Source organism: Lampris incognitus, chromosome 1 (assembly GCF_029633865.1).
Source record: "Lampris incognitus isolate fLamInc1 chromosome 1, fLamInc1.hap2, whole genome shotgun sequence".
NCBI lineage: Eukaryota > Metazoa > Chordata > Actinopteri > Lampriformes > Lampridae > Lampris > Lampris incognitus.
The window spans coordinates 96,454,134-96,576,029 of record NC_079211.1 but is presented as its reverse complement, the minus strand read 5'-3'; the positions used below and the strand labels follow the sequence as shown (position 1 = coordinate 96,576,029).

The following is a 121,896-nucleotide window of genomic DNA, read 5'->3' as shown; positions in this document are numbered from 1 at the left end:
ATGTTCTTCATAAATCTTATGTCCATTATAATTTTGTTATCCTCTTTCAATGTTGTATTATGTAAATTGCGTGAACACAACATCCATTGCACGCTGTCCGTCTTGGGAGAGAGATCTCTCCTCTGTTGCTCTCCCTGAGGTTTCTTCCTATTTTTTCTCCCTGTTAAAGGGCTTTTTTAGGGAGTTTTTCCTTATCCGATGAGAGGGCCTAAGGACAGGATGTTGTGTTGCTGTTAAGCCCACTGAGGCAAATTTGTAATTTGTGATATTGGGCTATACAAATAAAATTGAAAATTGAAATTGAAATTGAAATTGAATCAAGTGCAGCTGGACTTGGTATATATCCGTGAATACGTTTCGCCTCTCATTCAAGAGGCTTCCTCAGTTCGTGCTTTTCTGACTAGACGAAGCTAATCTGACTGGCTGGTGATGAGACTCAGATATTTATCCTCTTGGAGTCGCTGTCAGAGCTATAGATGTCCATGGCTCTTTGTGTCCTGATGTTTACCGACGTCCGTCGCTAACAGAGCCATAGATATGAGTGGCTTTTTGTGTACCGATGTTGGGCCGCGCCAAACACATCAACTCAGTGGAACATTAAGTTCACAAGGGAAGACATAAAGAACAACAGTTTGCCCTTCTTGGACTGTGACGTCCACATTGGGGAAGACAGGAGCCTCCACATTGGGGTTTACAGGAAACCTACACACACAGACCAATATCTACTTTTCAACTCACACCACCCTCTGGAACACAAACTGAGCATCATCAGAACTCTGCAACACAGAGCTGACAATGTGCCCAGCAGCACCCAGGCCCAACGAGAAGAACACAAACACCTGAGGGGAGCTTTAAAAACCTGCGGCTACCCCAGTTGGACCTTTGTGAAAACTGCAACACGTTCCAAAAAGACAAACCAGGTGAGCAACGAGGAGAAAAGGAACACAAGGAAGAGCAGAGACATCCCGTATGTTTCCGGGGTCTCCGAGAAACTCAGGAGAATTTTCAACAAACACCGCATCCCGGTATACTTCAAACCCAGCAACACACTCCGACAAAGACTGGTTCATCCCAAAGACCGTGTACCACACACCCGGAAAAGCAATCTGGTGTATGCTGGACAACGTAATGAGGATTGCACTGACCTATACATAGCAGAAACCAAACAACCACTACACAAACGGATGGCCCAACACAGAAGGCCAAACTCCTCAGGACAAGACTCAGCAGTCTATCTACACCTAAAGGAGAAGACACGCTCCTTCGAGGACAGCAACGTACACATTTTGGACAGAGAAGATAGATGGTTTGAAAGAGGGGTGAAGGAAGCCATCTATGCAAAACTGGAAACACCATCCCTCAACAGAGGAGGAGGTCTGCAACATCACCTATCTCCCACTTACAATGCCGTCCTTTCATCTCTACCCAGGAGACTCAAGAAGCCTAGCCTCCAAGAACAACAGTCGCTCACTAATGGCTCCAACGACTCTCATGACCACTGAACAATGAAGTCGAAACTAACACCCCCAACAACCGTCGCTGCTAAACAAGTGCAAATCAATAGCTCCGATGGCGACGGGCCCGGCTGGACATCGGTACACAAAAGAGCCACGCATATCTATGGCTCTGTTAGGCGATGGGCGTTGGTAAACATCGGGACACAAAGAGCCATGGACATCTATAGCTCTGACAACGACTCCAAGAGGATAAATTCTGAGTCTCATCACCAGCCAGTCAGACTAGCTTGGTTTAGTCAGAAAGGCACGAACCGAGGAAGCCTCCTGGATGAGAGGCGAAACGTCTTCACGGATATATACCAAGTCCAGTTGCACTCGATTCAACTCCTTTGGATAACCATGACCTGGATGAACGAGAACATTCACAGACAATACTCATGTAACCGGTTATTTTCTTGCCCGGTGCAGGATTCGATACTACTAATAGGACACGTTAGCCCCTAGCTAACGGGTCTGACCCTTTAGCCGAGCGGTTAGTGATGTCGCCTTGTGGTGCAGTACACCCTGTATCGAATCCCGCACCGGGCAAAAATATAACCGGTTACACTACATTTCTGAGCTACTTATCCACTTCCATGATTAACACAGATTCGGATGTACCCCAGTCTGCAAGTTAGCTTAGCACAGTAGCTTTCAAACCATGTCAGGCTAATTTGAATTCTCAATCTAGCTAAAAGCAAAGAAAAATGCAGAGCATTGTTTTTCCACGTGGGAGACGATAGCAAGTGTTGTGAAGTCAGCTTGGCCAGCTCCACATCAGTCATCTTTCTCCTAAATATGATTGGGCAGATATTTATTATGTAATTAATGTTCTTGCTTAGTCATGCCTAACTGAAAACCAGTAACAAGGGAAGGGAATTCATCTTCTAACCCCCGCAATATTAACTTGGTATTTCATTCCATAAAAGTATAAAAAAGGGGGCAGTAATTATTAATCACGATGCAGATTTCCTATCAAGGAGGCCGACACCCATTGAAGAAGTCATCCAAGAGTTTACCCAAGAATGCCCACCAGAGGTCCTGGAGTCAATTGGGCAGGCTCTCAAAGCTCAGAAAAGAGGAGAGAGAGACTGGATCTCCGCGATCACCTGCAATATAGACGCATTGCCTGAGGAGGTGAACAGTGGTGCAGTGGCAGCCCAAGCTTTAGCAGTAGAAGATCTAAAAGCAGCCCAACGAGAAGATCATTTCAACATACATTATTAGGCATGTTGATGACGCTTGAAGAGACTCCGAAATCAAGTTGGGCTGATCATCTCAACAAAGTTGTCCATGCATATAATTTGACTTTACATTTCACTTACATTCACATTACATGTCATGTATGCAAGTACATGAAATGAAATGACAAATAAAGTGTTCCTGATTCCTGATTCCTGACATGAGTCAACTGGCTTTTCTTCCTTTTTGGCCAGGAGCCAACCGTGCCCATTGACGTGATGCTTCCTAGAAAAGAACTGAGAAACACACAGTCTCATGTAGGATATGCAGAAAAATGGAAAAGGTCAATGCAGGAAGCTTATGAAATTGTGATGACGAATATGAAAAAGGCTGCAGCAAGAGGGCAAAAGAATTGCAACCAACATGCACGGAGCACAGTCCTTGAACTCGGTGATCATGCACTGGTAATAAATTTATCAGAAAGAGGAGGCCCAGGCAAGTTACATGCCTGTTGGGAGAATCAGATCCACATGGTTAGAGAGAGAAAAGGGACAGATAGCCCAGTGTATGTGGTTGAACCGCTAGAAGGGGACAGAAAGAAACAAGTTACAAGTTGCAATCTGTTACTACCATGTCCTTACCTCGTTGATCAGCCAAAGACTAGCAGTTCTCACCTGAAAGAAACAAAAAGTCAGTATCAGGAAGAGACAGTAACAAGAAATGTGAAAACAAAACAAGATACTACCCATACAGACTCTGAAAGTTCAAGCGAGGATGAGTACAGCTTGTGGACCACACGAAAAGCAGGGAGCCATCAAACCCTGGAAGGTAGGGAATTTTTACTCCAGGGAAAGAAAAGCATCCTGAGGAGGGACTACAGCTGGAAGTGATTTAATACAGTAAAATCTGTAAGCATCTACTGAGAAAGAAAACACAAGACACCGGCACCAGTTTTAAAGGACTAATGATTTCTTGATATAGAGTGTTAAAAGGGGTGCCATCACCCTGTGATGGCCTGGTGGCCTGTCCAGGGTGTCTCCCCGCCTGCCGCCCAATGACTGCTGGAATAGGCTTCAGCATCCCCGTGACTCTGAGCAGGATAAGCGGTTTGGATAATGGATGGAGTGTCAAAAGATACTACCAGACTGAGAGAGGATGTGTGTTAACATGTGACTCAATTGGTACTGTGAAAAACGATGTGAAGATGCATTAACGTGAGGTGCATCATTGGATTGCCAATGACACCCATCTACCACACCTCTCCTCCCACTTTGGGGCATGGCAAGTTACCAAAACACCAGCAGGCGCAGCACAAGGAACATCGCCGCACCTCAGGAAAATGATACTTGACTGACACAAAATGGCAATATATGCCATGCACCTGTACAAAAATATTCCCCAATCCTCTGTGAATAGTACACATGACCATTGTAACTAATTAATGGTCATGGCAATTTGCATATGAAACCGGTGTTAGACCACCGGTCTCGGTCGTTCTGCAACTGTACTGTGTATAAGTTTGGGGATACCTGCAGTCAGCTGAGACTGATGAAGTCACTTAGTTGAGTGATGAAACCTTTACTGACTAAACTTGGTGTCCAGATGAGCCGATTCAACTTTTCTGAGATTTCTACAACCGGATTATAGAGCATGCATTGAGATATATTATCTGTTTGAGTTGTATGTAGTCTTTGTGACGTGTGTGTGTGTGTGTGCCTGTTTGTCCCACATCCCAAACAAGCACACATACGCAGACACACAAACATACACGCTCTTTTCTCTCTAAGAGTATGTATCTGTATTGTGTCGTCTTTCTGATGTTGGTCCGTGTCTGCGTGTGTCTGCCTCTTTAAGATGTGGGAATGGCTTTGGATAGCTATACTCTCTCTCTATCATTCTGTTGGCTCACTGGACTAAAGTCTTTCTCTCTCAGAACAGAAACACAGACGCTTGGGTTTGCCTTGTCAGACCATCAACCTCATAGCACGACATGGATTTCATGGAACTCCTCCTCGTTTCTCTTGGTTCAGCAATTGTTTTCTACTATGGAGTGAAACTTTTGCTCTTCAGTAAGATCCTTTATCCCAAACTGTGGTTCCCACTGCCAAAATCATTTTTCACCTCAATGGGAGAGTGGGCAGGTGAGTTTTTTTTTATCACTTTAGTTTTTATTGAAGTTTTTAGGTCAATACAAACATGGCATCCGTATTCAGAAGTAAACATTGAATTGTCTACATTTACTTGCACACAAGCCCAACAGGGCAACTCAAAACAAACAAACAAAAAAACACACAAAAAAATGAACTACATGAGCTTCCTGTGGGTCTAACTTTCCAGTCTTAAGTGTTGTCATGAATTATGTTGTCGCGTGTTTGCTCCTTAAACCATGTCCATTTCTTCCACTGGTCTTCCATCCGAGGTACTGTAAGTCTCAATCGATGAGTCAGTTTTTCCATTGTATGAATGTCCTCCACTATTTCCATCCATTGTCCTTGTGTGGGGGCGTCCACCTGGCACCATTTTCTTGTGATTGCCTTCTTAGCCGCAATCAGCAGTATCTTAACCAAACATCTATCACTTGGCCCTATATCGTCGTTTTTAAAATTACAGAAATAGAGGGTCATATAGCTCTTAGGGAAGTCATATCCAAGTACCTTTTGTATTACATCATGAACCATCTCCCAAAACATCGCTAGCTTATTACATTTCCAAAATATATGCGAGTGGTCTACATCCTCTATTCCACATTTCCTCCAGCATGACAGTTTGGTGCTGGAGTATCTATTTTTGATTTTTGGTGTAATAAAAAAACGTATCAGATTTTTCCAGGAGAATTCCCTCCATATCCGCGAACTAGTGGAGGATTGATGAACTTTCCACATATTCTGCCAGTCCTCCTCTGTAATTTCTGTGCCAAATTCTAATTCCCATTTTTCTTTTATATATGTAGTTGAGTGTTTATTAGTTGTGAGAGTTTGATATAGTACAAATATAGTCCTAGATTTTCTCCCTTTATATGCGTTGATTATAATTTCAATCACACTGTTCACCTCCATGGAGGGTCCTCTCCTGATACGTTTGTTGTAATAATCCCTTAATTGTAAATATCTAAAGAAGTCATGATTCTCCAAATCAAACTTGTCTTTCATACCCTGAAAACTCTCCATCTCCCCTTTTTCCTCTAGAGTGCACCATGCTGTGATTCCCCAGTTAACCCACAGTTTAAAAACTGTGTCATGCCTCGCTGGAGTAAAGTCTCTATCATATGCTACCCATCTCAATAACTGTATCTCATCTTGTAATTTGCTGATTTTAATCAATTTAAACCATAACTCCAGTGTAAATAATGTGACTGAATCCATGTGGGTTTTTGTTTTCTTGTATACTTCTTTATCCCCTAAAATATTCTGGATAGGGTACCCACCATATTCCCTTTCCATGACTTTCCACTTGGCCATGTAATCTTGCCTACACCAGTCAACAGCATATCTCAGTTGGGCAGCTTTGAAATATTCTTTTAGATTTGGTAAACCCATACCTCCCTTTTCCTTTGAGAGTTGGAGAGTTTCATACCTTACTCTGGGCTTCTTCCCTCCCCAAATAAATCTAGATATTGTCCTATCCCACCTATCAAATTGAGCTTGAGTCACCTCTACAGGCAACGATTGGAATAGATAAAGAAGCCTTGGTAGAATATTCATTCTAACTGTCTCAATTCTTGAGCTGAAGTCAAGTGGCAGAGTGGACCATCTATCAATATCCTTTTGCATCACATCGTTGATCTTGCCGTAATTTGCTTTATGTAATTTAGACAATTCCTTGGTAATGTAAATTCCCAAATATTTGATTTTGTTTAGATACCAATTAAAGTAAAATTTTCCCTTGAATTCTGTGGTTGGAGTATAATTGAGAACTAGCACCTGTGTTTTTGAGATGTTAATTTTATATCCAGATAAATGACCATATAGTTCTAGTAGCTTCATTAGTTGAGGGAGTGATGTATGTGGTTGCTCAAGATAGGCTATGACATCATCAGCAAATAGCCCCACCTTGTGGACAGTGCCATTCACTGTCACTCCATTAATTCCTTCATTTTGGCGAATGGCCTCCGCTAAAGACTCAATGAATAACGCGAACAGTGTCGGAGACAAACAGCATCCTTGTCTCGTCGACCTCTGCAAACTGAACTTGTTCGTTAAACTCCCGTTTATTTTAATCCGAGCATTAGGTTGTTGATATAATGTTTTAATGCACTGTATTTACTTATTGCTGAACCCTAGTCGTTCCAATACTGCATACAAAAAATTCCAAGACACCCGATCGAATGCTTTTGCTGCATCTAAACTTACTAATAGTGTAGCTTGTTTTCTCTTACTCGCTTGATCAACAATATGCAATGTCCTTCTGATATTATCATGCGTTTGTCTTTCTCTCATGAATCCTGTTTGATCTTCATCTATCAAATCACCTATGAATGAGTTTAACCTTTTGGAGATAATTGTCGTATATATTTTATAATCTAATTTAATAATGAAATAGGTCTGTAGTTCCCACAATATTCTTTATCCTTTCCCGGTTTTGGAATGACTGTGATTATTGCCTCTGACCATGATGGTGGTATCTTATTATTGTGAAGTGTCCAATTGAAGGATCTCAGAAGTATCGGTGCCAGCTCTTCCCTAAACACTTTGTACCATTCTGCAGGGTATCCATCGCTGCCCGGGCTTCTATTGTTTTTCAAATAATTTATTGCATCTATCACCTCTTCCATCTTGATGTCAGCTGTTAATTTGTCATTTTGGAGCCGTCCAATTGAGGGTAAATCTAATGAATTCAAAAAGGTATTAATTTCCGCTTCGGGTGCAGGTGTGGGTTGTGAATATAGCTCTTTATAATATCCCAAAAATATGTCCTCTATGCTTTCTGGTATATTCGTTAACTCATTTGAATGGGGGTCTCTGATCTTATGTATATGGCCAACTGCTTGCTGTTTGCGAATATGTTTTGCCAACAGTTTAGTTGCGCGCGGGCCTGTTTCATAATATCTTTGTTTGAGAAACAAGCTTTTTTTCTCAACTTCATCTAACAGTTCTTTATTAATGTCTGACTTAGCCGATTTGATTTGCTCCAACACCACGGGGTTTCCCGCAGTCTGGTATTCCCTCTCCATTTCTCTTAACCTGTCCGTATTCTTTCTGGATATAATTGATCTTGCCTTTTTGATCAATGCTGAATGTGCTATTAACTTTCCCCTGATGACCGCCTTCATGGCATCCCAAAATATTGTTGGGTCTACTTCCCCATTGCTGTTTTCTTCTAGATATGTCCGAATATCCGTCTTTAACATAATCTTACTCTGCTCACTATTCAGTAGACCCACATTAAACCTCCAAACTGTATTTCGCTTTCTACAATTCAAATTAATTTCTAAATATACTGGATTGTGATCTGAGATATCCGCCCCTCCAATCCCACACTCCTTTACTCTGTAAATATCGTCTTTGCTCATAAGGAAATAGTCTATCCTTGAATGAACTTTATGTACAGCTGAGTAATGTGTATAGTCTTTTTCCTGAGGGTGTAATTGTCTCCACACATCATCCATCCCCATCTCTTCCAGTGATATATTTACAAATCGAGTGACCTGTGTTTTAGTCCTTTTGATACTGGTCGTATCCATTTTGTGATTCAAAACGACATTCAAATCTCCCCCACAAATTAAGACCCCCTCTGACTCATTTGCTATCTCATCAAACAAAGATTTAAAAAATCTTTTATCACTTTCAGGAGGGGCGTATATATTTACCAATGTCACTGGTTTGTTCTCTAACCTCCCCTTCACTATAATATATCTCCCCTCCTTGTCTCCAATCTCCCTATCATAATCGAATTGAGTTTTGTTTGATATTAAAATTGCAACACCTCTCCTGCGCCCTTCCTTGTAGGAGCTATAATATGAATGTCTGTACCCATATTTCTTAAGTTTCCCATGCTCTATCTGTGTTAAATGGGTCTCTTGGAGGAATATGATTTGTACATCCTCCTTTTTTAGCTTAATCATAACCTTTTCCCTCTTCTTTAACATATTTAGACCATTAACATTCAGCGACATTATTTTAGTAGTGTGAACCATCTAGACATCTTGATACTCTTTTTCCATATATTCCCACAGAGCTCCAGACAAAAAAACTACAAATATAAAACACATTAATCAACAACAAAGATAACTTCCAACTAAAGGGGCCTAACCACCCCGAGTCCCCGTTGGTATGGGCAGGTGAGTTTTAAATGAGATGTCCTACCTGTGTGACATGGCCTTTTACATGCTAATGGCACCAGATCACTGTGCTTTGTTGCAGCAGGGCAATTCTGGTAAGCTGTCAAGTGAGCCGTCAAAGAAAATTCATACTTAAACAGATTCTCCACAAAACTTTGTTAATATGCTCAGTGCAGGTTGGATAAAGTTCCTCTCGCCTGTTTTGACTCGATCACTTGTTTGAGGTTACGTAATACTGTATGGCAATGCGGGGCTGTACATGCTCAGGAAGGCAGTGTTTAATAACATGCTGGGCTCTGATTTACCTTCTTGTTCTGGGGAGGGAGGTGACTGGATCATTCCTCTCAAGTGATTTGTTTCTGCTGTCAATGTTATTGTGTTCTTATGATGCTGTAATGAGAGACAATAAAGAGAACATTTTTAGCAAGTTGGGATTTGCATCTAGGCAGTCACAAGTACATGGGATAATGTGTGAAGTGGTGCGCTTTTTCCACTAGTCTGCAACGTGCAGCACCGTTAAGGTGACCAGAAAAGACAAATTCCTTTAAGGCACAAAGTTACTACAGGACTGGCTGTTGAGGGGACCTGGCTGGATTATCTCTGTAAATAGAACAGGCCATCCTCCGAGATAAGCGTTTTGAATACATGACATCATAAATTTAAATTGTCCCTGGATTTTTTCTGACCTTTTTTTTGCCAAGCTCAAATTGAGTGATTGTACCTTTTCTGTTTTTCCATTGCCTTGGAATCATTTGCAAATTGTAACCTGTTCATTCCTGCTATAAATGCAGTATAGCATCGACTGTTGTGAAACAAACTCCTGGACATCATGGCATTAAGTGCCTTGCTCAAGAGAATCTTGACACAAGTTCTTCAGGGAGGGCAGATTATTACTTTCCCCAGCTGGTGCAGGAATTCAAAACAAATTACTTTCATGTCACGGTTGTGTTTTTCTGTTCCTGCCCCTGCTTTGTTCACCTTTCCCCCATTACCTGATCGGCTCCCCATGTATATACCCCCCCCCCCCGGTTGCCCTGGCTCATTCTCGGGTTATAAGCAACTTTACCCTTGTTAGGTCATGTTGGCTTGGTGCTTCATACCTCCCCTATGTTTTTGTACCTATAGTTCAGTAAGTACCTTTGTCAAATTAAAGCCTTGCTTTATCCCAGCCGCTCTTCCGCTGTCTGCATTTGTGTCCTGTTCCTGCTCTCCCCGTGACAGTATCCTGACAAGAATACCAAATCCTCTAAAACACTCCTTGAGCCGCCCCTATTGTTGCAGCTGCATTACTCTGCTTTATAAAAGCCCTGCTTTATGATGGGGGGGGGGGGGACTGCAATTAAGCCCGTGTCCTAGAACAAACTGTTCTAGGTTGGATGGAAACTTTTCTCCAAGAATCCCGAGGGCAAATTCCAGACATGTGAAAACTTATTTGGCAAATCACATTCAGATTCTCTAGGTCATGCCAAGGCATCTCTGGACAATTGGAAACAAATTTCACTTTTTATTTTTTTTATTTACTCCTGTCAGAGCAGTCTCCTCGCAAGATACCCGAGTTGTGTAATGCAAGGGTGCATAAGGGGAAACAAATCTCTTCAGTGTGCATATACTACATGTTTGTTGGCGTGAGTGTTTAATGATACGTGTGTTTATGTGCCCACCTTTGTAACGACTGCTTCATTTTCACCATGTTCAGTGTAGCGTAGAGGGTGATTTGTACTACTCGGCATTCTGCATTTCTGTTGCTGTCATGTCAACATTCTTCTTTGTATGCCATTCAGTTCGAGATGCTCTGGGCCGCTTTATTACCGAGTCTCCGTAGGTGGGACTTTGTTGCTGTGCATCAACATTTGTTCACTTACCAGCAGACTTAATTAACTGAGCTCAGTCCATCCGCCGCAAAGAGGCATAAAAGATCATAGGGGATAGAAAGCAGAATATTCTGGCATCGTGTGGACTCGGGAGGACACCGGACAAACAGGCCACTGAGAAACAGAGAGAGCCTCTTTGGAACAGAAGCCTCAAGGCCCTTTTAGATAACTGACCATGCTGAGGTGGACCATTAATGGGGCCACTAAGCAACTCTTCACTCTCCAACTCCCAAGTCCTCAACTTCAGAGCACTGTACAATACATCACTGATTAGGCTCGTGTGTGTGTGTACGTAATTGTGTTTCTATGTGCATGCATAAGAGGTTCTAAGAAGAAATTCCCCAATCAGCTGGGTGAGTGCTGGGCAACTGTATTTGTTCCAATGCTTAGTCAGCAATTGTTTTGTAATTAACAGGGATGGCCTTGTTTGGTATTGGGAACTAAATGCAAAGGCTGGAATGTCAGACAAAGGTTTGAATAACTTGAATTCAGCTGTTTTGGAGAACGGCTTTACCCTCTGATACCATCTTCGGTTAGTCAGAAAATGGAAATGGTGTTCACAGCTTTGGTGAGCTTTTACATTTTTCAGCCGAGAAGCACACAGGGCCAACGGTTGCTCACGGGGTAGAGTAGGACATCTGGTAACTAGAGGGTTGCCGGTTCGATCTTCAGCTCCTCGCAAAAATGTCGGTGTCCCTGAGCAAGACCCCTAACTGCTTTAACCTTGCACGGTTGACACCGCCATTAGTGTGGGGTGAATTTGAGGCATGCATTGATTATAAAGCGGTTTAAGTGGCTGTTGCAGTGAGAAAAGCGCTATATAAAATGCAGCCCATTTACACACCAACAGCTTAAGGTTCATTGCTTGCACTTTCCCTATAACTAGTCAGTTACTGGTTGCCAATGCTTGTGGCCTTAATGCCTCCAAATTGTGCCCATTTCTGCAAAAGTTTAAACAATTCCAAACAAAAAAATCCCCGTCTTTTTCTTTTCTGTCAACTACAGACGACAAAACTCAGGTGGAAGTGGATGCCCATCACTCCTCATCTGAGGACAAGTCTGAGCACATGTGTTGGATTCCTATAATCAGATCTGAAATTGTGGGATGGTAGGGAAATGGGAAAGTGGTGGGATGGGAAAAAGCCTGCCTGTACTCTCCGTCTACATGACCATCTTTATCAGTGCTGAGGAACATGCTGTGCTGATGTGGGTACACTGTGTTAGAACACCATGACGATATCAACAAATAAACACACACAGCAGTTTGACTGACATCACAGGGAGAGCGAGAGAGATGAGATTATAACCCTTTGATTCACGGTTCAGCCGGTGTTAAAATGGTAGCGTACTGAACTTTGATTTGGCTTGTGACACACTTTCCTCCTGGCCTGTCTGCTTCTGTTTCAGTGGTGACTGGTGGGTCAGATGGGATAGGGAAGGCATACGCCTTTGAGGTAAGCTAAAAAAAATGTATTCAAAATTTGATTGACACACATCTCGTTTTTAACGGTATGCTTCAGAAACATGAACTTGTAGTTTAAAATGGTCAACAGTTTCAGACAGCCTGACTGCATCACTCATGTATATTCTGTGGACTTGATTCTGTTGAGAGTTATATTCTTAAAAATGCATACTAAACAATTTCATCGGCTATGTATGGATGTTATCTTCTCAATGTCTACACTATGGTCACAGAGAAATTATGGAGAGTCAATTTACATACTTCTCTCTGACCTACAACAGATCTTATATGATCTGAATTATTTTGATGCAACAATCCCCCACTATCAGTACTCCATGCAGAGACTAACACAAAGACTTGGAGGTTTTTGCAAAATTTGCTCTTGATCTGTATTATTTTTTTTTCTCTTTATACCCTTCAATGCATCACTGCTGCCCCCAGCTGGCTGCTCAGGGGATGAACGTGGTTATCCTAAGCAGAACAAAGGAGAAACTGGACAAGATAGCTAAGGAGATAGGTGGGGCAACCAGTGAAACACCATGGCAGTTATCTCATTTAGCCACGGGTTTCTATAATCACAAGTGTCCCAAGTTCCTGTTTGCATATACAAGTGAAAAATGCTTTGCCATTACGCCTTATCGCTCTTTAACAGGGGATACCACCGGGCAGAAGGTGAAAGTGATTGTTGCAGACTTCACAGAGGAAACCGTCTTTGATGAAATTGAGAACAACCTCATGGACTTGAAAATTGGGGTTTTAGGTCAGCCTTGTTTCTGTTTCTAAATGCAAATTTGGAATCATAAAAATGTGTTGTCACCAGAAAAAAAAGGTTGCAAATATATGACTGATTATATCTGCTGATTTAACTGATAAGAAAAAAATCTTCTATCCCAGTCAATAATGTAGGCATACTGCCAACCCTCATCCCCAGCAAATTCCTTGAAACTCCAGACCTGGAGAAGGTAAGACCCACAAGTCTGTGTTTTTTTTTGGGGGGGGGGGTTTACATAAAATTGCCTTGCCTAATGTGTGATGATACTGAAGCACTGAGCGAATGAAATGGGAAATGGGCTGCAGGACGTAGAGGCGGGTCGTCTAATAATCGGAAGGTCACTGGTTCGATCTCTTGCTCCTCCAGAGAGCGGGATGAGGTGTCCTTGAGCAAGACACTGAACCCCTAACTACTCCTGATGAGCAGTTTGGCGCCTTGCATGGCAGCCTCCACCATCAGTGTATGAATGTGTATGTGAGGCATATATTGTAAAGCACTTGGAGTGGTCGGTAGACTAGAAAAGCACTATATAAATGCAGTCCATTTAAACAGCCACTCAAAGCACTTTACAATTAATGAACGCCTTGCATTCACCCCCACAAACACGGCAGCGTCAACCATGCAAGGTAACAGCGTCAGGTGTCTTGCTCAGACACCTCGACATTTTTTTCAAGGAGGAGCTGAGGATCAAACTGGCAACCAGCAAGAATGTATGACTTTAGGGTTTCAACAAGACCCTAAATTATCCCGACATACTGAACTTTTCTACATAGCTGTCAATATGGACTCAGCACATTCCAAAAGCTATAGCTTGATAATTTGCAAAAACCCATGTGAATAAACAAAAGTACACACAAACTTAAGAATCTATTCCCAAATATAAGAGGATTCTAAATGACAAATGTGTATTGGCCTCTAATCTTAAGATTTACACAAATTCCAATTCATCCGCTATTCCAAATATCCAACATCACTTCAAATCAGCAGTGCTGTATAATGTGGGCCTTCTACAGCCGTGAGAATTATGTGTTTTTGTTTGAAGCTCTTACGCAATGAGTGAGCGTGACTTTGCCAAGATTATAGTTATTCATCCCTGGGATTTTGTAATGTGTTTTCTCTCAACTTTCTCAGTTTGACTGTTGCATTTTGCATATCAAAATAGTCACCATGACCCAGCTGCTCATGATTCTTTAAACCTTCATCAACCATGTGTGGAAACTGGGCTCACAGCATCCTACTCAGACCTGTCTAGCTGCCTTGTTTTCTAAGCCCATGCATATTAGCAGGCTTACAAATGTGCGATGCGGTGGTAATTATACAGAGTCGAAGAAAATGTCTCAAAAGAGGAAACGTAACCATGCAGAAGACGAAATTCACTTGCTGGCACATTAGTTTGTAAAACGCATGCAAACGTAGAGCAGTGTTTACCAGCCAGAGCAAATGAAATAAGTGGAGGGCGATCTCTAACATCTTCATTGGCTCAGCTGTTTGCAAATGGTACCAACAGTATCAGGAATCAGGAACACTTTCATTTGTCATTTCACTTCATGTACTTGTGTACATGAAATGAAACGAAATATTGTTTCGCCCAGGTCAGCAGTGCGACACAGACAAAAACACATATCCAAAAACTACAAGAACACATGCATCCCAACAAGAACACATATATCCAAACTAACACATAAACTAGGCAACAAAAAAAAAAAACAGTCCGAGAGAAGAAGATTGTGTTAGTGCAGCATGTTGTCCTAACTACATCCCACACAGAGATAGCAGCCCGCAATGAAGACACAGAACAAACCGATGGGTAGAACTGGACTGTTAATTTTCTAAACATTGGTCTGCAATTGCTAGTGTTATGTGTAGTTAACGAGTGTGCTGCTTTACTGTCTGTGTTGTCAACTGACATCTATCGGGTTGGCGAATGTAAAATTAAAAGAGCTACGTGTGATTTCTACCTGAGAGCTCTGGTCGCGCAATCTGATTAACAACAACAAATCAAACAGGACAAGACAAGTTCAGTAAGTTCAAACAGGAATGCAGCCGATATGCCCAGCACATTTCCTTATATTTTTAGCTTCATTGCTCACAAAAGTGCAGAATCATGGCCCGTTGCACCCTTCAGTAGATACAATATAGTATAATATGAGTCCATTAACCATAATATATCTGGTGCAACGCTTCATGATTAACATGGGATATTCTTTCCTATTATCTAATAATGCCTTAATCGTTGTTGCATTTGTCAGCCCTTAAAATGACAGCAAAAAACAAAACAAAAACTACAAAAAGCTACTGTCAAGTCTTTGACAATGTGTGGTTTTGTAGGGTACTTTGAAAATGAGCATGGGTTACTGTGACAGTTTGCGGATGTAAGCCCAGACGAACAGAGTGCTGTGTACTCGGGCACAGCGGCCGTTTCATTATACCAAAACACAAAGGTCACCACAACAGTCAAACAATTCAAACAGTGGTTCCCAATCAGGTCCTCAGGTACCACCTATATTGCTGGTTTTATGAATGGAATTGCATTTATATAGCGCTTCTCTAGCTACAATAGCCTCTCAAGGCACTTTACAATCAATGAATGCCTCACATTCACCCACACACAACACACTCATACAGCGACGCTGGTGTCAGCCATGTGAGGCGCCAACCACCTCATCTGGAGCAGTTAGGGGGTTAGGTGCCTTGCTCAAGGACACCGACATTTTTGCGAGGAGGAGCCGAGGATCGAACCGGCAACCCTCCAGTCACCAGACGACTTGCTCTACCTCCTGAGCCACTGCATTAGCTATTGCCTAAACAGACATCCTAATAAGGCTTAGCAGCTCCCAAATGGTTACCCACATGCAAAGACCAAAACAAAAACAGAACTTGTGCACCAGATCTGGATTACACGTTATCTATTCTGCCAAGTAGTTAATTACATTAACCTGTTGTTCTAGGTTATAAATCTCCCTGATTTGATGTCTGCAATTATTGACAGAACAGGTGAACACAATCAGGTACCTGTTAGAACAGAAAACCGGCAATACTGGTCGTACCTGAGGACCTGATTGAGAACCACTGCACTACAATATGCCAAGTCCTTTTCTGCTTCCTTGCCCCCTTTCTCTGGTCAAATTTATTTCGTTGCAAGCAGACACAGCAGTAGGTTAGCTGCTGATGTCTACTTGCTTGCAGCAGCCGCTGCTGACCAGCAATGAACCATTCCTATGCATTAGTCTGCCACCTACCTCCTAACTGTACCCCATCTCAACAGATTCATAGGCCCAATATTGTGTATCAAACTGATGGACCATATAACAAATAAGCAATGCCATTTCTATTAGATTTCCTTCCTCGCGATGAACACACGCCCCCATTCACTCTCACTGGCCCCTCCTAAGTGTGTGAAAGAATAGGACATTATAGACTCTTGGGTTACAAGTGGAATCCTTGATCATCTGATTTAGTCCCCCATTGGATTGGGCTTTATTTTTACACACTTGTAGTAAGCATATGAGCCCACAAACTATTTCCCCTTGTCCTCTCACTGACAACTTTCACTTACATTTAACGTAAATAGAGAGCTTAGAATTCTGGGTAATATTATTTATTTATTTTTCTTACCCCCCCCCCCCCAACCAAAAAAAAAATTGTACCGGGCCAATTACTCTGCTCTTGTAAGCAACTCGGTCGCTGCTCCACCCCCTCTGCCGATCCGGGGAGGGCTGCAGACTACCACATGGTTCCACCAATACATGCAGAGTCACCAGCCGTTTCTTTTCACCTGACAGTGAGGAGTTTCACCAGGGGGACATAGCGCGTGGGAGGATCACGTTATTCCCCCCAGTCCCCCCGAACAGGCGCCCCAACCGACCAGAGGAGGTGCTAGTGCAGCGACCAGGAAACATACCCACATCCGGCTTCCCACCCCCAGCCAACTGTATCTGTAGGGATGCCCGACCAAGCCGGAGGTAACACGGGGATTCGAACCGGCGATCCCTGTGTTGGTAGGCAACGGAATAGACCGCTACGCTACCCAGGCGCCATTTTAAAAAAATATTTTAAGATGAAACAGTTACTGAAATATTTACAAAAAGATGAAAAGGGCACATTACAGATACATAAATAGAATGATGATCTTTTTATAACATATTTATTCTTAAGTATTGAAGCCCATTTCCGCCAATGTGATAAAAGAAACATCCTGTAATTCCTTATAACACAAGTAATCTCAAGTGATTGATATTGATCCATATTATGCTTACAGGCAATTGTAAGGGTGATCAACTGCAATGTAAAAACTATGGCCAAGGTAAGAATTTGTAAGGTTTGTACTTTTAAAAAAACAAAAAAACATGACTTTAGTGTGACTTTTTTCGCATAAAATCTGCATATATTTTTTTTCTTCTTTATAGATGTGCAGAATAACTCTTCCAGGCATGGAAAACAGGTCTGCTATGTGTTTTTCATCATATCTAGTTTGCAATAAACAAGACTTGTTGCCAAAGAATATTTAGTTTTAAGCTTGGTAGGCATGTTGATAAGGGCAGCTTTTTGTGTTTGCCTGTGTGTGTGTGCATGCATGTGTGTGTGTGTTTGCTACTCCTTTCACAGAGGAAAAGGAGTGATTATCAACATTTCCTCTGGGACAGCATGCGTTAATGCCTCCATATACTCCCTCTACAGCTCATCAAAGGTTAGTAGTACAGCATCAGTAGGTTTTTTTCTTTGTTCTTGACAAGAATACAAACGATACAGGAACATTGTACATATATATCATCAGACCAATCAACTATAAACAACCTTACACCTTTACATTCAATGCTCATAACAAAAGTAAATAAAGAAAATTAATGAACTATAGTATTAAAATAATGATGATAATGTTGAACAAAAATAAAGCACTTTTGCCAGGGTGTAAATTTACAGTGTACATTAAGTGAAATTTTTATAATGTAAGCAAGCATTATATGTTTTGACTGCTTTTCTGTTTGTGCTTCTGGAAATGGTAGAGATATATTTCTGAATTTCTATCATTAAAGCAGAGAAGAATGTTTTTTTTTAATTACTTTTGTGGATGTGAAATTTTGCAAAAAAACATTTATTAAGTAAAACTTAGTTACTTTCACTATTTGTGTCATGGAAATCAAACAATACATATTCCCATTTAAGGGAAAAATTATTACAGACTTTAGACATAATAAAAGCCTTTAGTTCCTTCCAAAGTTTTCTGGAAAAGGTGCAGTCCCAAAATAAATATGTGATTGTCTCAATTTGAGTTTTGCACAAAGAACAACTGGGGTTCATTGTCTTCTCAGGTACTGACTCATTGGGTAAAACCTGTGTAATAATTTAAAGGGAACCTCTTTTATTTTGCTATTCATCAAAAATGTATGTGGTAGCATCCAAACCTTTTCCCAACAGATATTAGTAATAAATGTACTCCAATGAAAAACGACATATGGTACAGAGACTACGTATATCTTGTTGGAACAAAGCACGAATAGCTCCGTTATTATTTTCATGAGATACAGCAAAACAGATTTTGCCAACTGCAGTGTTAGCTGCGTTCAACAATTGGGAGTCATCTAAATCCAGAGGAAGAATTTTTAAAGAGTGCACAAACTTCTGCAGAAACAGCATCGAAAACGACAGCGTATTCTTTAGATGAGACAGCAAGGTTAAATTTAAAGTTGAACTCTTCATATTTCAGTGAAAGACCCTCCTTGTTGAAGAGCTGACCCACCAACATTATTTTGTTGTCATACCAGTTCTGTAAAAACAAAGATTTGTTCTTATAAAGTATATATTTGTTGTTCCAAATGAAAAATGTGGGGTGAAAAATTGTGTTTGTAGATTAATGCCACAAGAGAAGTACTGTTTATGGAATGCCGAACGTTTCACAGGGATTTTATCAACATTATAATTACAATGAAGAATAAAATTAAGACCACCATGTTTTGAAAATATATAATGTGGAAAGATATTCCAAATAGAGGTAGGATTCTTTAAATAGGACTTGATCCAATTTATTTTGAACGTGTGATTTAGGGTTGTAAATTCTAAGAAATGTAAGCCTCCCTTTTCATAAGAATTCATCACTACTGATTTCCTTAGGTAGTATGTTCGATTCCTCCAAACAAAGTTAAATTACAATTGGTCGGTGGATTTGAGTGTCTAAATACAAAGATAGGGCAGTATATATTTGTCGAGCTATTCCTTCTGCTTTTGATTGCAAAACTCTACCCTTCAAGCTCAGGTCCCGTTGGAGCTACTGATTGAGACGTTTTTTAGTTTTGTCAATTATGGGGTCGAAGTTCAGTGGACATCTTGCTATTTGATCTTTTGTAATAATTATGTCTAAATATGTCACACTGTTTTTGACCGCAATGTCACAGATAGATACGACTGAACAATCTTTGACAGGTAGGAGTTCACATTTATTAATATTAAGGTAAAGTCCTGAAGCTTTGGAGGAGGACTGAATTAGGTGAAGGGCATAAGATATTTGACTGCTGTCTTTCAGAAAAAAAATAGTAGCGTCATCTGCTAGCTGGCTAATTACCATCTCTCTTCCTGCAGCAGAGATTCCTTTTAAATTATCATAATGATGTGATCAGCAAGGATTTGAGTAGCTAAAAGGAACAAATAAGGTGAGACTGGTCAACCTTGTTTAAGACCTTTCTTGAGTTCAAATCTTGGAGAAGTGCCATTTCTGAGTTTAATAGAACAGTTAGAGTTACTATATAAAGTTTTGATTGCACAACAAGAGAACGTGCCAAAACCAAATTTCTCAAGAAAGCTGAAGATAAAATTATGATTTATGGAGTCGAAGGCTTTATAGAAGTCTAGAAAAAGGATAAAGCTGTTATCAGATATTAAATGTCTGTTTTGCATGAATCCGGATTGTGTCTCTCCGATTACAGAGTCCTACACACATTTAATTATCTTGGCAAATACTGAGGCAAGGACTTTATAATCATTGTTAAGGAGGCATATTGGGCACCAATTTTCAATGAGGAGTAGACCCTTTTTGGGTTTAGGTATTAGGGTAAGTATGCCTTGACTTAGACTAGGGGGGAGAGTGCCTTGATTAATACTTTCTGTGAAGAGTTTAAGTAAAAATGGGGCAACATGGAGAGCCTTTGGGACCATGGCTTTTGAAAAAGAGATTAGATATAAAGATGAATAGAAAATTCACAGTCCTATTTTTCATATCTGGGAAAAGGCGACACTCTGGGTGATCATTCAGACTGTGCCAAACAGAATCATGGCCAAATACTTTTTCACAACAAATATATAAACAGGACAACCTGATTAATCCCGGTAATGATTGTCCTACTCTACAATAGTTAAGATGTTAGAAGTGCTTACCAGTGCAAGGACCAGCACCAGGCTCCATTCCGCAATCATTTGGAAAAGCGCATGTGGATTCTAATGCAGCCTCATCAACAACTCCTGTGGATTGATGTCCATTGTCTGGCCGTCTGTGGGGGGGGGGGGGTTTCATCCCTTCTTTTTCTCTCATATCTAATACACACAGAAGAGAGCAAGCAATTAGTACAAAACAGTTAATTTACCCAGTTGACCACAGGTTTATCACATCCTCAATTCAAGTCAGTGGAAATCACATAGCACGCCTCAAAGGGCTTCATGAGATAATGTAGACATAACAGAAACTATCTGGCCTAACAGATAATCCTGACAAAAAATATAGCTACATTAAATTACTCACCATTTCTTCTCTGCACTTCGGGTCATGCTATGTCGAGTCATGCTGGGTGATCACAGTGAGCAACAAATCACAAGGAAGTGACCATATTTACCTCTCATGTTTTGCACCGCCTTTGCTGGACTGGGTTGAGTACGAGAAGACAGATGGGAGAAAGTCAGGACTGTCGAAGTCCTCAGATGCCTCTCCTGTACAAATAGTGTATCCCAATGACTTACAGTAACGTTAACGCACCAAAACTGGTCATTGGCCTACCATTACTACGTTAACAGTTACTAGCGACACAATTTAGCAAAACTGAACCAAGGTACGTTAGCTTCTAAGGCAGTTCAACTGAAACTTGAACATAAATACTCTGTTGCTTGCAGACCTTGTGAGTTATATATGCATAGGACTCAATAATTATGTTATTTAATGTTTGTTGCTCTAAGTTAAAACGAGCGGTGTAACGTTATGGCTGATTAGCCTGTTAGCTGAGGCCTGACGTTAACTTACCTGTTATGAAGTGATCACTGCAAATGTGGGCATTTTTAATTAGTTCCTCGCTCCAATCGCTTCTTCTGATTGCTTGCAACCAAAGACGTCTCCTGTTAGCATTAAAAGGGGTGCGAGTTGACGGAATTCGGTTAAACTTGAGCGTTTTGTTTTGTTTGTCAAAACGATTCTGGCAACCGACTGCACAATACAACATGATGATGATACCGGCCGCTTCCTTGCTGCAGCCGACATGCGCAGTAGAACCTGCGTGACGTCAGAGTGACGTAGACTGATAATTCCCCTATAGACTTTACTATAGAAAGAACAGCAGTGGTTAGGAATAGTTTTTGAATCAGTCGTTATGATATCATCTATCTGCTGAGGTTGCTGAATAGTATTTAACTTAGCAGTCTGGATCTCATAAGGGCTCCCTCTGCCCTATTTTTGTAAATTTCATCTAGCTTAATTTGTAGATTTGCCATAGTTACTCTGTCTTCTGTTGTGTAGCTAGCTTGATTCTTTTTTGAAAGTATCATAATATCATTGATAACTGAATTGTCTTCTGCCTTTTTAAGTTCAGCCAAATTAGAGCTGTAGTTTCTCAAAACACTTGCAGCCTCAAATTTAAATTCCCAATTTTCCCATAACAGTTTTCATTTATTGCTTTATTAAAAAAGTAACGAATTAGTTCTGTAATTTTGTGCTTTACAGTGTCTGTTCTAAGCAAGGAGTTGTTCAAAATCCAGTAAGTTTTCCTATTGAAAGATGCATTATTTTCACCAGATAACTTAATTGTAATGTAAATAGCCTTATGGTCTGTATAAGGGATGGGAAGAATATCTACAAAAATATAATTTGTATTTATATTACCAGAGACTAGCCAAAATTCAACTCCACCTTCTCGAGGTTCAGACTGTTTTCACTAACGGGGCTCTGACTATGGGCGAATCACCGGCGCCCTATAAAGTAACTGGTACACCGGTACCTTGCGGGATAAGGCTTTTTAGCCAAAGGCTAAGGGTGGGACAATCCCGAACAGAACCCCACGAAGGAGTGACCCCCCCCCCCGTAAACTCATAATCATGGACCACTTGCATGTGGACACGCCCTGATAATGAGTCAACGATACCCCAGTTATGGGTTAAATAACAAAGCTATGGGGATGCAGCGTAGTGGATGTGATATTTCAGCGGAAGCCAATCAATGACCAACTGTGAAACTCACAAGTATGGAGGACTGAAACTGTCATAAGAAATATATATATATATATATATATATATATATATATATATATATATATATATATATACACACACACACATACATACATACATACATACATATAGATATACATACATACATATATATACATACATATATACATATATATACATATATACACATATACACACACATATATATATAAAAATGCACACACAAATACAAAAATGAAATAATAAAGACATAAATGTTGAATTAAAAACCTCTATTATCAAATCAATGAAAATATTTCCCAATTTATTCTTTTACGTTTAAATTTATTTGTTTTTATTTATTTCCCTATTTATTCATTTCCCTATTTATTTATTTGTTTTTATTCATTTCTGTATTTCCTCAACCGTATGTTAATGAGGAGGCGTGTCTCGCCTATTACGCAATCAGCCTCAGCACGCGATCGGTCGATCTCGGGCACGCGAAACCGTACTCGTCTCTTGACGTCAGATGAGAGGAGGCGGGATGGCTGCCAGGCGCTCAGTCAGACCTGCTGCGGGAGGCCGCCGATCGGCTGGGTCAACTAGAACGACGTAAGTTTGAGACACAACCAAAAAGTAGACTGTAGTTTAGATCATTGTTTGTCATCCGGCTGAAATAACTAATAAGTCTTTTACTATTAATTTCACAGCAACTTCCAAGTTCAGCAGAGCGACAAGGTGTTTTATTGGAGACGGGCCAAAGGAGCACCTGTAAGTGAATTTAGTGGCATTTGCATAACCTCGCCAACACCATGACTAATTGATTTAGCAAACGTTGTCATATAAATATTCATTTTAATGCTCAATTTGTCGTCCTCTTTTGTCTAGCAGGGGTCCCCAATAGGCGGCCCGCGGGCCACGTCCGGCCCGTGACGGGCTGATTTATGGTCCGCGAGAATTTTTGGAGAAATGCCAGAAGGAAGATTTTTTTTTATTTCCCTACCAAAAAATAAAAAACCTTTTAATTTTTTTTTTTGGAAATCAAAAATTGTTTCTTCCTTCTGGTATTTCTGCACATTTTGTTTGGGAACACTATTCCAAACATAATTTCAGCAATCAATCCAACAAGAAATGCTACCTTGTAACTATCAATTCCACCCCGCATTTCCCCTGGTGGGCTAGTCCAGCCCCCCTCACTTGCGTATCGACACCAAAACTAACTAACGAACAACATGCTGCTGGAGGTTGAGTGGCCCGGGGTTTTAAAAGTGGCCCCAAAAGTGGCCCGCTATGAAAAGTAATTGGGGACCCCTTATTAAGTTTAGAAATCACGTCAGGACACAGCGCTGTCGCTCGACACAACCTCTCCGTGGCATTCTTTATTTAGACTGACACAGCATCAAAGGCAGACCCGATCAAACAACCCAGAGCCCGCAGGCATCACCAATTGATCCCAGCACAATAGAACAGCACCAAATCAAATGCAGCACTGTCGATGTGTGCATACATAACATCCCCCCCCCCCGGCAGGATTTCAAACATGAAAGGTTGACACAAAGTCCTCTAGGTGGCCAGGGCGTAAACGTGTGCGAACAGGTCGCGGGGCGGCCTGAGGCTGGGCAGGCCGAGGTGGGGAGGGAGATGGCAGGGGAAGCTGAGGCCCAGGAATGTCTGGGGCCCGTGTAGGAGCTGCATGAAGCCCCGGGGCGTCTCGCCATGCTGAGGGAATGGCTATGGTTGTGTCACCAGCTGTGTGTGGCGGAGCTGACACCTTCCGTAGACGACTGGAGTGCCACCGAGTGCCATCGCTGAGGAGGTAAGTGGCTGGGCCCAGCTGACGGGTGACTTGGAGAGGAGAGGACCAATATGAAGCCATTTTATTGTCCCTGTGGGGCCTGCGGACCCTGACCCAGTCTGACACATTGATGTCTGGCACCCTGGTTCGTTTTGACTGGTCAAACCGTTGCTTCATCCGCGTCTGCTGACGAGTGACTGAGGCTCTGACCCCAGAGGGAGGTGCCTGAGGTGTGGAGGGGCGGAGCCTGTCAAGGGGCATGCACAGCTCCCGGCCTAGCATGAGAGAGGCTGGGGAGACGCCTGTGGTCGAGTGCTGTGTGGCCCGATAGTGCAGCAGAGTGTGACGGATGGCCTGCGTGAAAGAGCACCCTTGGGCCATGTGTGCTCTGAGGCCGTTCTTCAGTGACTGGTGAAAACGTTCAACGCCGCCATTGGCCTGGGGGTGGTAGTACGCAGTGCGTATATGACGGATGCCCTTGCTTTCGAGATAAGCAGTGAACTCAGCAGAGACCAGCTGAGGGCCGTTGTCAGTGGTGATGGCCTTTGGGAGGCCCCAGCGAGAGAAAAGAGAGTCCAGGAAGTCGATGATGATCTGTGAGATCACAGTGCCGGAAGTGGTGAGTTCAGGCCATTTTGAGTGTAGATCGTAGGCGACCACCATGAAGCGTTGGTGGTGGGGAACTCCATGGATCTCACCACAAATGTCCAACTGCAGGTGTTCCCAGGGCTGAGAGGGCCAGGCGAGAGGTTGCAGGGGTGGGGGAGCCTGGTGGCCGGTCTTGCCACTCACAAGGCAGGCAGAACAGTCCTTCACCAGAGCCTCAATATCTCTGTCTATCCCCGGCCACCACACCAGGTCTCGGCAGCGCTGTTTCAGTTTCACAATGCCCAGGTGGCCTTCATGCGCCGTATTCAAAACACGTGCACGGAGAGCAGCTGGGACCACTGTGCAAAACCCACGTGCCACGCAGGTGTCGTTCCAGCAGGAGAGCTCCTGTCTGACTCGGGCTAACGCAGCCAGCTCCTCTGGGACCTTGTGAGGCCAGCCGTTCTGGATGTAGGTGCGGAGCTGGGAGAGGACAGGGTCCTGTTCGGAGGCTGCCCTCAGCTCCTGCAGAGAGACAGTGGCCTGGAGGGGTGTGTGTAGCATTTGGACAATGTCCTTTTCCACACAGTCAGTGTCCGTCTGTGGAGCTGGGGTGGAGACAGAGCGAGAGAGCAGGTCGGCGACAACATTGTCTCTGCCTGGGGTGAACCGCAGGCTGAAGTTGTACTGGCGGAGGCGGTCAGACCAGCGGTGCAGCCTCAGGGGTTTGTGGCCTGTCCCAGATGTGGACAGCAGCGCTGTCAGGGCCTGGTGATCTGTCCTGAGGGTGAAGGAGAGGCTATAGAGGTAGAGGTGCCACCTTTCACAAGCCCAGATACAGGCTAACGCCTCACGCTCACCCACGGAGTACCGCTGCTCGGTCAGGTTGAGGGCACGGGAGGCGAAGGCAATGGGCTTCTCCACACCGTTCTGGGTTTGAGACAGCACGGCCCCTATCGCTGTGGCTGATGCGTCACAGGTCACAAAGGTGGAGCTGGAGATGTTGAAGTGAGCCAACACTGGTGGTGAAGTCAGTTGAGTCTTGAGATCACGCACAGCGTCACTGCATGCCTTTGACCACACCCATGGCTCGTCCTTACGCAGCAGCTGGCGCAGGGGGGCTGTGGTCGCAGAGTACTGGGGAAGAAACCTCAGGTAGTAACTTGTCATACCCAGGAAGGAGGCGACCTGGGCGGCCGAGCTGGGCTCAGGGATGGCCTGAATGGCGTCCACGTTGGATTGTAGTGGAGTTACACCGCTCGCTGACAGCCGGAACCCCACGAAGTCGATGGCTGGCACAGAGAGGACACATTTCTCAGCATTGAGAGTTAGCTTGTGCTTGGACAGGGCTGCGAAGACCATGTTAAGGCGCTTGTCGTGGATTTCACTGGTGGGCCCGTGTACCACTATATCGTCCAGATAAATGGCCACGCCCAGTATGCCAGCCAGCACGGAGACCATGATTTTCTGGAAGCAGCTAGGGGCGGAGCTGAGACCGAAAGGCATCCTGGTGTAGCGAAACACTCCTGCATGTGTCACAAAGGCTGTGAGGTTTCGGCTGCTGGGTTGGAGGGGCACCTGTAAGTACCCCTGTCTGAGGTCGAGCTTGGAGAACACCTCAGAGCCATAGAACTGAGCAGTGAGTTCTTCTGAGGTGGGCAGTGGATACTTATCCGGGACCACTGCCTTATTTACTGCACGTAGATCGACGCAGACACGCAGGCCCCCCGACTTCTTCTTAGCCACCACGAGGTTTGAGACCCAAGGTGACGCGTCCACCGGTTCAATGATGCCAGCTTCCAGCAGTTGTTGCAGCTCGGCGGAGACCCCATCACGGAGAGCCAACGGGATGCGGCGCAGTGGTTGGATGACAGATTTCACAGCAGGGTTGAGGAGAGGTTGATGGGTGAAGGCGGAGAGGCAGCCCAGCCCCATAAACAGCGATGGCCACTTCTGCTGCCAAGGTGTGGCGACAGTCAGGATTGCTGCCCCCCTTGTGTCTAAGAGGGAGAACCCCAGAGCGGAGAACAGGTCCAGGCCCATCAGGTTGGCCCCACGGCGTGCCACATGAAAAACTGCATTAGGCACCAGCTTGGTTCCATAGCGGACAGTCAGTTGGAGAGAGCCAACCAGATCGATTTTGGAGTCACCATACCCACAGAGGACAGCTGAGGGTGCGGACAGTGGCAGTGAACCGAAAAATTGACTGTAGGTATCAACATTCAGGAGAGACACACTTGCACCGGTGTCCAACAGCAGGGGAATGCACACATCATTAATGTTGACTGTACATGATTTGAATGACACTGGCGCAGAGCTCACCTTGTGAATGACGGCGGTTGAAGACTGGGGGGTGTGGCCCTCTGACCCAGCCGGGGAAGATCGACAGACGTTGGCAAAGTGATTGTGCTTACCTCAGCTACGGCATGTCTGGCCACGGGCAGGGCAGTTCTGAGCCCTTGAAACATGAGACCGAGATCCACAGTTACCACAGGACTGTTGAGGGCGGGGCCGAGAACGCCGTCGTTGCAGTTGCAAGACGTCCCCAGTGGAGTCGGCGCCCGCCTCGCTCTGGCTGGGTTGCGTCCCGAGGGGCAGCCGTGAGTAGAGGGAGGAGTCGTTGGCAGCTTGACTGGAGGTGGCCACTTGCTGTGTATTTAGCATAGCAGCACACTCAGCTGCTACTCAACCTGTAGTGCGATGGTAATTGCTGTGGACAGCAGCAGACCGTCTTTTTCCAGCAGGAGAGTCTCACGCACCTTTGCGTTGTTGGTGTGTTCGATTAGCTGGTCGCGAACCATCTCGTCCTGAAGCGCGCCAAACTTGCATGAGCTAGCTAGCCCTCGCAAATTAGCTACGTACTGCTGCACAGACTCACCAGGCAGTTGGTGTCGCTGACGGAATATAAATCGCCGAAGGAGGGCACTCTGTGGAGCAGCGAAATGGGTGCTCATAAGTCCCACAGCTTCATCAAAGCTTGTGACGTTCCCCAGAGTCCCGAGCACACGATGACCCTCTGCTCCCAAGCAGTGTATCAACAGAGCCGTCTTCCTAGCCTGGCTCACGTCGTCGAGCCCTGAGGCGATGATGTAATTTTCAAAACTATGTAGCCAGCGAGTCCATGGTACCGGAGGCTCGCCAGGTAATGCCAGGAAGGGGGCAGGTGGTGGGAGGGAGATATCAGCCATCCTCGTCGCCAATATTAAGTTTAGAAATCACGTCAGGACACAGCGCTGTCGCTCGACACAACCTCTCCGTGGCATTCTTTATTTAGACTGACACAGCATCAAAGGCAGACCCGATCAAACAACCCAGAGCCCGCAGGCATCACCAATCGATCCCAGCACAATAGAACAGCACCAAATCAAATGCAGCACTGTCGATGTGTGCATACATAACACCCCTGGTCTAGCTGAACTTTCCAGACTAGTTGCACCATACGCCCAACAGGGTTCAGTGGGGACACGCAGAAGGGCCATGCACACGAGCACACCACCACTACCTACATACACACACACACACACACACACACACACACACACACACACACACACACACACACACACACACACACACACACACACAGTGCTTGAACTGGAATAAAAAAGGCGCAGTACTCCGAATCAGTAACTGCTCGGCACACGCGCTTGTGGCTCTCGTGGGTACCACGTGTTTTTGCCTGGTTTGCCTAGATAAACCCTACACTAGTTGCTTAGATAAACCACATAGTAGTTGATCATTTTCAGACACATTTCCCCGTGAAGAATAATAATAACAATGAGTAAAAAAAAAAAACTTCAGAACTTATCTTCAAATGTGTTTAGTTCATATTTTTGTACAGGAAAAGAGGGTTTGTCTAAATTGATACATTGTACAGTGAGTTGGCAACTGTGTGTGGTTTTATTGTAGCTACTTGCTTTCTGCTGGCTTGTTTGTTCTGTCTCTCAGGTTACTTGCCCTTGTCCCAGCGCTGTCATCTCTGATTGAAGTAGCATATCTGCATATTAGAGACAAACAATTAGAACAGAGGTGTGTGTATGTGTGTGTGTGTGTGTGTGTGTGTGTAAGTAAGTAAGAGAGAGAGAGAGAGAGAGAGAGAGAGAGAGAGAGAGAGAGAGAGAGAGAGAGAGAGAGAGAGAGAGAGAGATGACCACTTGATTATACAAGTGTCTTGGAATAAAGATATCACAACTTAGATACTCACTCTTGAATTTATCCGTCTCGTCCTCTCCATCCAGAGAGGGAGACCAGTTTTCCTTTTCCATTTCCGCTCCCTGTACATAAATAGAAATGTTGTTTAACTAATCACTCAAATCGGTCAAGATGGGTCAGCAATTCAGTGTTTGGGTACATATTATAAATGTGTGAATAAGGAGCATAATTTTAACATACAACTTATATTTTTAAACATTTCAGGGAGAACTTTAGAAGCAACTTACGAGAACTTGTGATTATCTGCTTTTGTAAGTACACATCATATAATGAAATGAGTGTTTCTAGACATTTACACAGTTTAAAGCATTTTTAATCATGACAAAACTGGTTTAAGCAGGTGGTTTTAATGTTGTGGCTGATCGGTAGGTATTTATTACATATACTTTTTCAGTATTAGTATGTATTGTTTTATACTCACGTTCTTAAAAAAGGCCCCAGAATGCCTTGGGAACAGCAGTATCAGGGGCTGGACGATGTTAGCGGGAGAGAAGGCTCCCAGTCAGACAAAGTTTCTAACACAGCATTTTCTGCATTTGCAGTTGCACCAGTAACTAGAGTTTCTTTCGGCTCCTTGTCCGGCGACAACCGCTTTCTTTCTGCACTATTAAGCCAGGCTAACATTTTCGAAATAATGTCATGCTCGCTAGCTAACTTAGCTACATTTCCAGTGACAAAGCACTTTTTGAGCGCTCTATGCACTTCAATACACGCGGTAATACGTTGCATTCTGGATAGAGAAGTCTTTATGTGATATAATTAGCTTGAATTTCACAGGCGCTTCTTAGGAACTACATAGATGGTGTTTGAGATGGGATTACTGACACACTCTGAGGTTCATTAAAACAGTGGTTCTCAACTTTTTTGGGGTGCTGGACCCCCTGCGTATTTTTGATCTACCCTGAGGACCCCTCCACCTGATCTTGGGGGAGGGGGGTTGCAATTTGATAGAAACTGCATTTTAAATTGCATTATAGCATTTATTCACTCTTTGGTGCAAAAATAAGAGCTTTCAGTTGTAACTTAGATATAGTTAACAAAACAGAGTTCTTATGCAGTAACTTTCAGATATATGTAACAAAACAGAATATGTATTCAGTAACTTTCAGATATATGTAACAACAGAATTTTTATGCAGTAACTTTTAACAATGCAAACGGGAGCGAGATCTCTTATTAAAATACAATAAATTACACTTGTGAAACAGATGTAATTAGAGAAAAAAGTCCTGTTACCCTTTATAGTTTAGGTAGATAAAGGTCTCAGTCACATTTGAGTAAAATAATCCTATTTCTATAAATGTCATAGGATCTTTTTTTTAAAGATATTTTATTTTCACGGACCCCTTGCAATTACACCACGGACCACTAGGGGTCCGCGGACCCCTTGTTGAGAAACACTGCTTTACAGGAACTCTTCTTTTGTTGGTTACAACCCAGACAACAGCAATATAGAATACAGGTGCCACCTAGTGGTCACTGGTAGAATAGCATCATCCATACGTAACAGTGAGTGTTAGTGCATTCACTGATCATATTAATTGCCACAACTTGGTATAAAGATAGAGACTGCCATCAATGCGGCAGGAAAGGCCACATTGGTCGCATGTGTAAAAGTAAACCCAAGAATGACTATGGCAGAGAGAGGAAATACAGAGAAGGGAAACCAGAGTTTATAGGCAAAAGCAACACATCCAAACACAGCGGGAGAGACAAGAAGAAGAAAGGGCATTGTGTGGAGGCCAGTGACAATGAAAGTACAAGTGAAGGGACTAAATCTGACACTGATAACGAATTGCCATGTTATGCACTGTCTCGTAAGGGTAAATATTCACGTCTATCTGTGTTACCTGAAATAAATGGTAAGAAAATGGAATTAGACACAGGGGCTGCTGTATCTTTAATTTCATGGGAACAGTATAAAAGTACAATGAAAAAGGTGCCATTGCAGCCTACTGATGTAGTTCTTAGGACGTATACAGGTGAACCTTTGTTACCAGAAGGGGTTATTAATGTGAAAGTAAACCTGAATAAGCAAACAGCTGAGTTACCATTGTATGTTGTAAAAGTGAATGCAGCTCCACTATTTGGTAGAGAGTGGCTGAGAGCTATTAAGCTTAACTGGAAAGACTTAAAAACTGTGTATGGTGTACAACTTGAAAAGAAAGACAGTTTAGATGCTGTACTAAAGCGGCATTCTGCTGTGTTCTCGGATGGGTTGGGTTCAATGAAAGACATTAAGGCGAGAGTGACTCTTAAACCTGATAGCATACCCAAATTCTGCCCACCACGTAATGTGCCCTATGCTCTGAGATCCAAAGTAGAGGCTGAACTGACCCGCCTCACTGACCTTGGCGTGATCTCACCAGTGGAGCATAGTGACTGGGCCACACCCGTAGTTCCTGTCAACAAGAAGGATGGCACGGTGAGACTTTGTGGTGATTTCAAAGTCATCCTCAACCAAGCGCTCTGTGTGGACAAGTATCCTATTCTACGCATTGAGGATCTCTTTGCATCGCTAGCTGGAGGTCAACGCTTCAGTAAACTGAACTTGTCAAACGCATACCTACAGATGGAAGTAGTGGAGGAGTCGAGGAAGCTACTGACTGTTTCCACACAAAAAGGACTTTTCTGCTACAACCGCTTGCCCTTCGGTATTGCGTCGGCACCAGCGTTGTTCCAGAAGGCTATGGATCAAGTGCTCGTTGGATTGCCATTCACGCACTGTTATCTCGATGACATTCTGGTTAGTGGGCCAGATGAAGAGACCCACCTGAAAGCCCTGGACGACGTTCTCACGAGACTGGAGGAGTATGGTCTCCATGTCAAAAAGGATAAGTGCATGTTTTTCCAGGAGTCAGTAGAGCAGGGGGTCCCCAATTACTTTTCATAGCGGGCCACTTTTGGGGCCACTTTTAAAACCACGGGCCACTCAACCTCCAGCAGCATGTTGTTCGTTAGTTAGTTTTGGTGTCGATGCGCAAGTGAGGGGGGCTGGACTAGCCCACAAGGGGAAATGCGGGGTGGAATTGATAGTTACAAGGTAGCATTTCTTGTCGGATTGATTGCTGGAATTATGTTTGGAATAGTGTTCCCAAACAAAATGTGCAGAAATACCAGAAGGAAGAAACAATTTTTTATTTCCAAAAAATTTTTTATAAAGTTTTTTTTTTTGGTAGGGAAATAAAAAAAAATCTTCCTTCTGGCATTTCTCCAAAAATTCTCGCGGACCGTAAATCAACCCGTCACGGGCCGGACGTGGCCCGCGGGCCGCCTACTGGGGACCCCTGCAGTAGAGTATCTAGGTCATATCATCGATGCTGCCGGGCTCCACAAGTCGCCAGAGAAGGAACGCGCTGTTGTGGAGGCACCGGCGCCCACCAACGTTAGCCAACTACGCTCGCTCCTCGGAATGATAAACTACTATGGACGTTTCATCCCGGACCTGGCAACCATCCTGCAACCACTGAACGCACTGCTGCACAAAGGGAAGAAATGGCAGTGGACTACAGCTTGTGAGGCAGCGTTCCGAAAAGTGAAAGAGCTCATGGCATCTCAGAAGGCGCTAACCCACTACAACCCTGAGCTGCCCCTCCGTCTAGCCTGTGATGCTTCACCCTACGGGGTAGGGGCTGTACTCTCTCACGTCATGCCTGATGGTGTAGAGAAACCTATCGCTTATGCGTCAAGAACACTCAGCAAAGCAGAGCAGAACTATGCCCAGATTGAGCGAGAGGCGCTGGGGATAGTCTTTGGCGTATGCAAGTTTCACCAGTACCTCTATGGTAACAAGTTCACTCTACTCACTGACCATTGCCCGCTGACCTCCATTCTCAGTCCAGTGAGGAGTACGCCGTCGATGGCCGCAGCCCGCATGCAGCGCTGGGCGCTCCTCTTGTCAGCGCATGATTACACTATAGAGTATCGTAAGGCTTCAGCACATACTAATGCAGATGGACTGTCAAGGTTGCCACTTCCGCACACTCACGATGACAAGATAGACACCGTAGATATGTTTTACATGTCACAGTTAGACACACTACCAATCAGTACCACGGATATCCGAAACAACACTAGATCTGACCCTACACTGTCTCGCGTACTAGAGATGGTCACTACTGGACATTTTACAAACACCAAAAACACAGATACTGAACTGTCTGTTTTCCTGACTCGTCAAAATGACCTCACAATCCAACAGGGATGCCTCATGTGGGGCACACAAGTGGTAGTGCCACCCAAGCTACGGCCCCGGGTGCTCAACAAGCTACATCAGGGGTCCCCAATAGGCGGCCCGCGGGCCACGTCCGGCCTGTGACGGGTTGATTTATGGTCCGCGAGAGTTTTTGGAGAAATGCCAGAAGGAAGATTTTTTTTATTTCCCTACCAAAAAGTAAAAAATAAAAAACCTTTTAATTTTTTTTTTTTTGGAAATAAAAAATTGTTTCTTCCTTCTGGTATTTCTGCACATTTTGTTTGGGAACACTATTCCAAACATAATTTCAGCAATCAATCCAGCAAGAAATGCTACCTTGTAACTATCAATTCCACACCGCAATTCCCCTTGTGGGCTAGTCCAGCCCCCCCTCACTTGCGTATCGACACCAAAACTAACTAACGAACAACATGCTGCTGGAGGTTGAGTGGCCCGGGGTTTTAAAAGTGGCCCTAAAAGTGGCCCGCTATGAAAAGTAATTGGGGACCCTGAGCTACATACAGCACACCCAGGGGTAGTGAGGATGAAAAGCTTGGCACGGTCGTATGTCTGGTGGCCAGGTATTGACTCTCAGATCGAGCTCCAGGCCAAATCCTGCCACTCATGCCAGCGTATTCAGAGAGAACCGAGTCTTGCCCCTCTACATCCGTGGATGTGGCCTTCCAGTCCTTGGGAAAGGATTCACGTGGACTTGGCTGGTCCATTTGAAGGACACATGTATCTTGTGGTAGCAGATGCTCATTCTAAATGGCCCGAGGTGCAAATCATGGATAGCACCACAGCAAGCAAGACCATCACAGTACTGAGGGGCCTTTTCAGTCGCCACGGCCTTCCTCACATTCTCGTAAGCGACAATGGACCCCAGTTCTGTTCTGAGGAATTCGCCACATTCCTGAAAGCCAATGGAGTCAAGCACATTCGCTCAGCGCCGTATCACCCTGCTAGGGGAGTGTGGAAACGCCATGTGGATCAGATGTTGACTCGAACAGAGCAGGCACACGCGGACGCTGCCAGCTCTGCAGTCCACCTTCCTACCAGCTTCCCTATGTCCCCTCAACGTAGTGCTGGTGGCACTACACATCACCTCGGTACCCCTGCATCTCACACTGATGAGAACACTAATCCACTTCCAGTGGCTATCGAGCCCACGGAGACACCTCACTCCAGTGCACCAGCTGGTGCTGGACCTACTAAGATAGCGGAGACTGTTAGACACTCGCGCTATCCGGTGAGACATACTAAACCAGTGTTTCTCAACCGGGGGTCCGCGGACCCCTAGTGGTCCGTGGTGTAATTGCAAGGGGTCCGTGAAAATAAAATATCTTTAAAAAAAAAGATCCTATGACATTTATAGAAATAGGATTATTTTACTCAAATGTGACTGAGACCTTTATCTACCTAAACTATAAAGGGTAACATGACTTTTTTCTCTAATTACATCTGTTTCACAAGGGTAATTTATTGTATTTTAATAAGAGATCTCGCTCCCGTTTGCATTATTAAAAGTTACTCCATAAAAGTTCTGTTGTTACATATATCTGAAAGTTACTGAATACATATTCTGTTACATATATCTGAAAGTTACTGCATAAGAATTCCGTTTTGTTACATATATCTGAAAGTTAATGAATACATATTCTGTTTTGTTACATATATCTGAAAGTTACTGAATACATATTCTGTTTTGTTACATATATCTGAAGTTACTGCATAAGAATTCTGTTTTGTTAACTATATCTAAGTTACAACTGAAAGCTCTTATCTTTGCCCCAAAGAGTGAATAAATGCTATAATGCAATTTAAAATGCAGTTTCTACTGTTTCTATCAAATTGCAACCCCCGTCCCCCAAGATCAGGTGGAGGGGTCCTCAGGGTAGATCAAAAATACGCAGGGGGTCCAGGACCCCAAAAAGGTTGAGAACCACTGTACTAAACCACCTGCACGTTACTCTGCTGAGTAAACACATTGATAATGTGGTAAAGAGACTGAGACTTTTGAGTTTAAAAATATTGGGAAACGAATACGGGTTCTTAAAGTATACTGGAAAATAACAATGTTTTGAATGTACTTTTGGGAAGTAACATTACGCCTTTGTCACTTAATCTTTGTTCCGGGACGGGAAGTGATTTTTGCATTGTTGATGTACAACATATTTTAGTTGGGAGATGTTATGTATGGATGCTATTCTACCAGTGACCACTAGGTGGCACCTGTATTCTATATTGCTGTTGACTGGGTTGTAACCAACAGAAGAAGAGTTCCTGTAAAGCATGGAAATGAACAGCCGTGTGTGCGTTGTGGTCCCTGCATCGTGTGTGAAATTGTTTACACCATAGTGTTATTAGTCAGCTACATAATACTCACTGTTATGTATGCACACATCGACAGTGCTGCATTTGATTGGGTGCTGTTCTATTGTGCTGGGATCGATTGGTGATGCCTGCGGGCTCTGGGTTGTTTGATCGGGTCTGCCTTTGATGCTGTGTCAGTCTAAATAAAGAATGCCACGGAGAGGTTGTGTCGAGCGACAGCGCTGTGTCCTGACGTGATTTCAAAATACAATATTGGCGACGAGGATGGCTGATATCTCTCTCCCACCACCTGCCCCCTTCCTGGCATTACCTGGCGAGCCTCCGGTACCATGGACTCGCTGGCTACATAGTTTTGAAAATTACATCATCGCCTCAGGGCTCGACGACGTGAGCCAGGCTAGGAAGACGGCTCTGTTGCTACACTGCTTGGGAGCAGAGGGTCATCGTGTGCTCGGGTCTCTGGGGAACGTCACAAGCTTTGCCGAAGCTGTGGGACTTATGAGCAACCATTTCGCTGCTCCACAGAGTGCCCTCCTTCGGCGATTTATATTCCGTCAGCGACACCAACTGCCTGGTGAGTCTGTGCGGCAGTACGTAGCTAATTTGCGAGTTCTAGCTAGCTCATGCAAGTTTGGCGCGCTGCAGGACGAGATGGTTCGCGACCAGCTAATCGAACACACCAACAACGCAAAGGTGCGTGAGACTCTCCTGCTGGAAAAAGACGGTCTGCTGCTGTCCACAGCAATTACCATCGCACTACAGGTTGAGGGAGCAGCTGAGTGTGCTGCTATGCTAAATACACAGCAAGTGGCTGTAATGATCTGTGCCCTCTGGCTATGTTAACTTATAACATTAATAAAGCAAGGACGACTTCTCTCGTTTTGGGTGTTTATTCATCGACCGGATTCCGACTGACCTTGTTACGTACATCACGTGACTTTGTTGTGGCGCTACGGAAAGCCGTAAGGGACATTAGCAAATCAAATATTACTAGCAAATATTACATCTCCCTTTTTCTGAAAAGTGCTGCTTTCTCTGCAGAGATACAGACCACGTTGAGCACGTTTATAAACGAATACAATCTTAATAAGAAAGAATATGAAAATGGAACTCTTATATAACTGGACTGCAACAAAGTAGTGTAAAACATTTCCTTCCCTGTCTAAATGTGACACCGTAATAACATTTCATCTTTTTTTTTTTTTTTTTTTTTACATTCATAAGTCAAGGATTTGTCTTGGTTTGACCGTGCGACCTGACCTCGTGGTGTAACCAGGCTGTGTGTCTGGTTGTCGCTGATTGTTCGTGTCTGGAGGTTCAGCATGCTCTTGCTGATGGGCTTGTGTGTTGTTGTTAGCGCTGGTAACAGTCTGCTGTGAAGTGTGTGTGTGTGTAGTGTGAGCGTTCACTCTGCTTTGTCGCAGGTGTTGACGGTTGCGTTGGTAGATCTGACCTTCTTTGGTTTGGATGTGGTAGCTCCTGTCTGTGTTCGCTGGTCTTTCCACAGTTGCAGGTCTCCAGGATCCATCCTCCTGCCGGAAGCGGATTGGTGTGCCTGCGGGCAGGTGGGGCAGAGGTTTGGCTGTTCGGTTGTAGTATGCCTGCTGGCGCTGTTGACATACCTCTCTCCTTTTGTGAACATCCTCCTGACTGGCGATCTGTGGCTGCAGGTGTTTTGCTGTTGATGGGAGAATGGACCGCAGCCTCCGACTCATCAGTAGCTGTGCCGGTGATTTCAGGTTGTCCACCGGTGTGTTGCGATACTCCAGTAAGCTCATGTAGGGGTCTTTGTTCTCAGCTTTGGCTTTGTCCAGGATGCGTTTGGCCGTCTGGACAGTCTTCTCGGAGAGGCCGTTGCTCTGTGGGTAGTGGGGGCTTGTGGTGGTGTGTGAGAAACCCCATGTCTGTGAGAAGTTGCGGAACTCACCAGAGCTGTAGCACGGACCGTTGTCGCTGATGATAGTCTCGGGGATTCCGTGTCGAGCCATTGCTGCTTTCAGCTTCATGATGACGGCAGATGAGGTGCAGCTGTAAAGTCTTTCTAGCTCGAAGAATCTGGAGTAGTAGTCCACAGTGACTATGAAGTCCTGTGAGTTCCATGTGAATAGGTCTGTGCCTATCACTTGCCACGGCCGCTCGGGTATGGCGTGTGACATCATTGGTTCCTTTGCATTTGCGCTGCGCCGTTCTTGGCATATGCTGCAGTCTGCTACCGCATCCTCGATCTGTTTCCCCATGCCAGGCCAGAACAGTAAGTCTCTTGCTCGGCATTTGCTTTTTTCCACGCCAAGGTGGCTGGCATGGATGCGCTGTATCATGTCCTTGCGAAGCTTTTGGGGGACAATGATTCTCTCACCTTTGAACAGGATACCGTCCATTTCTGAGATTTCTGCTCTGTGGTTCCAGTATTCCTGGATGCTGGGCGGGCACTTTTTCTTTGTGTCTGGCCAGCCAGTGAGTGTGGCTCGTCTGAGTGCGGTGAGCTGTGGATCTTGCGCTGTTTCCTGCTTGATTTCTGTGAGTCTTGTGTCGCTCACAGGGATGTTGCTGAGGACTGTGTGCACTTGGGCCTCCATCCCTTCCTGTAGGTCACTGTCGTGGTGTTCTATTGACTTGCGTGACAGTGTGTCGGCCACCGGTATGTCCTTACCGGGGCGGTGGATGATTTGGATGTCGTATTTTTGGAGCGCCAGGATCATCCGTTGCAGCCGGGGTGGTGCTGCTGCCAGTGGCTTTTTTAGTATTGCCTCCAGAGGCTTGTGGTCTGACTCCACAATCACTTTTCGTCCATACATGTACTCGTGGAACCTCTTGCAGCCGAAGACCACAGCGTAGAGCTCCTTCTCTATCTGTGCGTAGTTTTCTTCAGTGCTGTTGAGTGACTTGGACGCATAGGCAATTGGTTTGCCATCTTGGAGCATGACAGCCCCAAGGCCACTTTTGGATGCATCCACTTGGAGTCGCAGCTCTTTCTGCGGGTCGAAATATGAGAGTACTGGACCTGGGTGCTGTGTAATGAGATTCTTCATCTCTTGGAACGCCTTGTCGTGGACTGCATCCCACACAAACTCACTGTCCTGTTTCAGAAGCTGTCTGAGGGGTGAGTTTATCTGTGAGAGGTGTGGAGCAAATCTGGCGAGGTAGTTGATCATGCCGAGGACTGTCTCCAGCTCTGCTTTGTTCTGTGGGGGTTGCATGTCCTTGACCGCCTTCACCTTGTGTGGGTCTGGTTTGATGCCTTCGTGTGAGAGCGTGTGGCCGAAGTAGCTTACCTCGGACACGCATATGTGACACTTGTCGGGGTTGAGCCTCACCCCTCGCTCCCTTGTGCGCTTCAGCATCGCTCTGAGACGCTGGTCATGTTCCTCTTTAGTCTTGCCGAACACTAGTATATCGTCCACTATGGCCGTCACACCGTCCAATCCTTCATATGTTTCATCCACGCGTCTCTGGAACTCGTCTTGAGCGGACACGATTCCGAATGGCAGTCTGAGGAAACGATACCTGCCAAACACTGTGTTAAATGTCGTCAACATTGAGGATTCAGTGCTCAGTTTGATGGCCCAATAGCCTGACCGCGCGTCTAACACGCTAAAGTACTCAGCTCCAGCAAGCTTTGTGGTGGCGTCCTCCAGCGTGGGGAGGGGGTAGTGAGGTCGTTGTATCACTTTGTTAAGAGCTCTGGGGTCTAAACACACTCTAAGTTTGCCTGTCTTTGGCTTCTCAACAATGACGAGTGCGTTCACCCATTCTGTGGGTTCTGTTACCTTACAGATTATGCCGCCTTTCTCCATGCTGTCAAGCTCGTCCCTCAGTTTGCTGCGTAGGGCGATGGGGATTCTGCGTGGCGGGCAGACGACCGGCGTTGCATCTGGTGTGACGCGGAAGGTGCACTCGCCTGGGAACTCTCCTATTCCCTGGAAAACATCTGCATACTCATCCATTATGCTCTGTGATGTGACATTGTTTTCCTCGCTCACAGCCATCACTATTTTTACCAAGTTTAGGTCACGGCATGTTTTCATTGCCATGACTGGTGGGGCGTTTGTGTCAATGACGTAAAAGTCCAGCATCATTGCATTGTCTCTGTACTTACATTTGAGTTTGCATGTGCCTTTCACGCTCAGCGCGCCTCCTCCATATTCAGTGAGTCTGTGTATTGCTGGTTTCAGTGTCACATTTTTGAACAGCGCCTGGAACAGGTTGGTGGGAATAGTATTGGCCTGTGCCCCAGTGTCTAGTTTAAACTTTACCTTCTGTGGAGGTGTGCCAATTCCAACCTCTACGTAAGCCTGCTCGTTGCTTTTTCCGTTGTTCTCTATTGAGATGCAGTCTATGTACAGCTCTGTCTGTTCTCCCACAGCGGTGCTCTCCACTGTAATGTTGTCGAAGTACAGTTCTTCCTGCTCTCTGTCAGTGGTGTACTCTTCTGGGTTCTCTCCGACGGCATGTACTGGGCCGCGGTAGTACTTTGTCTGTCCCTGGGAGCTAGACTTGCATACTTTAGCAAAATGATTGAGCTTCTTGCATTTAATGCATTGTTTACCCTTAGCTGGGCAAGTGGCTTTAGCGCCGTGTAGCCCTCCACAATAGCTACACGCCCTGGCGGCGGTGCTAACGTCCCTTTGTCTGAAGTTAGCGTTAGCTGCTTTGGGTGCGTTCGGTTTGTAAGTCTTTCTGCCTATTGCGTGCACCGTTTCATGTGTGCTGCCCTGGCCCATAGACTTTAGCTGTTGCTTTGCTAGCTCGTGTGAGCGGGCTACATCTATGGCCTTTTCTAGCGTTAGCTCAGCTCCCTGGCTAAGTAGCTTTTCTCTCACTCTGGGTGAGTTGGTGGCAAACACGATGCGGTCCCTGACCATCTCGTCGGCATTTGGGTATCCACAGTCTTTGACTAGGAGCTTTAGCTCAGTTACAAATCGTTCGAAGGATTCACTCTCTCCCTGCATCTTTTCATGAAATTTATATCTGGCATAAATCGGGTTTGCTTTGGGGGTGATGTACTCAGTGTACTTATCGTAGTACGTTTCTAGCTTCTTGGCTTGTTCTCCGCTGAGTGTCCAAGTGTTGTGCACATCTCGCCCTTTTTCCCCTATCCAGAGCAGGAGGTAGCTGCATTTCTCCTCTTCGTTCTTCCTGCGCAGGGGGCCCGTGAACATTAGCTCCGTTGTTTGCCGAAATCGTCTCCATGCTTCAGGTAAGTTCGCCGATTCCCAGTCCATCCGTGGAGCTGGAACGCCGTACGAATCCATATTGGGTATTTAAACTCCGCTACTCTGACACCATGTAATGATCTGTGCCCTCTGGCTATGTTAACTTATAACATTAATAAAGCAAGGACGACTTCTCTCGTTTTGGGTGTTTATTCATCGACCGGATTCCGACTGACCTTGTTACGTACATCACGTGACTTTGTTGTGGCGCTACGGAAAGCCGTAAGGGACATTAGCAAATCAAATATTACTAGCAAATATTACAGTGGCCACCTCCAGTCAAGCTGCCAACGACTCCTCCCTCTACTCACGGCTGCCCCTCGGGACGCAACCCAACCAGAGCGAGGCGGGCGCCGACTCCACTGGGGACGTCTTGCAACTGCAACGACGGCGTTCTCGGCCCCGCCCTCAACAGTCCTGTGGTAACTGTGGGTCTCGGTCTCATGTTTCAAAGGCTCAGAACTGCCCTGCCCGTGGCCAGACATGCCGTAGCTGCGGTAAGCACAATCACTTTGCCAACGTCTGTCGATCTTCCCCGGCTGGGTCAGAGGGCCACACCCCCCAGTCTTCAACCGCCGTCATTCACAAGGTGAGCTCTGGGCCAGTGTCATTCAAATCATGCACAGTCAACATTAATGATGTGTGCATCCCCCTGCTGTTGGACACCGGTGCAAGTGTGTCTCTCCTGAATGTTGATACCTACAGTCAATTTTTCGGTTCACTGCCACTGTCCGCACCCTCAGCTGTCCTCTGTGGGTATGGTGACTCCAAAATCGATCTGGTTGGCTCTCTCCAAGTGACTGTCCACTATGGAACCAAGCTGGTGCCCAATGCAGTTTTTCATGTGGCACGCCGTGGGGCCAACCTGATGGGCCTGGACCTGTTCTCCGCTCTGGGGTTCTCCCTCTTAGACACAAGGGGGGCAGCAATCCTGACTGTCGCCACACCTTGGCAGCAGAAGTGGCCATCGCTGTTTATGGGGCTGGGCTGCCTCTCCGCCTTCACCCATCAACCTCTCCTCAACCCTGCTGTGAAATCTGTCATCCAACCACTGCGCCGCATCCCGTTGGCTCTCCGTGATGGGGTCTCCGCCGAGCTGCAACAACTGCTGGAAGCTGGCATCATTGAACCGGTGGACGCGTCACCTTGGGTCTCAAACCTCGTGGTGGCTAAGAAGAAGTCGGGGGGCCTGCGTGTCTGCGTCGATCTACGTGCAGTAAATAAGGCAGTGGTCCCTGATAAGTATCCACTGCCCACCTCAGAAGAACTCACTGCTCAGTTCTATGGCTCTGAGGTGTTCTCCAAGCTCGACCTCAGACAGGGGTACTTAGAGGTGCCCCTCCACCCCAGCAGCCGAAACCTCACAGCCTTTGTGACACATGCAGGAGTGTTTCGCTACACCAGGATGCCTTTCGGTCTCAGCTCCGCCCCTAGCTGCTTCCAGAAAATCATGGTCTCCGTGCTGGCTGGCATACTGGGCGTGGCCATTTATCTGGACGATATAGTGGTACACGGGCCCACCAGTGAAATCCACCAGTGAAATCCACGACAAGCGCCTTAACATGGTCTTCGCAGCCCTGTCCAAGCACAAGCTAACTCTCAATGCTGAGAAATGTGTCCTCTCTGTACCAGCCATCGACTTCGTGGGGTTCCGGCTGTCAGCGAGCGGTGTAACTCCACTACAATCCAACGTGGACGCCATTCAGGCCATCCCTGAGCCCAGCTCGGCCGCCCAGGTCGCCTCCTTCCTGGGTATGACAAGTTACTACCTGAGGTTTCTTCCCCAGTACTCTGCGACCACAGCCCCCCTGCGCCAGCTGCTGCATAAGGACGAGCCATGGGTGTGGTCAAAGGCATGCAGTGACGCTGTGCGTGATCTCAAGACTCAACTGACTTCACCACCAGTGTTGGCTCACTTCGACATCTCCAGCTCCACCTTTGTGACCTGTGACGCATCAGCCACAACGATAGGGGCTGTGCTGTCTCAAACCCAGAACGGTGTGGAGAAGCCCATTGCCTTCGCCTCCCATGCCCTCAACCTGACCGAGCAGCGGTACTCCGTGGGTGAGCGTGAGGCGTTAGCCTGTATCTGGGCTTGTGAAAGGTGGCACCTCTACCTCTATGGCCGCTCCTTCACCCTCAGGACAGATCACCAGGCCCTGACAGCGCTGCTGTCCACATCTGGGACAGGCCACAAACCCCTGAGGCTGCACCGCTGGTCTGACCGCCTCCGCCAGTACAACTACAGCCTGCAGTTCACCCCAGGCAGAGACAATGTTGTCGCCGACCTGCTCTCTCGCTCTGTCTCCACCCCAGCTCCACAGACGGACACTGACTGTTTGGAAAAGGACATTGTCCAAATGCTACACACACCCCTCCAGGCCACTGTCTCTCTGCAGGAGCTGAGGGCAGCCTCCGAACAGGACCCTGTCCTCTCCCAGCTCCGCACCTACATCCAGAACGGCTGGCCTCACAAGGTCCCAGAGGAGCTGGCTGCGTTCGCCCGAGTCAGACAGGAGCTCTCCTGCTGGAACGACACCTGCGTGGCACGTGGGTTTTGCACAGTGGTCCCAGCTGCTCTCCGTGCACGTGTTTTGAATACGGCGCATGAAGGCCACCTGGGCATTGTGAAACTGAAACAGCGCTGCCGAGACCTGGTGTGGTGGCCGGGGATAGACAGAGATATTGAGGCTCTGGTGAAGGACTGTTCTGCCTGCCTTGTGAGTGGCAAGACTGGCCACCAGGCTCCCCCACCCCTGCAACCTCTCGCCTGGCCCTCTCAGCCCTGGGAACACCTGCAGTTAGACATTTATGGTGAGATCCATGGAGTTCCCCACCACCAACGCTTCATGGTGGTCGCCTACGATCTACACTCAAAATGGCCTGAACTCACCACTTCCGGCACTGTGACCTCACAGATCATCATCGACTTCCTGGACTCTCTTTTCTCTCGCTGGGGCCTCCCAAAGGCCATCACCACTGACAACGGCCCTCAGCTGGTCTCTGCTGAGTTCACTGCTTATCTCGAAAGCAAGGGCATCCGTCATATACGCACTGCGTACTACCACCCCCAGGCCAATGGCGGCGTTGAACGTTTTCACCAGTCACTGAAGAACGACCTCAGAGCACACATGGCCCAAGGGTGCTCTTTCACGCAGGCCATCCGTCACACTCTGCTGCACTATCGGGCCACACAGCACTCGACCACAGGCGTCTCCCCAGCCTCTCTCATGCTAGGCCGGGAGCTGTGCATGCCCCTTGACAGGCTCCGCCCCTCCACACCTCAGGCACCTCCCTCTGGGGTCAGAGCCTCAGTCACTCGTCAGCAGACGCGGATGAAGCAACGGTTTGACCAGACAAAACGAACCAGGGTGCCAGACATCAATGTGTCAGACTGGGTCAGGGTCCGCAGGCCCCACAGGGACAATAAAATGGCTTCATACTGGTCCTCTCCAAGTCACCCGTCAGCTGGGCCCAGCCACTTAACTCCTCAGCGATGGCACTCGGTGGCACTCCAGTCGTCTACGGAAGGTGTCAGCTCCGCCACACACAGCTGGTGACACAACCATAGCCATTCCCTCAGCATGGCGAGACGCCCCGGGGCTTCATGCAGCTCCTACACGGGCCCCAGACATTTCTGGGCCTCAGCTTCCCCTGCCATCTCCCTCCCCACCTCGGCCTGCCCAGCCTCAGGCCGCCCCGTGACCTGTTCGCACACGTTTACACCCTGGCCACCTAGAGGACTTTGTGTCAACCTTTCATGTTTGAAATCCTGCCGGGGGGGGGGGGGAATGTTATGTATGCACACATCGACAGTGCTGCATTTGATTTGGTGCTGTTCTATTGTGCTGGGATCGATTGGTGATGCCTGCGGGCTCTGGGTTGTTTGATCGGGTCTGCCTTTGATGCTGTGTCAGTCTAAATAAAGAATGCCATGGAGAGGTTGTGTCGAGCGACAGCGCTGTGTCCTGACGTGATTTCAAAATACAATACTCACCTTGTCAGATAACTTTGGACATGCATTCTGATCCTTTTTCATATTCATAACAGGAACTTCATCAGATACAACTGCATCAGGGGGTCCCATTCATCAAGTGGATGGTAACATAAAAAAATACACTGATTTAACACATAACTAATCATAAGATGTGGCTCAAATAATACATTTTGCACCTGTTAAAGGCCATCACACAAGTTGCCAAAATTACACTTGAAATTAAACATTCTAGATTGCTGTCAGCAGCTATCACCAATATGGGTATATATCTGGAAGCCACGCAATATTTAAATCCATTTGATGATTCACTCAATTCACCATTTGCATTTTTTTTCATACTCCATATTTATTAATATGCTCATTTATGTTGACATTGACTTTTTGTCAAGACTGGATTATAGAGTTGGAGCCCCTAAAGGCAGCGCAACTGTTCAGCCATTCAACACGTGACGCCCACCTGTCCTTAAACTTAAATCTCCAAGATTCAGTAGAGGAAAGGAACAGGGCCATCGTTATTTTTTATAAGATGCCACGGGTGGAGTGGTTCAATCCACTGCAATGCAAATTGATAGGTAAAGATTTCAATAACGCCTCAAAATAGGGAATGTCATATAGTGTGCATTTGTTTATTTTGCTCTGTAGCTGCATTAAAGTATTTTTGATGAAGCATTTAAAATTTGAAACACTTAATAGCTGCTGAAACAATAGCTAGGTTATGCAAACTGTAAAACATTGACTGATTTTGCAAGGTGACTGCCGTTGGTGAGGTGGTGACCAGGTATATGCTGGCCACAGTGATGGAGCATCTACAAAATGGATTCATGCTAGATGAAGCAAGAGGTAAGGTTATGTGAAGTTACATTAAATCTGGTGCAAGCTGACCTGGCCAATTAAAAATCAAGGCTCTTATTGTCTCAGGAGTAAAGACATTGCTCTGAGGGTGAGCAGGACCACCTCGTGCTGTCCACCTGCCATGAGCTCCTGGAGAATGACTTCTTTGTAGTAGCAGGCAGGATAATGGGTCACTGTTTTTTAAATGATGGCCCATGCCTATATGGCCTAAGCCATGCAATCATCCATGTCCTGTTTTTTTTTTTTTTGGAGGGAGGGCGCCAGCAACCATAAAGTTTGAAGACTGCGTCAACCAGGAGGTTCGAGAGGTCATCACCTTGGTTTGTACAATTTTGTTTATGCCATTTCTCTATCAGATTATGACTTGTCTTATGTCTACATATTTTTAAGTCCCTGTATTTTTACATTTTTCAACTATTTTATGAATCCCTGTGGTACATAGGTGTCATAATAACCAATGTGCTCTCTGGGCACCCACTGATACAAACAAGGAACTCCCAGATAGTGAGAAGAAAAAGGTTTAATAGAGGATGCTGGTCTTGCCGGTCTGAATGGTCTCACTGGCATGTGGAAATCCAAGATGGAGGCTGGGAGTTGGAGAGACACCAGGTAGGACGAGGCAGGGGGACGGGAGGCTGGTCAAGCAGGGCAGCTGGAGACAGAGCAGGACTGGAAGCTGGAGCCGATGGTCACAACATAGAAAGGGAGTACAAAGAGCACACGGCTGGCACAGAGATAAACGCAAACAAGGAGCCAATGCAACTATACCACAAAGGTAAGCAGACGATCTGGCGACGAGTGGGAGAATGAACCAGTTTTATGGACCAGGAGAGTAGGTGGCTGATGAGGCTTGATGGAAGACAGGTGATTAGCTTCAGCCCCCGGCCAGCCTCCAGACAGACAGAAGGGGGAGGGACCAGCAGCACAGACAACAAGGAGGAAAACACTAGGAACCCTGACAGTACCCCCCCCCCCCTCAACGGGGTTTATCAGGATGGGCCAAATGGAACTCCCTCACCATGTCAGCATCCAGGATGAAGGAACATGGCACCCAGGCGTGCTTCTCTGGACCAAAACCCTCCCAATCAATCAAGTACTGGAGACCATGGCCCTGCCATCGAACATCCAGCAGGCGGCGCACCGTAAATGCAGGGTGGTCATCAATAAGCCGGGGGGGGGGGGTTCGGCTGGTGGGCAAAGCTCACTGTGACGAACAGGTTTTAACTGGGATACATGAAACGTAGGCTGGATCCTGTGAGACTTGGGGAGTTCCAGACGAACTGCAGTAGGATTAACGATCTTGAGAATGTTGAAGGGACCAAGGTAAAATCTTGCGAGAATCAGTCTTCGGAGGCATGTTCTTGGAGGACAACCAAACTGACTGACCTGCTTGATACTGCGGGGCAGACCGCAGCTTGCTTGTTCCGACCAATGCTATATTTACAGCGAAAAATGGTAGTATACAGATATACAAATATGAAATATGTTTACATATCGATTTAATTATGAAAATATGTACAAATACAATATGTATAAATATCTTGTGAGCATTGGTCTTGTGAGCATTGATCTTGTGAGCATTTGTCATGGAATCCTATTTCCATGATGAATTAAATCTAAAATTCCATGACGTTGGCAAGAACTGGACCCTTGTTACTTCTGCATGGAAAGAATTCTACCAACGCTACCATAGGAGGAGTTGGAATGCTCCTCAGTCCGCATGCTCAAAAATCATTAAATACGATAGAAAAAAAAAATCAGCCCTAGAATAGCTATCGCCTCATTCAATGGTAATCCCCGTACGACAGTCATACCACGCTACAGTCCAACGAACATAAACGATGAAACTGAAGTTGACATCTTCTATGATGAACTATCTTCACTAGTACAAGTCCCCAAACATAACGTGCTAATAGTTGGAGGTGGCGTGAACAAACCGAAAAAGACCACAAATTCTCGTACCATAACGCAACAAATAGAAATGGCAAACATCTGTCAGAATTTATTCAAGAAAATAACCTCTGCTGCCTAAGCACCAGGTTCCAGAAACAAAAATCAGCAAAAATATGGACTTAAACCTACCCAAATGCTATTAAAACTCAGCTTGATTACATCTTGGTTAATGGAAAATGGATAAATAGCGTCACTAACTGCCTAGCTCTGACCATCGTATTATAAGCGCTAACATCCGCCTCAGTCTATGTGCCAACAAACCAAAACAAACAACCTTCCCAAGATATGACTGGTCAGCTGTAACAAACAACACTGACATAAGTCTTAACTTCAACATCACGCTCAGAAATCAATTCAATGCCTTACAATCAGAAACAACGACTATCACACCTAACATCACATATCACAACTTTGTTACAGCAAATATAGTAGGTGCATCTGAATGCCTACCACTAAAACCCAGGGTAAAAGGGCGAGCTCCGTGGGAGTTGGAATCAATCTACATGAAACGCGAAAATCTATCAAAAGCAGCTAAGCAAAGAAATGCACAACCAAAAAAAAAACATCAACAAATTTAAGAAAGCACAATAAAGGTGTGTGCAAGAGAAAATCAACAAAATAGCACAGGCTGCAGCTAACAAACAATCGTCTGTTGCATGGGAAACAGTAAACAAAATTAGTGGCAGAAAGTCCCCTAACAAGGCCAAACTGAAGGCAAAAAGTCAGCAAGATCGCCTTGACAAGTGGAGAAAACCCTTTCAAGATCTATTGGTAAATTACCCAACACCTCAGACACACCTATACACAAAAAAAGCATAAATTATGAACTTGATATTAAGAAAGGCGGTTTTACAATGGACGAACTAGAAGAGATCGCCAAGAAATTACCGAACAGAAAAGCTGCCGGCCTTGACAACATCCCACCAGAAGTATTGAAAACAGGCAATTTTAATGATATACTCCTGAGTCTCTGTAATGCAGTTTATAATCAGCAAACAATCAACCGATGGAGAGAAGGATGTATTCTTCCTTTTCCAAAGAAATGCGACCTCGGGCTACCTACAAACTACCGTGGCATCACACTTACAGCAATAGCAGCAAAGATACACAACAAGATGCTCCTAAACAGAGTACAGCTATACATTAGCAACATTCATCCATTCATTCATTCATTCATTATCCAAGCCCCTCATCCGAATTCGGGTTGAGGAATTCTTCGTAAAAACCAGAATGGATTTTGCAAGAACAGATCAACAGTTGGTCAAATACTGACACCGAGGCAAATCATCGAGGGTGTAAAGGCAAACAATCTACCAGCTGTAATTTTGTTTGTCAATTTTTCAAAGGCCTTTGATTCGATCAACCATAACAGAATGGAGAAAATCATGCTAGCTTATGGCCTTCCACAAGAAACTGTCGCAGCCATCGTGATGTTCTACAAAGACACACGCTCAAAAGTTCGCTCTCCAGATGGAAACAGAGTTTTTTTATATTGCTGCTGGCGTGTTACAAGGTGACACACTAGCACCATTCTCTTGTTCTGTGTCTCGATTATGTACTAAGAACCTCCATCGACACAATCAAGGAGCTTGACCTTGCACTGAAGCCCAGGAGAAGCAGTTGACATCCTGCTCGAACCATAACTGATGTGGACTACGCAGATGATCTTGCCCTTTTCGCTGACAACATTGAGCATGCTACCTCACTGTTGCACAGTCTTGAAAATGCAGCGAAACAAGTAGACTTCCACATCAATGCTAGGAAAACTGAATTCATCAGCTACAACCAGAAAGGAACCACCTCCTTATCAGATGTAATGGTCTTAACATCAAATCTGTCTCAGAATTCTTTTACTTGGAAAGCAACATTGAATCCACTGAAAGAGATGTGCAGCTTCAAATTGGGAAGGCTTGGGGTGCCACTGAGGGACTTAACGCCATCTGGAAGTCCACATTACCAGACAAACTGAAGTGGGAATTTTTTTCGAGCAACAGTTGGGTCCGTTCTCACTTATGGATCATCTTCTTGGAGCCTCACTAAACGGCTTGAATCCAAACTTGATGGGGCTTTCTTCAGAATGTTGCATGCTGCACTAAATGTATCCTGGAAAAAGCACCCAACAAAGAGGTGTCAAGCACCATCTCAAACACTATCTGAGAGCAAAAGGTTCGATTTGCTGGTCATTGCTGGAGGAGCAAGGAAGAACTTTAGTCACCCAAACGTGGAAAGACATGTGTGGGAAGGCCTGCAAGAAATGACATCAATCAATTTGTCAACGACACAGGATGTCCATCTGAGGATCTTCCAGCTGCTATGCAGAATAGAGACGGGTGGCGTGAGAGGGTCAGAGCCATCCAAGGATACTCGACCCGATGATGATGAGCCAAAAATCAACATGAGACTGCTTAGAACCATCGTTATTTCTCCAGGTATAAAGTTTATCATTAGGAAATTTCTCTCTCCAAACATCAATCAAATGATATCTTTGCGTGAGTAGCTTTAAGTCATTTTTTGAGGAAAGACTTCGTGGTGGTCATCTATCAAACAAACATACTGAAATCACCTCCAATTATAACTACATTAGGAAACTTAGTTAGCCCTTTATTCTCCAAAGAAGAAAGCAGTTGGGAGTTTTCAGTTTTTGTGTTGTAACTGTTAATGTTAACAATAAAAAGCATCACATTGGAACAAGAAATAATCATGAAAGTAAAATGCCACCTTGGGTCACAGTTGGTTAAAAGGGTGTCACCTTCAAATCTGTTCTTCAGAGTAAGTGTTGAGTACCACGTAAAAACCATACACCTCCCCGTTGAGATGGTATCACTGGGTAAAATGGGATTATTGACAAAAAGAAATAAAGAAAAAACACTGTATTTAACAGTTTAGAAAATAAAAACGCTTTACATACGGATATATACCAAGTGCGGAAAATAATGCACTAACATTCGTATGTAACTCACTTAATCGTGGGGCCAGGCTTTGATCACGTGACCTAGGCACTTGTGAAAACAAAACAAAAATGGTGGGCCCTAACCCTACATTTTAAAGAAACTTAACAAGTTGGTAACAAGCTCCTCTGCAAAACGTTTATCAGTCAAATTTGTCAAACGCTGTTTTTTTGGTCGCCAAAAAAATCGGAAGGATACCACCAAGCTAACGGTTTAAACGTTAGCTCGGTGGTATCCTTCCCACAAATATTTAAACTGTTAGCTCGGCGGTGTCCTTCCGCCAAACATTTAAAATGTTAGCTTGACGGTATCCTTCCGCCAAACATTTAAAACGTTAGCTCGGCGGTATCCTTCCCCCAAATATTTAAAACGCTAGCTCGGCGGTATCCTTCCCCCAAATATTTAAAACGTTAGCTCGGTGGTATCCTTCCCCCAAATGCGGTATCCTTTCCCCATACATTTGAAACGTTAGCTCGGTGGTATCCCTCCCCCAAATGCGGTATCCTTCCACCAAACATTTAAAACGTTAGCTCGGCGGTATCCTTCCCCCAAATATTTAAAACGCTAGCTCGGCGGTATCCTTCCCCCAAACATTTAAAATGTTAGCTCGGCGGTATCCTTCCGCCAAACATTTAAAACGTTAGCTCGGCGGTATCCTTCCCCCAAATATTTAAAACGCTAGCTCGGCGGTATCCTTCCCCCAAATATTTAAAACGTTAGCTCGGTGGTATCCTTCCCCCAAATGCGGTATCCTTTCCCCATACATTTGAAACGTTAGCTCGGTGGTATCCCTCCCCCAAATGCGGTATCCTTCCACCAAACATTTAAAACGTTAGCTCGGCGGTATCCTTCCCCCAAATATTTAAAACGCTAGCTCGGCGGTATCCTTCCCCCAAACATTTAAAATGTTAGCTCGGCGGTATCCTTCCGCCAAACATTTAAAACGTTAGCTCGGCGGTATCCTTCCCCCAAATATTTAAAACGCTAGCTCGGTGGTATCCTTCCGCCGGTCATTTAAAACGTTAGCTCGGTGGTATCCTTCCCCCAAATATTTAAAACTTTAGCTCGGTGGTATCCTTCCCCCAAACATTTAAAATGTTAGCTCGGCGGTATCCTTCCCCCAAATATTTAAAACGCTAGTCCGGTGGTATCCTTCCCCCAAACATTTAAAACGCTAGCTCCGTGGTATCCTTCCGCCGGTCATTTAAAACGTTAGCTCGGTGGTATCCTTCCCCCAAATATTTAAAACGCTATCTCAGTGGTATCCTTCCCCCAAATATTTAAAACGCTAGCTCGTTGGTATCCTTCCCCCAAATGCGGTATCTTTCCCCCAAACATTTATAACGTTAGCTCGGCGGTATCCTTCCCCCAAATAATTAAACTGTTACCTCGGCGGTATTCTTTCCCCAAATTTTTTAAAACGCTAGCTCGGTGGTATCCTTCCGCCGGTCATTTAAAACGTTAGCTCGGTGGTATCCTTCCCCCAAACATTTAAAACGTTAGCTCGGCGGTATCCTTCCCCCAAATATTTAAAACGTTAGCTCGGTGGTATCCTTCCCCCAAATGCGGTATCCTTTCCCCATACATTTGAAACGTTAGCTCCGTGGTATCCCTCCCCCAAATGCGGTATCCTTCCACCAAACATTTAAAACGTTAGCTCGGCGGTATCCTTCCCCCAAATGCGGTATCCTTTCCCCATACATTTGAAACGTTAGCTCCGTGGTATCCCTCCCCCAAATGCGGTATCCTTCCACCAAACATTTAAAACGTTAGCTCGGCGGTATCCTTCCCCCAAATATTTAAAACGTTAGCTCGGCGGTATCCTTCCCCCAAATATTTAAAACGCTAGCTCGGTGGTATCCTTCCGCCGGTCATTTAAAACGTTAGCTCGGTGGTATCCTTCCCCCAAACATTTAAAACGTTAACTCGGTGGTATCCTTTCCCCAAACATTTAAAACGCTAGCTCCGTGGTATCCTTCCCCCAAATAATTAAACTGTTAGCTCGGCGGTATTCTTTCCCCAAACATTTAAAATGTTAGCTCGGCGTTATCCTTCCCCCAAATATTTAAAACGCTAGCTCGGTGGTATCCTTCCGCCAAATATTTAAAACGCTAGCTCGGTGGTATCCTTCCGCCGGTCATATAAAACGTTGGCTCGACGGTATCCTTCCCCCAACGCTAGCTCGGTGGTATCCTTCCGCCGGTCATTTAAAACGTTAGCTCGGCGGTATCCTTCCCCCAAATATTTAAAACGCTAGCTCGGCGGTATCCTTCCCCCAAATATTTAAAACGTTAGCTCGGTGGTATCCTTCCCCCAAATGCGGTATCCTTTCCCCATACATTTGAAACGTTAGCTCGGTGGTATCCCTCCCCCAAATGCGGTATCCTTCCACCAAACATTTAAAACGTTAGCTCGGCGGTATCCTTCCCCCAAATATTTAAAACGCTAGCTCGGCGGTATCCTTCCCCCAAACATTTAAAATGTTAGCTCGGCGGTATCCTTCCGCCAAACATTTAAAACGTTAGCTCGGCGGTATCCTTCCCCCAAATATTTAAAACGCTAGCTCGGTGGTATCCTTCCGCCGGTCATTTAAAACGTTAGCTCGGTGGTATCCTTCCCCCAAATATTTAAAACTTTAGCTCGGTGGTATCCTTCCCCCAAACATTTAAAATGTTAGCTCGGCGGTATCCTTCCCCCAAATATTTAAAACGCTAGTCCGGTGGTATCCTTTCCCCAAACATTTAAAACGCTAGCTCCGTGGTATCCTTCCGCCGGTCATTTAAAACGTTAGCTCGGTGGTATCCTTCCCCCAAACATTTAAAACGTTAGCTCGGCGGTATCCTTCCCCCAAATATTTAAAACGCTATCTCAGTGGTATCCTTCCCCCAAATATTTAAAACGCTAGCTCGTTGGTATCCTTCCCCCAAATGCGGTATCTTTCCCCCAAACATTTATAACGTTAGCTCGGCGGTATCCTTCCCCCAAATAATTAAACTGTTAGCTCGGCGGTATTCTTTCCCCAAATTTTTTAAAACGCTAGCTCGGTGGTATCCTTCCGCCGGTCATTTAAAACGTTAGCTCGGTGGTATCCTTCCCCCAAACATTTAAAACGTTAGCTCGGCGGTATCCTTCCCCCAAATATTTAAAACGCTATCTCGGCGGTATCCTTCCCCCAAATATTTAAAACGTTAGCTCGGTGGTATCCTTCCCCCAAATGCGGTATCCTTTCCCCATACATTTGAAACGTTAGCTCCGTGGTATCCCTCCCCCAAATGCGGTATCCTTCCACCAAACATTTAAAACGTTAGCTCGGCGGTATCCTTCCCCCAAATGCGGTATCCTTTCCCCATACATTTGAAACGTTAGCTCCGTGGTATCCCTCCCCCAAATGCGGTATCCTTCCACCAAACATTTAAAACGTTAGCTCGGCGGTATCCTTCCCCCAAATATTTAAAACGTTAGCTCGGCGGTATCCTTCCCCCAAATATTTAAAACGCTAGCTCGGTGGTATCCTTCCGCCGGTCATTTAAAACGTTAGCTCGGTGGTATCCTTCCCCCAAACATTTAAAACGTTAACTCGGTGGTATCCTTTCCCCAAACATTTAAAACGCTAGCTCCGTGGTATCCTTCCCCCAAATAATTAAACTGTTAGCTCGGCGGTATTCTTTCCCCAAACATTTAAAATGTTAGCTCGGCGTTATCCTTCCCCCAAATATTTAAAACGCTAGCTCGGTGGTATCCTTCCGCCAAATATTTAAAACGCTAGCTCGGTGGTATCCTTCCGCCGGTCATATAAAACGTTGGCTCGACGGTATCCTTCCCCCAACGCTAGCTCGGTGGTATCCTTCCGCCGGTCATTTAAAACGTTAGCTCGGCGGTATCCTTCCCCCAAATATTTAAAACGCTAGCTCGGCGGTATCCTTCCCCCAAATATTTAAAACGTTAGCTCGGTGGTATCCTTCCCCCAAATGCGGTATCCTTTCCCCATACATTTGAAACGTTAGCTCGGCGGTATCCTTCCCCCAAACATTTAAAATGTTAGCTCGGCGGTATCCTTCCGCCAAACATTTAAAACGTTAGCTCGGCGGTATCCTTCCCCCAAATATTTAAAACGCTAGCTCGGTGGTATCCTTCCGCCGGTCATTTAAAACGTTAGCTCGGTGGTATCCTTCCCCCAAATATTTAAAACTTTAGCTCGGTGGTATCCTTCCCCCAAACATTTAAAATGTTAGCTCGGCGGTATCCTTCCCCCAAATATTTAAAACGCTAGTCCGGTGGTATCCTTCCCCCAAACATTTAAAACGCTAGCTCCGTGGTATCCTTCCGCCGGTCATTTAAAACGTTAGCTCGGTGGTATCCTTCCCCCAAACATTTAAAACGTTAGCTCGGCGGTATCCTTCCCCCAAATATTTAAAACGCTATCTCAGTGGTATCTTTCCCCCAAACATTTATAACGTTAGCTCGGCGGTATCCTTCCCCCAAATAATTAAACTGTTAGCTCGGCGGTATTCTTTCCCCAAATTTTTTAAAACGCTAGCTCGGTGGTATCCTTCCGCCGGTCATTTAAAACGTTAGCTCGGTGGTATCCTTCCCCCAAACATTTAAAACGTTAGCTCGGCGGTATCCTTCCCCCAAATATTTAAAACGCTATCTCGGCGGTATCCTTCCCCCAAATATTTAAAACGTTAGCTCGGTGGTATCCTTCCCCCAAATGCGGTATCCTTTCCCCATACATTTGAAACGTTAGCTCCGTGGTATCCCTCCCCCAAATGCGGTATCCTTCCACCAAACATTTAAAACGTTAGCTCGGCGGTATCCTTCCCCCAAATATTTAAAACGTTACCTCGGTGGTATCCTTCCCCCAAATGCGGTATCCTTTCCCCATACATTTGAAACGTTAGCTCCGTGGTATCCCTCCCCCAAATGCGGTATCCTTCCACCAAACATTTAAAACGTTAGCTCGGCGGTATCCTTCCCCCAAATATTTAAAACGTTAGCTCGGCGGTATCCTTCCCCCAAATATTTAAAACGCTAGCTCGGTGGTATCCTTCCGCCGGTCATTTAAAACGTTAGCTCGGTGGTATCCTTCCCCCAAATATTTAAAACGCTAGTTTGTTGGTATCCTTCCCCATAACATTTAAAATGTTTGCTTGACTGTATCCTTCCCCCAAACACTTAAAACGTTAGCTCGGCGGTATCCTTCCCCCAAATATTTAAAATGCTAGCTTGTTGGTATCCTTCCCCCAAACATTTAAAATGTTAGCTTGACTGTATCCTTCCCCCAAATATTTAAAACGCTAGCTTGTTGGTATCCTTCCCCCAAACATTTAAAATGTTAGCTTGACTGTATCCTTCCCCCAAACATTTAAACTGTTAGCTCGGCGGCATCCTTCCCCCAAATTTTTAAAACGCTAGCTCGGTGGTATCCTTCCGCCGGTCATTTAAAACGTTAGCTCGGTGGTATCCTTCCCCCAAACATTTAAAACGTTAACTCGGTGGTATCCTTTCCCCAAACATTTAAAACGCTAGCTCCGTGGTATCCTTCCCCCAAATAATTAAACTGTTAGCTCGGCGGTATTCTTTCCCCAAATATTTAAAACGCTAGCTCGGTGGTATCCTTCCGCCAAACATTTAAACTGTTAGCTCGGTGGTATCCTTCCCCCAAACATTTAAAATGTTAGCTCGGCGGTATCCTTCCCCCAAACATTTAAAACGTTGGCTCGACGGTATCCTTCCCCCAACGCTAGCTCGGTGGTATCCTTCCGCCGGTCATTTAAAACGTTAGCTCGGTGGTATCCTTCCCCCAAATATTTAAAACGCTAGCTCGGTGGTATCCTTCCGCCAAACATTTAAAATGTTAGCTCGGCGGTATCCTTCCCCCAAATAATTAAACTGTTAGCTCGGTGGTATCCTTCCCCCAAACATTTAAAATGTTAGCTCGGCGGTATCCTTCACCCAAATATTTAAAACGCTAGCTCGGTGGTATCCTTCCCCCAAATATTTAAACTGTTAGCTCGGCGGCATCCTTCCCCCAAATTTTTAAAACGCTAGCTCGGTGGTATCCTTCCGCCGGTCATTTAAAACGTTAGCTCGGTGGTATCCTTCCCCCAAACATTTAAAACGTTAACTCGGTGGTATCCTTTCCCCAAACATTTAAAACGCTAGCTCCGTGGTATCCTTCCCCCAAATAATTAAACTGTTAGCTCGGCGGTATTCTTTCCCCAAACATTTAAAATGTTAGCTCGGCGTTATCCTTCCCCCAAATATTTAAAACGCTAGCTCGGTGGTATCCTTCCGCCAAATATTTAAAACGCTAGCTCGGTGGTATCCTTCCGCCGGTCATATAAAACGTTAGCTCGGTGGTATTCTTCCCCCAAATATTTAAAACGCTAGCTCGGTGGTATCCTTCCGCCGGTCATTTAAAACGTTAGCTCGGTGGTATCCTTCCCCCAAACATTTAAAACGTTAACTCGGTGGTATCCTTTCCCCAAACATTTAAAACGCTAGCTCCGTGGTATCCTTCCCCCAAATGCGGCATCTTTCCCCCAAACATTTAAAATGTTAGCTTGACTGTATCCTTCCCCCAAACATTTAAAATGTTAGCTCGGCGTTATCCTTCCCCCAAATATTTAAAACGCTAGCTCGGTGGTATCCTTCCGCCGGTCATTTAAAACGTTAGCTCGGTGGTATCCTTCCCCCTAATATTTAAAACGCTAGCTCGTTGGTATCCTACCACCAAATATTTAAAATGTTAGCTTGACTGTATCCTTCCCCCAAACATTTAAAATGTTAGCTCGGCGGTATCCTTCCCCCAAACATTTAAAACGTTGGCTCGACGGTATCCTTCCCCCAACGCTAGCTCGGTGGTATCCTTCCGCCGGTCATTTAAAACGTTAGCTCGGTGGTATCCTTCCCCCAAATATTTAAAACGCTAGCTCGGTGGTATCCTTCCGCCAAACATTTAAAATGTTAGCTCGGCGGTATCCTTCCCCCAAATAATTAAACTGTTAGCTCGGTGGTATCCTTCCCCCAAACATTTAAAATGTTAGCTCGGCGGTATCCTTCACCCAAATATTTAAAACGCTAGCTCGGTGGTATCCTTCCCCCAAATATTTAAACTGTTAGCTCGGCGGCATCCTTCCCCCAAATTTTTAAAACGCTAGCTCGGTGGTATCCTTCCGCCGGTCATTTAAAACGTTAGCTCGGTGGTATCCTTCCCCCAAACATTTAAAACGTTAACTCGGTGGTATCCTTTCCCCAAACATTTAAAACGCTAGCTCCGTGGTATCCTTCCCCCAAATAATTAAACTGTTAGCTCGGCGGTATTCTTTCCCCAAACATTTAAAATGTTAGCTCGGCGTTATCCTTCCCCCAAATATTTAAAACGCTAGCTCGGCGGCATCCTTCCCCCAAATTTTTAAAACGCTAGCTCGGTGGTATCCTTCCGCCGGTCATATAAAACGTTAGCTCGGTGGTATCCTTCCCCCAAATATTTAAAACGCTAGCTCGGTGGTATCCTTCCGCCGGTCATTTAAAACGTTAGCTCGGTGGTATCCTTCCCCCAAACATTTAAAACGTTAACTCGGTGGTATCCTTTCCCCAAACATTTAAAACGCTAGCTCCGTGGTATCCTTCCCCCAAATGCGGCATCTTTCCCCCAAACATTTAAAATGTTAGCTTGACTGTATCCTTCCCCCAAACATTTAAAATGTTAGCTCGGCGTTATCCTTCCCCCAAATATTTAAAACGCTAGCTCGGTGGTATCCTTCCGCCGGTCATTTAAAACGTTAGCTCGGTGGTATCCTTCCCCCTAATATTTAAAACGCTAGCTCGTTGGTATCCTACCACCAAATATTTAAAATGTTAGCTTGACTGTATCCTTCCCCCAAACATTTAAAATGTTAGCTCGGCGGTATCCTTCCCCCAAACATTTAAAACGTTACCTCGGCGGTATCCTTCCCCCAAATATTTAAAACGCTAGCTCGGCGTTATCCTTCCCCCAAATATTTAAAACGCTAGCTCGGTGGTATCTTTCCCCCAAACATTTAAAATGTTAGCTTGACTGTATCCTTCCCCCAAACATTTAAAATGTTAGCTCGGCGGTATCCTTCCCCCAAACATTTAAAACGTTAGCTCGACGGTATCCTTCCCCCAAACATTTAAAATGTTAGCTCGGCGGTATCCTTCCCCCAAACATTTAAAACGTTGGCTCGACGGTATCCTTCCCCCAACGCTAGCTCGGTGGTATCCTTCCGCCGGTCATTTAAAACGTTAGCTCGGTGGTATCCTTCCCCCAAATATTTAAAACGCTAGCTCGGTGGTATCCTTCCCCCAAATATTTAAAACGTTAGCTCGGTGGTATCCTTCCGACGGTCATTTAAAACGTTAGCTCGGCGGTATCGTTCCCCCAAACATTTAAAACGTTAACTCGGTGGTATCCTTTCCCCAAACATTTAAAACGCTAGCTCCGTGGTATCCTTCCCCCAAATGCGGCATCTTTCCCCCAAACATTTAAAATGTTAGCTTGACTGTATCCTTCCCCCAAACATTTAAAATGTTAGCTCGGCGTTATCCTTCCCCCAAATATTTAAAACGCTAGCTCGGTGGTATCCTTCCGCCGGTCATTTAAAACGTTAGCTCGGTGGTATCCTTCCCCCTAATATTTAAAACGCTAGCTCGTTGGTATCCTACCACCAAATATTTAAAATGTTAGCTTGACTGTATCCTTCCCCCAAACATTTAAAATGTTAGCTCGGCGGTATCCTTCCCCCAAACATTTAAAACGTTGGCTCGACGGTATCCTTCCCCCAACGCTAGCTCGGTGGTATCCTTCCGCCGGTCATTTAAAACGTTAGCTCGGTGGTATCCTTCCCCCAAATATTTAAAACGCTAGCTCGGTGGTATCCTTCCGCCAAACATTTAAAATGTTAGCTCGGCGGTATCCTTCCCCCAAATAATTAAACTGTTAGCTCGGTGGTATCCTTCCCCCAAACATTTAAAATGTTAGCTCGGCGGTATCCTTCACCCAAATATTTAAAACGCTAGCTCGGTGGTATCCTTCCCCCAAATATTTAAACTGTTAGCTCGGCGGCATCCTTCCCCCAAATTTTTAAAACGCTAGCTCGGTGGTATCCTTCCGCCGGTCATTTAAAACGTTAGCTCGGTGGTATCCTTCCCCCAAACATTTAAAACGTTAACTCGGTGGTATCCTTTCCCCAAACATTTAAAACGCTAGCTCCGTGGTATCCTTCCCCCAAATAATTAAACTGTTAGCTCGGCGGTATTCTTTCCCCAACCATTTAAAATGTTAGCTCGGCGTTATCCTTCCCCCAAATATTTAAAACGCTAGCTCGGCGGCATCCTTCCCCCAAATTTTTAAAACGCTAGCTCGGTGGTATCCTTCCGCCGGTCATATAAAACGTTAGCTCGGTGGTATCCTTCCCCCAAATATTTAAAACGCTAGCTCGGTGGTATCCTTCCGCCGGTCATTTAAAACGTTAGCTCGGTGGTATCCTTCCCCCAAACATTTAAAACGTTAACTCGGTGGTATCCTTTCCCCAAACATTTAAAACGCTAGCTCCGTGGTATCCTTCCCCCAAATGCGGCATCTTTCCCCCAAACATTTAAAATGTTAGCTTGACTGTATCCTTCCCCCAAACATTTAAAATGTTAGCTCGGCGTTATCCTTCCCCCAAATATTTAAAACGCTAGCTCGGTGGTATCCTTCCGCCGGTCATTTAAAACGTTAGCTCGGTGGTATCCTTCCCCCTAATATTTAAAACGCTAGCTCGTTGGTATCCTACCACCAAATATTTAAAATGTTAGCTTGACTGTATCCTTCCCCCAAACATTTAAAATGTTAGCTCGGCGGTATCCTTCCCCCAAACATTTAAAACGTTACCTCGGCGGTATCCTTCCCCCAAATATTTAAAACGCTAGCTCGGCGTTATCCTTCCCCCAAATATTTAAAACGCTAGCTCGGTGGTATCTTTCCCCCAAACATTTAAAATGTTAGCTTGACTGTATCCTTCCCCCAAACATTTAAAATGTTAGCTCGGCGGTATCCTTCCCCCAAACATTTAAAACGTTAGCTCGACGGTATCCTTCCCCCAAACATTTAAAATGTTAGCTCGGCGGTATCCTTCCCCCAAACATTTAAAACGTTGGCTCGACGGTATCCTTCCCCCAACGCTAGCTCGGTGGTATCCTTCCGCCGGTCATTTAAAACGTTAGCTCGGTGGTATCCTTCCCCCAAATATTTAAAACGCTAGCTCGGTGGTATCCTTCCCCCAAATATTTAAAACGTTAGCTCGGTGGTATCCTTCCGACGGTCATTTAAAACGTTAGCTCGGCGGTATCGTTCCCCCAAACATTTAAAACGTTAGCTCGGCGGTATCCTTCCCCCAAATATTTAAAACGCTAGCTTGTTGGTATCCTTCCCCCAAATGCAGTATCTTTCCCCCAAACATTTAAAATGTTAGCTTGACTGTATCCTTCCCCCAAACATTTAAAATGTTAGCTCGGCGTTATCCTTCCCCCAAATTTTTAAAACGCTAGCTCGGTGGTATCCTTCCGCCGGTCATATAAAACGTTAGCTCGGTGGTATCCTTCCCCCAAATATTTAAAACGCTAGCTCGGTGGTATCCTTCCGCCGGTCATTTAAAACGTTAGCTCGGTGGTATCCTTCCCCCAAACATTTAAAACGTTAACTCGGTGGTATCCTTTCCCCAAACATTTAAAACGCTAGCTCCGTGGTATCCTTCCCCCAAATGCGGCATCTTTCCCCCAAACATTTAAAATGTTAGCTTGACTGTATCCTTCCCCCAAACATTTAAAATGTTAGCTCGGCGTTATCCTTCCCCCAAATATTTAAAACGCTAGCTCGGTGGTATCCTTCCGCCGGTCATTTAAAACGTTAGCTCGGTGGTATCCTTCCCCCTAATATTTAAAACGCTAGCTCGTTGGTATCCTACCACCAAATATTTAAAATGTTAGCTTGACTGTATCCTTCCCCCAAACATTTAAAATGTTAGCTCGGCGGTATCCTTCCCCCAAACATTTAAAACGTTACCTCGGCGGTATCCTTCCCCCAAATATTTAAAACGCTAGCTCGGCGTTATCCTTCCCCCAAATATTTAAAACGCTAGCTCGGTGGTATCTTTCCCCCAAACATTTAAAATGTTAGCTTGACTGTATCCTTCCCCCAAACATTTAAAATGTTAGCTCGGCGGTATCCTTCCCCCAAACATTTAAAACGTTAGCTCGACGGTATCCTTCCCCCAAACATTTAAAATGTTAGCTCGGCGGTATCCTTCCCCCAAACATTTAAAACGTTGGCTCGACGGTATCCTTCCCCCAACGCTAGCTCGGTGGTATCCTTCCGCCGGTCATTTAAAACGTTAGCTCGGTGGTATCCTTCCCCCAAATATTTAAAACGCTAGCTCGGTGGTATCCTTCCCCCAAATATTTAAAACGTTAGCTCGGTGGTATCCTTCCGACGGTCATTTAAAACGTTAGCTCGGCGGTATCGTTCCCCCAAACATTTAAAACGTTAGCTCGGCGGTATCCTTCCCCCAAATATTTAAAACGCTAGCTTGTTGGTATCCTTCCCCCAAATGCAGTATCTTTCCCCCAAACATTTAAAATGTTAGCTTGACTGTATCCTTCCCCCAAACATTTAAAATGTTAGCTCGGCGTTATCCTTCCCCCAAATATTTAAAACGCTAGCTCGGTGGTATCCTTCCGCCAAACATTTAAAATGTTAGCTCGGCGGTATCCTTCCCCCAAACATTTAAAACGTTAGCTCGACGGTATCCTTCCCCCAAATATTTAAAACGTTAGCTCGGTGGTATCCTTCCCCCAAATATTTAAAACGCTAGCTCGGTGGTATCCTTCCCCCAAATATTTAAACTGTTAGCTCGGCGGCATCCTTCCCCCAAATTTTTAAAACGCTAGCTCGGTGGTATCCTTCCGCCAAACATTTAAACTGTTAGCTCGGTGGTATCCTTCCCCCAAACATTTAAAATGTTAGCTCGGCGGTATCCTTCCCCCAAACATTTAAAACGTTGGCTCGACGGTATCCTTCCCCCAACGCTAGCTCGGTGGTATCCTTCCGCCGGTCATTTAAAACGCTAGCTCGGTGGTATCCTTCCGCCAAACATTTAAAATGTTAGCTCGGCGGTATCCTTCCCCCAAATATTTAAAACGCTAGCTCGGTGGTATCCTTCCGCCGGTCATTTAAAACGTTAGCTCGGTGGTATCCTTCCCCCAAATATTTAAAAAGCTAGCTCGGTGGTATCCTTCCGCCGGTCATCTAAAACGTTAGCTCGGTGGTATCCTTCCCCCAAACATTTAAAATGTTAGCTCGGCGGTATCCTTCCCCCAAACATTTAAAACGTTAGCTCGATGGTATCCTTCCCCCAACGCTAGCTCGGTGGTATCCTTCCGCCGGTCATTTAAAACGTTAGCTCGGTGGTATCCTTCCCCCAAATATTTAAAACGCTAGCTCGGTGGTATCCTTCCCCCAAATATTTAAAACGTTAGCTCGGTGGTATCCTTCCGACGGTCATTTAAAACGTTAGCTCGGCGGTATCGTTCCCCAAAACATTTAAAACGTTAGCTCGGCGGTATCCTTCCCCCAAATATTTAAAACGCTAGCTTGTTGGTATCCTTCCCCCAAATGCGGTATCTTTCCCCCAAACATTTAAAATGTTAGCTCGGCGTTATCCTTCCCCCAAATATTTAAAACGCTAGCTCGGTGGTATCCTTCCGCCAAACATTTAAAATGTTAGCTCGGCGGTATCCTTCCCCCAAATAATTAAACTGTTAGCTCGGTGGTATCCTTCCCCCAACATTTAAAATGTTAGCTCGGCGGTATCCTTCCCCCAAACATTTAAAACGTTAGCTCGACGGTATCCTTCCCCCAAATATTTAAAACGCTAGCTCGGTGGTATCCTTCCGCCGGTCATTTAAAACGTTAGCTCGGCGGTATCCTTCCCCCAAACATTTAAAACGTTAGCTCGGCGGTATCCTTCCCCCAAATATTTAAAACGCTAGCTCGTTGGTATCCTTCCCCCAAACATTTAAAATTTTAGCTTGACTGTATCCTTCCGCCAAACATTTAAAATGTTAGTGTAGCCGGGTGGTAAATCTGTTAAATATGTTAAATGATTTTCCACTTAAATTTAGTATAGTTTAACTGTTAATATATGTAATTGTTACACTGTCAAGCCATGTAAAATGTCATTCTATGTAGTTAAATTGTGAAGCAGATTTTGAGTGTATTTTTATAGTTTTGGTTGTCATTGCATGTTTTGACCAGTAAGTGGCAGTGTTGCGGACTTTTATTGTAACTCCGTGCAAGTTATCCAAGTGCATCTTGGGTATTCTTTCTTTTTTTCTTGTGTGGAGCACCTGAAGATTGCGATGTGACGGTGCTCTGACTCCGTAGTAAGTAAGGGTAAATATCTTGTGAAATATACCTGTAACATTATTCCAAACAATATTGTATGTCGGTAATTTGACAAGATGGTTTGATTTAGACGCTACTGGAGTTGATGTTCGGTGATTTTGGGCGCGAGCCGTCGACCACTGGTCGCCATTGCAGGCATGACAAGGTAATGTTGGCGTGAATAAAGCCACACCATGCCATTGTATTTGGGATGTAAAGGTTTTATATGCATTTTAATTCTGTTTAAAGGTAACTGACAGAGTGAGAAGTTGCGCGATCTTCAGGAAGTTCCACATGTCTTTGTTAAACCCTGTTTAACATACATAGTCCACTGCCGTATTTTGCACCGTATGTTGTATTTATTTTCCTTTTAAAATCTTTTCTGTTAAACTTGCCACATCTGTGAACATTTATGAGCTGTTTGCTCGAAAGACACAGGAATTTATGCACTCAGTAAAACGATCTGCATTCGAAGGTTCAAACAATAAAATTAAAGCTACAAGAACCCCGGAAGTAATTGTGTCCTGTGTGGTATCTAATTCCACGGGCTACATTAGCTTGACTGTATCCTTCCCCCAAACATTTAAAATGTTAGCTCGGCGGTATCCTTCCCCCAAATATTTAAAACGCTAGCTCGGTGGTATCCTTCCCCCAAACATTTAAAATGTTAGCTCGGCGGTATCCTTCCCCCTAATATTTAAAACGCTAGCTCGGTGGTATCCTTCCGCCGGTCATTTAAAACGTTAGCTCGGTGGTATCCTTCCCCCAAATATTTAAAAAGCTAGCTCGGTGGTATCCTACCACCAAATATTTAAACTGTTAGCTCGGTGGTATCCTTCCGACGGTCATTTAAAACGTTAGCTCGGCGGTATCCTTCCCCCAAACATTTAAAACGTTAGCTCGGCGGTATCCTTCCCCCAAATATTTAAAACGCTAGCTTGTTGGTATCCTTCCCCCAAATGCGGTATCTTTCCCCCAAACATTTAAAATGTTAGCTTGACTGTATCCTTCCCCCAAACATTTAAAATGTTAGCTCGGCGTTATCCTTCCCCCAAATATTTAAAACGCTAGCTCGGTGGTATCCTTCCGCCAAACATTTAAAATGTTAGCTCGGCGGTATCCTTCCCCCAAATAATTAAACTGTTAGCTCGTTGGTATCCTTCCTCCAAACATTTAAAATGTTAGCTCGGCGGTATCCTTCCCCCAAACATTTAAAACATTAGCTCGACGGTATCCTTCCCCCAAATATTTAAAACGCTAGCTCGGTGGTATCCTTCCGCCGGTCATTTAAAACGTTAGCTCGGTGGTATCCTTCCCCCAAATATTTAAAACGCTAGCTCGGTGGTATCCTACCCCCAAATATTTAAACTGTTAGCTCGGTGGTATCCTTCCCTCAAATATTTAAAACGTTAGCTCGGCGGTATCCTTCCCCCAAATATTTAAAACGCTAGCTCGGTGGTATCCTTCCGCCAAACATTTAAACTGTTAGCTCGGTGGTATCCTTCCCCCAAACATTTAAAATGTTAGCTCGGCGGTATCCTTCCCCCAAACATTTAAAACGTTAGCTCGACGGTATCCTTCCCCCAACGCTAGCTCGGTGGTATCCTTCCGCCGGTCATTTAAAACGTTAGCTCGGTGGTATCCTTCCCCCAAATATTTAAAACGCTAGCTCGGTGGTATCCTTCCCCCAAATATTTAAAACGTTAGCTCGGTGGTATCCTTCCGACGGTCATTTAAAACGTTAGCTCGACGGTATCCTTCCCCCAAATATTTAAAACGCTAGCTCGGTGGTATCCTTCCGCCGGTCATTTAAAACGTTAGCTCGGTGGTATCCTTCCCCCAAATATTTAAAACGCTAGCTCGGTGGTATCCTACCCCCAAATATTTAAACTGTTAGCTCGGTGGTATCCTTCCCTCAAATATTTAAAGCATTAGCTCGGCGGTATCCTTCCCCCAAATATTTAAAACGCTAGCTCGGTGGTATCCTTCCGCCAAACATTTAAACTGTTAGCTCGGTGGTATCCTTCCCCCAAACATTTAAAATGTTAGCTCGGCGGTATCCTTCCCCCAAACATTTAAAACGTTAGCTCGATGGTATCCTTCCCCCAACGCTAGCTCGGTGGTATCCTTCCGCCGGTCATTTAAAACGTTAGCTCGGTGGTATCCTTCCCCCAAATATTTAAAACGCTAGCTCGGTGGTATCCTTCCCCCAAATATTTAAAACGTTAGCTCGGTGGTATCCTTCCGACGGTCATTTAAAACGTTAGCTCGGCGGTATCGTTCCCCAAAACATTTAAAACGTTAGCTCGGCGGTATCCTTCCCCCAAATATTTAAAACGCTAGCTTGTTGGTATCCTTCCCCCAAATGCGGTATCTTTCCCCCAAACATTTAAAATGTTAGCTTGACTGTATCCTTCCCCCAAACATTTAAAATGTTAGCTCGGCGTTATCCTTCCCCCAAATATTTAAAACGCTAGCTCGGTGGTATCCTTCCGTCAAACATTTAAAATGTTAGCTCGGCGGTATCCTTCCCCCAAATAATTAAACTGTTAGCTCGGTGGTATCCTTCCCCCAACATTTAAAATGTTAGCTCGGCGGTATCCTTCCCCCAAACATTTAAAACGTTAGCTCGACGGTATCCTTCCCCCAAATATTTAAAACGCTAGCTCGGTGGTATCCTTCCGCCGGTCATTTAAAACGTTAGCTCGGCGGTATCCTTCCCCCAAACATTTAAAACGTTAGCTCGGCGGTATCCTTCCCCCAAATATTTAAAACGCTAGCTCGTTGGTATCCTTCCCCCAAACATTTAAAATTTTAGCTTGACTGTATCCTTCCGCCAAACATTTAAAATGTTAGTGTAGCCGGGTGGTAAATCTGTTAAATATGTTAAATGATTTTCCACTTAAATTTAGTATAGTTTAACTGTTAATATATGTAATTGTTACACTGTCAAGCCATGTAAAATGTCATTCTATGTAGTTAAATTGTGAAGCAGATTTTGAGTGTATTTTTATAGTTTTGGTTGTCATTGCATGTTTTGACCAGTAAGTGGCGGTGTTGCGGACTTTTATTGTATCTCCGTGCAAGTTATCCAAGTGCATCTTGGGTATTCTTTCTTTTTTTCTTGTGTGGAGCACCTGAAGATTGCGATGTGACGGTGCTCTGACTCCGTAGTAAGTAAGGGTAAATATCTTGTGAAATATACCTGTAACATTATTCCAAACAATATTGTATGTCGGTAATTTGACAAGATGGTTTGATTTAGACGCTACTGGAGTTGATGTTCGGTGATTTTGGGCGCGAGCCGTCGACCACTGGTCGCCATTGCAGGCATGACAAGGTAATGTTGGCGTGAATAAAGCCACACCATGCCATTGTATTTGGGATGTAAAGGTTTTATATGCATTTTAATTCTGTTTAAAGGTAACTGACAGAGTGAGAAGTTGCGCGATCTTCAGGAAGTTCCACATGTCTTTGTTAAACCCTGTTTAACATACATAGTCCACTGCCGTATTTTGCACCGTATGTTGTATGTTGTATTTATTTTCCTTTTAAAATCTTTTCTGTTAACCTTGCCACATCTGTGAACATTTATGAGCTGTTTGCTCGAAAGACACAGGAATTTATGCACTCAGTAAAACGATCTGCATTCGAAGGTTCAAACAATAAAATTAAAGCTACAAGAACCCCGGAAGTAATTGTGTCCTGTGTGGTATCTAATTCCACGGGCTACATTAGCTTGACTGTATCCTTCCCCCAAACATTTAAAATGTTAGCTCGGCGGTATCCTTCCCCCAAATATTTAAAACGCTAGCTCGGTGGTATCCTTCCGCCAAACATTTAAAATGTTAGCTCGGCGGTATCCTTCCCCCAAATAATTAAACTGTTAGCTCGGTGGTATCCTTCCCCCAAACATTTAAAATGTTAGCTCGGCGGTATCCTTCCCCCAAACATTTAAAACGTTAGCTCGGCGGTATCCTTCTCCCAAATACGGTATCCTTCCCCCAAACATTTAAAATGTTAGCTCGGCGGTATCCTTCCGCCAAACATTTAAAACTTTCTTTCCCGCGTCCTGGAAGAAAGCAAATCTTGACGAGAGAGCTCCGGTAATAGTGTTCCTGCTGGAAGTGAGGGGGTTCATTTGCATATTACCCACGATGCAACTGAAGAGTGTTAACGTTTTGGTTATATTGTAGGACTAGGAGAACCCCGCAACAATGCAGCGGTTTTGGTTATCCACCCGTCTAAATCTCCCTCCTGCCAGCTAACAGCCTTCCCCTAAACCCCCCACCCCACTCCAACTCCCTCCCCCCAAATGCTCAGAATCTAGGATATTGAACATGTTATTAGAGAAGTTGTATTAGACAGCATGCTCGTGTAACCAGTTATTTTCTTGCCCGGTGCGGGATTCGATATGGGGTGTACTGCACCACAAGGCGACATCACTAACCGCTCGGCTGAAGGATCAGATCTGTTAGCTAGGGACTAACGTGTCTTATTAGTAGTTTACACTAGTATTAAAAGAGAATGAGGGTAGACCAATACAAACTTGTGTCTGTTATCACTGGCTTGTCTTTACTTAAAAGCTTGCTGTTAACTCTGAAAGGTGGGCTGAGGGATCCATTGTTTGACCACGTCACAATATTGTAGCGAATTCGGGGGACAACGCAACCACAGGAACTGCCGCGGCCGGGACGCGAACCCGTATCGCTCGCGCCGCAGGAGACATCGCTAACCGCTAGACTAAAGGGTCAGACTCGCCAGCCAGCGGCCAGCGTGTCTACTTATCCATGCACGTTACAGTATGTTGTTTGATCAGTATCGTTGTTCTTCTTATTGTATTCATATAGAGCAGTGTTTCTCAACCCAGTCCTCAAGGAACCCCTATCCTGCAGATTTTCATTGTAACCCTGCACAGGTAGCCCTGCTTGTACTTACTCGACCAATCATCTCGCAACACTTAATTATGCAAGGTGTGCAACATCTGACAAAATTCATTGCTGATTGGTTGAATAACTACAAACAGGTACCTATTCAGGGTTGCAAAGAAAATATGCAGGATAGGGGGTCCTTGAGGACAGGGTTGAGAAACACTGATATAGAGGTTTATTTGGAAGCTGGTGACTTACAGAGAGTCCCCTCAGTAGATCGCAGCAAAACCGGAGAATCTCCTTCAGGTGGCGTTGCTATCCTATTGTAAACTACTAATAAGACACGTTAGCCCCTAGCTAACAGGTCTGACTCTTTAGCCGAGCGGTTAGTGATGTCGCCTTGTGGTGCAGTACACCCCGTATCGAATCCCGCACCGGGCAAGAAAATAACCGGTTACATTTGTAACGGTTTAGTGCGAGAGCATGAAAAAGGACACGTTCAAGCCGCCATCTTGGAAGCCCCCCCTATCAGTAGATACATTTGTGGTAGGTACACAACTGCTTGTAATGTACTGATGTGTGTGTGTGTGTGTGTGTGTGTGTGTGTGTCTTCCGCATCCCTTGCAGGTGTTTGTAGAGACATTTTCCCAGGCACTTCAAGCTGAATATAAAGACAAAGGGATTATCATACAGGTACAGCACATTGTGCCTTTACAAAAAGGTCATTATTAGTATTAGTATTCCCTTGATAATATCCCAGAAGTCTGAATAATAAGATAGGTAGATCTCTGTCATCACACGTGTTGTTTAGCACTCAACGCCGCCTCTCCTGTTATTCTTTTTGTTTTCTCTTTTGCTTCATGAGCCACATTTTAACAAGCCATTCCATAACGTTTGAGAAAGTGAGCATGCAAACTCCACACAGAAAGGACCTGGAATGTCCCGTGTCTGCGTGGGTTTCCTTGAGGCGCTCCGGTTTCTTCCCACCATCAAAAATACATGCATGTAAGGGTCAATACTCCCGTCTGCCCTGACCAAGGCAATGGAAAGAAGAGCTGGAGTTGGTCCCTGGGCGCTGCAGCTGCCCACTGCTCCTATACAATAGGACAAATTTGAAGATCTAACTAAATAATGATGCTCTGTCTGTATAGGGAGCAACATGATGGCGCAGTGGTTAGTGCAGTCGCCTCACAGCAAGAAGGTCCTGGGTTAAAACCCCAGGGTAGTCCAACGTTGGGGGTTATCCCAGGTTGTCCTCCGTGTGGAGTTTGCATGTTCTCCCCATGTCTGCGTCGGTTTCCTCCCACAGTCCCAAGGCATGTTAAATCAGGTGACTCGGCCATACTAAATTGTCCTTAGGTGTAAATGTGTGTGTATGTGTATGTCGGCCCTGTGAGGGCCTGGCGGCCTGTCCAGGGTGTCTCCCTGCCTGCCGCCAAATGATTGCTGGGATAGGCTCCAGCATCCCCACGACCCTGAGTAAGGATAAGCTGTTTGGATAATGAATGAATGACAAAGGGAAATGTGCACGGACCAGCTATGGGTATTTCAGCTATTTTGTACTTTATATTCACGAGCTGGCCTTGGGTTTAGGATGCCCGTACATTATAATCTTTGCTTTGCATTCCCAGACCGTTGCACCATTTGGGGTCTCCACTAACTTGTCAGGCTATCAGCGGACCAACATGGTGACTATTACTGCAGAGGACTTTGTCAAGACCTCCCTGCAACATATTAGAGCTGGAGACAAAACCTATGGCAGCGTTTGTCACGCAGTCCTGGTAAGGGACACTGATCCAATGAGTCATTAGTGCGAATGTCAATTAAGAGAATACATGTCCATAAGGATATTTCTTTGTGTGTGTGTGTGCGCGCGCGCGTGTGTGTGTTTTTTGTGTACAGGCCTGGATTTTACAGTCCATACCCCATCAGATCCTCAGCTCTGAGGCAATGCAGATTCGTCTAAAGGAGTATGTCAAGAAGAGAATCGCCGCTGCATCAGCCCGCACATCCACCTCTTAGTATCAAGGGCCACTTGTGTGTCCAAATAATAATAATAATAAAATCAATCTTGTATAACGCTTTTCTAAAACTCAAAGTTGCTTTACAATAAACGGAGTGAAACAAGACAACAGATAAACATAACACAAACATACAGGGGTGGATGGGAAGGGAGGCTACGAGAATGAGAAGCGGCAGCCACACACGACGCCAGCAGTACTCTCCTACTCGGACAGATACAAAAGGGAAAGAAAAACAAACATCATAAATCACAGTTGAAGTCTGAAGAGGGGAGTCCCGACCAATGACCTGAATGTGGGCAGCCTGCAGCAGTGTCCGATGCGCTTGGAGAGGGAGTAGGTCGAGCACTCGGTCCCCAGCCTGCCCCAGACCAGGGGTGGATGAGCGGACGGGGGGGGGGCACGAGAAGGCGGTGGAGAAAAGGCGTGTCTTGAGACGGGATTGGAAGAGTGGGAGGGATTCTGAATCTCTTAATGATTTGGGGAAGTGAGTTCCAGAGCCTGGGAGCTGCTCTGGAGAAGGCTCGGTCACCAAAGCCTTGGAGGTTGGACCTGGGGGTAGAGAGAAGGGAGGCTGAGGTGGATCTGAGGGACAGAGAGGGATGGTAGGGGGAGAGGAGATCGGTGAGGTATGGGGGAGCCAGTTTGTGAAGACCTTTATAAGTAAGAACCAGGATTTTGTAATTGATCCTGTGGGAGATGGGTAGCCAGTCGAGGTCTTTTAGGACTGGGGTGATGTGGTGCCAGGATTTGGTGAAAGTTAAAAGTCGGGCGGATGCGTTCTGGACCAATTGGAGTCTCTTGATAGAGCTAGCACTGATGCCATAGAGTAGTGAGTTGCAGTCATCAAGGCGGGAGGAGATGAAGGCATGGGTCAGTATCTCAGCAGCAGGGTGTGTGAGAAAGGATCTTATTTTTGCAATGTTGTGAAGGTGGTAGAAGGAGGATTTGACCATTTGGCGGATATGTGGCTCAAGGGAGAGGGTGGGATCAGGGATCACACCAAGGTTGCGTGCCTGGGAGGAAGGGGAGACAGTAGTGCCATCGATGGTGAGTGCAAGGTTGTTGATTTGGCTGAGCGTGGACTTGGAGCCAATGAAGAGGAGTTCCGTTTTGTTACTGTTGAGTTTGAGAAGGTTTTGATGCATCCAGACTTTAATTGCAGACAGACAGGAATCAACGTGAGAGAGAGGTGGATTGTGAGGGGATCTGGTGCTGAGGTATATCTGGGTGTCATCAGCATAACAGTGGAAGTCCAAGTTGTAATGGCGGAGAATCTGACCAAGAGGGAGGATGTAGATGATGAAAAGGAATGGGCTGAGTACAGAACCTTGGGGAACACCTTGTGTGACTCTCAATGGAACAGAGGAGTGGTTGTGAAGTGAGATGAAGTGTGACCTGTTGGAGAGGTAGGACTGGAGCCAGCTGAGTACGGTGCCTTCAATACCGACATCTTTCAATCTGGTGAGCAGGATGTTATGGCTCACAGTATCGAAGGCTCCACTCAGGTCAAGGAGGATGAGGATGTTAAGGGCTCCAGTATCAGCAGAGGTGAGGAGGTCATTGAGTACTTTAAGGAGTGCAGTTTCAGTGCTGTGGAGTGGGCGAAAACTGGACTGGAGGGGTTCGAGTAGGTTGTTGGAGTGTAGATAGGTTTGGAGTTGTGTGGCGACAAAGTGTTCTAGGGTTTTAGAGAGAAAGGGGAGATTGGAAATTGGCCAGTAGTGGTTGAGGCAAGCTGGATCAAGACTGGGTTTCTTGAGAATTGGGGTGACAGCTGCAGTTTTGTAGACAGAAGGGACAATTCCATGGGACAGTGAGGAATTGAAAAGGTTGGTGAGGTAGGGGCATAGGGCAGGGAGGCATTTCTTCAGTAGGGGGGTGGGGAGGGGAGCAGGTTGTGGATTTTGATAAGCTGAAGAGCTCAAAGATAGTTGTAGGGGCAACTGGAACAAACCGGGAGAGGCGGCAGTCAGGGGGAGGGGTAGGGAGGTCAAGATGAATGGGAAGAAGAAGGCTAAAACAATAATTCTGACACCCATGACAATTACAACCCATGACAAGCCTCCTTGACTCATGTCATTCATCTCCAACTACAGATATTAATCAACAAGTACTGATCTCAGAATATGAAACAGTTGGACTGAAAACCTTTGAATTCACTGAACATAAAAGGACATGATATGGAGAATGATAGTGATCCTGAGAACAAATTTCTACATCAACACACACAACCATTGTGAATACTATACTGAGGAACAGTTTAACAGAAATTCAAAAAACGAATGGAGTAATATCAATTATACATTTCAATAGTAGGAGCCTGAATTCAAACCTTTCAAAGATCAAACACTGTTTAAGACATTCTATCTATTCTATGAATAGGAATCAAAGAAAGGGTGGAGGAGCTGCTTTATACATTGACAAAAACTATAATAGTAAATCTATCAATAGTATGTCACAAGTAGTAGACAATATCATGGATTTTATGACCGTAGAAATAGAGAAATCAAAAAAACACGCTAATAAGCTGTGTATACAGAACTCAAGGATCATGTATTGGTACATTTAGGGAAAAGTTATTGGAGGTGTATGAGAACATAAATAATATGAAAAGGGTTTTTGTTTTTGGGGACTTCAATATTGATTTGTTAAACCCACTTGAACACAATACCACTACAGAATTAATTAATTCAATGTACAGTATGAGCCTGTATCCCTCAATCACATGCCCGACCAGAGTAACAACTAACATTGCTACACTAATCAATATATTCACTAATGTAATTGACAGGAAAGTAATACGTGGGCTAATAATAAATGACACAAGTGACCATCTGCCAGTGACCATTCAGAGATGTACAGGGGCAAATAAGGATGTTACAACATACAAAAATAATTAGACAAAAAACAGAAGGGACAATTCATTCTTTTAAAAACGATCTGATGGTACAAGACTGGAATAAAGTATGTGGAAGATGTAGACGAAGCCTATGACACATTTTTGTCAATAACAATGTCTCTTTATGGAAAACAAAACAAAACTGTCCTCTAGTTAAGAAAGCAGTAAAACAGAAAATTGCTGAAAAGCCATGGTCAACTAAGGGGTTATCAAACTCACGTAAGAAGAAAATTGTATTATATAAAAGACTTTTTAAAGAAGAGAACAAAAGAATTGGACATAAAAGACAAACTGACACAAAATTATGAGAAGCCGCGAAAGGGATTACTACAGTAAAGTACTAGAGGACAATAAAAACAACATGGATGGTATTGAATGATATTATTAAAAATAAAAAGGGGAAAACTGGATACTCAAATTACTTCCTAACCAAAAATAATAAAACTATCAATGATACGGCCTTAATTGTTAATGAATTCAATGATTTTTTTTTGTTGGTGTTGGCCCTGGTTTGGCTGGGGAGATTGCAAGCACTGGCTGTAGAGATGACGTGGCAAGTTAAGATATACAGGTAAAAGAATATTTGTTTTTAAAAGGGAACAGATGAAAAAGAAATTACTGACATTGTCAAAAGATTTAAGAGTAAGAAGTCAACACACTGCAATGGTATTGAAATGTCACTAGTTAAAGATATGATTGAGTGTGTGGTGAAGCCTCTTGCATACATATGCAGTCAATCTCTGAAAACTGGTGTTTTTCCATGTAAAATGAAAACGACTGAAGTCATACCCATATACAAAACTGGAGATAGGTCTGTAATTTGAGTGTGTGCCTGTTTCTTTGCTTTCACAATTCTCTAAAATACTGGAAAGAAAATATTCTATTCAAGGTTGGATGACTTTATCACAAAACAATGTACTGTGTGAACAACAATATGGGTTTAGAACCAGTAGGACTACATTATTTGCACTCACTGATTTTGTGGAAGCGATAAATGTTATAGGAAAGAAAGAATATGGTAGGAGTATTCTTGGAGCTAAAAAAAAAAGAAGCATTTGATACGGCTGACCACGACTTATTATTAATAAAACTACAAAAATAGGGAATCAGAGGAGTTGCTCTTTCTTAGCTATCCAGTTACCTAAATAACAGGAACCAATATGGGCAAATTAATAATTATAAATCACAATTAACAATGGTTAAGTGTGGGGTTCCTCAAAGCTCAGTATTGGGGCCCATTGTTGTTTATCTTGTACATTAATAATATATGTGGGGTTTCCAAAACACTAAAAATAATTTTATTTGCAGATGACAAACCTACTTTGCAGCGGGGGACAACTTTCGGATACAGTAGGAAATTAATCGAAGAAACTAAAGAGTTGGTTTGATTCAAATAAACTAACACTAAATCTAAGCAAAACGAAATTTATAATATTTGGGTATCGGTCAACAAACTCAAACAAGAAGTTCATGATAAATTATGGAATAATAATAGACAATAAATTGTGTTGGAAGCCACATGAAGTATATTAAAGCAAAAATATCAAAGTCAATTGCAATACTATAGAAAGTCAAAGATCTCCTGCATCAACCAGCAATATACACCTTGTACTGTTCCTTCATACTTCCATACATCACCTACTATGTGGAAGTGTGGGGGAACACATACAAAACAAACACAGATCCAAGTCTCATCCTTCAAAAAAGAGCCGTAAGAATTGTAAACAAAACCACTTGCAGAGAGCCTACAAACCCACTCTTTATCAAACTGAAAGCACTAAAAATTAAGGATTTGGTTGACTTCAAAACAATTCAAATCATGTACAGAGTAAAAAATAAGCAGTTACCAAAGTGTCCAAAAGTTGTGCCAAAGGAGGGAAAGTAAACATGATCTCAGAGGAATATGTCTATTCAAAAAACAATTAGTGAGGACAAATGCAAAACTTCATTGTATATCCATCAAAGGCATTAATCTATGGAACAACTGTAAAAAAAGAAATGAAGACGTGTACATCAACAAGTAAGTCACTTTTATTTTGTCTTGAAAGCTTTGTTTTGGTTTGATCGATAACGTATAAGAAAGGGGTAGGACCAGAAAAGTTCTTTACTTCATCCTACACGCTTTTCGAACATGGTCCAGTTATTACTTGTGTTGTTACAGAGACTTTGTAAAATATGTTCACTATTATTTCAATTAGTTCTTGTATTCCTGCCTATACATTTTATTTTGTTAACGTGTTCGAAATAAAAATCAAGATCAATTTAGGCGTTTTATAATGTAGAACAGTTCCCTATAATAACACCAGGGGAGGCTATTCTGGCTACACACACACACACACACACACACACACACACACACACACACACACACACACACACACACACACACACACACACACACACACACACACAATTCTTGTGGTCAAAAGGATATAATTCCCTCTGCTTCTAGGCCACCATTTGTAGTAATAGGTAATAATTTAACAACAGCAAAAAAAGAAAGAAATTTATGAATGATAACAGTAATAATCATTGCCATAATGATGTTACCAATAATGATCGCCACTTTAATGAAAGGGAGTACAACATTGCTGGCTAACCCAGGGGTTGATTTAGTTGCCACCCGAATCCTCCTTTTTGCAGGACACATTAAGCTTTTTTTATTCTTCGGAAAGCGTTACACGTGCCCAGGGTGAGAGGTGCAGAGAGCTTGTTCTGTTTTTCTCCTTTAACCATTAGGGTTTAGTTTTAATATTCTATGTCATGGAGCAGTCGCTGGAAAATCAAATTAGACACTGATTGAATTTTATTGTTTGGTGAAATCAGCTGGAGCAGATTTGGGGGTGGATTGAAAATTTGCATTCTCTTGGCCCTTGGTGATAAGTGTGTGTGTGTGTGTGTGTGTGTGTGTGTGTGTGTGCGTGTGCGTGTGCGTGTGCGTGTGCGTGTGCGTGTGTGTGTCCCTCTTCCCTCTCCCCAATTCCCTGCAGCCATAAATCTCAAGAGTGAAACATTGTGTTTATATGAGTCTGGCGCCTTATCTAGTAAACTGCTAAGGAGATTCTACCCCGTCCTCCCATTTCCCCTTACCCTTGCACACCATGCTGTGACTGACATTCACCACACACACACACACACACACACACACACACACACACACACACACACACACACACACACACACACACACACACTCACACACACACACACACACACACACACACACACACACACACACACACACACACACACACACACACACACACACACACACCTGTAACTGTCATCAGTGTCCTGACCCCCTTTCTCTATGATTGAGGGAACATTTAATCAGATGAGTAGATGACCAGACGCCTTAACTATGGTGTCACTCAAAGGTCATGTGACCATGAACCATTTCTAGGCTGTGTGTGTGTGTGTGTGTGTGTGAGAGAGAGAAAGAGAGAGAGCTGGGTGTGATGGCCTATTGCTTACAGGGTTGATGGACTGGGATTATCATGCACAGACACATCTATACGCTTGTATGCAAAAATGGATGAATTGACAGACACACGTACAAATATGAAACTCCTCGGACGAATAGGCCTGCCTGAATGTTTACACTGTCAGGATGACCAGACAATTTGGACAGCCATGATGGATGGTCATCCTCAAGAGACACAGAGAGGGGGAAGAGGAAAAAAAGTAGGATGGAGAAAGAAAGAAAAAAAGAAATAAGGGAACAGGGTGACCCTGAACCTCTGGATATGACCAATGACTTGTCTGGCTGTGTGCAAAACTCTAAGCATCGCTCATCTTCCTCTTGGATCTGGTGACAAAGTCATCGTGATCCTGCATGGCTCAGTGGTAACATCGCCTGTCAGGGTTGGTGATTTGACTCCTATTGGGTTTCCATGATTAAAATGCATACACCCGGGCTGCTATAAGGCACTTGAGAAGAAAAGGCTGTGCTAAATGGCTTGTCGAATGCACCAATAAAGGTAAGAGCTGTGAGGCCAATACACATATACCAAGGTTATAACCAGGATAACATGTTGGAAAGCCAACTCCAATTCCTACTTCTAACAAACATTTAAATTTTACTTTTTGTCTCTACTTGTCTCTTTGTCAAACTAGTTGCTTGAGTCTGCTACTTGTGTCGGAATTAAAATGAGTATTAGACAGTGGTGCTTGGGCGGCACGGTGGTGGCGCAGTGGTTAGCGCGGTCGCCTCACAGCAAGAAGGTTCTGGGTTCGAGCCTCGGGGTAGTCCAACCTTGGTGGGGTCATCCCGGGTCGTCCTTGGTGTGGAGTTTGCATGTTCTCCCCGTGTCTGTGTGGGTTTCCTCCGGGGGCTCCGGTTTCCTCCCACAGTCCAAAGACATGTAGGTCAGGTGAATTGGTTGTAATTAAATTGTCCATAGGTATGAATGTGTGTATGTGTCTGGCCTGGCGGCCTGTCCAGGGTGTCTTCCCACCTGCCGCCCAGTGACTGCTGGCATAGGCTCCAGCATCCTGAGAGCAGGATAAGTGGTTCAGATAATGGATGGATGGATGGATGGACATTGGTACTTGGTGGTTGTCAGTACTGGGAATTCTGATTCAATGAAACTTTTATAGTACCTGTGGGGAGATAAATAGAATTTATAAAATTTTAGTATTCATTACACTGGTCAACACAATTTTTCTTGCATGGGGTTATTTAACGGATTCTAGCTAACTTTTGGGTGCTGAATCCAAATCTGGCATTAGTTTTTGCCTATCACATCAGGTTTTTGAACTATGAAAAATCATCATTTTTGAGAAAACAGCAATTTTACACTCGAAGTTAAAAAAACACTGTTGCATTAGAAGATCGATAGATGCAAAAATGATTACAATGAATAAATCAACACTCAGTCTAGCATGAAATTACTTAGGAAATGCATAGGGGTCATTTTTATCCCCACCAAGATTGCCAGACTAGATGGTCAACTTTTGTAAAATCCTGAATAAGGAGCATACAGATAGCACAACAACTTGATGTGATAGAGCAAATCTGAGCTCAGATTTGGATTCAGCAGCCCAAAATTAGCCAAAAACTGTTTCCAGAGTCCATGCAAGAAAAAAAAACTACATTTTTGTAGACCAGTGTTATCTCTATGAACAGTTTGCAGATGCTTTTAATTTGTGACTTGTTCAGTACCTGGGAGATGTGTCAGTGTCTCCCACGGGCATCTTAGAGAACTAAATAGTGATCCTATCAGGTCACGGGCAGGTAGCATAAATGCCCCATTGATTACCAATAACAAGTGACTGCAGCTTTATGGAGGGGTGTCTATCTGCTGAATGCCACAAGCGAGTATCACACACATATCATAACCGGTATAGTCAGATAGATTGTCTTGATAGATTGAACAAGTAGTGACTATTTTGTCATTTAGTTATCAACTCATCCTTACCTTTCAGCCTTGCATGCCTTCTTTTGGAAATAACCTAACACAAAAGCAAGCTTTTGATGACAAAAAAGATAACACTGAAAACAAATATACTTGTTTTAACAGGCGGTAAAATAAATCTTCACTGTTTGGCACCTAGCTAAACTACGTGTGAACGGTTTGTAAAACACGCTGCACTATCTGACCGTGACACTGTGGCAATTAAAGGTCCATTTCAACAAATTGCCAGCTAGCCGGGTTGTTCTCTATGCTGGTAGTCCATGTTTTCAGAAGGAAATACAATTAGAACATTTTAAGAGCTTTGCCTATAGAAATTGGGATAATTACTTCATTGATAAGGCTTTGTTACTGCTAACTCTTCTTATCAATACTATTGACCATCTCACAACTGCTGACACACACACACACACACACACACACACACACACACACACGAACACACACACACATACACACACATACACACACACATACACACACACACACATACACACACACACACACACACCATGTGACCATGTGCCTGTGGCCACTAGAGGGCGTGACACGTAAACGATTCAACTACCGGTGGATACATGGGGGGGGGGGGGGGATCAAGCATCCCTTTCGGCTTCCTGCTCTCAAATGTTCCTCCCCTTGATTCCACTTTCGGGTGAAGATAGCCTCGGTGTAGGACCCCACACACCGTAGTAAATAATGTCCTGTTGAAATTAAGGGAATTTCCAGATAGGGTGTTATCTGTGATGTGGCTACCGTTCACCGCCTCCAAACCTGCACTCTCAACAGATGGGGTATCACCTGCGGCCAAAATCAAAGTTGTTTACTCTGTGTTTTTCTTTTGCTTTTGCCACCGCAGGGACTTTCCTCACCTGAGCTATTATGCAGTTTCACGGCGTGAAGATAACACAGAGCCTTTTCAACCGCTCCCCCGAGCCTCCTCCCTATAAGATCAAATGATGCTCTCTGAGACGAGAAGTCACCATTACACGCATCAGACTAACAGGCCGTGTCAAAGTTTACCCGCCGCCCTTCCCTCGGAGAGCTCGTAGTGTCACCGTTTCTCATAGACTCGTGGGTTTGGTATCGGCGAGACTCTCCGATTCAGCACAAACGAGGTGTGCGGAAGGCTTTTCAGATGAGCGGATGATAAAAGAGGTATTCGATGGAGCGTGTTCTTCGTGGCTTTCCAAAATGGACAAGCATGGGCTATGTGGGTGGTCAGGATAAGCAGACTTGTATCTGCATGCATAGGGTATGCATATGTGTGCATATTTGTGTGCGGGTGTTTTTGCATATGCATGTGTATGCATACGTGTGTGTGTGTGTGTTTGTGTTGCCTCACAGGAAAAAGGTGCCACCTGTGAGGACGCTCCGTGTTTGACTCCTCTCTTCTCCCTCGGCGCCGCTTGCCTGTTGTTTCAGTAAACACACGGGTCCAGGGACGGTCCAAGACAAGCACACAGCCACCGCGGCCCACCCAGGAGCCAAGGTCAGGACCGCTCACCTTCAGACACAAACACACTAAGCTAACCTCAGGATGATTCTGTAGGTTCAAACACACGCCTGGCTCAGAGGGAACGGACCTCGTTTACCTCAGGGCCCTCGACCAAGGCGCCTCTGACGTCGCATCATCACAGTGTGCTTTCGGCACGGTTCAAACAATTGAGTCAAGTCTCAGACACGGTTGCTCCGAATTCTCACGACACCAGAAGGGCCCCAATCGTGCAGTCCCAAACTCTACGCTATCCATCTCAGACTCCACACTTCCCTTCGGGAGTTTTCACTGGGAATATTTTCCAGATCCAGAACATGCTGTGCTTGACTGTATGACGCACCAAGATAAATATTTGAGTATTTACACTAGCTGACATATTTCTGTGACAAAATTACCGCCTTGTCTCTCGGTCTCCGTTCCTGAGCGCCCGAAGATGGATTCTCGCAGAGGAGTTTCGAGGGCAGTTATTTCTCCGAGGAGCAATACCCGCCTACCGCCTCTCTCCCCAAGCCACCGCGGAGGTCTTTGAAACTCAATCAGATAATTCCAACCCTTCGTCCTCGCCAAAAGAACAGGCTGTCAGGGACAGGTTGCACCATCAGCAGGCGAAAAGCAGCAAGCTGGATGAAAGGAGAAAGAAGGAGAGAGACGAGATGAGAGGGCCGAGGCAGGAAATCAGAGAGTGGAGAGGGAGGTGGCGGAAAGAAGCAATGAGAGACACAACGAGTGAAGGAGAAAGAGGGACGAGGACACGTCGTGTCATAGACGAGGAGCACAACTGCTGTGTGACTTTATTGCCAGCAGAACAATACAGGATCCTTGTAATTGAGAGTAGGGCCTCGTATTGGCTGTACATTTGCAACTGGGTAGCTAACGTTTCACATTATTGACCTAATATCCCTATTGGACTCAACACTGATATTTCAAAATTGATGTTTTTGCATTTGGTCCAACAGAGCTAAAGTTGGGTTATCTGAATCATATTTTCAGCTAACCGACAATCCGGAAAATAAGCAAGCGGACACACCAGTGGACACACATTAAAAGGTGACAGAGAGCATCTGACCTGCAGCTCTGCTGATGGTGTTTCTGTGAAATCCTACCTGGGATGAAACCACATGGGCAACCGACACCAAGTGATGGAAGATGACCAAGACAGAGGAGCGGTGGGGGGTGCTGAAAAAAAAATATTTGGACAATGTTCTTCCAGATGAGGATTACGATGTAATCAAAAAAGAAAATGACCCCCCCACCCCCACCCCCCAGCAACATGAGTGCAACAACTCTAATGCATTTGTCTTAATCGGTCATTGTGGTCTAATAACTCTCTAAAATCTCCAAGAGTTTTTTGATGGATGCGGGGGGGAAAAAAACTACTTCAGAAACATGTATGAAGGAGATCTATGACATTTTCTGGACAAAATGTAAGGCTGTGTTTTTTTTGTTTTTTTTTTGATGGACTTAGTGTGCAAAGGGGCCTTTAAACGTCAGTGTATGTGAACGAGCGAGTTAAAAAAAACAGGTTCATGAGGTGCGTCGCATCCGAAGAGAGAGAGAGAGGAGAGCGGAGAGAAGAAAAAAAAGGGGGGGGGGAGAAAGGGCCGGTGACTTCTCGAAGGGCCCGGCGCTCACATATGGCCAGCCTTTGCTTGTGTAGCCCCACTTCAAGGCGAAGGGCCCTGCAAACATAAACAGTGGAGAGGCAGCAGCTGGAGCGGGGAAGCAGCCGCTTGCTTACTGAGACCCCCTCTACGCTAAACAATGGATCAAATGACGCATGAGGCCTTGGCAGAGCAACAGAGACCCGGGCAGCTACGAAACGCCTTTCTTCTGTACGTTTACGTCTCTCCCTTCTCAATATTTACCCCGTGGGGAAACATACAACTTTCCATTCCTTTTTGTCCTGACGGGGGGGGGGGGGGGGAGTAGACCTCCCTCCATCCCTCAGTCTTCCTCATCCTCTCTCTCTCTCTCTCACCTTTAAGACAGGATGGGGGGGGGGGGTCAGAGAGGACACAAGTTGTTTTTTTTTCTGTTGTGAAGTTTCCACAGGAGTAGAGAAGGGGACGCTCCACTCTCACCAAGCCAACACCGTCGAGTCGCTCCCGTCTCGCTGCGCCCTCCCCGGAGCCGTGTACAGGTGTTGCGTATGAATAGGTTCGGGGCCTGGGTTGTACGGACGTCTCTCCCTCGAGAGCGCTTCATTGATATTCACACAGCCTATTTCCAGCAGTGTGCAGAAGAAAGAGAGGCAAAATGAGGATTAGTCTCTCTCGCCTTCTCCCACTTCACTGTGCGCGGGTGCGTTGGAGGAGAGAGACGGGAGAAATTTGGTGTGCGTCTAAAGAGAGGGCTGTGTGAGTGTACGTGTGTGTGTGTGTATATGTGCCTGGGTTATATCTCTTTTATGATGGGGCACAATGGGGGTACGGAAGGACGCAGGGGCCAGTGAATTAGCCCAAATTACAGCTAACAGTCGCCAAGGTAACTTGATAGGAATGAGGCGCCAATGGTGTATGATTTCCTAATGAGGAGGAGGAGGAGGAGGGGGGGGTCTACTTCTTTTTCTTTGCATTCAGGGACCTCCGTGGTCTGTTACCGTAACAACGGAAGAACTCTGTACCCCCATAACAGAGTCGTTCGGTTGCTGAGTCACCTAAACGTTGCCCCTTAGGCCATTGATACAAACGGTTTACCCCCCAAAGCTCCCGTAAACGGGTACCGCGGGGCCCTCGCGCTCGAAACCCGACCAAATTACTGATCAACACACGCTACTCCAACACCGTCTTACAGAAAGGAGTCGAAGACGTACATTTGAGTCTTCAGATTTCAGCTCTCTGTGTGCACGCACCAGATTTCCCCGTTCTTCCGACTCGGCGACAGATCCTCAGAGCTCCAACAACAGCAGAGGGCGGCTGTGTGGAAACCCGAGCCCGGGCGGGACGGAGGCCGACGCGGGCCCGGGGGTCGCCGAGGTCAGCAGTCATTCGCAGCTTTTTTGCTAATCAAACCAAACCAGGTGTCACCGGCTGACTTCTGCAAATAAACCGACTCGGCGAAGGGAGCCAGCAGGCCCAAATTGTCCGCCTGTCTCATCCGTCTATCCGGATTTGTAACAAGACTCACAAGACGCCAAAGTCATAGTGACGGGACGTGTAAACAGACCTTTCACACCGCCTCTGACAAGAACAGACACTGAAGGGGGGGGGGGGTTTGAAAAAACAAGCTGTCTCTTTGGCCTTCTCTTCTCGCCAGCCGTTACTGCACGTGAGCTCGGTTGACTGGGGAAGCAGGAAACGGCATCAAGTACAATACGTTTAATCATGGAAGGGGGGTGGGGGGGGGGCACGCTTTGCGTTAGGTTTGCATGCCTTAACGGTTTTCGTTGGCATTTTGATATTTTGATACTATCGACTTCCACGGTGTGGTTTTGATAAACGCCGGCGCTCGAGGCTTCTCCGCAGTGATCTTTATTGGCCGAGACACCCGTCGGCCCCCCCAGTCACTCGTCACTCATTGTTGCCGCGCTTCTCACTCCGGCTCCACGGCGGAATCCTGCGGTTAGCTTTGAGGGCGGGAAAGTTTTGTTTGTCACTGGGGCATGCTGGCCGGTCTCCGTTAGCCTCCAGTCGATGTCAGTCACTCGGCGAGCCCACCTATTGTCGGGGAGAGCGCTAATCCGCTCCGCTATCTCGCTGAACCTGGTTATGGCTACGAGAAGACAGATAAGAGATCTGCAAATCTAAAGGGGGGAGGCAGAGAGGGGGCACTAGAGAGAAAAGAGCTTTTCGTTCGCCTTCGTCTTGTGATTAGAGCAGGTGGGACAGATGTGTGGCCCATTGGCGTGCACGGACGCATTGTGCATGCCCTACCTCCAAGGACTGGGCATGCACGCGCACACACACACACATGCACACGTCCTTCTACTTGTGAGAACCCCTCATTGGCTACATTCATTCCTAAACCCTTAACCTGAAATGTTGCTTTTGTTCTTTAATTTTCTCCCTCTTTTCCTCCCCAATTGTACCTGGCCCCGCTCGCCAAGCCATCCCGGTCGCTGCTCCACCCCCTCTGCCGATCCGGGGAGGGCTGCAGACTACCACATGCCTCCTCCGATACATATGGAGTTGCCAGCCGCTTCTTTTCACCTGACAGTGAGGAGTTTCACCAGGGGGGCATTGCACGTGCGAGGGTCACGCTATTCCCCCCTTCCCCCCCGGACAGGTGCCCCGGCCGACCAGAGCAGGCGCTAGCGCAGTGACCAGGACACATGCCCACACCCGGCTTCCCACCTGCAGACACGGCCAATTGTGTCTGTAGGGAGGCCCGACCAAGCCGGAGGTAACACAGGGATTCGAACCGAAGATCCCCGTGTTAGTAAGCAACGGAGTAGACCGCTACGCTAGCCGGACGCCCGCCCTTAACCCCAATCGTAAGCAGCAGACCTGAATGCCTAACCTTAACCCAAGCCGTATCCCTAAAATAGACCCTCAAAATATCCTCTTTGCAAGTATCCTCACTCAGATGGTTGAAAACTCAAACCAAGCCTCACAAAGAGAGACGTACAACACAAACACACACGCGCGCGCGCGCGTACACGCACGCACCAACAATACAGTAAGGCAGCATGTTTTGTTGAGGCACGTCCTCCTTTTTGTTTACTGATAGCTATCAGCACTTTCTCATTTCCGCTCAACAAAACGAAAACGTTAAGACAGTGCGGCTCTCTTCGGCGCTTGGCCTACCTCGGTGCAACAGCTGAAAGGGGTCAAACACAGCTGCGAAGTTCAGCGTTCATGTACACAAACACACGAGTGGTAAACGCCTTCGGCATTTGCACAACACCCCTCAATTTTTTTAGATCGGCGTATTTCGGAAGAATACAAGTTTTCTGGAGGTGGGCCAAACACCAAGTCAGTTATTTTTCCCCGGCCGTGACGGAATTTGAATTTGTGCTTTTTAGCTGACTGACTGTAAGACGGTGTGTGGGGATGGATGGATGGGTAGGAGCTTGACACCCCTATCTCACCCCCCCCCCACCACCACACACACACACACACACACACACACACACACACACACACACACACACACACACACACACACACACACACACACACACACACACACACACACACACACACACACTCACACACTCCAGGCCTCAGTCTTCAGCTGCTTATTGTTATTTCACTAATGGCGCAGCAGCCTCCACTCTGAGGGTGTTCAAAGCATAACTGAGCCAAACCACAGTTGATCAGGTTACTGAGCACAGCACTGTGGAGACAGCCGTGCCATCTCCACAATACAAACTATGTCAGAGTGTGAGCACGTACGGGAGAGAGCGAGAGAGAGGGAGGGAGAGCGAGAGTCCAGTGACAGAGAGGTGACAGCTATTAAGGTGCTCTAAGTGATCACTCTGCAGGACCACCAACGGTCGTGGGCTTACGGCAGTGGTATCAGATGATGATAATGGCAAACACAGACAGCGGGTTGGGTTTCCTCTGTCAAACTGTCCATGGGCTATATCTTGATGGATTTATAGCTTTAAAAATAACACGGACTCCTGCTGCCCATGCATACACCGTGCATAACCTAAATAAAGACACTTGAACTAAAGCACCACTCTGTATGCACATCAGGTTTGGTAGAGGATGAGATCGTCATAAATAATAAGGGCTTGAAAGAAGATGCCGCACTTTCCAGTATACCAGTTTCAGCTTTTTATGGCTCCATAATTTGGCGGAAAACTGCGCGAAACTGTTGGGGAGATTTGTTCCTGTGCATTTTAAATGTCAAAGCAACATAACAGAATGTAAAGATGCTTTTTTTTTTTAAACCAAAATCACACTTCACCCTTTGATGGAGGGTGGAGTTGCAAGTGGAAAATATGGGTTGAAATGCTCAAAATGCTAATAGATATCCTGTTTATTTGACAAAGACATTTTATCTGTAACGTGCTTATTTAGTGTCTGTGAATGTTCTCATTCATCCAGGTCATGGTTATCCAAAGGAGTTGAATCAAGTGCAACTGGACTTGGTATACATCCGTGAGGATGTTTCGCCTCTCATCCAAGAGGCTTCCTCAGTTTGTGCCTTTCTGACTAGACCAAGTTAGTCTGACTAGCTTGGTCTAGTCAGAAAGGCACGAACCTGGGAACTGAGGAAGCCTCTTGGACGAGAGGCGAAACGTCTTCACGGATATATACCAAGTCCAGTTGCACTTGCTTCAACTCCTTTGGGTGCTCATTTAGTGCACTAAAAACAGTTCAAAATAAAAAATACAGTTTGTGGTGCCCATTTTCACCCAGGAGATATTAAAAACAGCTAAAAACGATTGAAAAGATATTAAAGCTATGACCTTATTACCATATTGAGAAAGAAACAGATGCATGGTGGTTTAAAGTGTTTAAACACCATTTCAGGTTCACCCATTTCAAAATTTCAAACTTGTTTCACAAAAATAAGAAAAACAATAACTATGACGCAAAATAGAGGAAGCCTGTTCTTTGTAAAATCTGTCTCTCTCATGTTATTTCTTCCACAGGAACTTCTCATTAGTCTTCCAAAGTACAGCACTCTCTCTTTCCTCTCCTCTGGCTCTAGTTCTTGCTGTGAGGCCGGCGTTTATACACACCCTCTCCACCTCAGAAATGTCTGTTAATCTGTTGATGCTCTCCTCATTCCCCTCATTCAAGATGTCCCAGAAGTCTTTGCGGCTGCACTTTGACCTCTGAGGTGAGGCTTGTGTGACCGAGCGTGTTGACGATGTGTGCGAAATGGTAGAGGATTGGGAATGTGCATCTGCTAAGGGGGAAGAAGATGAAGAGGGAGTACTGAGTTTGGAGTTTACCAATACTGAAGTAGACGTGGGGGGTGTTTTTGTGGACCCCCTTGGTTTGGGTCGAAACAAATCATCAAGGATAGAGGTGTCTCCAATTAGATCTGTTAGGAGGGAGTGATGGCTGGCGTTGGATGGGGCCTCTTCCGGAGGAGGCGGAGGCGAAGGCCGAAGGTTGTCTATCTGTTCCTCGATATTTTTGCACGTATTGTGGGAGGATTTTAGCTCCTCCTCCATCGCCTGTGTTGTGGGTTTGGATGGTGTCTTGGACAAGCTATGGCTGAAAGGCAGAGAAGAAGGGGTATCTCTGTCTCTGTGGTCCAGGAAAGCAGCAGCTTGCCCAGGCCCCAGAGTCCTGTTACCGGCCTGGTCTGAGCCAAGACCAGCCCCAACTCTGGAAGCTCCAGAACTTGAAACACAGCGCCTCTTTGTCCTCTTGTGTCCTCTGGCATCATAGACTGTCTCCTCCTGCTCCTCCGACTCAGGGAGTAAGACATCACTTAAGGGCTCTGGAGCGTTTCGATGTGGGTGTCCTGGCTTTTTCCGGGGTCCTGGAGCAGATGTATTGGGGGTTCTAGCATTGGAGGGAGATTCAAGACCAGCCTTCCTGGATGTTCTTTTAGTTCTGGCTCTGGCTTTGGGTTTGGAGGAGGATGAGGGGGTAGTGGTTGATGAGGAGGGTGGGTGTGTGATCTTCTCGGGTCCAGGATGTGCTGAATCTGGTTGGGGGAAGTTGTGCGTTACCATTTCAGCCAGCTTGGGGAGGTTCAGCGCAGTGTAGAACTGTCGCAGCCAGGCCTGTCTCTGAGTGGAGCTGCTCTTCAAAACCTCCCCTACAAAGTGATGGACTGAGGAGAACTTGAACTGTGCCGCCATCTCTTCCAACTGCTGCCTTCATGAAAAAGAAAACAACTGCATGTAAATTATGAGCACGCACACGCACACGCACACACACACACACACACACACACACACACACACAAACAAGTGCATACAAAAACACAAACGTGTACAGATATTATGCCAGATGCAAAAACAAGTGTTTTTTAATTAGCAAAATTACTTCCCAACATTCTCCGAACCTCACTGGATGGTGAACCACTGAAAGATGATGTGAGGGTTACATTTGGCATTATGTGGGAATAAGCTACTTTAAAGGAAAGGAAAACTGGTCCTGAAACAGCAACAATACAGCTGCTGCAGCCCTATGCCATTAATCACTTTTTCTGTGGTTCCATCAGGCCTCAGATAAATGGCTCTACATAGTCAGGCTAATATCCAGGCAGTCATGCAGTATGAGGTCTCTTTCCCCAACTCCCAGGGAGTCATTAAAACTTAGGCCTAACCAGACTCTGACTCTGGGACAGAAATACTTCAAAGTCGCTGGTGGTACAGCAGCATTATGAGGTGTTGCAACCATTTGTGGCTTCCACTGGAAAAACAATAAATAAATGCAGGGGCAGTTAAAACGGACTTAAATCATTTTACAGCAAAATTAATTGAAGGGGGATATCAATATAATTAGTATGTGTTTTCACTCCCTGGTTTACCTCGGTGCGTACATACAGTCCACCCGTGGGGGACGGGATCGGAGAAAGAACAATCTGTGTGTGTGTGAGGGTGATGCCTTGGGACAGAGGTTCGTATTTTTCTTAATGTGTGTTGGACTGCCGTGTTAGGATGTGTGTGTATGTGTGGGTTTGGAAGTCCTCAGGCGATCATTTTTGGGACGTCTCAGGGGAGCTGTGGTTGTGCAGGGGAAAACTCCTGCACTGTTGGGCCTGAATACAACTGGGTAATCTTTGGCATGATGCTGGGAAATAGGTGGGAGGGAGATCTCAAAGGTGGTCTCTCTCTCTCTCTCTCTTAAAACGCGCGCACACACGCAAACGTGCGCACACACGCAAACGCACGCACACACATTCACATACACACACGCGCATTTGTCAGTCCCCGAGGGCCAGGCGGGGGCGCTGAACACCATAACTGTGGTGCGTTTTGGCCTAATTCCCCACACTGCCAGGAATTCCTCTCCCTTTCCCTCCGCTGGTCTCGCTATCCTCCCTGCACTCACTCTCACCCAGATCTTTTCGCCCTCCCCTCCCTTCTGCTTTACACGCTCTCTCTTTTCAGTCTTCATCACATTCCCATTGCAACCTTGTCTTTTCCCTCAAGCCTTACCTTGCTTCTGCTCTGTAATCATCCATCACCTCCTCTCCTCTCTCTTTCCTCCCTTCCTTATCCCTCTATTCCTCCTTGTCCTATGTCCTCCTCCCTTCTCTCAGTACCTGCGTATAGCTTGAGGAGTCTGTCCGATCATGAAGATTGTGTGTGCGGTGTGGTGGACGGTCTGGTTTGTGAAGGTGACTGGGTGGTCCACACTGTGGCTCTCTGTTCTGCCGGGGGCTGCCAGCTCTACTCTGACGTTAGCAGGGCGGGGTGGGCTGTCTGGAGGGCTCTCCGAAAGGCTCTGCAACAATCAAACAAGACATGTCTGTTTATGAAACACTTAATTTAAACTCAATCAAAAATAATCTTTGAAAAAAAAGAAAAAAGAAATCAATTGTACCAGGTCTCAGATCTGATTTGCTGCATCACGTTCAAAGCCACTGTAGAATATTTGTACAGCTACAATTATTCTGACTTCTTATTTATCTTTATTTAACACAGTTAGTCCCACTGAGATTGAAGGAGACCAAGCCAAGAAATCCAAGAAAGCTTCTTGGCTTGGCCTCCCTTGAGAAAGAGATCCAAAAAAGAAAACAGAAAGCAGTGCCCACAAGAATGCCAACCAAGCAGTATTACAAATTAAAATATTAACGAGTAACTGCTTTTTGTAGCTACTACTCAGGATGTTGAATATACTGAACCATATTGTTTAGATGAAGAAAAAGGAAGTACCAGGGGCATCCGGGTAGCATAGTGGTCTATTCCGTTGCCTACCAACACAGGGATCACCAGTTCGAATCTCCGTGTTACCTCCGGCTTGGTCGGGTATCCCTACAGAAACAATTGACCGTGTCTGGGGGTGGGAAGCCAGATGTGGGTATGTGTCCTGGTTGTTGCACTAGTGCCTCCTCTGTTCAGGGGGGGAGGGGGAACTGGAGGGGAATAGCGTGATCCTCCCCCCTTGCAAAACTCCTCACTGTCAGGTGAAAAGAAGCAGCTGGCGACTCCACATGTATCGGGGGAGACATGTGGTAGTCTGCAGCCCTCCCCGGATTAGCAGAGGGGGTGGAGAAGTGACCAGGACAGCTCAGACGAGTAGGGTAATTGGACGGGTACAAGTGGTGAGAACAAGGGGAAGGAAAAAAACAAAAACAAAAAAAAAACAAAAAAAATTAAGTACCAATATATTAATTGACAATTTTTACGATTGATATTATAATTGGAAGTCGTACTAACAGTTGTACAAGTTATAGTAGTATTGATAATAGTAGTGTAAATTTATGGAAAATTTGCATTTTGTTTTTTACTTTAGTGCTGTGATAGCATTGTTTTATAAAACCCAAAAACAATAAGCCACTTCAGACCAGTGATTTCCCCTTCGCACAGTTTCCAACAACTCCACTTGGCTGTTTAAGTCTGCCCCTTGTGGCTTTCGTTGCATTCAAAAACTACATTTAATTGCTACTGGTTTTCAATTTTTACTTCCTAATATGTTACATATGATTACTTTGCAAACCCTTTGTTGCGGATTTTTCTTTTCAATTTGAGGAAAATACTCTTCCGGATTTATTTTTTATTTTTTCATTCAAGAGTGGATTGAACACAGTTCTGATGATCATTCTCACACAAACAGATGCATGCAGGCTCAAAAGCTGCACAGGAATTTAAGGAAAAACATACAAACACAGGCACTACAGAATTAGGGGAAGAGTCATCTGGTTGGCAGTTTCATGGGATTACTGTCACTGTTGGTGGTCGCTGCCATAGGGGCCTATTACAGTAAATATTTTGACCCAAATAGTATGCATATAGATGCATACCCACACCCGGCTTCCCACCTACAGACACGGCCAATTGTGTTTGTAGGGACGCCCGACCAAGCCGGAGGTAACACGGGGATTCAAACGGGCAATTCCCGCGTTGGTAGGCAACGGAACAAACTGCTACGCTACCCTGATGCCCCTCTTTGTATGTTCTTGTACTTGGCAATAAATATGATTCTAATTCTGATAACTTGGCTTTATTCACCAAAACACTGTAATAAGAAAGAGGAAAAAATGCATACATAAAGACAGACACTTGGTTGGTCTTTACCCTTGTGAAAAACGGGATTGGAACTGTAGTGGAGGCAACCATAGAGGTATTGTTGTGTCACAACCAACCATAGACAGATCCATGAGCCACTTCAGGTCTCATGGTATGAACTCAGAAATACCAGTAAGGGAGCACATACCTCCTGGGTATCTAGAATGTGATTGGCCGGAAGCTGAGAGTACATCTTGCGTTTAAACACGTCTCTCACAGCGGCTCTGCTGAGTCGCTCTTCTGCCTTGCTCCCACCCACCACATGCTGGTTAGCATGAGTATACAACACCCCCTGTACTCCACCTTGTAAAAAACACATATTCATCATACATTTTAAGATGAATGTTGAACTAAAACTTAGATGAAGTATTTGAATTTGGAAGAATAATACAAAATGGATAGTGAAAAAAAACTTACCTAGTACATAGTCAATGGTTCCATCCAATCCCTTAGATGCTAATGGAGTTTTCTGCCCTGTAAATGATACAGCCCTGGATATCTCAGGTCGTCTCTCTCTACCTGCCCTCTCTGTCTTCTCAGAAACTTTCTGTCCATCTTTGTGTCCTCTCAGTTTATGGCCTGGCCCACCAACTTGGGATCTTTCTGTCTGTGGTGTTAAGATATGGCCTCCTTTTGATAACCCTCTCTTGATAGGCGTGTGTTCTTCATCTGAGGAGGTGAATGTCTCTATGTCCTCAGTGTGTCTGGACCTGGCCTGGTCCCTGGTAAGTGCAGTTTTTCTCTTCCTGAGACTGCCAGGTCTCCCTCTATCTATCTTGCTCCCTTGAGGATTTAAAGCCTCAATTCTGGGCCATGTCTTGGCCGCTATATCCAAGTCCTCTGACTCATCGGAGTAACTCTCAAAGTGGTGCACTTTTGGAACTGTAGTTTTGGCGTTACTGAAATTATCCTTCTTCAACCCTAATTTTTCATCACTATCTTTTGCCCCTTTCCTTTTCTCCCTCATCATCCATTGTTTCAGGCCAGGTTTCTCTCTCCCAGTGCAGACACTCTTTTCCAAATGAGATACTGTCTTCTGTCTTCCTTCACCTCCATTCCTACTATCTTTTCCCTCTGGACTGGTAGACATATCCCTGTTGTTCATCCAAGACTTAGGCTCCTGGGTTTCTTCATTCCCCTGTGCGGTAGAGTTCTTGGAGACTCCTGAAAAGGTTCCTTCCTTCTTCCCTGACTTCTCTGACTCACTACATTCCCCAGACTCTCCTTCACTCAGACTACAGTCCTCCATCCCAGACCCTGTTTTAGCACCAACGCTCTGGAGCATCCTGGAGAAACCATGCTGTAGGAGACTCAGTCGGCCAGCAGTGGTGGAATAATTCCCACCTCTGGTGCCATCTACTTCACAGCAATCTGAGGTCTTCCTCCTAGCCCCCTTACCCTCCTCATCGCCATCATCCTCACTCCCACTACTGAAGTCCAGCACCCTTTCTGGGATCGCTGAGGCATTCCTATTCTCCCCTGCTGTTTCACTCTTCAGTTTAGGGGCATTTAAAGATGGAGCATCTCCAAGTTCCTGCAATATAATGGCAGACATAAGGTGATGGAATGGAAAGCAGTTATCTGAGAAAGGAAGGGACTTGTGTGAAATAAGAATATATATATACACTACAGGCTAGGGGAACTTTATCTAAAACCTTTAAATCTTGCAAGTCTCCCCCACCCCCTTTTTCTCCCCAATTGTACTTGGCCAATTACTCCACTCTTCTGAGCCATCCCGATTGCTGCTCCACATGCCTCCTGCGATATAAGTGGAGTCACCAACTGCTTCTTTTCACCTGACAGTGAGAAGTTTCGCCAGGGGGATGTAGCGTGTGGGAGGATCACGTTATTCCCCCCAGTTCCCTCTCTCCACTGAACAGGCACCCCAACCGAGTAGGCGCTAGTGCAGCAACCAGGACACATACCCACATCCAGCTTCCCACCTGCAGACACGGCCAATTGTGTCTGTAGAAACGCCCGACCAAGCCAGAGGTAACACAGGGATTTGAACTGCCGATCCCCATGTTGGTAGGCAACGGAATAGACCACTACGCCACCCGGACGCCAAATCTTGCAAGTCTTTTTATTACGTGTTTGTTATGCTGAAAAATCCCTCTGCATAATTCCAGACAGGTGCTTGTGACAGTAAATCACAATAATCATCAACCTGACACATGCCCTCTATCATGATTTTATGCAGGAATCAACTTTTATGGTTGCCTGGTAGTCTCTGACGACTAGAATTTCCTTGGGACAAATGGGATGGAAAACTTTTAGGCATTCTTTGGGCCACAACAAAACAAATTTTTCACACATAGTAGTCTTAGCAAAATTATATACAGCATCAAATCTGCAAGTTATTTAAAAGTTAATTTTCAACTTTTCATTTGTAAGAACATATTTGCTCTGCGTCTTAAAAAAAACAGTAGTAATTGCATGTTTGCTCAGCTTTTAGCAGTAGTTTTTTGATTGTAATTGATCGTAGTGTCATTTTAACTTGCACGACTTTGTTCACTCACATATCATGTAATGTCTATGCTTTGACTACCAGTTCAATAAACAAAGTGGAAACTTGTGGAACAAATTCAGCCTATCCTCAGATGAGAAACTAGATAAACTTGCTATCCAAATTATGTAATTGTTCTCAATAAAACATGCCGCTATGTGTACAAAATGTATAAAATCCCGTTCAAGTTGTATCTGTGAAAGCAACTTTGTGATCTATGTTGTGTTTTGGAATTGAGATGGTTCCTGAAAATATCAAGACTTGAGCTCCAATCATTCAACTGATCATTTGACATGAGTCATTGAACTGGTGCTTGTGGATGCACAATTCTTTTCGTATATATAATTTATTGACCTTTACTTTGATTCCATTATAAAATACCTTTGCAACACAAAGACTAAACACAAAAACACTGTTTACTACTGTAAAAAAAGAAAAAAGAAAAAAGAATCAAGCCCTCACTGTGGTGGTTTTATGTGGGACAACCTAAAAATGAGCTCCTGGTTGCCCCATGTACAACCGGAAATGTTCCTTAAAACCGACCCCTGTAATGTGAACAAAACAATATAGCATACTATATGGGTCAGAAAATTTACTGTAATAGGCCCCGATGGCAGCGACCACCAACAGTGACAGTAATCCCATGAAACTGCCAACCAGATGACTCTTCCCCTAATTCTGTAGTGCCTGTATTTGTATGTTTGTCCTTACATTCCTGTGCAGCTTTTGAGTCTGTATGCATCCGTTTGTGTGAGAATAAGTGAGCGAGCATGCTTGTGTGTGTGTGTGTGTGTGTGTGTGTGTGTGTGTGTGTGTGTGTGTGTGTGTGTGTGTGTGTGTGTGTGTGTGAGATTGTTACAGCACCCTGGTACATGTTGTATTTTGTAAGAGTCAGAATGGCTTTGGTAGTTAGGCAGACCTATAAAGTGAACAGTGTGTTCCACAGCGCGGAGCCTTGGCTGGGAACCGTCACAGGTTGATAAGGGGCATTGCTGTGTAAATAAATAGCCGAGCAGCAGAAGATAGCTTTCAGTGTGGTCTGCTTCTTCCATTAAGACACTAGGTAATTACAGCCAGCTGTTTGACACGGTATTTTAAAGACAGACAAAAAAAAAAGAAAGAAAGAAAGAAAGAAAGAAAGAAGGAAGAAACAGAAAGAGGGAGAGCAGAAACACTACCCAGGTCAAGGGAAGAGACAGACAGAAGAAAGGCAGAAGCAATAGCGAAAGCAGAGATAAGGATGAAAAGGTTCACTGGAGGGGAGGGGGTGCTGGATGATAGACAGGAAGCCCCATGTGTGAGGTATCCCCTCTTTCACGTGGGAATTGGGGGAACAGTGGGATGGATGCCTGGGAAAGAAAAGCGAGCCAGGGATGGGAAAGATGAGTGGCTCATGTTCTGGGTCCCTGGGAATGTCACAGCTACTCACGCTAACTCTCTTCCTCTCCTGCTCCTCCTCCTCCTCCTGGCCTGTGTGTGTGCTGGTTGTTGTTACACCCGCCTCCACTTGTCCCTCTCGCTGTGAGGAAGAAAAGTGTGAGCAGCACATTCATCAAACATAAGCACCCGAGAATGCAACATCCACCCAAACGATTTCATAAAATCAATGATTAGCCTCCCAGTTCTATTTTATGTTCCATTTAGCTTTAGGTCCAGACTCTTCTTATACCTGGTCCCAAAATGTGGAATGTACTCCATCTATCAAAGCTACAGTCATGCTTACTTCATTCAGGAGAGGCCTAAAATCTTTCCTTTTCCAGACTTGCATTAATCCACAGATGTTCTACAAGCATGATTGTTATATTGAATTATGACAATGTCCAGTTTATTTGTAATTTGACTCATCCATTACTCACGTAACTGTTGGTGATCTATCTATTATGCACTTACACTACATATGACATAAAATGCACTCTGGGCAATGATCTGATTACAATTTAGTGCTCTAGGATGCCTGTAGTTTGAAAAAATACATCTGCCAAATTGCTGACTCTTATGAATCGCTTTGGAGAAAAGCATCTGCTAAATGAGAAAATGTAAATGTAATCTAAGACTCGGCTCTGTGGCAACGCAAAACCATATCATCATAACACAGACTACAAGATTACTCTGCAGCACCATTTTACTCCAAAACCATACTAATAAAAAGCTAGGGGACTATCTGACCTCCAGTATCTTGCGGGTGAGGCAGGTCCCCTGGGTCTGCAGCCTGAAGAGATTCTTGATTCCAAACAGCTCCCCCTTTTGGCCGTCAGCCCCCTGCACTGCTTCAAAGTACCGCCGGGCACTTTCCCTTTCCACCACAGAACTTTGCAATTGCTGGAAGATGGTAAACAACATACAGCGAGTAGTTAATAAGACAGCAACAAAGGGATATTGCAAAAATCACATCGCAGTAAAATATTTTAGCTTGGTGAATAATAACATCTCCCTCATACTATCTTGCGATGCTGATCAGTTCCAGGAAGATCTAGATCACACAAGATTTGGGTATCAATAGTATCAATAGTGCTGCATTTCCAAACTTGATCTTATGGATCCAATTTTTGTAGTTTTTGCCATTGTGCATATCAGTTATAATATCATTTTACTCACCAGCTTCATTTTGGACATAGGACTACAGCTGGACACCGCTTTCCTACAGTGTCTTATGGGGCAAACATAAGAGCAACATTAACAAAAAGCATCCTTATGCCGTGTGTACATGACTTCCCATTATCAATCTCAATTGCGCTGGCCGAGTAGTTAGTTGATTGGTATTTCTGTCTAAGTAAGTAAGAAAGATCGTCATTCCTGCAAGTTGACAGGAATTAGCTCAGCAATGTTATCACCCTCTGATAACAGTGGATATTTTGGAAAATAACTTTATACTTGCACTTTTTGGGGGGGATCCCCCCCCCCTTTTCCCCCAATTGTATCCGGCCAATTACCTCACTCTTCCGAGCCATCCCGGTCGCTGCTGCACCCCCTCTGCCGATCCGGGAAGGGCTGCAGACTACCACATGCCTACTCCGATACATGTGGAGTCGCCAGCTACATCTTTTCACCTGACAGGGAGGAGTTTCGCCAGGGGGATGTAGCACGTTGGAGGATCACGCTATTCGCCCCAGTTCCCCCTCCCCCCCGAACAGGCACCCCAACTAACCAGAGGAGGCGCTAGTGCAGTGACCAGGACACATACCCACATCTGGCTTCCTACCCACAGACACGGCCAATTGTGTCTGTAGGGATGCCCGACCAAGCTGGAGGTAATACGGGGATTCGAACCGCCAATCCCCGTGTTGGTAGGCAACGGAATAGACCGCCACGCCACCTGGATGCCCCTACACTTGCAATTTTGTTTTCACTTCTAAAATTTGTGGTTTAGATAACTGCATTAAATTGAACCATGTCTAAAACTCGTGTCACATGTTTCACTGCCCCATAAGATGCCATTGTAAAGCTGAATCCAGTGATGTTCCTGTATCCAAAATCTCCAAAATGAAGCTAGTGAGTAATATGATATCCTAACCAAGAGGCACAATGGCAAAAACTACAAAAATAAGAGCCACGTTGTAAAAACAAAAAACAAAACTGAATTATCCTTTAGGAAAATACAGGCATAACTCAAATTACTGGAGGCCCCTAAGGAGTACAGATCGCTTTTGACACCAGTACAACAGATTCAACAGGCATGTATGGTTCACCTTTTATCAAATGCAAACTATTGTATTATGTTGCTAATTGACTTGAGTGTTTGCATCTTTGTAAGGTAGATAATGTCCTGTACTCTCACCACAAACATCTACTTGTTTACTAATTACCCACAAGGTATTGCACAGTCTGGTACCAGATTACATTGTGGAACTGCTGAGCCCATGCACAACTCTTAGACTACTCAGATCTTCTGATTAGACTTGCTGTTCCAAAGTCCAGGCTAAAAATCAAATGGAGGTTGGGCATTTAGGGCAATGGCCCCTGGAGTTCCGAAGCAGCCTCCCTTTTAGCATCAGCTTTGCTGAGTTGTTCGCTGCTTTTAAAATGTCTTAAAAACGCATTGTTATAGGGTCGCTTTTCCTAATTCTTGATTCAGCCTACTTTTAACCTCGATACTTTTATTGCTCTATTTATCTTTTACTTACTCTTTATATTTTTGAATTGTCTATTCTACCATTTGTTTTGAAGACCATCCATCCATCCAAACCGCTTATCCTGCTCTCAGAGTCGCGGGGATACTGGAGCCTATCCCAGCAGTCATTGGACGGCCGGCGGGGAGACACCCTGGACAGGCCACCAGGCCATCACACACTCACCTATTCACACCTAGGGCACCTAGGGTTTTGTAGACCTTTTTTAAAATTTTATTCCCTGTCTTACTTTGTGAAGTACTTCATGCTGCATGCTTAAGAGATGCTACACAAATAAAGTCATTATTATTATTATTATTCTGTGGCAGCTGTCTTGCTGGAAGAGCTTTCTATTGTACACAAGGAAGTGTCCTTTTTGTTTGTGGCAAGTTTTTTTTTGGTTCTAATGTTCTCATACTTGTTTGTAAACCTGTCTGAGGTAGATTACTTCCTCCACCGTCCCCAGTGAGATCAGCCGCAGCACAGTCACATCTCTGCACTGACCAATACGATAGGCCCTAGGGAGACACATAATATCAATACGCACGTAAACGTGTGCATGCATACACACACACACACCCCACCCCCACACACAGACACAAAGCAAAGACCCAAATGTCATGCAATGACAGAAAAGGCAAATAAACACATATTTTGGTGGAATATGTGATCTAGATCAACTTATTACTAGGCTCGCTACACGAGCATCTCTGGTGCCTCTTGACACAAGTAAAGCCAAGAAATGCAAAACAATTTCAGGAACTTCAATGGTGGCAATTATACATACAAACTGTGAGAAGCCCTCCAGGAAGTAGCCCATACCCTACCTATCAATAGCCTGAAGGTCATTTGCGGGGTTCCAAGTGGGGTCAAACAACACTACTACATTAGCCCCCACAAAGTTAAGACCAAGACCACCTGCCCTGAGAGGGGAAAGAAACAGTGACACTCAGTTTCGCTGAAATAAAAACGTGTAAAACTAGCAAAGTTCCACAAAGAACTAGAAACTAACAATAACTTGCAGAAAGCAAAAAAGGCAATTAAAAAAAACAAGGAAGAAAATACTTATTGGCATATTGGACAATATATTACTGATGGCTGTTAGCAGGGAGACTGACATGGTGGAAACCAGGCAGAGGTTAATGTGTGGGCAGCTGTTGAACTCTTTTACGATCTTTACTCTGTCTTTGGATTTGGTGGTACCGTCAAGTCTGCTGTAGTCAAGCCCCTCTGCCATGCAGTAGCTCTCCAGCACATCCAAGAGCTGAAAGGTTCGAAACACACCAGCCTATTGCATGAAAATCAGTCTGACTGCATTGTCATGATGAACTATGCATATATTCATCATGAAGGTTTGTGTGAGAAATAATTGTAAGAAGCTGAGAAAACATGCATAAGATAAATACTTATCAACAAAATATTCCTTAACTTTTAAGAAATGTTTAAATACACTATAGGGGTATTCTAAACCTTACACAATCAAGACAACGTGAGCTCTACAACTCCTTAGGAGAGTGAAACATGGGGCCTGAATAGATGACCTCATCCTAAGCAGCCGGAAGCCAGGAAATGTTATCATACTGTCTCAGGTGACAACAATCATTAGGCTTTGCTCTGCAGCCAATTATCCAAAAAACCCTAATCGCTCTCAAATATAAAGCCCCAAAGCACAGCTATTAATCTATTATGTCATGAGAAAGCCATGTCTCCTGCTACTATTTTGTCTGTAAACAAGTCATCTGCTCCATCAGCAAAAATAATTAGAAGTGTGTTCAATCCTGTTACTGTGGTGAAGAGGTGAATGGATGTGAATGGGAGAAAAGCCCTGAAACCCCAGAGTGAGAGCACTCCAACTCTGACACCATCTAAAATCCCTGTTAAATGACATCATCATAAGCAGCCAAACATTTTCCTACAAGGAAACATCTCACCCTCCTGCTAATCCAACTATGACAAAACATATATCCCTGCAATCACATTTGCACACTCAGATGCACACACTCACGTGTGAATGTAGACAGCATGCTCACACATATACGCAAACTGTGCGAGTACCCCCCCCCACACACACACACACACACACACGTGCACAAACTTCTTACCTTAGTGGACAGAGAGAAGAGAAGCACTTTATCTTTCTTCGGCATATAATATTTCAGCAGTTTCTCCAGTACCTGGGCAGAAAAGGGAGATATGTTAATACAGTCTGCAACCTCCTGTACCACCCAGGTGGCGGTGCCCCCAATTCATGCAGCATACCTTCATTTTACCACTGTAAATTGGGTCTGACATGGCCTCAAATGCTTCGTCTTTGCATCGTTTCACAAATTCTGGAAACTTTTGGAATACCCTCTCACAGATGGTACTCACATACATTCTCTGAGAGGAAAAAACAAAGAGCGGTGTTGGTGACCCTGAACCATCACAGGCAGTTAGCATCAAATACTGCATTCTAATCACCACTTATTGGTGACTTAAAAAGGGTAGTAAAACTTTTCTTAGTTTTTGTCTGAAAACATGTTGGTATGGTCCTTGGATAGTAAAAGTGACTGCCCTGGCAATAAATTCAAAAACACATGGCAGCTTTGAAGGAGAAAATCTACACATTTTCTGTCTTCTGGAGAAAACTGCACATTATGATCAACCTCTCTGGTTTGCCTGTGTAATATGGGGACATCGAAGACACTGAGACCTTTGTTATGTTGTTATGTAGGCGACCCATGTCCAGTTCAGTTCAGTCCAACCAAGCAAACTTTCTGGGTAGACTTGTGAGAAGCTGGAGCGAGGTGTTCAACTACAGCACTGCCACCTTCAGTCTAACCCACACCATCACTGTCCTCTTTATCTACATCCCTTTTTTCACCTTTTTCAAAATGTGAGTGGGTGGCAACAGGCTAAAAACAAGTGCTTATTTACTATTTAAAATGGGGGAAGAATTTTACTTGAGCGAGCTGCCCAAAAAAACAGTAATAATCCACTCATGCATATCATACTTGTTTTTTGCTGGTGCCAGGTGAGGGCTGCAGAAGGGCTACATGATTAGCCACTTTCCTCAAAATGGCCAAATAGCTAAAGTACAGCTCCTTTATTTTCACACCCTCAGAGCTTGTCTGCAAAAAAGAAAAGAGCAATAATTTAGCTAATTTACATCAGCTTTTCATTACAGTCAAATATCTTTTGAAAATACAATGGAGAGAAGTGTATAACTTGGAGTGATGGACTAAACCACAGAGCTGAAAATTTGAGAAAGTGTGGGATGTGGACAAAAATAAAAAAGTAGAACTTTTTCACAGACACTGCTTTCAATAGCACCCAGGGGTAATCAAGTAGAGAACTGACTTTATAGCAGCAGTTCCTTCGAGTCTGCCCACTCTGACAGTCACATTTCTCAGAGGAGCGCAGCAGTAACTTCACATCATCACTGTCCAGCACCGTCTGATACACCGTCTGCTGGAAGTCTGTCAGAGAGCAATACACCACCTAGGAAAGCACACGAGACAAAAGGTTTATAGGGAACCTTGTGTAAGGTTTTACATAGAGGCCTCCAGCTGATTTTCGGTATTATATGACGAGGTTAAGAAATGTTGGTGGTTGGTGGTGGTATGTATCTTTTTTTTTTCTTCTCCCCTTTTCTCCCCAATTGTATCCAGCCAATTACCCCACTCTTTCGAGCCATCCCGGTCGCTGCTCCACCCCCTCTGCTGATCCGGGGAGGGCTGCAGACTACCACGTCTCCTCTGATACATGTAGAGTCACCAGCTGCTTCTTTACACCTGAAACTGAGGAGTTTCACCAGGTGGACGCTATTCCCCTCAGTTCCCCCTCCCCCCTGAACATGCGCCCAGACCGACCAGAGGAGGCACTAGTGCAGCGACCAGGACACATACCTACATCTGGCTTCCCACCTGCAGACACAGTCGGTTGTGTCTGTAGGGAACCAGCGATCCCCGTGTTGGTAGGCAACAGAATAGACCGCTACGCTACCCGGACGCCCCCGGTGTGTGTCTGTTTAAGAAAATGAAAATATTAAACCATATATATGATTAACTCTTGTTAACGTCTTACCCTGTCGTTTTTCTTCGGCAGCTGTTCTTTAATAAGAGCCTTGGTCCTTCTGAGGAACCAGCGGGAAATCTCCCTGGCCAGGGTTTGGGTAGTTTTTCTCCCTGTAGCTAAGGCACGTTTGGTCGCATTGTGTCTCTGTCCCTGCTCAATGGGATCAGAAAACTTGTTCTTGAAGTGTCCTAAGCTACCGAGACAACCAGGTATGGCCCTGAACGGAAAAAGAGAAATAATATTTTACCATCAAGAAAAGTAAGAATAGAAAGAGCAGCAATTTCTAGATTATTTAGTTTTTAGTAAAATAAGTGACAATTATATGTCATACTTGTCTAGATATTACTGACATGCTTATAAATATGTGGGTGATATTTCTACTTTCATAGCATACTGCCATGTAGAAATTCAAGTGAACAGACCAGTCCATGACACACCAAAGCTCCTCAAGGTTGTTCTGTAAGATGGTGCCAGTGAGGCCAATCCTGACCTAACAAATAAAAACAGTAAATATATGGTTTAAATTAAAAGTCGCAAGCAAAGCCTAAGATAGCTGACCAATAGACAATGACAAATAGACAGGCAAACCTATCGAGATAAAGAAAAAGATAGATACAAAATGACAGTGAGATGGCTGTAGGTCACACTCTACATCCACATCCATATATACTCTACTCTTGAAAACAATAGCAAGAAGGATTATCCTTTAATTTCTCTCCATCTCTTTAGGTATATCTGTACTACAAATCACACTGGTAATAGTTCACCACATAGCAATAATTTGTACTGTGGGATAATATACCACCCTGACCTGACATTTCAGCTCTTTCATAGCCTGAGTGATCTGGGAGTTGGGGTTCTTTATCTTGTGGGCTTCATCAACAATCACAGCTGACCAGTCTATGCTGCAGGGACAACAGAGTATCCTTTCAGTTACACGTACAAACAAAATAGTTATCTTCGGTCATTAAGAGCCACAAAATAAGCAGACAAAAATTAGAATTTAAAGAAAATGGTCAAACAGACATTTACTGGAAACTATGACAGTATGATCATGGCTAAAATGTTTCGGCTTATTTTATCAAATTGCTCGACCATGATTATTGATTATGATTTGGTCTTAAAAAGTACAGGAATACTATTTGGGAGACTTGTTCACAGTATTTCTGTTATAGATACTTGTACAGCAGAGAAAGAACAAAAGCATTATGCTGCATCATCGCTGGACTTCATGCACTCATTGCAGTTCATGTTGTGATGATTTTAGAAGTGAATCAATAGATAATCCTTAATATGAGGTGCTGCAACGACTGTATCGCAACATTTGCAAAAGCACAGTGTTTGTTAGGCGTCACCTGGTTTATAGTTAAATTATTTCTAAAATATAGGCACCAAAAATAATTCTGTTTCTGAAACATTGTTTGTCTCGTACTGTGAAGATAAATACACCTCTAACACCTGTAGGTTTATTCATGTTGGGACAAATAAAATATCAGCTAAAAGTTAATTTTGACCATTTACTACTTTTAATTCAAATGTTAGGCTACTTGTTTTTTATTACAACAACATTCACTGCTGAGCTTTTATTCTTATGCATGCTTGAATCATCTTGAATGGCAGATGCAGGTAGAGACAAACAGGCTGTCATACTCTGTGGGTGATCAAAGAGCTCGATGTGAAAAGTGGAGGAACATTTACTGAGGCACTTGACACTTGATTTGAGGTACTATCCTAAGAATGTTGTTTTTCAGTAATTCAGTGACACTTATGGTTAAAACCTTAACTGTGCTGGTGTTTGAACACTCTAAATCCCTGATATGCATTTGAAATGAAACAGAGTTGCCAGTGCTATTGTGTCAGCACACCTTCTGCACTACCAAACAAAACAAATATGGCTGAACCTGAATTCAAGCAATTGATGTTGAAGTATCTGTTGGTAGAGGTTTTCTATGAGTTTAGTCTGCAAATATGCTTGTTCACCAAAGCACCAGCGTTTCCTCTCCCCAGAGAGACTGTAACCAATGAAGAGCAACAAAAAAAAAAAGCTCATTAATTGACTATTTGTAGACTGGCCATTGTCTTTAATATGCCAGCAATTGAAAAAAAGAGTTTTGTTTGCATAAATATATGGCATGAAAAACAAGAAAAAGGATTGTAGCTTTCAGTTAAATCAAATGTTAGTGTATCATCGAATTCTACAATAATTAACTAAGAAAACTGAAATTATAATTCACAATTATGCATGACTGTTTAGATCTAATGGAAAAATGGTGTACTTACAGGCCATTTACACTGTTCAGTGTTCTTGGCTTACATGTGTGTTTGTTAACCTGCACTCATACCAAAAGCACCAAGAGCCACAAAAGCAGATATCAGTTATTCAGTTTCAATAAGATCTGGAGACAAGGTAGAGCCAACACTGTGACAGCAGTGAGCAGCGCAATGCCAGCACCCAGAGTTTAGCTGGAGTCAACTTCATGCAAATTAGTGATGACGCACTCAAGCAGCCACCTACTACAGACAGGCATTGCAATATTTCTACTACAAAATTGATAGGTGATTTGGCACAACTGTAAGATGTTTGCAGTACAACCTAAACCTCTCTGGCAACAACTGCTTGAGGGCTGACAGCGAGCAACACCAAGCTTCTGCTGGACTCTCGTCCCACTACCTGCCCGCTGGACCCGATACCATCCGACCTCCTACAGACCATTTCCCCCGCACTTAATCCCACAGTCACACACATCATTAACTCCTCGCTTACAATGGGAGTGTTCCCCACTGCATTTAAGCAAGTTCGGGTCAACCCCCGCTGCTCAAAAAAACCTACACTCAACCCAGCCCAAGTTGAAAACAACAGACCAGTTTCACTCCTACCCTTTGCATGAAAAATACTTGAGCGCATGATCTTTAACCAAGTCTCGGAATTCCTTCCTGAGAACAATCTGTACAATCCAAATCAGTCTGGCTTTAAGCGGGGTCACTCTACTGAGACTGCACTTCTGGCGGTAATAGAATCACTGCGTTTGGTTAGAGCTGCTGGTCAGTCCTCAGCTTTAATGCTACTAGATTTGTCAGCTGCCTTTGACACGGTTAACCATCAAATCCTCCTCTCCACACTCACTGAGCTTGGTATCTCAGGATCTGCCCTCCGCTGGTTCATGTCCTACCTCTCGGGGAGATCTTTTAGAATATCTTGGAAGGGAGAAGTGTCCAAACCGCATGTTTATCCACAGGGGGGCCTCAAGGGTCAGTGCTCAGTTCCCTTCTCTTCTCAATATATACCACCTCACTTGGTGCAATCATCCGCTCCCCTGGTTTCTTATACCCTAGGCATGGATATCGTCATGCCTTGCTGATATCTCTCCATGGATGACAGAATGCCACCTTCTACTTAACCTATCTAAGACTGAGCCCATTGTCATCGCAGCCAGTCCATCCTTACAACAACAGATCAATATCCAGCTCAGATCAACCCAACTCATGCCCACAAAATCTGCCTGAAACCTGGGTGTCATGATTGATGACCAGCTAACCTTTAAGGTTCACGTGGCCTCGATTGCTCGGCCATGCTGATTTCTGTACAACATCAGGAAAATTAGACCCTACCTGTCAGAGCATGCAGCACAACTCCTGGTACAGGCTCTTGTAATATCACACATTGACAACTGCAACTCCTTACTGGCAGGTCTCTCTGCATGCACTTTCAAACCTCTGCAAATGATCCAGAATGCAGTGGCGTGTCTGGTCTTCAACCAATCCAAAACAGCACGTCACTCCGCTGTTCATACCCCTCCATTGGCTCCCAGTAGCTGCCCGCATCAAATTCAAAACAGTGATGCTTGTTTACAAAACTGCAACTAAAACGGCTCCCTCCTACCTGAACTCCCTCTTTCAGGTCTACACTCAGTCCCACTCACTACGCTCTGCCAATGAAAGGTACCTGGCACTTCCACCACAACGGCACCCTAAGTCACTAGCAAGACTCTTCTCTTCTGTAGTTCCGTGGTGGTGGAACGAGTTACCAAACTCTATTCGATCCACTGAGTCCCTCTCCATCTTTAAGAAGAAGCTAAAGACCCAGCTCTTTCATGAACACCTCCACACTTGATGGTATTTATAGAAAAAAAATTGCTTCTATGCATGCTATGCATTGCCTTTGTGCACTGGCTGTTGACACTTATGACTTGAACCTAGTTTTTTGGCACTTACTTGCGTTGTTGCCTCCTGACTAGATCCTTGCTTGTGTTGTATTAACCCTCAGATGTACGTCGCTTTGGATAAAAGTGTCTGCTAAATGAAATTGTAACATTGTAACCAGAATGGCTGCTAGTACTTATGATGCTTTTGGTGTGAGCACAAGGTCAATTAGGCCTACCTATTAAACTGGTTCAGACATAGGCGAAGAGTCTCGTAGGTGGTAAGGGCAATCTCAGAGCGTCCTTTCTTTATGCGAGCCAGCTCCTCTTCCTTCCTCAGTCCATGAACAACCACACACTGGAAGTGTCCCCAGGTGTCCAACTCATCCTTCCAGTTATAGAGCACTGACAAAGGGGCAACAATAAGGAATACCTGAAATAACAGATCATGGACAGTTACAATACACAAATATCCTACAGTTGCACTTATTCTAAGTCACTGTTGCTAAATGTCTAAAATATAAAATAATTAAAACATATTGATGTAATGTTAACTGTTAGCGGGGAAATATTCTTTATTGACTATTACTTTAAACAAGAATATATGAACTAGTAGCATTGTGCAGTATTCTAGGACATATTATTACCAAACAAAATAACAAAAAAGTAGGGCCACAAAAGCTTATTTTTCCTATTAGGGGAAATCTTGTGAACCCTCCCCCCTTAGCTTACATATCTTAATACCTACTTTGTTGGGTTTTGTCTGCTCAGGTAGCACTTGAGTCAGTAGGAAATGAGGCCTATTATTCTCAACATCTTCCCATGTCCCTGTTTTGTGCAGCACAGCCGCTAGGAAGCCAATGACCTGGAAAGTGCCAGGAGTGAAAATAGGGGGTCAGATGGAAACAGATTGCACAAACAGCAAACCACAAATAGCAGGAGAAAAAAAAGCACTTCTGCAGCTAGATAAATATTGCATACCTGTACAGTCTTACCCAAGCCCATATCATCCCCCAGGATACAGCCTCTGGAACGGGTGTAGTTGTCATAAATGAACCTAATGCCTTCTCTCTGGTAATCCCTCAAGTATCTGTTGATGGTGTAAGGGACTTTGTCCATATCAGCACCACTCCTGGACAGCACCATGGGCATACATGCCCCAAGGTGTCCGAGACTGCTGCGAAACAGAGGTTTCTCCTGGCTGAAATCACTAAAGCCTGGCCTCTGGAGCTTGGCGATAGGTATAAGCGTTTCTTCTTCCTTTTCCTCATCCGCTCCGTCACCATGGTTTGTAAATACCAGCAATGCAGCACCAACGTTATCGGTGGAAGTGGGGATGAGCCTCTGGATTGTTGCTTCTCGCAGAGTGCCATCTCTGGGGCTGGGGGCCAAGCAACTGTCCCCTTCACGCCATGGTGCTGTTATAAACGATTGGGGGTTTAGCAGTTAGTTTGCTAAGTCATGCAAAACAGCTTTTACTCAGAACCATATAAGCTATATAACATATAACATAGCGGATTTCAAACCTTTGTTGTCTGCTAAAGTCGAAGCCATTAGTCTGCGCGCTCATCTCACATCTGGATGTAACGTCACCTGATCTGAGCTCGAGCTAACTGACTAGCATGATTAGCTTGCGTAACATTAACGCTGGAAAATATCGTCCACATCGTGGACTGTTTTAACCCCTTTGCCCAAACGAATAGAATGCGACCTATATCATCCGATTAAAAAATGTGTCTGGTAAACCCTTGAACGGGCAGGATCAACTGCAAAAAGCATCGTCAGATTCTAGTCAACGTAACCAACGATGTCGGCTTACCCTAATGTTTACCTATTTGCACAACGCTGCCAGCACTTTCCACATTTTTGATGCAACTCTAAAAATAACTGTAAAAAAAATCATAGCACCAAAAACGTCAACCTTTGTCACAAAATGCTTACAAAAAACACACACACACAACAAAATACAAAATAAATCGGGTTTTTTTTACAAATCTGTTTCTTGTGAAGTGTAGAAAGTGCCACATTGACATCATTGAAGGGTTTTACTCATGTCATCACCACGTTCGATCCTATCATTAAACTGGTTAACTTTAAGTAAATTCGATATTAATAAATTAAATTAGACACACTTAACATAAAATAAACCGTTTATTACACTATCAGCTGTTTGATTCGTGAGGGTAAACTAAATCTTGAAAATTATTCAACATGTAGCTCAATGTTATTGGTATTTAAACGCGGACCGTTTGCTGATAGTTTAATTTCTAATAGGCACAAACAAGAACTAATTCAAATTGTTTCATTTTGTATGAACATATTGATTTAAACATGCTAATTTAGTGGGGGGGGGGTGAGCCAGACAGTACAAAACATAATGCTACGGCGTCCTTTTCGTATGTTTAATAGTATTGTAGTGAATTAGGGGGGCAGCCCGCGAACCGCCACAGCCGAGACGCGAACGCGTGTCTCTCGCTCCGCAAGCGGCACCGTTAACCAGTCGACTCAAGGGTCCCACCCGTTAGTTAAGGACCAACGTGTCTACTTATCCATGCACGTTACAGTATGTTTAACGCTTCACCTGTTAGCAGGGATGCAGGCAAACTAATATGTTCAATAGGTTAGAGTAAATAACAGGAACGTCCACACGGCAGACTCGCGAAAACTCCAGTTACTTTTATTGAATGCGACCACACACTTGTCTGCCCTGTGTAAAGTGATAGAGTGCGCCGTTAGAGGCGTGTACTTCATATTTAGCTCTCACATATCAACCAATGAGTGAGCCCCATCAATCTATACTAAGGGCGCGCAACCAACAATCCTATGTATTCTTCATCAATACATCAGCCATCATTTCTTACAATTCAGTTTTTTTTTTTTTTTTACAATCAGACATCTTCATCTCCTCATCTCATCTTCAGCCACTTTTCCGAGGTCGGGTCGCCGTGGCAGCAAGCTAAGTAGGGCACTCCAGACGTCCCTCTCCCCAGCAACGCCCTCCAGCTCCTCCTGGGGGATCCCAAGGCGTTCCCAGGACAGATTGGACATGTAGTCCCTCCGGCGAGTTCTGGGTCTACACCGGGGTCTCCTCCCAGTTGGCCGTGCCCGGTAAACCTCCAAAGGAAGGCGCCCAGGAGGCATCCTAATCAGATGCAGCCCGAACCACCTCAACTGGCTCCTTTCGATGCGAAGGAGCAGCGGCTCTACTCCGAGCTCCCTCCGGATATCCGAGCTCCTCACCCTATCTCTAAGGCTGAGCCCAAACACCGTACGGAGGAAATTCATTTCAGCCGCTTGTGTCCGCGATCTCACCCTTTCGGTCACTACCCAAAGCTCATGACCATAGGTGAGGATTGGAACGAAGATTGACTGGTAAATTGAGAGCTTTGCCTTCCGGCTCAGCTCCTTCTTCGCCACAACGGTCCGGTACAACGTCCGCATTGCTGCTGATGCTGCACCAATCCGTCTGTGAATCTCCCGCTCCATCTTACCCTCACTCGTGAACAAGACCCCGAGATACTTGAACTCCTTCACTTGGGGCAGCAACTCATCCCCAACCCGGAGGGAGCAATCCACCATTTTCCGGTAGAGAACCATGGCCTCAGAGTTGGAGGTGCTGACTCTCATCCCAGCCAATTCACACTCAGCTGCAAACCACCCCAGTGCGCGCCGGAGGTCGCGTTCTGATGAAGCCAACAAAACCACATCACCTGCGAAGAGCAGAGATGCAATTCTGAGGTTCCCAAAACGGACACACTTCTCACCTTGGCTGCACCTTGAGAGCCTGTCCATGAATATCACAAACAGAATCAGAGACAAGGGACAACCTTGGCGGAGTCCGACACCCACCGAAAACGTGTTTGACTTTGTGCCGAGAATGCGGACACGGCTCTCACTTTGGTTATACAAGGACCGAATGGCTTGTAGCAACTGCCTTGGTACCCCATACTCCCGCAGAGTGCCCCGGGGTACACGGTCGTAAGCCTTCTCCAAGTCCACAAAACACATTTAGACTGGCTGGTCAAACTCCCATGCTCTCTCAGCACTTCCGCAAGGGTAAAGAGTTGGTCCGTTGTTCCACAGCCAGAACTGATCTGCATTGTTTCTCCTGGATCTGAGGTTAGACAATTGGTCAGTCTCCTTTCGAGCACCATAGAGTAGACTTTCCCAGGGAGGCTGAGCAATGTAATGCCCCGATAATTGGAGCATACCCTCCAGTCCCCCTTTTTGAATATGGGAACCACCACCCCAGTCTGCCACTCGACATGTACTGTCCCCGACCTTCACGTGACACTGAAGAGGTGTGTCAACAAAGCTAGCCCAACAATGTCCAGAGCCTTCAGCATCTCAAGGCGAATCTCATCCACACCCGGCGCCTTGCCACTGAGGAGCTTTTTAACTACCTCAGAGACCTCTGCCAGGGATGTGGGTGGGGCTTCCCCTGAGTCTTCAGACTCTACCTCCTCCACTGAGGACGTGTTAGTCGGGTTCAGGAGCTCCTCAAAGTGTTCTTTCCACCGCTCGACAACATCCCCAGTCTGGGTCAACAGTTCCCCTCCCCGGCTGAACACAGCCTGAGTCAAGCCCTGCTTCCCCTTCCTGAGTCGCCAGATGGTTTGCCAGAACTTCCTTGAGGCCAACCGAAAGTCCTCCTCCATAGCCTCGCCAAACTCCTCCCACACCCGAGTTTTTGCTTTTGCAACTGCCGAAGCGGCAGCCCTTCTGGCTTCCCGGTACCTGTCTGCTGCTTCAGGAGACCCCTGGGCCAACCAAGTCTGAAAGGCCTTCTTCAGCCTTACGGCTTCCCTCACCACCAGTGTCCACCAGTGGGTTCTTGGGTTGCCGCCTCAACAGGCACCGATGACCTTTTGACCACAGTTCCTGCCTGCCACATCTACAATAGAGGCTTTGAACATGGCCCACTCAGTCTCCATGTCCCCAGCCTCCCTCGGGATACACGAGAACTTCTTCCGGAGGTGGAAGTTGAAGACCTCATGGACAGAGGCCTCTACCAGACATTCCCAGTTCACTCTCTCTACACGTTTGTGTTTGCCAGGTCTGTCCGGCAGCCTTCCCCGCCATCTGATTCAACTCACCACCAGGTGGTGATCAGTTGACAGCTCTGCTCCTCTCTTCACCCGACTGTCCAAAATATATGGCCGCAGATCTGATGATACGACCACAAAGTCTATCATCAGATCTTCGGCCTAAGGTGTCTGGTACCAAGTACACTTATGAACTACCTTATGTTCGAACATAGTGTTTGTGATTGCCAATCCATGACTCACACAGAAGTCCAATAACAAGGCACCACTTGGGTTCAGGTCAGGGAAGCCGTTCCTCACAATCACGCCCCTCCAGGTTTCTCCATCACTGCCCAAGTGAGCGTTGAAGTCCCCAAGCAGAACTATAGAGTCCTGAAACAGAGCCCTATCCAGGACACCACCCAGAGACTCCAAGACGGCCAGATACTCCGAACTGCTATTCAGTGCATAAGCACACACAACAGTCAGAGCCTTTCCTCCAGTGACTCGCAGTCATATAGAGGCAACCCTCTCATTCCTTGGGGAGAACTCCAACACAGCGGCACTCAACCAGGGACTTGTGAGTATCCCCTCACCTGCCCAGCACCTGTCATCTTGGCCAACTCCGGAAAAGTAATGAGTCCAGCCCTTCTCCAGGTGTTTGGTACCAGAGCCCATGCAGTGTGTGGAGGTGAGCCCAACTATATCTAGTTGGTACCGCTCCACCTCCTGCACCAGCTCAGGCTCCTTTCCTGCCAGAGAGGTGACATTCCACGTCCTGAGGACCAATCTGCGATGCCAGAAGTCAGCACGCCCCGGTCCCTGCCTTTGCCTGCCGCCCGGCCTGCATTGCACCCTACCCCAGTGCTCATCCCCGCATGTGGTGGGTCCACGGGGTGGTGGCTCTATGTTGTTTTTTTGGCTGGGCCTGACTGGGCCTCATGGGCCAAGGCCCAGCCACCAGACACTCGCCGGCAAGCTCCCCTCCCAGGTCTGGCTCCAGGAGGGGGCCCCGGTTTCCATTTTCCGGGTGAGGTGCTGTAACTCTGCTGGTGTAAATTCATTGGGTTTTTTGGGAATTGCTCTTAGTCTGGCCCCTCCCCTGGGACCAATTTGCCTTGGGAGACCCTACCAGGGGCTATTGCCCCCGACAGCACAGCTCCCAGGATCACCAGGACACACAAATCCCTCCACCACGTTAAGGTGACGATTCTTGGACGAGCATCAGACATCTCAATCAGACATCTCAATCACAAGTTTAGTCTTTCAGGAGGGCGTCTGTTCCTCACTGGATTAGAGTTCAGTTCCACAACCTGCAGTGGTGGTACTCTTGGTTGTTTCTCCACAATTGGTGGTGTAGCACCTGTGTCACTATAAAGACAGCTAGAAGCCACTGGACCAGTTCTAGGCTCAGAGGGAGTGCTATGTCAATTAAGTAGTAGACCAGAGACGGGATAAAGTATAAACAAGCCAGCAATTTTAATAAACAACAGCGCTGAATAATACACACACACAAAAGGTATTGAAAAGGTAGGCTACACAAAACCAGGTGGGTTATCAGTTTCTTATTTAACCCTTTCTATAATTTAGAATAGGTTATTTCAAGTTTTTAGGTTGATTTAATCAACTTTAGTTCTTCAAAGTTTTAGACGTCTATTTATATCACTAATTTGAAGTTTAGATCTATCTATTTTATCTTGAGTTAACTCTATTGTCTTTTTCAGGTGCGGATGACCGGTAAGTATAATCTTTTTTTCCAGGTATGAGGTAAGTGTTACATTCTTTTTTCCCTTCTAGGTAACTACAGGTAAGTATAATTTCACTTTAAACTTTAAATTCACTAATACCTTTTTTAGGTGACTAACCCTTTAAACACTCTTTTTTCACAGGAGAAACACCAATCAAGATCAACTTGAACGATCAGAATACACAAAAAACAAAAATAAAGAAAGTAACCCTTTAAATCTTTGGATAGTCCTTGTGGTTCAAGTTTAATTGAATAATCAGTTCTGTAATCTCAGTCTAGCTTCCTCACTGAGAATGAGAAATCCAAAGTTCCACAATCCTACCAGAAAGATGGAACAACGGTCTGTTAGGTAGGTCAAACCATATGGAGGTGGCGTAGATGAGGCGATCCAGATGTCCTTCCAATAGGTAAGGGTTCCTTGGGTGGGGCTCGCCATCTAGTGTTTGTGTGTGCGCCGTCCTCACGTGCACACACAGAAGAAGAACCCGTCGTCGTCGTAGTCCTGAGAAGACTTTCCCGGAGGGGGGAAAAACCTGGCCTGCATAACAGGCCATGCACAAAACAGTCCTCTCACCAACAGTCCATAACCAACAAATCAAAATAAACAATATTTCACCACACAACGGAAATACATTTGGACTTTGCCCTTATAATGGTTCTGCTTGTGACGTTAGCTAGCTTACTGTACTTTTCCAGGCTAGAGCGGTTAGCTACTTTCACAGGCTAGCACAGTTAGCTACTTTCACAGACTAGCACAGTTAGCTACTTTCACAGGCTGGCACAGTTAGCTACTTTCACAGGCTAGCACAGTTAGCTACTTTCACAGGCTAGCACAGTTAGCTACTTTCACATGCTAGCACAGTTAGCTACTTTCACAGGCTAGCACAGTTAGCTACTTTCACAGGCTAGCACAGTTAGCTACTTCACAGGCTAGCACACGCAATGAAATTCGACATAAACTATAACAAACCTCACCGAAACCGTTCTGTGGCTGTCCCACAGGCACAACTTCGGCTTTGTAAGTAATTATCTCCACTTTTCGGATGTTTCTGAGAGATTTTCATCGATGGATCAGCACATATCTTTCTCCGTCGCGGCTAGTTCGCTCTGGCGACTGAGCCGGGCGCACGCTGCGCGCGGCATCTTAAAGGGGCAGTGAGGGTTGGATTAAAGGGATTGTCAAAACATTTTTAACCTCCCATGAAATTAATATAAACCAATGTCAGTTGTTTTTAGGTACACTATTTATTACTATCAATTATTTATGTATGTATCAGTTGTTATTTATTTATGACTCTGTAAACTACTAATGAGACACGTTAGCCCCTAGCTAACGGGTCTGACCCTTTAGCCGAGCGGTTAGTGATGTCGCCTTGTGGTGCAGTACACACCGTATCGAATCCCGCACCGGGCAAAAAAATAACCGGTTACAACTCTATGGCTATTTATTATATAATCTCAACCCTGGGTCACAGTGGCACAGATTGTTGTGCCAACTCGTTGTCTGCAGTCAACTCGTCAAAATCCCAAAATGTTCCTACTGTGGAGTTAGAAAACAACGAGACAGGAGACGTGAGAGTAGACGTAGTCGAGGTAGTTTACTAGCTCCAACTTAGCATGTCATACATTCGACAACGACACTGAACTGTGAACCGGAAGCGGAAGTGCATTATCTGACCCCTCGCCTCTTCCCTTAAAGGTACACCGTCCTCTTAGGTGAATGTCTCTCGTTATATAAATGTGGGTCACCACACTACACAAGGAGAATCCTCTCCCAGTGTCGACTGAGTTTGCTTTCCCTTGATACCCAGCATCTGATTAACATGCCCTTTCACGCAACTTCCATTCACTTCCTCACTGTATGTTACTGGACCCAACATTCCACTTAGAACTCCATTCAGCCATCCCCCTCCCCTCCCCTGTAATTCTTTACTAACACCTGTTGGAAGATTTGGTTCTGTTTCATTTTGCATTCTCTGAGAGAACTGAGGTTTGATAAGAGATAACCTGGTTTGCACCTGTCTTCTCAGAAATAACTCAGCTGGTGTCTTCCCTGTCTGAGTATGGGGCGTGTTTCTATAACCAAACAAAAAAATGGCCACTCGGTGTTCAAGCGTCATACCACCAATGGCTCTATTCTTGGCTAATGATTTCTTAAGACTTTGTACGAACCTTTCAGCTAAGCCATTACTGGCAGGCTGGTACGGGGGCGATTGATGTGTTTTACCCCATTTTTGGTCAGAAAGGACTCAAATTCTTGTGATATGAACTGAGGTCCGTTAACGGTAACTACTTCTTTTGGTAAACCGTAAGCAGCAAACAAATTCCTCAGTGCTTCAATTGTTTTAGCTGAGGTGGTAGTGTGCATGTGAATGATTTCTGGCCATCTAGCATAAGCATCCACCACTACCAAGAACATCTGCTTGTTGTCCTCAGCAAAATCAAGGTGTACTCTCTCCCATGGACTTGCAGCCCATTTCCATGTATGTACCGGTACAGTAACAGGCATACTACGCTGCTGTTGGCAAATAGAACACTCATTCACTACACGTTCAGTACTCTCATCTAATGTGGGCCACCAGACGAGACTTCTGGCCGGTGATTTCATCTTAACCATGCCCCAGTGGTGCTCATGCAGTTCTACTAGTAACCTGTCTCTGAGTTTCTCAGGAACTACCACCCTTAACCCCCACAATAGACGAGCATCTTCCACAGCCAGCTCAATTTTTTTGTGTGAAAATAAGGCTTCAGTGATTCATCCTGTACTTGTTTAGGCCAGCCAGTCATTACCAGCCGCTTCACTACTTTCAAAACAGGATCCTTGTCTGTTTCTTTAGCTATCTCTCTAGTGGTGAGAGGCAAGTCATCAAGGTGAGAGACTCTGTATATGGGGTTTGACACCACATCCCCACTAGGCTTCACAGATAACCTAGATAAGGCATCAGCATTGTTATGCTGCTCAGACCTCTTGTACTGGATTTCGTATGTATATGCTGCTAAAATGAGTGCCCATCTTTGCATTCCAGCAGTGGACAAAAAAAGCCCAGCGGGGCTGCCAAGTGAAAGAAGGGGGCACAAAAAAACACTTATAAGGAGCTTTTTCAAAAAAGCTAAACAAAGTGAAGAAGAGGGCATTCCTACGGCGGATGTCGAGCTAGCTAGCAACAATGCCAGCCTGAAGCGTCTACCGATGGTTGCAATGGTGCATGGCTGGATTTTGAGGACTTGACCGCGGAGTTTGCAAAGAAAAAGTTAAGAAAGAACTTCTGAAGGTAAGAGCCATTTGATTATGCTGTCTGTGCATTGAGGGGCGGCACAGTGGCGCAGTGGCTAGCACGGTCGCCTCACACCAAGGAGGTCCTGGGTTTGAACCCCGGGGTAATCCATCCTTGGCGGGTCATCCTGGGTCATCTTCTGTGTGGAGTTTGCATGTTCTCCCTGTGTCTGCGTGGGTTTCCTCCGGGGGCTCCAGTTTCCTCCCACAGCCCAAAGACATGTAAGTCAGGTGAATTGGCCGTACTAAATTGTCCCTAGGAATGAGTGTGTGTGTGGGCCCTGTGATGGCCTGGCGGCCTGTCCAGGGTGTCTCTCCGCCTGCTGCCCAATGGCTGCTGGAATAGGCTCCAGCATCCCCACGACCCTGAGAGCAGGATAAGCAGTTAAGACGATGGATGGATGGATGGATGTCTGTGCATTGAGCAATATTATATGTGGTGACTGTGTGTTGCTGTATATTTGGTGGATGAGTTCATTTGATGTGCTGTTTGCATAATGTGTATTGCATCCCTGTGATGTGGTGCTGCTATATTGTATTGGAGTCGGTTTGTCACGTTCATTCTACGTTGGCTTTTGCAGTTCTGTGTGAAGTTGCCTAGCTCACTTAGTGAGCCTCATTTTGAAACTTTCATTCAGCTGTGCTGTGTGATTACCTTAGGATGGCATTGTTGCAAGCCTATTCCTAGTTGGTCACATTATTATGTATCAGTAATAACTGGTGTGCTGTCTGCTCGGATGGTTTTCAGTGAACACACATATAGCCATAGACTTGAGTCAGACACTGCCTTGGGATGGTTTCATCCTTTGCTTCCTTGTCTTGTGATTTGTGAGTGAAATGGCAGTACTTGGTCTGGTGAGTTGTATAGGTATACCTGCCCCGCTGGACTGGTTATTGGGCCTTTGACCAATAGGTGTGTGATTATGGTGTGGTAGATTTCACATGCCAGCTTGACTGGAAACTCAAAAAAATTAAAGGTGGGGTTTAATGGCTGCGATGGGTGGCGTGGGGTGAGCATGGTTTGTATGTGGGAGGGGGGGGGGTATGAATTTTAGTGCCCAGGGTCCCTGGGGGTACTAATCCAGCCTTGCATCCTCCTCATCATATTCTTCATGTATTTTATAATTCCATTATAATTCTGTTGTCCTCTTTCAATGTTGTATTCTGTCAATTGTGCAAACACAACATCCATTGCACGTTGCCCGCCTTGGGAGAGAGATCCCCCCTCTGTTGCTCTCCCTGAGGTTTCTTCCTAATTTTTCTCCGTTAAGGGTTTTTTTTTCTTTTTAGGGAGTTGTTCCTTATCTGATGCAGGGGTCGGAGGACAGGATGTTGTGTTGCTGTAAAGCCCCTTGAGGCAAATTTGTAATTTGTGATATTGGGCTATACAAATAAAATTAACTTGACTTGACTCTGATGAGAGCAAGGCTTAAGTATTTGTTTTTAAGTTATGCCCACTGCAAACTACTGTGATCTGGTGAAAAACAGTTCATCTTTATTTCTCATACTAGAAGAACCCCGCTACAATGTAGCGGTTTGGTTCTCCACCCGTCTAAATCGCCCTCCTCTTCATCCTGCCAGCTAACCGCCTTCCCCTGCCCCTAAACCCCCCCCCCACTCCAACTCCCTCCCCCCAAATGCTCAGAATCATCTGAAATGCCGAGAAAAGTGGTTTTTAGCCATTTTTAGAAAATGCATATTTTGCATAATTATGCATAATTATTATAATTATTTTAATTTTCTGCTATTTTTCTGGTCCTCTCTGGAACAATACCTACGACCTCCAAAAAATTAGGATCATAAGTGCATTTTTGCAAAAATGCATATATTTTGCATAATGCCAAAACATTTATAAGTCCCAGAAAAATTTTTTCATATAGGTGAAAAAAATCAAAGATGCTCAGAATCATCTGAAATGCCGAGAAAAGTGGTTTTTAGCCATTTTGAGAAAAATGCATATTTTCCATATTTGTGCATTAATCATGCATAATTCTAATTTTCTGGGATTTTTCCCCTTACTCTCTGAGACAATACCTACCACCTCCAAAAAGAATTAGGATCATAAGTGCTTTAGTTTTCGGTCCCGCTATCTACACTAACTAACTAACTAACTCCACACACACACATTACGAAAATATGGGAGTCGATATACCTGAAGTTTCTCATAAGAATGCCTGCGTTTGTCCCCACACTCACATCGTTGACAGCTACTCTGTCGAGAGTAAATTGAAAAAGAAAAAAAAAGAGCTCACTTAATTTTTGGAAAGCAAAGCCGGAAACCATTTAGGTTCCTTACTCGAAAGAGACATCATAGTCACCCGTCAAGTGGATTGTTGTCGAGGACTCCCAATCTCCGACTGCAGATCTATTTCCCCCGACTCTATTCACTTCAGCCGTCGTGTATTATTGTAAATGAGGCCAAGGAAGGCCCTTGCGGTTCAGCGAGAGAACAAGTGTGTGTGAGATCTAGCGCAGTATGTAAACCGTTTGACATCAGTGTTTGGGCTTTCTTTATGGGAACATCTGCAGCAGCTGCCCTATAAATTCCCAGTGTTGAGAAAACAGGAACAAAAAGTTCCATTTTTGTATGGCAGTGTACCATGGCGAAGAGTGAACTTAGGCCCTGCCTCATCTGGAGCGCCGTGGCCAACGTTTAGAGCAAGTCAAGTCGGGGATGGAGGGCTGAGACTGTAACTCTGTGTTTACAAGTCTGCTCTGCATAGCAACAGATAACCTCAGCAGGAGCCTGTTGATGACCCTCACTGCAGACCACAACGATGGGCAAACCGGCCTCTTTTGCCCCCTCCATCTGTTGCGAACGCGTCTTCTAGCCATTTTATAATATGATGGTTTTATAATATGATGACGCGATCACCCTCCCCTTGCCAGGATGTGTTTTCACAGCAGGCGTCCAGGACAAATACTTTGAGGGTAGATCTGATGAAAAAGCAGCCGGAGAACCTGCATAATATGATACCAACTAGCCCCTGGTATGTAGCACTTCTGTCTTCACTAAGATGAGAGACCAAAATTGAGGTCTGCATGGTTTGCTGCGGTGGCCAGGACACACGCTTGCATGGCGTCTGATTCCTATTCACGTGGAAGGGAACAGGAATGGCGGCCATGAATACACTTCAAGCAATTTGATGAAAAATGTACATAAAATGGAAAGAAAATGGCTAAGTTTTGATATATGTACATGACCAATTACCATATTTTCCTAACCGTCCAGGTCGCTGCTGTACTACCTCTGCCGACCCGGGGAGGGCCGCAAACCTACCACGCGCCTCCTCTGATACATGTGGAGTCGCCAGCCGCTTCTTTTCACCTGACAGTGAGGAGTTTCGCCAGCCGTCCCGGTCACTGCTCCATCCCCCTCTGCCGACCCAGGGAGGGCCGCAAACTACCACGGGCCTCCTCCGATACATGCGGAGTCGCCAGCCGCTTCTTTTCACCTGACAGTGAGGAGTTTCGCCAGCCGTCCCGGTCGCTGCTCCACCCCCCTCTGCCGACCCAGGGAGGGCCGCAAACCTACCACGGGCCTCCTCCGATACATGCGGGGTCGCCAGCCGCTTCTTTTCACCTGACAGTGAGGAGTTTTGCCAAGGGGGATGGGGCGCGTGGGAGGATCACATTATTCCCCCACCGAACAGGCGCCCCGACCGACCGGAGGAGGCGCTAGTGCGGCGACCAGGGCACATACCCACATCCGGCTTTCCACCCGCAGACACGGTCAGTTGTGTCTGTAGGGACGCCAGACCAAGCGGAGGTAACACTGGGATTCAAACCGGGATAATGTGCACGATACATTTGATCACATGACAGTATTAACTGTCTGTTTCCTCCCCCAAAGTCTAAGGATCATCCAATCCGTGCCGGATCTGCTTTAGCCAAATCAGGAGGAAGCACAGCTTCATACCACAAACTTGCCCACTGCCTTAAAGACCCCCCCCCCCCTTGGCTGACTTCAGGTTGGACGAGGTGCTCCTTGTAGGTAAACAGATTTCATCCCAGTCAGGTTACCTCGGCCAGGCCAGACCATGGTTTGATGTGAGCGAAGCATGTGTGGAACCGAGTGTATGCTGGACGTCTGCTGTTGGTCATAATCAGTGGCTGCATAGGAAGACCTGAATGGAGGTCTTGTCCTCTTAGGAGTTGAGGAAACGCTCCATCTGTGTTCCACCGCCTCTCTCCCATGAGTCAGAGCGTCCGACCTGGGCCAAAACCAATTACCGCCATGCCAAAAATGACAGTTTCAGCTCCGTAACCATTGATTGCAGAAATGGAAAATTAGGTTGATATTTCTCTTTTTTTTTTCTCTTCCTCGTTTATCTTCTCCCGCTGTCGTGTTCACTTCATTGGTTTGGACGTATTTCATTCATTCACTGTGTGATGCGTGCCTTCCCTTTTGCTGAACTGTGAAAACAGTTGGTATGATATCACAGACAGCGTTAGCTGAATATTAACACGTCCCACATGCTCCCCATTTGAAAGGGCTGAATCATAGACTATTTTGACTGCCTTTCCCTCCTCCTCCTCTCTCATCACTTAACCCCAGTAGCTGTGACGGCGTGGCACTCGAAATACTATTGTGCGCATCAATTAAGGAGTGACCAGGGAAATATATATATATATATATATATATATATATATATATATATATTTAAGTTTTACATTTTCACAAGTGTCTTGTATTATTCAAACCACTAATATGATTCTATGGCATCTACTCATATATTTTCGTAATGTGTGTGTGTGTGTGTTAGTTAGTGTAGATAACGGGACCGACAACTAAAGCATTTATGGTCCTGATTCTTTTTGGAGGTGGTAGGTATTGTCTCAGAGAGTAAGGGAAAAATCCCAGAAAATTAAAATTATGCATAATTATGCATAAATATGCAAAATATGCATTTATCAAAAAATGGCTAAAAACCACTTTTCTCGACATGTCAGGTGATTCTGAGCATCTTCGATTTTTTTCACCTACATAAAAAAAAATTTCTGGACTTAGAAATGTTTTGGCTTTATGCAAAATATATGCATTTTTGCAAAAATGCACTTATGATCCTATATAATTTTTTGTGGAGGTGGTAGGTATTGTTCCAGAGAGGACCAGAAAAATAGCAGAAAATTAAAATAATTATAATAGTTATGCATAATTATGCAAAATATGCATTTTCTAAAAATGGCTAAAAACCACTTTTCTCGGCATTTCAGATGATTCTGAGCATTTGGGGGGAGGGAGTTGGAGTGG

At 45.0% G+C, this 121,896-nt stretch overlaps 2 protein-coding genes and 2 long non-coding RNA genes across 4 annotated transcripts; 2 read left to right on the top strand and 2 right to left on the bottom strand.

The window, feature by feature from the left end:
• Positions 1 to 2,957: 2,957 nt before the first annotated feature.
• LOC130117795 (uncharacterized) lies at positions 2,958 to 20,532 on the bottom strand. The gene is made up of 4 exons (XR_008810718.1): positions 20,426 to 20,532; positions 9,261 to 9,345; positions 3,320 to 3,352; positions 2,958 to 2,974 (listed from the first exon to the last, which is right to left on the bottom strand). It is a non-coding gene; the product is annotated as an uncharacterized LOC130117795 (long non-coding RNA).
• Positions 4,605 to 71,196, top strand: hsd17b3 (hydroxysteroid (17-beta) dehydrogenase 3). The gene is made up of 11 exons (XM_056286011.1): positions 4,605 to 4,819; positions 12,234 to 12,280; positions 12,730 to 12,805; positions 12,941 to 13,048; positions 13,183 to 13,250; positions 17,319 to 17,363; positions 17,467 to 17,501; positions 17,666 to 17,747; positions 69,488 to 69,553; positions 70,492 to 70,641; positions 70,763 to 71,196. Exons 1-11 carry the CDS (start codon positions 4,669 to 4,671, stop codon positions 70,880 to 70,882), a joined length of 948 nt encoding a protein of 315 aa, XP_056141986.1. The 5' UTR covers positions 4,605 to 4,668; the 3' UTR covers positions 70,883 to 71,196.
• LOC130117789 (uncharacterized) lies at positions 23,209 to 45,874 on the top strand. Its single transcript, XR_008810716.1, has 5 exons — positions 23,209 to 23,224; positions 44,840 to 44,890; positions 45,176 to 45,358; positions 45,536 to 45,626; positions 45,705 to 45,874. It is a non-coding gene; the product is annotated as an uncharacterized LOC130117789 (long non-coding RNA).
• A 15,709-nt stretch (positions 71,197 to 86,905) lies between the features above and the next one.
• ercc6l2 (excision repair cross-complementation group 6-like 2) lies at positions 86,906 to 108,170 on the bottom strand. The gene is made up of 19 exons (XM_056287338.1): positions 108,124 to 108,170; positions 107,579 to 108,015; positions 107,346 to 107,462; positions 106,837 to 107,030; positions 103,270 to 103,363; positions 102,881 to 102,948; positions 102,468 to 102,675; positions 101,742 to 101,882; positions 101,396 to 101,512; positions 100,662 to 100,781; positions 100,505 to 100,576; positions 99,521 to 99,666; positions 99,230 to 99,325; positions 98,821 to 98,920; positions 96,463 to 96,615; positions 95,726 to 95,815; positions 89,825 to 90,006; positions 87,554 to 88,428; positions 86,906 to 87,451 (listed from the first exon to the last, which is right to left on the bottom strand). The coding sequence occupies exons 1-19, from the start codon at positions 108,149 to 108,151 to the stop codon at positions 87,228 to 87,230; spliced, it is 3,462 nt and encodes a 1,153-aa protein (XP_056143313.1). The 5' UTR covers positions 108,152 to 108,170; the 3' UTR covers positions 86,906 to 87,227.
• Between the last annotated feature and the right edge of the window lie 13,726 nt (positions 108,171 to 121,896).

What these genes read in the sequence shown, in the direction of transcription:
- ercc6l2 (XM_056287338.1), bottom strand. Translation starts at nt 108,151, where the DNA reads ATGGCTTCGACTTTAGCAGACAACAAAG. An exon ending in TCTTCTCTCTGTCCACTAAG is followed by an intron (nt 99,667 to 100,504) that starts GTAAGAAGTTTG and finishes CGAACCTTTCAG; the next exon opens with CTCTTGGATGTGCTGGAGAG. An exon ending in TCACCCGCAAGATACTGGAG is followed by an intron (nt 95,816 to 96,462) that starts GTCAGATAGTCC and finishes TCTTCCTCACAG; the next exon opens with CGAGAGGGACAAGTGGAGGC.
- hsd17b3 (XM_056286011.1), top strand. Translation starts at nt 4,669, where the DNA reads ATGGATTTCATGGAACTCCTCCTCGTTTCTCTTGGTTCAGCAATTGTT. An exon ending in CTTGAAAATTGGGGTTTTAG is followed by an intron (nt 13,049 to 13,182) that starts GTCAGCCTTGTT and finishes CTTCTATCCCAG; the next exon opens with TCAATAATGTAGGCATACTG. An exon ending in ACAAAGGGATTATCATACAG is followed by an intron (nt 69,554 to 70,491) that starts GTACAGCACATT and finishes TTGCATTCCCAG; the next exon opens with ACCGTTGCACCATTTGGGGT.